Here is a 121896-nt window from a genome sequence, read left to right as displayed (position 1 = left end):
TCCTTGGAGAAGGGGAGCTATGGGGGAGGCGAGGAGGGGCTTCGCCCTCTCTGCCTGAGTGGGAAGCTCCAAAGTCTCTGCCACATGACCTGTACTTAGGGCCCCACCCCACCCCCATGGCAAGGGAAGTCCCTCCAAGCGCACCGTGCCTCACCACTCTTGCCTTCCCCATGAGCCCCAGATACCCGCAGATCAGTTATTCATGATTTTCTATGGGAATAAATCTCCCTAGGGAATAACAGAGTTCCCAGCAGACATTTCCCTCCCCTCCCCCCGCTTTCTGATGACCCTGAAGCGGGGGGAGGGTCTCCAAACCAGGGGATCTCCTGCCTCCACCTGGGGATTGGCAACCCTACTATTGTTGCTTCAGCCATATGTCTGGTGGAACATTTTGGTCTTGCAGGCCCTGCGGAACTGCATTAGAAGAAGAAGAGGTTGGATTTCTACCCCGCCCTTCACTACCCGGAGGAGTCTGAGAGTGGCTTACAATCTCCTTTCCCTTCCCCTCCCCACAACAGGCACCCTGGGAGGTGGGTGGGGCTGAGAGAGCTCTTCCAGAAGCTGCCCTTTCAAGGACAGAGTCTCAGAGCGGCCTACAATCTCCTTTACCTTCCTCCCCCCCACAACAGACACCCTGAGAGGTAGGTGGAGCTGACAGAGCTCTGACAGAAGCTGCCCTTTTAAGGACAGAGTCTCAGAGTGGCTTACAATCTCCTTTCCCTTCCCCTCCACACAACAGACACCCTGTGAGGTAGGTGGAGCTGAGAGAGCTCTGACAGAAGCTGCCCTTTTAAGGACAGAGTCTCAGAGTGGCTTACAATCTCCTTTCCCTTCCCCTCCACACAACAGACACCCTGTGAGGTAGGTGGAGCTGACAGAGCTCTGACAGAAGCTGCCCTTTTAAGGACAGAGTCACAGAATTGCTTACAATCTCCTTTCCCTTCCCCTCCCCACAACAGACACCCTGTGAAGTAGGTGGAGCCAAGAGAGCTTTGACAGAAGCTGCCCTTTTAAGGACAGAGTCTCAGAGTGGCTTACAATCTCCTTTCCCTTCCCCTCCACACAACAGACACCCTGTGAGGTAGGTGGAGCTGAGAGAGCTCTCACAGAAACTGCTTTGAGAGAACAGCTCTGAGTGAACTTGTGTGTTTATTTATTGTATTTATTAGGTTCCACAGGGCCCAGATCTCATTTGGAAGACTGTTCTACCAGGTTGAGGCTAGAGCTGAGAAGGCCCTCGATCCAGATGAGGCCAAAGGGATGCAGAAGATTGCTATCCATTGAGCACAATGCTCTTTGAGGGACATATCAGGAAAGGGGCTCATCTCCTCTCCCCTACAGAAAACGTCAAAATTCTTAAAGCCTTCTTTAAAAAAAAAAAAAAAACACTAGCACAAATTTCTCCAATATACAATAAAAGGGAGAGAGAAAGTGACAACAGAAGGAAATTGCTTTTCTCTAGAAAGGCCCTCCTCTCCTAGTTTCTGTCAGCATTAAAAGGCACCTTTAAAGCTGAAATGTGGAACACAGGAAATCAATTTTGTAGGAATAAGTCACTGTTCAGAAAACATGAAAGCTTCCATCTACCTTCTTAATAACAGGACTGTGTTTGACATCAATATAAGGCACGTGTAAGGGCTCCAGCACAAAAGGACATAACCACTCTATTCTTGGATGTGAAAAAAAGCAGAAGGAACATAAAAATCTGTTCATCTGAGTCCATTTATATGTCCAATTCCCTTTAATAAGTAAAAATGCTTTTTTTATACAAAGTGTCTCGCAGCACACTCTGCAAATAGGCGTGGCCATCAAAGGTGCCCATGGAATAGTATTTGTTCAAGTAAAACTTCGCCTCTTTGAGCCAGACTGGAGACAATGAAGTATTTTAGCATGCTTAACACAGCTGCTAATCAAATTTCAAAGCTCTTTCTTTAAAAGGGGAAGAAATGGTCCCATATTTAAAGCACCATAGCAGACACATCTTGATAAGCATGACCCTTTGCAAGGGGCAAAGCTCACTGCATTTATAACTTCTGTGTTTTGGCATCTCGACTGCTGCTGGGAACAGCCCTGCATGAGACTGTACCTTTCACATCTGGTCGATATGGCAGGCCTTCGTCTTTCTTCCCCAAGGAGCCTGTATCATCGGAGTCTGTGGGAGGGAAGACATCGTATTCAGGTTACTCCCTGGTTGGAACAGATTGTTATCTGGGGAAACCCCTAAATGGCTGCAAGACAGAGACACACTCAGTATTTCGCTCACATGGCTAAGGAAACTATATCAGCCAAGACCACCTTTGGCACCTGTTTGTGGATGCAGTTCAGCTGAAAGACCCACAGCCTCAAGTACTCCCCAAGGTGCAGTGAGTCAAAAGCTGATCCACATTTAATCACGGCAATGGCAGAATCAGGCCCAAACTCAGCTAACGTTCACAGCACAGGGTTGTGACGGCAGGAGAACTCCATCATCCCCCTTGTTATCCCAGAGTTTAATTCATCCAGAATCACAACAATATTCTGTCACATCGCTCAGTTGTAGAAATGGCCCTAAGATCAGAATCATCATGCACTACTGTTATGTACAAAGACAGAAAAAACGCAAACACACACAAAGCAGGATCCAGGTGGGCAGTTGTGTTCATCTGAAGCAGCAGAACAAAGTTTGAGTCCAGGGGCACCTTGAAGACCAACAATGTTAAATTCTTCTGTGTATGAGCTTTCATGTGTGTACATGCACACAAAAGTTTATATCCAGAATTCAGCTTTGTTGGTCTTCAAGTTAAGAACATAAGAACATAAGAGAAGCCATGTTAGATCAGGCCAATGGCCCATCCAGTCCAACATTCTGTGTCACACAGCGGCCAAATATATATATATATACACACACACACACACACACTGTGGCTAATAGCCACTGATGGACCTCTGCTCCATATTTTTATCTAACCCCTTCTTGAAGGTGGCTATGCTTGTGGACGCCACCACCTCCTGTGGCAGTGAATTCCACATGTTAATCACCCTTTGGGTGAAGAAGTACTTCCTTTTATCCGTTTTAACCTGTCTGCTCAGCAATTTCATCGAATGCCCACGAGTTCTTGTATTGTGAGAAAGGGAGAAAAGTACTTCTTTCTCTACTTTCTCCATCCCATGCATTATCTTGTAAACTTCTATCATGTCACCCCTCAGTCGACGTTTCTCCAAGCTAAAGAGCCCTAAGCGTTTCAACCTTTCTTCATAGGGAAGGTGTTCCAGCCCTTTAATCATTTTAGTTGCCCTTTTCTGAACTTTCTCCAATGCTATAATATCCTTTTTGTGGTGCGGCGACCAGAACTGCACACAGTACTCCAAATGAGACCGCACCATCGATTTATACAGAGGCATTATGATACTGGCTGATTTGTTTTCAATTTAGCACTGTTTTCAAGTTAGCACTGGACTGACACACAAACCAAGTTTCTACCCCCATGGAGACAGAAACAAGACTGGATCCTAAAAAGCCTGACATTCTAGCTGCTCTCCCCCTTCCACCACTACCTGGTCCTTTTTAACTGGAGATGCCAGAAATCGAACCTGGGATCCCTCTACATGCAAATTACATGCTCTACCAAAAAACCATGGAACCTCTTCAAACATTTCATGTATTCAAAATGTTAACTATTTCCAGCCTCTTGTGTACTTCAAGTAAAGGTGGTCTTAGTGATTCTGGGCAAAAGTCCAGAATGGGCTCCTAGAATCAGTTCTGCCAACCCCCCCCCCCCCCACACACACACACCAGTGCCCCCAGGCTCAAGCAAAGGGCAGCTCCCATCCCACGCAAGGTGGGCTGGGGCAAGTGGCTGCCACCAAGTTGGCTGCTGCTTGAAGCCCAGAGTGGGCGTTGCTGCTGCAAAGCTGGTGAGCTGCTGCCCCTGCCTCAAAGAGCTGTGAGGCCACCAGTCATGGGAAGGACACGGTGCTACGGAGGACAAGCAGAAATCCTACTCAGCAGCTTCTCTGGCTTCTGACCTGCTTCCAAGCATATCTTTGCAACCATGCAGACAAGAAACTTCTGCTTATAAATAAAAGTTTGAGACTTCTAGGATACTAAAGTCTGTATTCCAAACCATGTTCTAATTGTTCTTCTGTATTTCTACATAGTTGCAACACACAAATGCACTATGTCTATATCTAAAGCGAAAAAGAAGCAGTAAAGTTCTTCCCTTTCCTTGCTAGCAGGTGTCCTTTCCCAGAGGAAACAGAAAAGAAAAGTACCTGAACAATGTCCCAGGTGCCTGATATCGATCTGTTCCTGTCTCAGGCAAGATGCTTCTCGAACAAAGCAGGGGTTGTTGTAGGAACTTCCATCGGATGCACAGACAGGGTTAAAGCTGTACCCGCTACAGTCTATGTTGCAGACACATCTGGAAACACAAATATGTTTGGAGATCAGGATCATACCATTCAGCATGGCACCCGAAAGAAAATCATGTCTCTTATTAAAATAAATACCCCTGGATTTAATAGTATGGGCCAGTGTAGTAATTGCAAATGAGAATGTGAATGAAGGTTAATTGTTTTACTGAGAGTATTGGGAGAAAAAAAGTAGTTAGCCAGTTTCTGAATTCATCAGAACTCCTCCTTCAGGTTGAGTGTTAGGTGTGTGAGAGCACACACACACACGGACACTGGGCAGGAATTTAGCTTGGGTCTCGCAGAATGCCTCCCTTAAAAGAAGGGCCTTCCATTTGAGGAGCAGGCTTGAGTGGCTTCCCGACTCCTTCTGAAGCCCAAAAGGGGACAAGAAGCATGAGAAGGGAGCTGGAAGTCTGCCGGGGAATTTGGGAAGGGCAAAGACCACCCCCTTCCTATCTCTGGAAATCTGGGACTGGGTCCAACCCATTACTGGTCATGATGAGAAGTCCAGGTCTCCTTTCTCCCCATTTGTGCAAATGTGTTTATTTTACTCTCCCCCCGCCCCGCCCTCAAAAAGCAGTCTGGTGAACAGGGAGGCTTCCTCATTGTCTTGTGATGCTTCAGGTGGCCCTTGGTGCTCAGAGGTGTCTGTCACACCGCAGGAAAGATCATGGCCACCTTCTGGAATCCAATGGGTTGAAGATGCTACAGACAGCAATTGTGTAGTCATATTATAAACTTGCTTTTTACCATTTGTTGTATTTTATCCTGACCAGGGTAAATAAAATTAATAAAAGCATTCTTAAAACTGTTTCAATTAAGCCTAATAACAAGAGCACCCTACTCTCATGGGACATCACAGCTTCCTAGAATTTCAGATGAAAAAGTACCCCCCCCCCCCCCGAGCCTGCAGCTCAAAGATCACTGCAGGCAGTAGCGACAGGCCCTCTCTTCCCTGTGCCAAGATACTTATGCCATGAAAATTCTAAAAAGGGGGCATTTTAAAGAATCTATATGTTAGGTTGTGTTGGTACAAATCTCTTCCTATAAATCAGGATCATGTTTGTTGTTCAGTTGTTTTGCTTTTGCTATTGCTGAAAAAACCCCCCAGTAAAATTGGGTTACTGTTAATGAAACAGCCATTCCTGCTTCCAGAGTCCTTCTGACAGCACTTTAATTATGCTGCTCTGGAAAAAAGAAAACAGGATTATGCAATCTGGATTATTTCCTATTGTGTCCAAGTGAAATATTTCAGAGAGTGTTCCTTTTCACTGGCAACAAATGCCTGCTGAAAAGAGCTCTGCACTAGAATACCCACAATGCAGGGGACACTGCAACCCACGAGCCACCTAAACAATCCCCCACGTTTCTCAAGCAGCCATCAAGAACAGAAGCTTCCTGTTTCTGAGACCGTGAGGAGCCACCACGGTTGTGCAGGAGACCTGATCAACAGAGAACACAGCTCTACCACAGACACCAGGGATCACCAAATTCTGAAGTCAGGGGGATACTCTGTTATTGCTTATTTACTTATGGGATTTCTATTCTGCCATTCCTACCAAAGAGGGCTCAGGGCAGGTTACAACATAAAACTATATAATAATAATATAATAAAATCATTAAAATCTAAGTTACATCCATTTAAAAAGAACATTAAGATGATGATGACATTGGATTTATATCCACCCTATACTCTGAATCTCAAAGACTGCAGGTTAACTGGATATTTTAAGGCAATGGAGCAGGTTTGGGCAGGAGGGGCCAATCCCATATGAATGTCCACTGCCTCAACTGAGAGCCTGGCAGGATAGCTCTGTCTTACAGGCCCTGAAGAATGGCAGAACATCCCACAGGGCCCTGATCTCTATGGGGAGCTCATTCCACCAGGTCAGGGCCGGGACTGAAAAGACCCTAACCCTAGTTGAGGCTAGACGAGTGTCTTTTGGGCCAGGGATTGCCAATTGATGTTGATCAGTCAATCTTTGGGCCCGTCAGGGAGAGGCCAGTCCCACATATATGCTGGTCCCTGAACATTCAGGGCCTTAAAGGTTAGAACCAATACCTTGGACCAGATTTGGAACTCTATCAGCAACCAGTGCAGTCTGCAGAGGACCAGCTGAATGTGTGCTCACAAGGCATCACAAACAGCAGCTGCACTGCTGCATTCGCACTAGCTGTAACTTCCGGATCAGAAGCAAGGGTAGGCCCATGTAGAGCAAGTTACAATAGTCCAATCTGGAGGTGACCACTGTATGGATCACAATAGCCAAGTCACAGGATGAGACATAGGGGACTAGCTGCCAAATCTGTCGAAGGTGAAAATAGGCTGATTTGGAGTCAAGTGCTCAATTGCCTGGTTTAGTAGGTGCCTCTCTCCGGGGACCTGTGACTGTGGATGGTGTAAACTGATGGTGGGGGGCTATAGACACAACTCTATTATGTAACCCTTTGTAATAATTGACAGCACCCGTCTGTCTGCTGTTGAAGAGCTCCAGACCTCCCCCCACCACACACCCAAAAAAGAAAGAACTGGAGCCAGCCTTTGATTAGTAATTAGGCAGTGTGCTTCTTGGCAGGCAGGCTTTTGTCATATCTGACGGATGCTGGTGGACTCTGGTGGCTCCAATCTCCAAAGGATCTTTCATGTCTCTTCCTCATCCAGATTCCCTGAAGTTGCAAGAGACCCAATGAGATCTGGATCTTGAGTCTTTATTCCTACTGGCTGAGGCTGAAGGCATTGCCTTCATCTTTTCTTCTGCCTCACCTAGGAGCTTATCTAGATTGGATTCAGCAAAGAAAAGCCTGCCAGAGAATTTCTCTGAAGAGACTGCTCTTGGGAAAAAGGCCCACTTTCCAAGTGCTTAAACCAGATGCTCCTTCTTATTATTAAATGCACTGCTTGTGCCCTGGAGCAAAACTGGATCACATCCTGGAAGTTTACAAAAATGGAAGTTGTGAAGGAAGAGGGAAATTGGACAGGTTCCCACTGTGGGCCTTATGGTAAGAGTTAAACCTTCTAACTTCACAGGGAAATTGGACAGGCACCCACGGTGCGCATACATGAGCTGACTCTTCCCATATCTTTTCAGATCAGCTCCTTTAGTAGGATTATCGCCATAAAAGAAAATGCAGAAAATAACAACAAATGAAAGATTTGCCATAAAGAAATACAGATGATCAAGACTTTGTACCTGGAGAGCATTTGTGAATTCCATAATGCTTCTGAAAACCTTCATGTAGGTCTCTTTCATTTCTCCAAGCTATATTCTCTATAATTTATTTATACATGAAATGAAAAACTAAGGATGAATTATATTTTGGTGATATTTTTCCAAGTGTGATTTGTTCATGCATTCCAAGGCAGGAATGTCACCTACTGTACTAATCTGAATCCATCTGAATGTTAATTTTGCAAGCACGGTGCGTTTATGACAAGCACCTGCTCAAAATTCACTTTGTTCTCTTTATCAGGCCAATAAAATTAAAATAAAGCACAAGAAAAAACTTCTGCAAATATAATAAGAAGCGATAAAGCTGTATGTCTGCACTGAATGTAATGTGGTGGGGAAACTGTGACAATCTAATTATAGAATACAGCTAGAGATGAACATAAGTGTCAAGCAAGCAGATTTCAAAGTAACCAGTCCTTGAGTTGAAACAAAGTATGGTTTTATTGATAATCCATGTGCTTCTATTGAGCCAAGTATTGGAACTGATACAGAGTAGCAGTAGAATGCATACTTAAAGGTGGCACATCAAAGGTTCTCTAAACATTGCTACAATTGCTAAACAATCCTGTATTCACGTGTGAAAGTTCACACGGTAACTTCTTTATCTCCTCTGTGGTTATTCTTCCTGGGTCCAGGCCCAGCCTGGGAAACTGTCCCTGGAGGCTTTATCTTCAAAGAGCAAATTCCTGCATTTGTTAGTAAAAGCGAAAGAGGCGCGAAAGAGGCTAATTCTCTACTTTGATGTGCCTTAGCTTAGTTCAGGGTTAGTAACAGTTACAGTATGGCAGTTATATTCAGATAAACATAGACAGTCATAGAAAGATAAAACATTGCTTGACATACTGCCCCCCCTAAGCTCCTGCTCGGGATTTGTCTGGCTGCAGTAGGTAAAATCTTTTGAGGAAGGTGGCCCTAAGGTCGGAGGATTTTACCCATTCATCACAGCTTGGGGGAAAATATTTCCAACGGACTAAGTAATATAGTACCCCCCTCTTCTTCTTGGCATCCAACACCTCCTGGACCTCATGGTGACTCTGACCCTTCACTTGAATAGGTTTGGGCTCTGGAGGGCAGGGGTGCCAGCCCGTAGCCCCCGGATCTTTCCGAAGAAGGCTGCAATGGAAAACAGGGTGAATTTTACTAAACAGTTTAGGCAACTCTAGTTCCACTGTTACTTTATTGATCACCCGTTTTATTTTGAATGGCCCCAGGTACTTAAAGGCCAGCTTTTTGGATGTTTGTAGCAACGGCAAGTTCTTGGTGGATAAAAATACTGTCTCTCCCACTTTGAATTCCCACTCTGGAGAGTGCTTTTTGTCAAAGTGTGCCTTGTAATCCCTTTTTGCCATTTCCAGGTTGTCTTGGATCACAGCCCATCTTTTTCCCAACGTCTCCCACCACTGCTGGCAAGAAGTGGGTGGTTGGGCTCCACTGTTGCTGGGTAACAGTGGGAAGGGCTTCCCCTCATAGCCATTTACAATCTTAAACGGTGTTGTTTTGGTGGAGCTGTGGAGGCTATTGTTGTACCCATATTCAGCAAATGGCAGTAACTCCACCCAGTTGGACTGCTGGTAGTTAACATAGCACCGTAAATATTGTTCTAGAAGGGCGTTCATTCGTTTCATCTGCCCGTCCATCTGGGGGTGATATGCAGAGCTTAACCCTTATTCCACGCCTGTTAGTTTGCAAAACTCCCGGCAGAAGTTGGCAACGAATTGTGGCCCGTGGCCGCTAATGACCGTGTCCGGGAATGAGTGTACTTTAACAATGTGTTGAAAGAACAAATAGGCAAGCTTTTTTGCAGTGGGCAGTTTTTTGCAAGGGATAAAGTGGGCTTGCTTTGAAAAGGTGTCCACCACTACTACGATTACAGTCCGTCCCTGGGACACCAGTAACTCCACCATGAAATCCATAGAGACTACCGACCAACGGCGTTCGGCCATGGGGGTTGGTTTGGAGAGACCTGGGGGTTTCTCTCCTCTTTTCTTTGCCATTATGCACACCAGGCAGGTAGCCACGAATTCTGAAATGTCCTTTTTCATGTGTGGCCACTAGAACTGCCTGTTGACTAAGTGCAGGCTTTTTACGTATCCGATATGGCTTGATATTTTGTTACAGTGGCAATGCTGTAAAACCTCCCTGTGCAGAGTTTTGAGGACATACAGTTTTTCATCATAATACCAAAACCCTCCTGCCCCTTTTGTGAGTCCTTGTGGTCTCCCTTCGCCCTCGCGCTCTGTTTCCTCAATCAGTCTATTCCCCCCCCACGGTTCTGGCGCTTTATGCTTTTCCCTGACCGTGTGGTCACGGCGCCTGCTATGGCACTAGGAGGGATGATAGAGTCCACCACCTCCTCCTTTTGACTCTTGTGCTGGGGCAGCCTCAATAGCGCATCAACTAGAAAGTTTTTCGACCCGGGAATATGCTTGAGAGTAAAGTCAAACTTTGCGAAGAACCCGGCCCACCGGATCTGTTTTTCGGTCAATTTTCTACACCCGGTAAGCGCTTCCAGGTTCTTATGGTCAGTCCAGATTTCAAACAGCACCCATTGCTCCTTCGAGCCAGGACTGCCATGTTTTCAATGCAAAAGTCACTGCAAACGCTTCCTTGTCCCACACTGACCAGTTGCGCTGTTCCTGTGAGAATTTTTTAGAGATATAGGCGCATGGTCTTAAACTCTCCTCCAAGTCTTTTTGCATTAATATGGCTCCTACAGTCGTGTTGGAAGCATCACATTGGACCATAAAGGGTTTAAGCTCATTGGGATGAGGTAACACCGGTTCACTTGTAAATAAGCGTTTGAGCCGTTCGAAGGCTTTTTGGCAAGTAGGGGTCCAAGCTAATTTCGTCCCCGGTTTTTTCGCTTCAGACCCCTTTATCAAGCCTGTTAGGGGCAACATCACGTGGGCGAACCCCTGAATGAAGCCCCTGTAAAAATTGGCGAACCCGATGAAAGATTGTAGCTGTCTACGTGTCCTCGGGGGTTCCCAATCTAGCATTGCTTGTATCTTGATGGGGTCCATCGCCAACACCTTCCCAGAGACACGAAACCCCAAATAGTCGAGTTCTGATTGGTGGAACTCACACTTCGACAGTTTGGCATGCAGTTTATGTTCATACAAGGTAGTGAGCACCTTTCTCACCAGTTGTACGTGGGAGGCTAGGTCTTTTGAATAGATAACGATGTCATCCAGGTACACCACTACCCCCTTGTACAGGTACTCTCTCAAGACCTCATTTATAAAACTCATGAATACTCCCGGGGCCCCTTGTAAATCAAAAGCCATCACTAAGTACTCACACTGTCCCATCGGGGTGTTAAATGCAGTCTTCCACTCATCCCCCTTTTTGATTCGTACTCTAAAGTAGGCGTCCCTCAGGTCCAGTTTCGTGAATATGGACCCCTCCGACACCATGCTTAACAAATCTTTGATCAGGGGGATGGGGTAGGCATTGGACATCAAGATCCCATTTATCCAGCAAAAGTCAGTGCAAAGTCTAAGGCTCCCATCCTTCTTTTTCCGGAACAGGACGGGGGTGGCGTGTGGAGCGGTGGCTGGTCTAATGAAGCCCCCTTTTAAATTCTTGTCTATGAATTTCCTTAGCTCCACTTTTTCTGCCCACCTCATAGAGTATAGTTTAGCTTTGGGTAGCTCTTGGCCAGGGATAAGTTCAATGGCGCAGTCGGTGTTCCGGTGTGGGGGGAGTTCATTCGCCTCCTCCTCACTAAACACCCTGCACAAGTCCCAATACTCCCGGGGGATGGATTGAACCTCTTCCACAGATACACACATTCTTTCGTTCCTGGGGGGGTAGATTAGGTCCCCAATCCCCCAGCCAATGATGGTGCATGCACCTTTTGTCAGTAAAGTCTATGGTTTGGTCCCCCCATTGTATGTCCGGCTGGCGCTTGGCTAACCATCCGACTCCCAGTACTACATCAAAGGATGAGGAAGGGGTGATAACAAAAACCTCAACGTCCCAATGGTCCTCTATTCCTACCAGTACGCCCTGAGCCTCTTCTACACAGGGCTCCCCTCGCATAATAGTAAGTAGTAAGTAAGTAAAATTTTATTTATATCCCGCCCTCCCCCGCCAAGCAGGCTCAGGGCGGCTAACAACAGTAAAACAACAATACATTTAACAAAACATTAAATTAACCCCAAACCGATTAATACATTAGTTAAAACAGTTACTAAATCTAAAAACATTAAATTAGATCTGACAGTACCGTTATTAATCGACGCTATGCCTGTCAGTTTGTGAATGATGGCGGATCTCCAGACTGGACCATTTTGATGTTTCTTTGTGGACTTGGTCAGCCGTTCATGAATGCCTGTTTGAAAAGGGTGGTCTTGCAGGCCCTGCGGAACTGATCAAGGTTCCGCAGGGCCCGCACCTCCTCTGGGAGTTGATTCCACAAGGAAGGGGCCGCGGTAGAGAAGGCCCGTGCATAGGTAGTCCGAAGTTTAACTTCGTCCATTTGTTTGAACTGGATCGGGTGGGGCAGGGGCTTTTGGATTAGTTCAAGAGCATCCACTAGCTTTGGGGTGATAATTTCTCGCGTGCACCCAGAGTCAATTAGGGCTCAGGCGTGCATGAAGCGTTTGAGCTTTCGATTTAGCAAAGTCAATGGAACAAAAAACAGGGATCCAGTTATTCTCACCCATAACAGTGCCGTTAGATCCACGACCTGCCTCTCGGCACCTCTCAGTGCAGGTCACTCTCGTTTCCCGCCGGCTCAGTTCCCCACGACTCCTCACTCATGTCGTCCGAAATTATAGTATCCTCGTCTAGCACCATCGATGTTGTGCTGCTTCCTTGACTCGACTCTTTGGGCCTGGCTGTCATCTTCTTGGATCCCGTCGCTGTTGGCTTCGGGGTAAGGGGGGGGGCTCGAGGTTTTTCTGGGCAGTTGGCCGCCAGATGGCCCAGGTTGCCACAGCGGGTGGGGCTGGGACCACCGGAACCGCTGGTGGAGCCACTGGTGGGGCTCGCGCTGCTGGTGGTGCCAGCAGGGCTGGTGGTGCGGCTGGGGCCAGAGAGGCCCTCCCAAAGTCACGCAGTAACACACAGTCGATTTGCCTCTGCATCTCTCACGCCATGAAAGTGGCGTTCGCTTGGATTTCGTCCCGCAGTTCTCGAGCCATGGCTGCCATCTCTCCCCTCACGGTCTTTAGGATGCCTGTTTCTTTTGGGGGACCCCCGTTTTCCTCCTCCGAGTCCGACCCATCGCGGCGGTCATCGTCTGACCGCAGTCCTCCCCGTTTGTCATAATCTCAGATGGGGCATTTGTCCCCTTGTTCTCCGGGGTTCCTGCTCTTCCTCCCTTTCACGGGCCTCGTCAGAAAGGTCTTGTGACGTGCCAGTGCCTCGTCCATCAGGGTGGTGGAGGTGCGGGGCTCCCACTTCCGAGGGGTGATGAACAGCTCCTGGATGTGTAGCGGGGACCCATGGCCCCCGACTCTCCGTGCCCTAACGATGTGCCAGGGGGGTGTCTTTACTTCTACTCCTTTAAAGGGATCGATAGGTTCTCTGTTATCCGGCTTAAAAGTTGCCAGTGCATATAAACTCTATTAATGCATCAGTTCCTAAATGTCAAGCAAGCAGATTTCAAAGTAACCAGTCCTTGAGTTGAAACAAAGTATGGTTTTATTGATAATCCATGTGCTTCTATTGAGCCAAGTATTGGAACTGATACAGAGTAGCAGTAGAATGCATACTTAAAGGTGGCACATCAAAGGTTCTCTAAACATTGCTACAATTGCTAAACAATCCTGTATTCATGTGTGAAAGTTCACACGGTAACTTCTTTATCTCCTCTGTGGTTATTTTTCCTGGGTCCAGGCCCGGCCTGGGAAACTGTTCCTGGAGGCTTTATCTTCAAAGAGCAAATTCCTGCATTTGTTAGTAAAAGCGAAAGAGGTGCGAAAGAGGCGCCGGCTAATTCTCTACTTTGATGTGCCTTAGCTTAGTTCAGGGTTAGTAACAGTTACAGTATGGCAGTTATATTCAGATACACATAGACAGTCACAGAAAGATAAAATATTGCTTGACAATAAGAACATAAGAGAAGCCATGTTGGATCAGGCCAATGGCCCATCCAGTCCAACATTCTGTGTCACACAGTGTTCAACCCCCCCCCCCCCCCGAAGTGCCATCAGAAGGTTCACAAATGGGTCTAGAAGCCCTTCCAGTTTGTCCCCCCCCAAGCACCAAGAATACAGAGCATCACTGCCCCAGACAGTTCCAATAATATACTGTGGCTAATAGCCACTGATGGACCTCTGCTTCATATTTTTATCCAATCAACTCTTGAAGCTGGCTATGCTTGTAGCCGCCACCACCTCCTGTGGCAGTGAATTCCACATGTTAATCACCCTTTGGATGAAAAAGTACTTGCTTTTATCCATTCTAACCCGACTGCTCAGCAATTTCATTGAATGTCCACGAGTTCTTGTATTGTGAGAAAGGGAGAAAAGTACTTCTTTCTCTACTTTCTCCATCCCATGCATAATCTTGTAAACTTCTATCATGTCACCCCGCAGTCGACGTTTCTCCAAGCTAAAGAGCCCCAAGGGTTTTAACCTTTCATCATAGGGAAAGTGTTCCAAACCTTTAATCATTCTAGTTGCCCTTTTCTGGACTTTTTCCAGTGCTATAATATCCTTTTTGAGGTGTGGTGACCAAAATTGTACACAGTATTCCAAATGAGACCGCATCATCAATTTATACAGGGGCATTATGATACTGGCTGATTTGTTTTCAATTTCCTTCCTAATAATTCCCATCATGGCGTTGGCCTTTTTTATTGCAACCACACACTGTCTTGACATTTTCAGTGAGTTATCTACCATGACCCCAAGATCTCTCTCTTGGTCAGTCTCTGACAGTTCACACCCCATCAACTTGTATTTGTATCTGGGATTTTTGGCCCCAATGTGCATTACTTTGCACTTGGCCACATTGAACCTTACCTGCCACGTTAATGCCCACTCACGCAGCCTCAACAGATCCCTTTGGAGTGCCTCACAATCCTCTCTGGTTCTCATCACCCTGAACAATTTAGTGTCATCTGCAAACTTGGCCACTTCACCACTTGCTCCCAACTCCAAACCATTAATGAACAAGTTAAAGAGCATGAGACCCAGTACTGAGTCCTGCGGCACCCCACGGTTTACCGTCCTCCACTGCGAAGACTGCCCATTTATACTCACTCTCTGCTTCCTATTAATTCATCAGTTTTTGATCCACAAGACGACCTGTCCTTTTACTCCATGACTCTCGAGCTTACTAAGGAGCCTTTGATGAGGAACTTTAGCAAAAGCTTTCTGGAAATCAAGGCAAACAATATCTATTGGGTCCCCTTGGTCCACATGTTTGTTTACTCCCTCAAAGAACTGTAACAGGTTAGTGAGGCAAGATCTTGCATTGAAAAATGCAAGTTTGCAATCCTTTTGTGAAGATAATACTCTCAGAATGCTCAGCTGAAGCAGAACCATCACAATGGCTGCCTGCTCCAGGAGTTGGTGTTCTTTAAAGGAAGATACAACATGAAACTGAAGGCTAGGTCCTTTTAACTCTTCAAGTCATCCCACCAGTGGCCTTGTAATGTTGGTTCACACATGCCTCTCAGTCCACAAGTGAGGAAAGGTTTCTCTTTCATGAGTTTCAACCTCAGAACAGAAATCAACACTTTCATTGAGGCAAAGGGATCTTTCAGGCATCATAATTAATTGCTCACACCAGGGCTTTTTTTTGTAGAAAAAGCCTAGCAGGATCTCATTTGCATATTATAATATGCAATGACCCATGGGATAGAATGGAGAGATTGGGCTGCCACTACGGCACAATGCTAGAGAAGGGGTTTTAAACTTTAAACCCTTTCTCTGGTGTTGCACCACAGCAGCGGCCTGGCCTCTCTATTCTATCCTATGGGCCCAGGAAGCCAGGCCTCAGGAAGCTGTGCCGCAGCGTGGTGCGGCCCCATGATCCCAGCTGGTGAGCCAGGCCCTAGGAGGCTGCCAATGCAGCGCAGTCTGGCCCTGCAAGTCCAGCTGATGAGATGGGCATCAGGAAGCCACGCTGCTGCCTTCCCTTTGCCTTCTTTTTTGAGCTGGAGCCCTCACCAAGCCATCTGGAGCAGCGCTCTGGTGCGTTCCAGCTCAAAAAAGCCCTGGCTCATACCATAAAAAGCAAAGAAGGAATTGACATTCACACAGGTGACCTGAATAGTCACATGAGAGTGTTTCTGCCTCCAGCTGGTTTCTTCCATGGCAATCTGCCCTCAAGTGGTACAGTCTCAATCTCACTCCAGATGGTGTCCCTGATTATGCCCTTGTATCTGAGTCTAGGCCCTTGTAACTAGGTTGAAAGACCTAGTAAGCAAGCCTGGTCTTGCACCTGCATGGGACTGGATGTCATTGCACTACAGCAGCAGTTCACAACTGGATTTTCCTGTCTGTAGACAAGATATCCTGGCTAGAAATGCAAATTATTGTAATAGTACAATATGCAGTGACGTGTGCCCATGGTCTATTTCCATGACAGGTGTCAGATACCTTACTGGCCTTTGGAGTCTTGGCAGCTTCCATTCCACCCCTCTTCTTTTCCTTGCAGAGTACATATGTTAGTAACTGAGGGACGTCTTCCAGCACACTCTGTCAAAAATATCATCTGTAGTGGCATTGAAGAGTCCTTAACCGTCGAAGGGTAAGTCTTCTATTTTGAATTTGATGTCAGGTTGCAGTAACAAGGTGTCAAGTCTGCTTCAACTCTGGTCAAGTCTGTATTCCATCTTTGGTTCAGGGGGAAGCATTCTGGGTAAAAGACACACTGTATGCCAATGCTCCAGATTGCCAGGAGATACGGACTTGGGTGCCATCAATATGCGGATGACACCCAACTCTACTTACTGATGGACGGCCGGCCTGACTGCGTCCCTGAGAATTTAGACCGGGCCTTGCAGGATATGGCAACGTGGTTGAGGGGGAGCGGGCTGAAATTGAATCCAGCGAAGACAGAAGTCCTTTGCCTGGGTCGGGGCGCCCGGGAAGGGGAAATACCTCTTCCGGTCTTCGACGGGGCGCCGTTGAAAGCGGCGCACCGGGTTAGGAGTCTGGGAGTCTTACTGGAGCCTTCATTATCAATGGAGGCTCAGATTGCAGCCACTGCCAAGTCAGCCTTTTTCCACCTAAGGCGGGCAAGGCAGTTGGCTCCCTTCCTAGAGCGCCAAGATCTGGCAATGGTACTTCACGCAACGGTCACCTCGAGGCTGGATTACTGTAATGCCCTCTACATGGGGCTGCCTCTGTACCGAACCCGGAAGCTGCAGCTGGTGCAGAGCGCAGCGGCCAGACTGTTGCTGGGGCTCCCTAAATGGGAGCACATACAGCCTGGGCTGCGTGAGCTGCACTGGCTGCCAGTTATATACCGGGTTCGTTACAAAGTGCTGGTCATTACCTTTAAAGCCCTATATGGTCGAGGACCTGTCTACCTTAGGGACCGTCTCTCCCCATATGAACCCCAGAGAGCACTGAGGTCAACTGGAAAAAACTTGCTGACCACCCCCGGACCAAGAAGCTGCAATGCACCCGCAACCGGGCCTTCTCCTCTGTAGCCCCGAGCCTATGGAACCAACTCCCAGAGGAAATGCGGGCCCTTGAACAATTCCGCAGGGCCTGCAAGACCTTCCTCTTCCGACTGGCCTTCGCTGAAGAAAGAAGCTGCTAAGGATAACCGCCACCACAAAAGAACGAATAGCAATAGCACTTTTATTAATTTAATTTAATTGATTGATTGATTTTAAACTTGTCAGAATTTTGATTGCTGGATGTAACTTTGTTTTTATATAATGCTGTTAGCCGCCCTGAGCCTGCTCCGGCGGGGAGGGCGGGATACAAATAAAAATAAAAAAAATTATCTATCAAATGCTGCTAGCTCGAACTTTCCTCTCCCCCCTCCCTCCCTTTGTTATGTAGTTTTGCTTTGAAATGGGAATATGTGAAAGAGATTGTGGTGCCTTCTCAGGCTGGGCACCGGGGGAGGTTTCTCGCCCAAGGCCAACAGGCCTGAGAACGAATTTGTAACATCAATGTGTGAATGTGCCCTGCATAGTACCCCCTCCCTAAAGAATCCCTTTGAAGTATACCTTATATGATTACACTTTGCTGTATGTTCCTTAGTCTTCCAATCTCTCTGAGTAGTCGAGAACAATGATATCAATAAACTAGAAACTTTTATCAAAAAGGTCTCGTTATTGAATCAGCCGACTTGACACAAGGACCTAAGCCAGGCATGACGGCATAGTGCGATAGTTGTAACCATGGTCCTAGATGAACACGCCACTGCATGATGCACTGAATTAATTTGCTGCTTGCTGACGCGAGAGAGTTCCTGAAGGATGTGCGATGCCTGCTTCTGTGCCATGTCCAGTAAGGAAGGAACCATAGCAGTAAGTGGGGAGGTCAAATTAAAAGTCGAAAAACTTTTCGAAGTGCTGAAAAATAAGCCAAATAATTGTGAATTTTGGAGGTAGCAGTGGCGAGAGAGTAGATCTTTCTCCCTAAAGTATCCAATTTCTTTCTTTCCTTTTCAGGTGGAACCGGGTGGCGTGTTTGTTTGGATTTTGAGGACGAATGTACAATCATGGAACTGGGTGCCGGGTGATTAAACAAAAATTTTGAATCGGGGCATGAATCTTGTAGAGAGATTTAATCCTTTTGGATGTAGGTGGAACTGAAACGGGCTTGTCCCATGCCTCTTTTAAGCCTTCCAAATGGACTGGAAGAATAGGGAGAAAAGAGCCTGCCAGCAGGTCTGCATGCACTAAATTGTGTACTACATCTGACACTCTAGGTAAATCAGTGGTCAGTTGAATATTGAGTGTATGTGCCATGTTGGAGAGTAAATCTAAGTAGGCCTTGGAACCTTCTGATGGTGAGAGGTCAGCTGGCTTGATGATGTCAGAGGCTGGTGAAGGTGGTGCGGAGGCCGTTGAATGGGAGGAGTCCGAATGTTCAGCTTCAGATTGTTCCGGAGCCCCATTGGGCTTGGTAGATACTGACACTGGCTTAGTCAGCAAGGAAGGTTGTTCAAGCTATTGCTTCGAAGAAACTGAACAAGCTGAAGTCGACTTGGCTGGTGATAATGGTTTTGATACCATAGTATAATGCTTTGGACGTCGATAGGGACTTCCATGGGATCAGTAAGAGACAGCCTCACGGTACCAAGGACAATCTTCACGGTATAGAGGCTCTCGATGTGTAGGTTGATAAGCCACTTCATGGTACCAAGGTAGAGATGGTTCTTCACGGTACCGATACCGATGTGAATCCGAAGAAGGTGACCTGTAGTATCATCGGTACCTACAAGGGGATGCTGACCTGGAACGTGATGGGCTATAATAGTAATAGCGCTCCCTGCGATGACTTGGGGATCTTTTGACCAGAACTCGATTGGACGGCTCTCTTGGTGTCGAAGGCTGTCGTAGGAGTGGAGACACAGGTGAGACTGTCTGCTGTTTGCGAGGCATCGCAACTTCCCAAAAGGAATGTGTTCCGAGAAGATTAGTTCTCTGACTTCGATGTGTGGATTCTGGAGATTCGGTGTTGAGAATGTTCTCTGGCAGGGACTCGTGAACTGATGGAGATCGAGATTGAATATGGACAACCTCAATGGGTATGGTATCGATGGGTGCAGAGACCTCAGATGGGGTCGGTGCCATTGGCATCGAAGTTGAAGTAGAAACAGTTGGGTGCGGTGCTGAAGTCATGGCAGGAGACCTCAAGTCCGAAGACCTATGGCCCATCTTCGATTTGGTTATCGGTGACGTTGAGCCCGAGGGATCTTTAGAAGTTGATTCCATGCGATGTTTCGTTTTGGAATTGTCAGACTTCTTGGAGTGTTTCCCGGACTTATGCTTGCTGGGAGCCGATGCCACAGAAGCTGCCGGTCGAGCCACGTCCCTTTGCGTAGTTAGGGAAGATGGCGAGGTTTGGGATCCCGAAGTATGGGACATAGTGGGCCGCAGCGATGACTCCAACAAATGGCTTGAGTCTAGCTGCGTGGTTTTTCTTAGCCTGCTTTCCGAATTGGCTACAATGCAGGCAAGTGTCCGTTCGATGGGCCTCCCCCAGACAAAAAAGGCATAAAGAATGTCCGTCTGTAGATGGAATTTTGGACCCGCACCAAACACACTTTTTAAAAGTGATTTTGGCGTCTTTCCCTTCCATCTGCCCGGGGGGGGGGGGGGAGAGGGAAAGGGACGAAGGGATAGAAAAGGGGAATAGAAAGGTGTTTTTTTTTATGATACCGGTGAAGAGAAAACAGAAGAGGACGAAGACAGATGGTGAAGAATGCAGCTGGAACAAGGTGAAGATTGCAATGAAGAAAGGAGACTCAGCGAGGTAGGTGTATCCCGGACAGTAGTAAAGAAGAAACTGGGTGGGTGGAGCGCCTTCCTCTCATCCTAGGCATGCGCAGTGGATGCCTCCTCCCCAGAGCGAGAGGGAGTGCACGCCAAATTTAACACTTAAGATTGCTTTGAATTCTCCGAGGTTGGGTTCAATCCTGGCGGATAACCCATGTGTGGGACTGCACAGAGACCACGATGAAGATTAAAATACCAACTCCTTCCTCACCACAGTTTAAAGCACTAGTTGCAAATGATGCCATCCCACATACTGGTAAAATGTTTTAGATGAGCTGTTCTAAAAGTGCTGTTTTGTCAGAACTGCTTTGTTCTGAAGACGTTTCTCAAAAGAAAGAGCAAGAATAATGATTGGAACGGATGCTCAGTGCAGACAAGTCCCCCAACTGCACATTCCCTCCATGCACCCACACATGGCTTCCTTCTCTGGTTTGCACAAGCAGTTTGCCACGATGTCTGTGTCAACAAGCTATGGTTAGTGCTTTGCCTTTCAAACTTAAAACAGAAATTATTCTGATTCTATTGATTTCTGATTTGGGGTTAGAGGTCAACCACTAGTTCGCCCATTTGAAGGTCATGTCAGACACAAAACAGGAAAATGGAGAGGAGGACAATGTGAGGCTGTGACTTAACCACAGACTTCCAAATTGGACTGTGGAGGATCATCTAAAGCAGGGGTACTGAACGTGTGGCCTGAGGGCTGAATCAGGCTTGCGGAAGGCTCCCATCAGCCCCCCTAGCAACTCACTGTCATCTGCTTCTTTCTCTGTCTCTTGCTTCCTTCTGTGTCTCAGCTTGCTTTGCCAGGCTTCCTCAATCAACAGGAGCTATAGAACAAAGTCTCTATTTCTCCATTGGCTGACTAGCACATCAAGCAACTTATGTACAAAAGCTTGCAATGCCCAGCCACTTCATGTTTTCCCCTGAGTCTTAGGCTCAAAGCATTGACTGTGAGATTTCTGTAATGAATGCCAATAAATCAAAAGTAGGCTTGCAATTTACAGACACACACCTGAACAACAGAACAGCATACTCAAGATTGCTACAGCACAGACATTGTCTCCAGATTTTGATGCAAAAATTCAGAGCAAGAGGTGTCAGTTATCAGAAACTGTTAAAACACTGCAAAAATGCCAGTCTTCTAACCATATTTTATTTTAAGTTTTAAATAAATCTTTAATTGTGTTTGTGTCCTTTATAACATTTCTATCTCCTATACCTGGCATTACATTTTATGACACACATAGCCCAGCCTGACAAGGTCTCATTCATGTCAGAACTGGCCATCCGAACAAATGAGTTCAGCACTCCTGAAGTAAGCGAGAATATGACAGCGATGCATAATCCATTTGTAAAAGCTTTTAGCAGAATTCATATGGCACATATCAGTCTCACAATGTATATTTATATCAAACTCTATCTCAGATCTTAAGGATTTTTTAAAAATGTACAAACACAGCATTATCACCTTAGCCTTTAATTGTCTGCGTTATCAGTCTCTGAGAGAAGCTTTCTACTTACCCAACATTTTCTGCATCTTCATCACACTCTGCCCTATATTTGCAAACCCCACACTTGGAATGTTTCCTGTGAATTTCTGTTCCAGAGCCTTCAAACTCTAAACGAAACAGGACCACGTCAAACAAATGCACCAGCTAATAACCTTTAAAAAATGTTATCTTCATATTATTAAGCATATTTTTTAAAATTACTTAAATGAGATCATCTGATGTTATCTTCACATAGATCTGAACCCCTCCCCCGCCCCGGCCCACCTGCTCTGTTTCTCTCCAAGGACTGGATCCTGCCAATCCAGCTACACTAACAACAACGCTTCCCCCCACCCCCACCCCACGGAAGGGGCTTTCAAAAAGCCTCTTGCAGTAGGGGACCATTCCTCTTCTATCAGGGACAGATGCTGTCATTGATGCAACAGATGCGGAGGACTGAAGCCCAGACTTCAGCTTGGGTCCTGAGCCCTGCTTCCATTTCACCCACCCTTCTGCATCTGCAGAGGCATCTCCCACCACCACCCAGGGCATCTTCCCAGCATGTCCAAAGGCACCAGCCTTGCACGAGTCTCACTCTCCATTGGTGGACCACCCCCACGCTGGGAAAGGCCTCAGCACAAAGGGGAACAAGGTTCTGGGCCCAGGCCATGCGTCAGCCCTTCTCATTCACCTAATCGTTTGCCTCCCGGAGAAGGAAAAGAGATGTGCTGGCACACAACCAACATTGTTTACTCAATGACCAATTTCTCACTAGAGCTTTAATCCTGGTTTAACTCTGTCCCCAAACTGACTTTCTAAACTAAAACCATAGAGTCACAGAGTTGGTTTCTCTGATTCTAGTGTAGAAAGTCAGTTTGGGGACAGAGTTAAACCAGGATTAAAGCTCTAGTGCGAAATTGGTCATTAACAGCTGCTGCTGCCTCATCTGAGGATCAAAAAATAGCTGCAGTTTCTGACAATGTTTCCCATGTTTATACTGCAGTTTGTTATAGTGAAGCTTTTCTACTACAGTACTGAGCATTTGACAAAAAAGAAAACTAATATCAGTTTACTCAGGGCTTTTTTTGGAGCAGGAGCTCCTTTACACATTAGGCCACACCCCCTGATGTAGCCAATCCTCCCAGAGCTTACAGGGCTCTTAGTACAAGGCCTACTGTAAGCTACAGGAGGACTGGCTACATCAGGGGGTGTGGCCTAATATGTAAAGTAGTTCCTACTGCAACGCCCCCCCCCCCCCCGTTTACTATTTGGAAAAGTTGCTGATACTATCAAGAAACTGGTTTTCCTACACAACTTCTTGTTCAACTTTTCAACATTGGTTCAGGCTAGTAACATGGTAAAGTGGCCTTATAAGAGAAAGATTCTTTTCCTCTAAAACAAAGCAAGCTGTTAGGCATTTCAGAGGCATGAATAAGAGAGATGGGAGGTGACCCAGCCACAGGTCATTCCATTAGGCCTTGTAACTCCAGGGACACAAGACAGGGGAGGGCTCATTCCATCTTGTTAGTGCCAGAGATCAAGGATGGGAGAGAGGGGTTTGTTCACTTGAACCCAACACACCTGCAGAATGTCTGGTTAACTGATAAGCCTCTTTGATTGGTCAGTTCAACACAGGTCTGGTGGTTAGGTTACATTATTTGTCCAACAGCTGACTGGCCACAGGAGGGCTGTGGAAAAGCCACTGCTACAGGCCACGTGATGGCTATTAGCCAGGAGAGCTACAAGTGTGCTGCTGCGTGCTATAGTGTGTTGGGTGGTAATTTGGTAAAGCCATTGCTACAAGCGTTTGCTGTGACTGACCCTTTGGCTGGGTGTGCTGTCTTGTTTGGTGACTCTTCCTGACCAGAAACCTCGTCTTGGACTTTGACGCTTGGAACCCTGAAGACCTCAATCTGCTGCTGGGTAATATCTGAAACCTGTTTGCAGAAGTGCTTAGATAGGTTTTTAGGTTTGTTATTTCAGCCTCATTGTTTACTGCTCTGCTTTGATTATGTCTGCACAACTTAAAAAACTTTAATTATATTCTTGTGGAATTCTTGAATTCAAGAAGCTTCCCTGAATCCAGTAATTCAGCCCCTATTAGCTGCAGCCACTCGAGTAATTGTTTGTGAAACTTGCCTTGAAGGTGTCTTGAAAGGGTGACTTCCTTGACTTTAGTTCCAGCAGAGCCTGAGACTTTGTCTCTTGGCCTCTGACTTATCTGGCTAGCAGAGGAGGGATCCGCTTCAGCCCTGTTTGGCTGGCTGTCTTGCCCTACCCTGGCTTGAAGCCTCTAGGCAGATACCTTTGCTTTATTTGATATAAATCATATATTCTTCTGTATAATTTGTATTATTTATACTTAATGTTTTATACTTAATGAAATTAACATTGGGCCCCTTAATTTGTATCCAATTAACCTCTTTAATTTTTAGTTCAGTTTTTTTGGGTTAAGCTTTTGATCCCCTCCTTTTTTGCTCTAAGAAGCGTTCCCAGCCAGTGTCCAGCAGCTGAACAGGTTTATTCACATATCAAACCACTTGGGCCTAAAGAAAGACTCGAGCTGCAACAATTTCAGCAGCTATCCTAACAACAACCACTCAGCTTCTTCTTCCTAGACACCCCCAAGAAGCAGACGGTCTCTCCTTCAACACTGAACTCTCTTAACTGTATCATCCTTGACCACAAAATCTGATAAATAGGATGGTACTTCTGGTCAGCCAGTATGGTCTAGTGATTAGGATGTGAGACCAGGGTTCAAGTCTGTTCTCCACCATGAAGCAAACTGGATGATGTTGGGCCTGTCTCACCCTCTCTTTGGGCTTCCCACCCAAAGCGGTAAGTCCTTGGAGAAAGGTGGGAACAAAAGAAAGCACTGGATAAAGTGCGTTTTCCTTGCTGCAGCCTTCCCAACTGCCAGGTGAGCAGTGTCCTTCCCCTGCGATATCCTGCTGAAGTCCCCCCCCAAACCCCACTCTCTCTAGGCTCCAAATCTCCAGGAATTTCCCAGTGAGGAGTTGGTAACCCCAGCTAAAAGTGAGAGAGGTAGAGCTCACAGAGAGACCTTCCTCAGTCGCACACCCATCTCCTAACCACTACGCTTCACCAGCTCCTAAGGAAATCTCTTGCAATGCCATCTTAATTGGCTCACGGGGCTTAGAAGGCTGCAATTCTGTTTAGGATTGTCATTAAAATCTCTTTTAAGCATCACCAACTGAAGCTGAGGAGGGAGGGAAGGAACTAGAAACATGGCAGCCAGCCTAACCAGACCTGGGCTGAACATCCACCCCTCTGTTTCCTGGGGTAAGTGAAGCCTGGGCCCACGTGGCTCTTCGCTTCTGGCCTTGTGTATGCTGTGATGGCAGAACCATCCTTGCTCTGGAGTGTCCATGTGGCTCATCAGCTCCCCGAAGCTGATACTGAGAGAGGCCTACTGGGATACATAGGCTTTTGTAAATTTTGTTTGTTCTAAGTTGTAAGCCCCTTTGAGCATGCCCGCCTCTCACAGGTGAGGAAAAGATTCTAGTTATAAATTACATTTTTTTGCTAATGTTATTCTACATCTGATATATGTTTTTGCATCTTCTCAGTTACAACAATATATCTATCACGGTTCAGAAACACACTCATCTGAGACCCTCACAACTACCAGGGGCTGTTATGCCCAGTGAGTGCCGCAGACAGAGGGCACGGAGCTGAAAAGCACATGCTGATTATCAGTCTATTCATCACTAAATGTCTGCCGGAGCCCTTCAGAGCCACCAGATTTTAGGAAACCAATTTTACATGGAGGAAATTTGAAGCAAATAGTTTCAGTAATAATAATAATAATATGATATTGGATTTAGAATTAACATGACAATTAGTGTTACAGTCATGTCTCAGCAACTGATAGGGTGCCATCTACCTGCAGTTTAGTCTGGGATATTTTTAAATTAAACTTTTAGTATGCACGCACTATCGTTAGTGTAACACACCTAAAAGTGTGTAGAACTGTGCTGTAATTAAGACCCAAAGCAAAGCCAGGATTGCCAGATGGCATCTCAGAGAATATCAGAAAGGGCAGCGATGCCTACCTCCTTCTCCTGATCCAGAGCCATTATCTGAAAAAAAAGAACCAGTCATTATACACAGTAATAGTTGCGTCATATCAATGTCATATATTTTTAAAAAGCCATATCAATAAACCATGAAGATTTGGCAAGTGCTACAACTCTGCTGAACTGCACAGTCCCCAGATCCAGATAGAATTATTGTGCGATTGTTCTTATTAATTAGTGGGGCCCACTTCTTTCTTCTACTTCAAATACCACATCCTTCAGCCAGCAGAGCACAGAATCTGAAGCCCCCGGTTCTCCCGCTATTCCAACTGACCTCTAGGCCACCAAGGCTGCTTTGGAGAGTGGGCTCTATGGCATTGCACCACCCCTCCCAGGCTCTACCCCCAAAATCCCCACCCAGAGACGGCAACCCAAGTTTAACAACCTCGCTGAATTTAACCATGTTTGGCTAGCAAGAAAAGTAAGTAAGTAAGTAAAATTTTATTTGTATCCCGCCCTCCCCCGCCGAAGCAGGTTCAGGGCGGCTAACAACATTTAAAGGTGAACAATACAATAATAAAACATTAAAATCACATTAAAACCAATCAATAACTAATTAAAACATTTCTAAATCTAACACTATTAGTACATATAAGAATAGTGCTGGAGCGCACATGAGTTAGTACTTTCAGTTCCAAGTTCTTACTCTATTTCTGTTCTGATGTGGATACATATTTGGCTACGTAAACCATTAACAGCCTGATCCATGGAAGCCAGGAGAGTTTCATGGGGGAGGCACAGCCAGGATTTTTAAGTTGGGGGGCTTTTAAAACTTTGGGGGGCACTCATATTTTTTAAAAGACCCCCGATCTAAAAAGGCTGGGTCTTCCTGTTGAGAAGCATGAAGACCCACTGGCCACCACCTCTTGCTCTCCTGTCCCACTTGGCCAAGCAGGAGGGGAGGGGGAGGCGGGGCCACGTCTTCCTGCTTTCACAGCTGGCCGACTGCAAGAGCATGAAGACCCGCAGGGTAGGAAGCCCTGAGCTGGAGGGGTCCCCAGAGGCCCCCACACCGAAGGGCCTGGCCCAAGGTACTGACCCTGCTGTTCCCTCCAGCTGGACGTCATGAATGAGCATTGCCTGATGCCCATGGGATCAGCCTCCAGAGCATTGTGGTGCGTGCTGTTGCTCCTGGCTGCTAAGGCCTGCAGCCCTGGTTACAGAGAAACATAACCTGGCTTAGCCACACATGAGCAGATTAAGGAAGGATGGCTCTGAGGGCAAAATTGTAAAGCCAACCTGTAAACACTTAGGGATGGCAACAAAATGCTATGCAGGGGTCACCAACCTTTTCTTTCATGAGAGCTGCTTCTGACCAGAGCTACTAAAACACATAAACGCAATTTAAAATTGTGCTTCCTACACAACCCTCCCAACACATTATTAAATTTCATTCTATCCTTGAAGCAGACCGTGGATGAGGAAGACCATCAGAAACGAAACTGCTGTCTGAGCCAGTGGTTTTCAATTTTTCTACATTTGGGGACTGGTGAAAATAGGAGAATTATTTCAGGGAACGCTAAGGCAGAAATAAAAACCAGAGAATACAACTGAAATTTTTAGAGAGCAATATTCCATTCAAATAAAGCTAGTGTGAAATCTGCTGTTGCTTCTTTGCAAGAATACTTGATAACAGTGGCTGCAGTGTTGTGTCCAAGAGATAAAGCAAGAGATAAATCATTCGGTTTCTCCGTTTGGTTTTTATCAGTGATAGGGCTGAGAAAAACTTCTCACACAAACAGGTAGTAAAAAATACAATTAACAATTTAATAACTCTATAGCGGAAAGATGAATATTCTTTTTCCAGTGATATCCAAACTGTAACAATGATTGCATTTTATCTTTGGACGCCAGAGTGACATCGGAAGATAACTCAGTCAGTTTTTCTCTTTCATGATGATAAAGTGCACAGGAGTTGATACCTTCCATGAAGGGGTTATTAATCCAGAGGTTATCTTTCTGGGGAACTTTATTTTCAGGGTAATGAGGGTCAAAGTTTTGAACTAACACCCTTAAATGTTGACTTATTATATTAAATATGAGTTTCTGGTTGACATCAGCATCAATCAAAAAGTCTTGCAAAAGTGGAAACTTTTCTATTTCTTCTTCTTGTAAGCGACTATCCCAAAGAACCGGTTTCTTTTTTATTTCTCAGTGTACAAATATTTGTGCAAAACCCCTGAACAGAATAATTAAGTTGGTTGAAAAGGTTAAATATATCTGCCATATACACGAGTTAGTCATCCACTCCTCATCCAACAGAGGCTCTACTAATGCAGAGTTTCACTCTTGCTGAAACTGTTCTACTTCTTCTCTCAGTTTGAAAAGGCGCAAAAGAACCCTTCCTCTCAACAGCCACCTTACTTCCGCATGGAGAAGGAGATGTTGGTGTTGCAAGTCCATACTGTCACGTAGCATCATAAACAGTCTGGAGTTCAAAGCTCAATGACGAATTTCATTTATGATCTTCACTGTTTCATTCCTCACAGTGTTAAGTTCAGTAGAAAGTTTCTTTGCAACTAACTGCTGCCAGTGAGGTGTTCCCTTCTGGGGACCACCACTGGTCTAAGCAGCACAGAGAAAGAATCCTATGCAACATATAGCCCTGCTAGTTAACATGCTACGGCCCTCTGCCAAGAGGAAGGAGAATGCGAACGTCCCACACCATGCATGGAAAAATGAAAGCTGAAGTTCAAACAGAGACCTTGGCAAATATTGGTTTTAAATATACATTTTTAAAGATTACCATTTTTTAAAAAATCTACTGGAGGATGGTTTCCACATCCTCAGGGAATGGAGCCTAGCTGACCTGCCTTCACCCCCTTGAAGAAGAAATGCTCCTCCTTCATAGTCTTTCATCCCTCTCACCACCGGAAAGGTCAACAGCTGAAGGTCCCTTAATACAGCAGGACAGCAGGTCAACCTATCAAGCCACACTGGAATATCAACTGGATGACAAACTGCCTGCTGTACCCTTTAGAATCCATGAACCTCACAGAGGATGGAGTTTACTTTACTGGATGACTCCCTTTTCCTCCCCCACATTTCCTTTTCCTCAGGTAAAAAAAAGGTGAAGGTAGTCCCCTGTGCAAGCACCAGTCATTTCCGACTCTGGGTTGACGTTTTCACGGCAGACTTTTTACAGGGTGGTTTGTCATTGCTTTCCCTGGTCATTACACTTCCCCCCAGCAAGCTGGGTACTCATTTTACCGATCTTGGAAGAATGGAAGGCTGAGCCAACCTTGAGCCTGCTACCTGAGCCCAGCTTCCGCCGGGATCGAACTCAGGTCATGAGCAGGGAGCTCAGACTGCAGTACTGCAGCTTTACCATTCTGCACCATGGGGCTCTTTTTCCTCAGGTACTCTGCCCTTATCCTTACTCCCTTTTCTCTTTTGCCAGCATCTTTGTCTGGACACCCTCCATCCCTGCTGCTTTTTCAGTCCTGGCCCCAACCTGGTGGAATGCTCTCCCAGAAGACACCAGGGTCCTGTGGGATCTTTTACAGCTCCACCAGGCCCGTAAAGCAGAGCTGTTCCACCAGGCTTTGGCTTGAGGACAGCGACAGTTGCTGGGCTGCCACTCTTCCCCCCCCCCCCCCGCCCCAGTCCCTGATACAGAATCTAGAAAGCAGATTGGTAATAAGCTAACTGATTTTATTGTTATTTATATTTTACTGTTGTACATCACCTAAAGTCTGGTGTTGGCTGGGATGAGGCAATTCATAAATTCAATAAATAATAATAATAAATAATAATTTTCAGTGACCTTACAATGAAGCACTTTCTTGCAAAGGATAATAGAGACATCTTGGACAACCCATTATGGAGGCAGCAGTATACCCCTCCCCGCAAAAAAGGCCCTAGCTTTGAAGGGGAAAATTCCAGCAACCATGCAAATCAGTTAATTTAACTGGTCATGTAATGCCAGCAAATCTCTCCCCTTCAATTTTGGTTCACTATCTGCCTTTCCTTTGATAATTACAAGATTTCAGCCCTTCTAGAGGAGACTTAACCTTTGACCATTTTTATGGGGAAAAGATTACATTTGATAGGAAATCTCTCTGCTGCCCTTCTCCCATTTTTTTCATCCCTCTGGAATCACAAGAGTAAAGTAGGTGAAATGCATAGAACAAGATGGAAGGGGCTTGAGATATTGATCATGCAATATTGAACAGATCTCTGGGGTAAACACAGAATGGAAAATGAAGCTACACAGTAATCAGAGCAACCACAAATATAAACATGAGTCTATTCCAGCTTTTCTTTTTATTGTATTCAGCTCCTAGCCCTCCTTCCCCTGCACGCAAGCTCAGCGCAAGTTACAACAATACACACACACACAATAATAGCCATTAAAAACATAACAAATTAAAATCCAATATCTCAATTTACATTCTACTAAGAGTCCACTATTGATGGAATCTACTCCCAGGTTCCCTCTGTGTGTACAAGGAGATGTAAGGCTGAGAGGGACAGGCGGATGAGAACTGGGTCAGGCGGAGAAAATACAGAGGAGCAGAAGAAGGGGAGGGCAGTGCGGTGCACTATGGGTTCCTGCCGCCTCAACCGTAGGCCTGCTGGAACATTTCCATTTCACTTTTATTGTGTGTGTGTGTATAATTTTATGTAAACAAACATTTTAAAAGGTAAGATAAGACAGAAATACCACAGTGTTTCATTTATACATAAACAGTCATATTTTGGTGAACAAGAGCATACAAATCAATAAGTGAAAGAAACCATCATTTATAATAATCAGTACTGTCTAATAAATTGTGACTAATAACATTTTTCTATCTATAAAATTGTCAAAACAGATCTTATGTTCTTAAATATAAATATATACCTTTGTTTTGGTCTGATCCGTATACAGTTATGTTTTACTTATTTATTTATTTTAGTTAATATATTCTGCCCTTTCCCGCAAACGGACTCAGAGCAGAGAACAACATAATTTAAACCACAATCAATATCTGTATTAAAACAACAATATGACAACATAGGCGGCAGTTCTAACTGGGTACACTCAACGTATCAATGTAGCTAGAGGCCCGAAATTAAATACAGAGATGGTATTATCAGAAGATACCATCTAATTCCTAACATTCCTAACATTGGACCTTGGGTCATTGTAAGCATAAACATTATAGATATATGTTGCTCAGTTCTGACTCTTTTGGACTTTATCATTTTATTCTTATTCTTATTCCAGCCTAATTTTGATCAATATATGGAAAACTACATCAATTTTTCTTGAAACTCAGATTCTGGAATGTCATGCAAGTAAGATGTTAGCTTTGCCATTGTCATATATTCAAATAATTTATTTTTCCAGTCAACCAATTTGGGGCATATTTCAGCTTTCCGTTTAGATGCAAATACCACTCTTGCTGCTGTTACCTTGTCCTTGGAGGTTTTTAAGCAGAGGCTAGATGGCCATCTGACAGCAATGAAGATCCTGTGAATTTAGGGGAGGAGTTTGTGAGTTTCCTGCATTGTGCAGGGGGTTGGACTAGATGACCCTGGAGGTCCCTTCAAACTCGATGATTCTATGGTTCTATGACATAAAAACATGCTTCTCAAGCCATTCAGGGACATGCAGCTGATGCACACCAGGGAGCTTCTGTGACCTACTGCATACTGGGAGACATCTGTTGTACCTCTCATTTCTCACTCATGTTTCCTTCCGTAAACACACAAAAACGACCCAAGCTCTAGTCAAGACACAAACACGCACACACAGGGAATAAGCAATGGTTATGAATCAGGGCCCAGCATGTGTACAGAGCTCTCATTGCCAGACAGCAGATGGAGATCCATGGCAGATGGAGCTCAGCCACCCTTTCACCACTTATGCCAAAGGGACAGACTTCCTTGGCTAGGATGTGGCCAGCCGGCAGCCCCCCGCCCCCCCCAGCTCCTTTCCCATCAGCCAGGAGCCTCTTTGCTTCATGACAATGGGAAGTTCGATAAGCAGAAAGGTTAACATCTTCCCTGGGTTTGTTAGAACCCAAAGCAACGTGACTGAGGATTTCTACTTAACTATGGTTTTCATTTGGTACCTTTATTGGCATAAGATAATTTCAGTCAGATGAACATGAATAAGGGTACTGTTATAGTTAAGACACTTAACTCAGTATAAAATACAACATCATAAAATTAGCCCAAAGTTAATTTAAGAATGTCACTACATAAATAAACAGCTGCTTGAAGAAACCTTGCCACAGTTTCAGTGGCATTTATTTCAGAATTGTTGAGAAGAAATAATAGATTGTTGGGAGCAGGTAAATCAGAGATGCTGCTTAAAATCCGATATAAGAGACTCTGCCAAATGTTAGAAGATTCAAATTCCACTGCCGACTTCACTCCTAGGGCCAAAACACAGCATGTCCTCGTAATTGCATTTCTCCTACACAAACATGCTGTAGAATCCAGGGCACTCAAGATTCATAACAGGAGTCTGATTACTTCAGAATGAGAGATGGTGACTTGAAATTAAATGACATCTTGAGAGCCTTGGACTCCCCTGAAGTGAAGTGGGTTATGAAAGAGCAGAGAGAAGCAGAGAAATCTCCAAACACCAAATTGAGTAAAGCAAATAGCATGTGTATGTGTGCACGTGTGTTTTTCTCAGTTTAAGCTCTAATAAAAAGAACTAAGAGGCTGTACTTTCCAATGAACACAACTCCCTGAAAGCGCAGATTCAGAAATCCATTACAAAATATAGCTCTTGGGTTCACCAGGCATGTTTAATATTATAAATTTAGCAGTTGTGGTTCCTGGGAGCAATTAGATGTGCTGCTATTGTTAAAAGGAAATACACAGAAGTAAAGAATAAATCATAACTGTTGTTTGCTAATTTGCTAAGATAACAGGAAATGAATAAGGATCCATCTCAGCTATGAGGAGCATAACGATGTGGAAGAATTCTGGAGCTCCTATTTTGATCTGATCTTGCTACAATGATCCGCGTTCCAGCAGTAGCAAGTCTTGATTACTGTAATGCTCTCTATATTGGGCTGCTTTGAAGACCATCTGGAAGTTTCCACTGGTATAAAATGCCATGGTACTTTTTTTAACATGTTCTGGTTGCTCTGAATACATTCAACCAATTCCATGTGGGTATTAGTTTGCTTCTGAGTTCAATTTAAGGTACCAGTGATTATTTAAAACCTGTAATGGCTCTAGGACCACATGATTTCTCACCGTATGAGCTCCAAAACCAATTAAAAGCAATCTAGCAGGATTCACAGGTAGTGCAGTGAGGGCCAGAAGCAGGGCCTTCTCTGTGGTAGCCCCACTTTCTGTAAATGTCTTCCAAAGGAGCTAAGGAAAAAGCTAGTTCTAGCCTGTAGTTTTGCAGGGGATAAAAAAAACCTTCTTAACAAGACTTTTCTTCAATAACAGCTGTCTGAAGATTGTTAAATGGGCTTATTTTTACATGATAACTCCAAAGTATTTCTTCTGATTAATTTTCTGTAATAATGCTTCAATTGCTACTGTAAACTGCCTAAAATGGATCTTGAGCAGGAGTCTCAAACGAGTGGCCTGGGGAGTGGATCAGGCCCCCAGAGGGTTCCAATCAGGCCTTCCTCTCTCTTGTTTCCTTCTGCTTCAACAGGCTTGCTCAATCATATAGGAGCTACAGAACAAAGTCTCTATTTTCTTCATTGGCTGAGGCTCCTCCCTTGAGGAGGAAGGGAGAGCTTGCTTTGCCAGGCTCTCTCAATTGAATAGCAGAGCTACTGAGTCAAGCCTCTTTTCCTTCTATTGGCTGAGGCTCTGGCTCCTCCTCATCCCCTGGGGAGGAAGGGAAAGTGCCAGAGCATCCTTGACAAAGTTCCCCTGATCACACAGAAGAGATAACAAAATCTTTAATTATGTTTGTCTGTGTCCTTTATAAAGTTTATATCTCTGCTACTTGGGGCGACAAGTTCTCGTTTATGTCAGATCTGGCCTGCATAACAAATAAGTTTGACACCCCTGGGTTAGAAGGACCAGAATTTTTTCAAAGAAAGTGCATGTAATATGTTGTCGAAGGCTTTCATGGCTGGAATCCATTGGTTGTAGATTTTCCAGGCTGTGGAAAATCTACAGTAACCAATAAGTGCATATAATTTAACACTAGATGGGAGCAACTGCACTCACAGAAATCTGGCATAGGTGTAACGCCTACTGTGTCTTCCATGTGTAAAGTGCAGATAGAAACAGGTTGCTGTATTCCACAGAACCCTTCTGGGTTTCTGCTGAGGCAGACCAGCCCAGTCACTCTTCTGGATTTTGGCTGATGAGATGCAAAACACAAAGAGGCGAAGCTGCATCTGCCAGCAAGTTGAGGGAAGAAATCTGGAGCTTGAGGGATATGGAGCTGCCTCAGAGATCATCAGTGCCACAAACTCTCATGACATCATAATCCACTGCTGTATGGGAACGCGAGACAGACATTTTGGGACCCGAGTGTTTTGGAATATCCGAGGTGGCAACACATACACACAGAGACAGGCTGTCAAGCATACGTATTCTTGTTAGTATAGAACTGTATTGTTTCTCCTTGCTCTTTGCTGGTGCATATCAAAGCCATGTAAACCGTTTTCTAGTTTGCAACTCTTGTAACAAATGCAGGAATGCCAGCTTTGAAAACGCCTCTCGGGACAGATTCCCAGGCCTGAGCCTGGGACCCAGGATGTTATTAACCACAAAAGATAACTGAACCTGTGAATGTAGCACTTCACATGCCTATGTGAGAATTCCGAGCAATTTTTAGTATTCCTTTGATGTACTGCTTAAAGCCAGCTGCTATACAATACAATGTATCACTCTCAATATGGTTCTTGGATAAGTAACATGGATTATCAATAAACCAGTACTTTGTTTCTAAACATTGTTTGGATCTTTTGAAACTCCTATGCTTGACACAGGTATGCTGTGGGACTCAATCTCTCTGGAATTTCTCCCATGTAAGCATCACTGAAGGGAATGGGTGCTGTACAAAAATGGGTGAAAGTGGTGAAGGACAAATGGCCCAAGAAATATGTTTTTCCCTGTGAAAAATGTGTAGTATATGCAAATGAAGAACAATGGAATACTGCCACCAGCTCTGGATGATTGCATATTTGAGTGGGTTCCTATTACCTTTTCAACACCCTTCGGCTTCTCCTTGTAACCTCCTCCTCCCCAATTTGGGCAATTCTTGTCCTCTAGCCTTCCTATTTAGAGGCCAGCCCTTTTCTATGTGCATCAGAGGCGCATCCACCAAGACTCAGTCTTCCACTGTGCCACCATTAATGCCACACAAAGCCACATTCTGAGCATTTGAGCAGTTTCACTTTGCCTCGCAGCAGAGTTGGTCTTTACACATTGGGACAAGGCAATGAAGGAGGTGCATGGCTAGCTCATGAACAGAGGATCTTGGGTCCTGCTTTGCAAATGGATCCTATCCTTCACATCTTCTTTGCTTGAAGGATGAAATGAAATGCAGCTTTACTGTGTTGCAGTATCCTGCAAATAAGGGACTGTTGAATTGAATGCACTGCCCAAAGAAGATTCCCTTCCCAAAAAGGGCAGAAGATCAACATGGCTCAGACCTGCTGAAGGAATGGAACTGGCAGTCAAATAATGCCAGTGGCTAGTCTCAAACATTTACTGCCAACAGCATCCTGGATTCTGTTCTCTACCCAGCATCCCGGGAAATATATTGCCTCTCTGGACCCAAACAAGCATTTACCTGTCATCTTATTTGGAATCCTATTGCAGTTTAAGTGTAATGGCTCCCTCCAAAGAATCCTGGGAGCGATATGTAGGCAAGACATGCACTAATCTTTTAACAAACACAAGAATTTCAATTCCCAGAATCCCCAGGGAAGAGGGAATATGATGTAATGGTTTAAACAGACATCTCAATTCCAGAACAAGGACTGAGTCCAGTGGCACTTTAAGACCACCTAAGTTCAGTTCTGGCTATGAGCTTTCAAGTGCATCCACATTTCTTCAGACACATTGAAATATTTCCTCAAACATTACATATCGGTGGTGGTGGGGTGCTGGTTGCCAGGAAGAGCTAATTAGAGTCCAGATAACTGACCAATAAATACAGCTAAGATTGGAATAACGCAGTGGTAAGACCGGGGCTTTTTCTGAGCTGGAACGCACTGGAACTCAGTTCCACCTGGCTTGGCCAGCATTCTGGGTCACAAAAGCCTTGGAAGGCGGCCTTCCCCTCCCACTGGCTAGGAGGAGCAAGCAAGGAGCTCCTACATGAGAAGACCAGTGCTCACTGACCTCCTCTCCCCTGCTCCGGGTGGAGTTGCCCACCTGGCCTTGTAAGCTGTCATGGGCAGAGTCCTGCCCAGAGCAAGGCCTGGCTGATGCTCATGGGACAAAATCTCCAATTCAACCACGACCAGTTAGGCAAGGACTTGGGATTGATGTCTCTGGCCACCCACAGGTGGCTTGGCCTCATGAAGAAAATGAGTGCAGAATCTCTCTTGGCGGCACAACTGCCCCCAGCAACTCTCTCCCTTGTGTCTCAGCTCTTTTCAAGGGGTTCCTTTGATCTACGGTCACTTGGGAGCTTCCGGGCTGAGAGAGCTACTCTCCTTTGGGTCGGGAGGGGCAGCGAGCTCGAAAGCAATTGACAAGGCAGAGACAGGAGGACAGTGGAAGGGAAAGGGGTCTTGGGGGTGATGGCAATATGAAGTTCTAGCCTGGGGGGAATAAGCAGCTGCCCAGTCATGGTCTCGCCAAGATCTCGGGGGCAGCGACTGCATGAAGTTCTGGCCTAGGGATGGGAGCCAGTGGCTGGCCGCAGGGCTGTGTGTGTGTGGCTCTCAGTCACACCTGCTGGGCGATGCCAATAGCCAAGCTGCCAATCGGTGCTGCAAGCCTTTCTCCCTCAGCCGCAGCCAGCCTCATCGCTGCACCCGGCAGAGCTCATCGACTTGGCTTATGGACAACGGCGGCAAGAGCAGCAACAGCGCTAGCCAGCAAGCAGTGAAGCAAGCGGTGCCAGGGAGCAGGAGCCCATAATACACTGGCCTCAGTGCTTTTCCTCAGCCTGCCTGCCTACGCAGGGCTGCTGCCACTGCTAGACCGACGGGGGAAAGGAGAGAGAGAGGAAAGGGAAGCCAAACTTTCAGCAAGATGCTTCCAGGCGAGAATGGCAACACTCTTTCTCTGTATTGAACCTGCGGCAGCAACGCCTGCCTGTGTCTGGGGCCACTGCCAGCCGCCTTGGGTCTGAGTTGGTTGGCTTCCATGCCTGGGGAAGGGGAAGCGGGAGGGAGGGAAGAAAAAGAGGATGGAGAGGAGAGGCAGATGCGGCGGCAACTCTCCTCTCTGCCTGCAAACACCTGCTTGTATTGCTGGGTCTTGGGAGATTTTCTTGGTGCATGCATATTTGTCTACACACACACAAAACACTGGTTAGCAGCAGCAAGTCTGCACCTCCCCACATCACAGGAGGAAAGAAAGAAAGGGGGGGGGGGTGAGGCAGAATTCCTGGCTGGCTGGTCTTGAGGATCTTGGTGGGGGCTGGAGAAGGGGGCTGAACAGGCAAGAGGGGGGGCAAGTTGGAGAGTTGAAGAGTTTTTGCCAGGCCCAGAGTTGCCTTCTGGAAGGGACGGCTGGGTTGGTGCAGCCAGGCCAAAATTACAGGAGAGGTGCTTGTTGAGTGGCTCTTTGCAACTGCTTGGACAAGTTTGGTTAGAGTGCTGCAACAATTCTGCCATGCCCAGCATTTAACCTTCTCCTCACCTCCCACCTGTGGGGATGAGCCAAGACTAGGTGGGTGGGGGCAGTTAGTCCTCAACATGTTTATTGCAGGGCGGAGATGCTCCAGTAACTCCAAGAGGAGCGGTGGCAGTAAGTGCTGGGAGGGGGGAGGGAGTCACCTGGAACCCTTCTGAGTCCCTCTTTGTCCTTGTTCCAGTCGGATTCTGTGGCTGATGACAGGACTGCAGCAGCTGTCATCCTAGTAAAAAAGTCAAGCACCTCTTTGCAGAAGGGCACAGGGGGGCATCTGGAACACACACATGAAGCTGCCTTCTACGGAACCAGTGAGGTCAGGGGGTGTGGCCTAATATGCTAATGAGTTCCTGCTCGGATTTTCACCCACCCACCTGAAAAGCTCTGGGTAAGGCCAGTGCCAAACTGGCATACAGATAATAAATGAGCTAGCAACAAATGTGAGAATTGAGTTTAGTCCAATGGTATCTTTAAGACCAACAAAGTTTAATTTCTGGGTGTAAGTGAGAACCGAGTAACTTAGTATGTGCATTTACACATGCTAAGTGTCTCAGTTCTCGCTTATATCCAGAATTGAACCTTTTTGGTCTTGGAGTCAAAACTTTGTTCTGTTTGGCAACTTGTGTATTTGTATGCGTATTTATTGCCATGCACAGATCTTACTAACCACCTTAATCCAATCTCAACTCTAATTTCCCAGTTACTTATGCATCTTGACTCTAACTAGCCCTTTCTGGCAACTAACCCTCAACCTCTATGTAATAGCCAAGGATGTCTTGTTTCACTGTATCTGAAGAAGTGTGTGCACACAAAAGTTCATACCCAGCAGTGAGCTTAGTTAGTCTTCAAGGTTCCCCTGGACTCAAACTTTGTCCTGCTGCTTCAGACCAACATGGCTGCCCACCTAACCCTTGTGCTCAAGGAGGCCCTGCTCTTACGTAGCCTGCTGGAAACAGACTGATAACTATGGATCTGTGCTGCACAATACAGTGCCAGACTCCATGACACACCTCTCCCACACAATGCACACCCGGGCAGTGAAGGCCAAAGTCACCTGAGAACAACATTTGGTTTTAGTGCTGCTGATTCATGCTTCGCTGAGGATGACAATGCCCTGCACTTCAGTCCTTCACTTCCATCAGGATGGAGAGTGAAAATTATATCCATGACTTGGTGAAAGATTTGTGGGCTCCTTATGGACAATTCTGGGGAGATTTTGGATGGGTTTGAGTGGTTCCTGTGAAAGAACAAAGAATGGAAGGCTTGGACTACATTCGGTTTCACAGAGCACATGCCATAAGGAGACACCATGCTAGCAATGCAGTTAAGCTACAGCCAGCTTTCATTCCTCAGAGGAGGCATGAAAGGTCATGAGACCTTAACACCAAGGCCTCAAGAATCTGCTTGCCGTTAACACATGAAGCTGCCTTATACTGAACCAAACCACAGATTCATCAAGATCAGTCTTGGCTACTCAGACTGGCAGCACTTCTCCAAGGTCTTGATTGAAGGTCTTTTGCATCACCTTCTACCTGTGCTAGGGTTGCCAGCCTCCAGGTGGGGCCTGGAGATCTCCCACTTTTACAGCTGATCTCCAGCAGCAGAGATCAGTTGCCCTGGAGAACATGGCTGCCTTGAAGGGAGGACTCTGTGCCATTGGACCCTGTTAAGGAGGAGGCCGAAGCAGACAGGGAGCTGACAGTTGGCTGTGCAATGTGCAAGGGTCCTCCATTTCTAAGAGGGAAGACAGTGGGCAGGGAGGAGGTGGCTGAACTTTCCTTCTGCTACCCTCCAGCTGTTCATTTTGCTTTGCTAGCAAAGCTCCTGGCCTTTAAAAAAAAAAGCCTGGCTAGGAAGAAAACAGCCGGAGGGGAGGGGAGAGGGGAAGAGCCCTCCTGTCCTGCTACACTGCTGACCTACATCTGAACATCTGAAGAACATCTGAAGCTGCCTTATACTGAATCAGACCTTTGGTCCATCAAAGTCAGTATTGTCTTCTCAGACAGGCAGCGGCTCTCCAGGGTCTCAAGCTGAAGTTTTTCACACCTATTTGCCTGGATCCCTTTTTGGAGATGCCGGGGATTGAACCTGGGACCTTCTGCTTCCCAAGCAGTTGCTCTACCACTGAGCCACAGCCCCATTCATGGCTCTCCAGGGTCTCAAGCTGAGGATTTTCACACCTATTTGCCTGGACCCTTTTCAGTTGGAGATGCCAGGAATTGAACCTGGGACCTTCTGCTTACCAAGCAGATGCTCTACCACTGAGCCACCATCCCTCCCCTGACCGGCAGTGGCTCTCCAGGGTCTCAAGCTGAGGTTTTTCACACCTCTTTGCCTGGACCCTTTTTAGTTGGAGATGCCAGGGATTAAATCTGGGACCTTCTGCTTCCCAAGCAGATGCTCTACCACTGAGCCACAGCCCCATTCATGGCTCCCCAGGATCTCAAGCTGAGGTTTTTCACACCTACTTGCCTGAACCCTATTTTAGTTGGAGATGCCAGGGATTGAACCTGGGACCTTCTGCTTCCCAAGCAGATGCTCCACCACTGAGCCACAGCCCCATTCATGGCTCCCCAGGGTCTCAAGCTGAGGTTTTTCACACCTACTTGCCTGAACCCTATTTTAGTTGGAGATGCCAGGGATTGAACCTGGGACCTTCTGCTTACCAAGCAGATGCTCGGCCACTCAGCCACCGTCCCTCCCCTGCTCTCCAGGGTCTCAAGCTGAGGTTTTTCACGCCCATTTGCCTGGACCCTTTTCTGGAGCTGCCGGGGATCGAACCTGGGACCTTCTGCTTCCCAAGCAGACGCTCTACCACTGAGCCACCGTCCCTCCCCGTCTTCCAGACTGACAACACTCAGCTTTTGTGCTCAGGCTCCCTTCCTCAGATGCAGCATCGCACCCGCGCATGCACATTTGCACCCCGAATGAAACGCCCTGCCTGGCCTCGCCCCCCCCCCCCCGCCGGGCTCACCGTGTGGTTCGCTCCCCACATGAGCACGCTGAGGAGGGGCTCGGAGGTGCGGAAGAGCTTCACCTTCTGGCACACGAAGTGCTTCTTCTTCGTCTTCGTCTTGGACGCGCTGAGCGCGGTGGCGGCAGCCACGGCGGCCTGCACCCCTCCTCCGCCGCCGCCTCCTCCTCCTCCTCCCCCGGCCGCTGCTGCCGCCACGGGGCCCCCCGCCGTGCAGTTGGAGGCCATGGCCGCCCCCTACCCGGAAGCCGCCCTCCTACCCGCGGGGGCGCGGCATGGCTGCTCCCCCCCCACACTCGCAGTGGTAGCGCCCGCCCTCCTCATTCACCCGCCTGCCTCCCCCGCGCCTAGGACAACCTGTTTCTCAAGAGATGGGTCTACTGCCATCTCTCATTCTGCAGGTCTTCTGGGTCATACCCAGGGAGGGATTGCATCCATCAGAAGCACAGTTATGTAGGGCTCCAAGCATTCATGAATCCTGACCTTGAGCGGAAGGGCTGCACTCTCCACAAGCCCCATCCCTTTAGCAAAAACAGGCCATCGTTGACTCACCTGAGTAACAAGGTCCTCTTGCGACAACAGTTATCTCTTTTTGATGCTTGCAAGCTGCTCTCCTCAGGAAGCATTCGTTTTGGTAAGTGTCTCCATTTGAGCCACAAACAGGAATATAATTTGTGTGACACTAGAGGGGAGGGGCAAAGAGAAGAGGGGAAAAAGAAATCAGTTATGCACTCTGTCATGAAGAGCTATTGAACTGCGCAGCTGAGGAGAAACAAGAGAGCTGAATACTGTGGCTGGCGGCTTCCTCCCAGAGGCCCACTCCATTCTCCTGCAGACCCAACCCACACAAGCCAGAAATGGGGACGCTCTTGGTGGTTTGAGATTCCACAGGTAGGAAAGACCAATCTGAGGCATGTTTGGTGCGGGCCACAGTCCGGCTGCCAGTCCAGAGTGAGAACATGACAGGACACTGCTGTCAAAGCCTCCAACGTATTTCAAAATAAGCTCTCAGTCACAGGCTAAAATAAAGTCACCCTTTCATCTCCCTTCAGAAGAGAGAGTCACACACGTTGCACTAACATCAGCACCTGTTTTTGTGCCTCCATGATGTGGCACAGCATTCCTGAGAGACCTCCAAGAGGCAAGGCCATTCTCTTCTGTGCCTGACAAGAGTTTATGTGCTGAGAATTTGGGCAATAGTTTAAAAATTCTGTGAAGACTTTTCCCCCCAGAACAAAGTTTGAGTCTAGTGGCACCTTGAAAACACATGATCTCCCACCCCATCCCCTAATTTGGTGCAGTGGTTAAGTGTGCGGACTCTTATCTTGGAGAACCAGGTTTGATTCCCAACTCATCCACTTGCAGCTGCTGAAATTGCCTTAGGTCAGCCATAGCTCTCGCAGGAGTTGTCCTTGAAAGGGCAGCCTCTGTGAGTGCTCTCTCAGCCCCACCCACCTCACAGGCAGTGTTCCCTCTAAGCTGAGTTAGTCTGAGCCAGCTCACAGATTTTTAGCCTCCAGCTCACACATTTTTGTCTTAGCCCAGGAAAAATAGCCCCAGAGCACAATAATGTATGCAGCAGCTCACAACTTTAATACCAGTAGCTCACAACGTAGAACTTTTGCTCACAAGACTCTGCAGTGACAGAAGCAGAGGCAGCATTTGGACTAAGGCCCACCAGCCCTCACCCCAGTTCTTTATCCAATGAACCAGACTCTTGAGAACAGAGTACTATATAAAGCAAAGCAGGAAAAGGTAGCCTTTTCAGCCAAGGGATCTGCAACTTTTACTTGTGAAGACAGTGGTGCGCCAGCAAGCAAAAAGGGATGTGTGGGGGGGAGGCGAGGAAAGGCTGCTTGGCTAGATGGGGGCTGAGCCCAGAGGCCCTGCCAGTGTCTCAGGGACTGGCCTCACTCACTCAAGCAGAGAGAAAAGATCTGGCAGGCAACGTTCAGCACAAGTGCCAGGGGCTGCCTGCCCAGGGACAAAGGGATAGTAACATTCGATCTACTGTTCAAACATGCAGTTCATTAAACCTCATTCTCACTCACACTTCGCTTGGAGGAAGGGCTGGAAACAGTAATCATCACATAGACTCTCAAAAACCTGGGGAAGCAGAGGTCAGGCCCCCTCCCTGGTGTCACTGCAGAGAGTACAGGTGACTAGAGGGTTCATTAGCCAGCAAGATTCACAGGGCTTATGCAGCTGATGCTCACCACGGCCCAATATCAGCAGAAATGAGCTGAAACAGTTCAAATGTACCTTAACTATCTTGAAAACATATGCAACATTCTCATGCTCTTGAACACACTGTAGAAACAAATGGTGTTACAAGTGTGGGAAAGCCAGGTGTGGTCAGCACCTATTGGCTAATGCCTATGTCACAAAATACTGCTTGGCCAGTCCATGAGTACTGGTGAATGTATTCTTTTACCGGTAAGATGAAGGATGGATGGAGAAGGGGGAAAGACAGTAGAAAGCCCAGTGGAAATGGAAGAGGAGATGCAGTGTTGAGAGCTGACCCAGAGCTTGACTGGCAAGATATTTATGTGTGGAAAGCAAAATGCAAAGTCTGCTGATACCACAAATGCTGGCTCTACTGCAACCAGTGTGTGGAATCTTGCATTTGTTTTCACTCTACTCCTGTATCCAGCCTCTGAAAAACATGCTCCACTGGGTTATAGATATGCTTAGATGAGTCAAATGTTCAGATTGACACATTTATGAGAATAGTTCAATGTTTCTGATTATAGCAGCTAACAAAAGTGAAAAATCCTTACCTGAAATTGGCATGCACATTTCAAACTCTCTCCTTCTTCCTTACAAACACCCCCATATTTACATGATGATTCATCACATACTCTTGCATCTGATTCTTTTACATTTAATTCTGGGGGGGAGAGAAAAAAGAAGAAGAAGAAAGGGGGGGTAAAGATTATGTATAAAGCAGTCTAACATGGTCAGACAAAGGCAGAAATAAAGACTGCTGTGTGCTGACACAGGGCAAATGCCACAGCACATCACAGCATACATAACAAAGCCAAGGCAGCATTTGAAAATCAGCCTCTGAAGTCTGAACAAAAGTCTCCCCATTGACCATTTTCCTTCCTGAACCTGCCCTCCCTCAAGCTGCTTTCCTATCCCGCAGGGTCCCTCTCCAGAAATGCGTCTCTGTGCTTTGGAAAGAGAAAAAAAGACAGCAGGTAACAGACCAGACATCTCCTGCCCCCCCCCCCGCCCTTTCTATTGGTCTTCTCCCTCCACCTTCCAAAGCTATTTGTTTTCCACTGAAAAGAACTGCTGAGGCTTCACCCCATTCCTCGTGAGTCAGCATGGTGCAGGGGCAAAGAGTGTCGGACTAGAACCTAGGAAAGTTGCCAAAGTTCAAATCCCTGCTTGTGCCAGGGAAGCTGCCTGGGTGGCCTTGGGCCAGTCACGGGCTCTCACCCAGCCAACCTCACAGGGGAGTGGGGAGGATAACACAGAGGAGAGGAGAATGATGTCCGGAAGGTGGGCTGGAAGGTGTGGCACAAATGAATCACACAAGCTATTCCGAGTGCACCACATGTCCTTCCGTCCCACCTCGCAGGGAGGAGGAGTCTTGGTGGCTTTACCCTCCAGGACAGAAGGGGAGGTGGGGGGGGGGGGGTCAGCCAGGAGGTGATTTGCACAGCAGAGACCTTTCTTTGCTGCAGGAGAGGATGAGGACAGGCAAGCAGCCACTCAGTCCTGGCCCCTCTGCAAAGGGAAATAACAAGCCTTCCTATTTTAAAGAAATGCCAGGAGCATAAATACATTAAAAATTGACATGCTGCCAGATCCTGTTGTTAATGAGAGCCAGAGATGACTCTCACATGGGCAGGCAGTGCCTGGCAAGATTTGTGTAATAGATATAAAACACACTACGAATGGGCCGCTGCTGCCTCTCGATTGCTGTTGAACTTCCATTAGAACAGTGGTTTTATTTTTCTCGAGCCTCATACTAGGAAATCCTGATGTTTTTATCAGCGGATTCTCAACCAGAAGGAATAATTACAGGTAAATTCCCTTGAAAAATGTCTTGCCTGTGACCATCTTCCTTTGAAATATTCAGTGCCTGTCAAGTATCTGGCCACCTAGCATTAAGATCAGGGTGCAATTTCATAGAAATTCTGTAGAAAAAGCCCAACAGGAACTCATTTGCATATTGGGCCACCACCACCACCCCTGATATCACAATTGTTTTGTGCAGGAACTCATTTGTATATAAGACCACGCCCACTAACACCAGAAGAAGCCAGCCAGAACGGCGTCCCTGTGTGTTTCTGCTCAAAAAAGCCCTGGTGATATTCATAATCTTATCACTGTGAAATGTCCAGTATCTAATCCGGGAGCAGTTTTCGTGCCCTTTTTCGCCCGCCGGCACACAATGTCCAGCTTTTTTTTGGGGGGGGGGGACGTCGGGCTAAGATTGCTATAGCGCAATAGCTATAGGGATGCCTGGGTTCCATTAAGATGCCAGAGATCGCCGCCACTGAAACTTAGTAACAGGTGCCCCATTGGATACACAGTTCAAGCGGGAGATCAGGGCACTAGGTGTTGGTCTGTCACCTGTTGCTATCACCTGGCATGCCCACACGGGAGTCAGAGGAATGCGATTGGTTTGTAGGTGACTCTGAGGCACATTTTTTTTGGGGGGGGGCTGTTGCCACCTGGAGAGGGGTTGCCCATAGGACAGCAGGTTTTGGCGGGAGAAGAGACCAACAGTGATTGGTGAGACAGATGTTGCTAACCCAGCCTGATGGGCACCCATCCATGCCCACAGGCTATTGGCTGGAAAGTGACTTGTGCCAAGCTGCAGCAGGTATAAATGTCAGGGTGGGGAGCCACAGACTTCTGTGGGTTGTAGCTGGTGAATGTTTTGTGTGGAAGGCTATTGTTCTGTTAGTTCTATTGTTCTAATAGTCATGGTTTCCATCACAACAGTATTGAGACTTCTTATGGAGGTGATGGTCAGTGCCACTGCTGCTCTGTCCAAAGTGCTTCTTCACCATCTATCTATGAGGCGCAGGTGGAGGACGAGGAGGGCAGCAACTGCAATTAATGTGCCAGTCTTAAGCCCTGAACCCTCCAGGTACAGCAGGAGGGCATCTATGAGGGCGCAGTTACCTGTCATTGCTGCCCATACAGTGCCTAGACGCTGGTGGGTGAAATCACGGAGCAAGGACTGGTGGAACGGCAATGTAATGGGCACCTGGACTGATGAAGACTGGCAGCAGAATTAAAGGATGTCTCAGGCAACGTTCTTTGAACTTGTTGGCACCCTGAGGCACCGTTTGGAGCGGCAGGACACACACATGAGGATGGCAATTCCAGTGGAAAAATGAGTAGGAATTGCCATCTGGTTCCTAGCCAACACAGAAGTATTTAGAAAAATCAAAGAGCAGTTTGGAGTGGGCCTGTCAACAGGATTCATCATTGTGAAGGAGGTGTGCCAGGTGATCACTGAAGAGCTGTTTAAGAAGAAGGTCTGCCTTGGCAATGATGTTGAGATGGTGAGTAAGGATTCTGTAGTTTCAGGTGAGGTTTACTAGAGTTATTTTTTAAAAGATGCTTGGCAAGTTTCTTCGTAGCTTCAGAATTAACTCAAGGCATGGGGGGAAATGAATTAACTGTAGTGATGATGTTGTTGTGACTCCAGATCAACAACGTTGTCTGTTGCCATGGATGAAAAACCTCAATGTTATGTAACAGAAAGCAGTCTCACAAGTAGCTGGTAGCTAGATTTTCTGCTATCAATGGAAACGTAATTCTGACACTGTTTTCTGTCCCCCCAACAGATAATGGCCGGCTTTGCCAGACTGCGATCTCCAAATTGCACAGCTGCCCTGGATGCATCCCATATACCAGTGGCACCTCCTATCCATCGTGCGGAACTCTATAGAACAGGAGAGGGGGTCACTCAACCCTTCTGCAGGGAGCAGTGGGCCACAGAGGCCGTTGTATTGATGCAGAGATTGGTACGAGTGGCAGGAGACACGATGCCAGGGTGTTTAGGGCATCTAAGCTCTGCAGAGCAATGGATGGTGGGGTGTTTGTTCCTGGGTCCCCCACCATCACAGGGAATCAAGTGATCATTCCACCCTTAATGCTGGCGGACGGGGCATCTCCGTTAAGAAGGTGGCTGATGACACCCTACAGAGCCCCCACTGAAAGGAAGGATTGTGCTGGAGTGTGCGTTTGGTAGACTCAAATCACGGTGGAGATGCCTGACAAGAAGGATCCCTCTGAAAGGAGGACTTCTCCCTAATTACAGCAGCCTGTGTTGTGCTCCACAACATATGTGAGGAAAAGGGCCATTTCACAGAGCCACTGGACTTAGGGGAGGGGAGAGTGCTACCTGCCCCTCCTCCTGAAGTAGTGTCTGACTATAGGCACAGAATGCAGGGGAAAGGGTGCGGGCTGCCTGGAGGGATTTAATTTGCAGTGAATGAATAAATATATGAAAATATGAAATATATGAAAATATGGTAGGAACAAAACCTGTTCATTTTTGCACTAACCAATACTTACTTCAAACTTTCTGTTGCATTACTGACTGACTTCATTTTAACTGCATTTGCTTGGTTTCTACTAACACAGTTCCAATGCGGAAATGTTTCATTTGAGGAGGGGGGAAGTGTTCAGTTTATGTAATGAAATAAAAGTTGGCTTTGTGTTTTACACTCATTGCTTTCTGATTCTCTGTCATTTCATCACTTCACTGGTATAAAAGTACTATAGCCTGGGGAGACCAGGGTACAATGTGGGGTACAATGCCATAGAGTCCACCTTCCATAGCATTCCCTTTTTTCCCGGGACCTTATATCTTTAGGTAGAAGATGAGTTGTAACAAAAAGGGCCATTTGCAAGGCTGTAAGAAGTTGTCATTGGGAAAACATGGGGGGGGGGGGAATCCAGGCAAGCTGCAAAAGTTCGGGGGGGGGCAGGGAGGGAAACAAATAGGCAGCCTGTTTACCTTTTTCAAAAGAATGGATGATGGTGGGGAGTAGAGTATTTTAATGTCAGGGACTCTTGCATGCAGGGCAGGGTGGGGCAAGAGAGTTTACAATGCCTGGCAATCTGAACATGATAGCAGGACTGGAAGAAGCAGCCATGAAAAGAGAATGGGGCAGTGGGGGAGAGGAGACAAATGGACACTTTCAATGGCTTTGCATATATATTGTCATATATCCGTGTCATATAGAACTTGTCATTTACACTTGACACATGTACTTTGAGTTAACCTGGCTTGGCAGGGAGATTGTTTAACACAAGCAAATGTTAAAACTGAACCAGAGGCTGCACAAGAGAGGCACCGCATCCTTTTTTCCCCTGTGTAGAGAAAGGTGCCACCTCCCTTTTCTCTTTGACCTTGAAGGCCAGACACCTCTCAGGATTGCTGGACAGACTGCTCCAACTTTTGTTTTCAAGAGAAAGACACCTAGCAGCAGAGGAATGCTTTTGCCATGTTCCTTTGCATGGACTAACAGCTATGACTGACCCTATCTCAGAAGGGCAGTTCTAACAAAGGTACCTCTTTCAATAAATATCTTATCTGATGGACTCCAACGTGGGCTGCCCACCTGGCTCTATCTCATGACATCAGTGAGGGCCTCAGCAGGCCTGTCTTTACCCCTCCTGAGGACTCAGGGCAGCCAGCTCTTTCCTCCTCTTGGCATCATGAAATCCAAAGCAGCCAGCTGTGCACACCCAAGAGCTCTTGTGAGAGTTCAGGAAACCCCACCAGGCACTTGTGGTTCAAGAGGCCTGAGAAGAGGGGGAGGGGAGGGAAGGCGCATTGGCAGCTTCAGCTCCTGGGCAGGAGTAGCAGGGAGAGGGGCTCAGGCCACACCACTGACAAAGTAAATGCTACCAACTGAGCCATCTTTGGTTTGTTCTAGAGCAGGGATGTCAAACATGCAGCCTGGAGGCCAAATCAGGCCCCTGAGCAACTGGCTGTCATCTGCTTCCTTCTCCCTATCTCTTGCTTCCTTCTGCATCACAGCTTGCTTTGCAAGACTTCCACAGGAACTACAGAGCAAAACCTCTAATTTCTCCATTGGCTGAGGCTCCTCCCTTGGGGAGGAAGAGGGGAGGGACAGCTTGCTTGGCCAGGCTCTCTCAATTGCACAGCAGAGCTACTGAGATAAGCCTCTCTTCCTTCTGTTGGCTGAGGCTCCTCCCCCTTCTCATCCCTTGGGGAAGGAAGGAAAGAGCCATAGCTTCCTTTGCCCAATTCCCTCGATTCCATGGGACAGCTACAAAGAAAACACCTTTAAATGAGTGCTAATGTTTTAAGGGTTTTTTTTAAAGAAAAAACCTTTAATTATGGTTGTCTGTGTCCTTTATGAAGTTTACGTCTCTACTACCTAATCTTAAATAGGTACACACATGGCCCGGTCTGACATGGTCTGGCCCAACAAGGTCTCAATTATGTCAGATTCAGCCCTCATAACAAATGAGTTTGACACCCCTGTTTTAGGGCATGCACTTCAAACTTCAGCTTGTGTGTACACTGGTTCTCACCATGCCACCCTGGGAATTGCACAGGGGTCTGTAATTTCTGGGAAGTCTCACAGGATTCTCAGCATATCACCAAACTAGAATTCCCAGGATTATTTGGGAGAAGCCATTGCTGCCCAAGGGAGCATACAACAAACATAAATGCCCAGCCTAGATAAGGCCTTTGTCAGGTGTCAATCTTTATCTACAAAGGATCCCTAATTTGAGCATATGCCCTTCCAAGAGCAAAGGAGGTTTAGAGCAGCAGCAACAGCAACTGGAGCAGCAGAGAACCTGGCAGTGACACCCTCTCCACTGAGGCCCTACAACAGCATCGGGGGCCCTTGAAAATCATCAGCCAGCATCACCACGGAAACCGACATTTCTGCTGCATACAGACATGGCCCTGTGAATGTCAGAAACGCCCTTTCACATAATCCAACTGAACCTCTTCTAGATACAGTCCACAAAATGAATCCGTGAGACATGAAAACAAAAGGGTGGCTGGTCAAAGACGGGACAAAGCAGGTGGATCATTCCTGCTTCAGATATTATTATCCATTTTTACTATTATTAGCTGTAATGAGCAAAGCAGCCCATTGATCCAGCCCAGGAGCTTGTATTGGGACAGTTACTAATAATGATCATGCACCTGTACTTCTTACCAGTGTGCTAAAGCAGGGAAAGCAAGCCCAACGCCATGCTGGGAATTATTAGGAAGGGAATTGAAAACAAATCAGCCAGTATCATAATGCCCCTGTATAAATCGATGGTGCGGTCTCATTTGGAATACTGTGTGCAATTCTGGTCACCGCACCTCAAAAAGGATTTTATAGCATTGGAAAAAGTGCAGAAAACGGCAACTAGAATGATTAAAGGTTTGGAACACTTTCCCTATGAAGAAAGGTTAAAACGCTTGGGGCTCTTTAGCTTGGAGAAACTTCGACTGCGGGGTGACATGATAGAGGTTTACAAGATTATGCATGGGATGGAGAAGGTAGAGAAAGAAGTACTTTTCTCTCTTTCTCACAATACAAGAACTCGTGGGCATTCAATGAAATTGCCGAGCAGTCGGGTTAGAACGGATAAAAGGAGGTACTTCTTCACCCAAAGGGTGATTAACATGTGGAATTCATTGCCACAAGAGGTGGTAGCAGCTACAAGCATAGCCAGCTTCAAGAGGGGGTTAGATAAAAATATGGAGCAGAGCTCCACCAGTGGCTATTAGCCACAGTGTGTGTGTGTGTGTATAAATTTTGGGCACTGTGTGACACAGAGTGTTGGACTGGATGGGCCATTGGCCTGATCCAACATGGCTTCTCCTATGTTCTTACGTGTGACACAGAGTGTTGGACTGGATGGGCCATTGGCCTGATTCAACATGGCTTCTCTTATGTGTGACACAGAGTGTTGGACTGGATGGGCCATTGGCCTCGTCCAACATGGCTTCTCCTATGTTCTTATGAAACATCAAGCACAAGAAGAGCTCCAACAATGTATTATTTGCACATGGATTTACAGCCAGAATCCCATGTGATGCTGACAGAAATGTTTACCAAATAACACAAATTGGGGGTGATATGGGAGAAGCAAGACATGGTCCTTTTCCAGCCTGCCAGGACCCCTTGTCATTGCTCCAGCTTGTCAAGCAAGCGGATCTCAAAGTAACCAGTCCTTGAGTTGAAACAAAGTATAGGTTTATTGATAATCCATGTGCTTCTATTGAGCCAAAAATTGGAACTGATACAGAGTAACAGCAAAATGCATACTTAAAAGGTGGCACATCAAAGGTTCCATAAACATTGCTACAATTGCTAAACATTTCTATATTCACATGTGAAAGTTCACACGGTTTCCTTCTTTATCTCCTTTGCGATTACTCTTCCTGGGTCCAGGCACTGCCTGGGAAATTGTCCTTGGAGGCTTTATCTTCAAAGGCACATTCTTGCATTTGTTAGTAAAAGCGAAAGAGGCACGAAAGAGGCTCCGGCTAGTTCTCTACTTTGATGTGCCTCTGATTTATTTTAGGGTTAGTAACAGTTAAAGCATGGCAGTTATATTCTGATAAACACAGACAGTCATAGTAAGATAAAAACATTGCTTGACATACTGCCCCCCCCCAAGCTCATGCTCGGGGTTTGTCTGGGTGTCTCCTTCTTTTGAGAAGGAGGGGGGCCCTAAGGTCGGAGGATTTGACCCATTCATCACAGTTAGGGGGAAAATACTTCCAACGGACTAGGTAATATAGTACCCCCCCTCTTCTTCTTGGCATCCAACACCTCCTGGATCTCATGGTGACTCTGACCCCTCATTTGAATAGGTTTGGGCTCTGGAGGGCGGGGATGCCAGCTCGTAGCCCCCGGATCTTTCCGAAGAAGGCTGCAATGGAAAACAGGGTGAATTTTACTAAACAGCTTAGGCAGCTCTAACTCCAGTTAATCTTGAACGGTATTTGTAGGCTAGCTTGTTGGATGTTTGTGGCAACGGTAAGTTCTTGGTGGATAAGAATACTGTCTTTCCCACTTTGAATTCCCACTCCAGAGAGTGCTTTTGTCAAAGTGTGCTTTGTAATCCCTTTTAGCCATTTCCAGGTTGTCTTGGATTACAGCCCAGCCTTTTCCAGCGTCTCCCACCACTGCTGCACGAAGTGGGGGGTTGGGCTCTACTGTTGCTGGGTAACAGTGGGAAGGGTTTCCCCTCATAGCCATTTACAATTTTAAACGGTGTTGTTTTGGTGGAGCTGTGGAGGCTGTTATTGTACCCATATTCAGCAAATGGCAGTAGCTCCACCTAGTTGGACTGCTGGTAGTTAACATAGCACCGTAAATATTGTTCTAGAAGGGTGTTCACTCGTTCCATCTGTCCGTCTGTCTCGGGGTGGTATGCAGAACTTAGCCCTTGTTCCATGCCTGTTAGTTTGCAGAACTCCCGCCAGAAGTTGGCAACGAACTGTGGCCCGCAGTCGCTAATGACCTTGTCCAGAAATGAGTGTACTTTAACAATGTGTTGAAAGAACTAATAGGCCAGCTTTTTTGCGGTGGGCAGTTTTTTGCATGGGATAAAGTGGGCTTGTTTTGAGAAGGTGTCCACCACTACAAGTATCACAGTTCGCCCCTGGGACACCGGTAATTCCACTATAAAATCCATGGAGACCACCGACCAAGGGCGCTCCGGCCGTGGGAGTTGGCTGGAGGAGACCCGGGGTTCCTCCCTCCCTTTTCTTTGCCATTATGCACACCGGGCAGGTAGCCACGAATCTGAAATGTCCTTTTTCATGAGTGGCCACCAGAACTGCCTGTTGACTAAGTGCAGGCTTTTTACGTATCCAAAGTGCCCGGACAGTTTGCTACAGTGGCAGTGCTGTAAAACCTCCATGCGCAGAGTTTTGGGGACATACAGTTTTTCATCATAATACCAAAACCCTCCTGCCCCTTTCGTAAGTCCTTCGGGTCTCCCTTCTCCCTTGTGCTCCGTTTCCTTGATCAGTCTATTGTTCCCCCCCCCCCCAGCTCGGGTGCTTTAGGCTTTTTCCCCAACTTTGTGGTCACTGCCCCTGCTATGGCGCTAGGGGGAATAATGGAGTCCACCACCTCTTCCTTTTGACTCTCATGCTGGGGCAACCTTGATAGCGCATAAGCTAAAAAGTTTTTCGACCCGGGAATATGCTTGAGAGTGAAGTCAAACTTTGCAAAGAAGCTGGCCCACCGAATCTGCTTTTTGGTCAATTTTCTATGCCCTGTAAGCGCTTCTAGGTTCTTGTGATCAGTCCAGATTTCAAACGGTACCCTTGCTCCTTTGAGCCATGACCGCCATGTTTTTCAACGCAAAAGTCACTGCGAACGCTTCTTTGTCCCACACTGACCAGTTGCGCTGTTCCTGCGAGAATTTTTTAGAGATATAGGCGCACGGTCTTAACCTCCCCTCCGAGTCTTTTTGCATTAATATGGCTCCTATGGCCACGTCGGAAGCGTCACATTGGACCACGAAGGGCTTAAGCTCGTCGGGATGAGCTAGCACTAGTTCACTGTAAATAAGCGTTTGAGTCATTCAAAGGCTTTTTGGCAAGTGGGGGTCCCCTATAAAACATTTGCGAACCTGAGGAAAGATTGTAGCTGTCTACGTGTCCTCGGGGGTTCCCAATCCAGCACAGCATCGACCCCTGGTGCATGTCTCGCAGGGCTGTGATGGCCCGGGTCTCCTGGAGGGGATTCTCATACTGAACTAGTAGGGCTTGTAGGAACCCAGCCACGCTGTCGAGTTCAGGACCTGCGTCTCGTACAGGCTCACACACCAGCGTCTAGCAGTCCCCTTTAACTTGGAACCGAGATAGTCCACTTGGCTGAAGTCGTCTGGGAACGTGTTCCTCCAATAGTGCATGTAGCTATTGGCTTGGATGGTGAAATATTCCATATTCAGGGTCGCCATCGAAGGTGGTGTCTAGCTCCTGGCCCTCTCCCGTAGTCTCTCTCCAGAGAGGCATGGGCTCACTAGGTTTCTTCCTGCTTCTGCAGCTTGCTTTAAAACCTGTTTAGCCATCATGAATCCTTAAAAGAACACTGGCGTTCTTTTTTTTCCTCCTCCTTTTGCAACACTACCAAAAATTTACAGGCCGCTTCATAGATTCCATGGAAGTTTCTAATATGCCCAGGGTAATGCCAATTGCCTCTTTGGGTCAGGAAGCAATTTTCCTCCAGGTGAGATTGGCCAGAGATCCTGGAGGATTTCTGCCATCCTTTGGGCATAGAGCAGGGGTCACTGAAGGGGAGATAGTAGTTGTGAATTTCCAGGGTTGTGCAGGGACTTGGACTAAATGATCCTTGAGATCCCTTCAAGCTCTATGCTTCTATGTTTTTGTGTCCCCTCTGTCCTCTGTTCTGACCTGGATAGCCAAGGCCAGCCCAATGGCATGGGTCAGCCAGCGTTCATTGAGGACCCTTCAAGAGAAGAGGAGAAAAGCCAGGGGAGAAAAGCCACCTATAGCCAGCTTTGAGTTGGTAGAAGCCAGCAAGCAGGAAGAAGGAACTGCAGACTGGTCAGGATTTACAGCTAACAGCTGATGCAAAGCCACCAACAGCCTCCAGCCCTGAGTCAACAGGTGAAACTAAGTCGATTGTTCCCAGCCCTCCACACCCTTTGAGCACCACACACAGAGGCTATGAACACAACTACAGGAGAGAGTGCTTGTCTCCTGGCCTGATGCCAAACTACTTGAGTAGGCACATGCTTGATGTTCTTCACAGGAACACATCTTCATAAAAATTTGTAAACATAACCGTGGAGCTGAATACCCTCCTACAGAGTGGTTTTTATAGATATTGGATTTATATCCCACCCTCCACTCCGAAGAGTCTCAGAGCGGCTCACAATCTCCTTTACCTTCCTCCCCCACAACAGACACCCTGTGAGGTGGGTGGGGCTGAGAGGGCTCTCACAGCAGCTGCCCTTTCAAGGACAACCTCTGCCAGAGCTATGGCTGACCCAAGGCCACTCCAGCAGCTGCAAGTGGAGGAGTGGGGACTCAAATCCGCACACTTAACCACTACACCAAACTGATAATTTGTGTGTTCTGCAGGAACCTTACATATTGCATGGATCTGATCATGAAATTTTATTGTTTTCCAATTATTACCCTGTACTCCTCCGAGGCAGTGTTTATGAACTAAAGGGGGAAAATGTATGTAGAATTATAAACTTCGCCCAGAGCTCGTCCCTGCATCCCATATTAACAGTGGCCAGCTAATCATAGTTCAGAGCCTGGGGACTCACCCTAAGCAGGCCTACTCAGAAGTAACCCCAAGGGGCTTATTCACAAGAAAGTGTTTTTCGGCTCACAGATATAGCGAAGGATTCTTAATCGGCAATAAAACCCAATTATGAAGTCTGGCTAAATGGGGAACCTTCTTACTCCTCCTAACCACCGTGATCAGTACTAGTGCTGATATGAGAGGAGGGGCTGTAGTGAGGAGGGGGTTCTTGGTGTCCCGTAGGATACGGAGAGCCTCACCATTAATGTCCTCCAGAGTACGGGGGGGAGGGGGGCATTACTTTTTCTGTGAGTTTTTACTGGGAAGCTCTGTGCAGTCTATAAAAGCCTGCTGTGCTCATGTATTGCAAAAGCTGTAGCAGTCAACAGTTTTTCTCATCACATACATCACTGCACAGTGCTATAATAGGAATGTTACCTTTGGCAGCATATAGGAATACTGGGAAACGCCCCAAGGGAAAATACATATTTAATTGATAAAATATGATTTTGTAAAGTAAGATTTTTGCATTTTTAAAATGCAATTACAATTTTATACAATTACAAATGTTGTAGTCACAGAACACCTTTGTCAAATTCAAACAGTTGATGTCAGCACATTTGCTTGGCTCGAGACAGGCTGCTTCTGCAAACAAGGATTCCGGCTTCCAATTTCTCCCCCTCCCTCCTCCCACAGCAGCCCAAAATGTCCACCTAAACTCTAAGGGACCCCTATCATTTTGGATCAGTCGTGGGAGAGAGGAGGTGGGAGAGAGAAAATCCTTGTGCCTAGTTTGGAAATACTAGTTTGGCTCCAAGTCAAAATTCTTCAGTGAAGCCCTAAATATATTTACCCCCCAACCCCCGATGTCCAGTTTGTATTGCTACTGTGTGTCCTCACAGCGAGGCATGGGAGCATGTGCTTGGCCTGCTTGTGCACTCACACATACAAAAACCACAACAGGTAGTTTGAAAATGGATCCTATAAGACCACTGCCAATCATGAATCCATCCGTCACTAAAAAGCAGCTGATCCCATGTCATAGATCACTTCTGCCTGCTGACAGAGGGCTCCTAATGGCGCTTCACATGAGGTCTGCTTTTTCTTTTCAGGGAGCAGGAGTCACAATCCCATCTGAGTCCTGACATGAGCAGATTTAAAACAGAAATTGGCTGCCTGTTCATCACGGGAACCACTTTTCACAAATAAGCATTGAGAAGGTCCTGCTAGGTAAGTGTGCCACAGCTGGAATCTGGCTTCAGAGCATTTAGTGTGGGGCACCCATCCCTTGCATGAAGTTCATAGGGACACTTGAGCTTGCTGTGTACTCAGCCTGATCCTGGGTCCATCAAGGGCAGTGTGCTCTGCTCAGACTGGCGGTGGCACTGCAGGGTCTCAGCCTGAGGTCCCTTCTGCCGCTGGGCCTTTTCAGTGGTGATGCTGGGGACTGAGCTCCCCTATGTATTTATTATGTGAGATTGTGACTCCTGTTCCCTGAAAAGTTATTTGATATGAGACCAGGAAAACTAAAAATGGAGAACTTCTCGAGTCTGCAAAAACACACCCTAAAAGAATTTAGAGTTGGATCCCACACGAATACTCTACCGGCGACAGCATTTTTTCCTCCCATTTCATTGATGCAAAAGCTTCTTCTGCCGGCAGGAGCCCAGCTTTGTGTGCTGGTGTCAAGCAGATTGGCCCGGCAGGATCCAACCCTTAACCTGGATATGCATCACCCTGAAATGCCACTTAAGATGGAGTTTTGTTGGAATACATACACCACCAATCCTTGGGATTTTTGTAGCACATTTCAAACATTCATGTGCATTATTTTGCCAATATAGCCCTGTAAAGCAAGCCTCAGGCATTTTCATATGCTTCAAACGGAGGCTACTGGTTGCTTGTCTAAGGCCATGATCTCCAACACATGACTGCTGCAAATGCGTCTCCCATTGAGGAAACAGGGGTTGGGAAAGTGTTATGTCAGGGGGGCTCCCGCCCACATGACGTGATGACGTTATCCGGAAGTGACATCATTGCACCAGTGACGGCACTTGTGGCCACTCTAGGCATTTTCCAGGAAAACTCTATGGTTTTCCTGGACGCTGTAGTCATTTGTACCATAGAATTTTTCCTCCCAAATGGCTAGAGCGTCCAGGAAAACCCTAGAGTTTCCCCAGAAACGCCTAGAGTGGCCGCCATGCACCGGTGCCATGATGCCACTTCCGGGTGATGTCATCGCGCCGATGATGTTGGGGGAGGTTCCCCGCGCTGGCCCAATGTGGGTGGAGGAACCCGTGCCTAGACCGGGGGTTGGCAGCCCTAGTTATGTAGCCTATACTATGCTAAGATCAATAAAGAGCTGATGTTTCACTACCACCTCACCTCACTGATGTATTGAACCCACTTTATTATAGATAGGCATACATTTAAGAAGCCGTTTGGCCCCAAGGGCTGATGGAGGTTTTGTAGCTGAGATGAATTTTTAACAGGGGGGCATCCTGATTCAAGGCAGCGAAATCTCACAACTGGGTTTCCCTGTATTCACCCACTGTTAAGTCTGCAGTTGCTGAACTTGAAAAGATCTTAGCTTTTCTCATGTGGTCCCTCAGCTCATGAAATATTGCTGTTTCTAGCATTCTGCCACACAGAGGCACTGGAAGCTGCTCTGGTGATGAAGACAACTGCAGCAGAGACAATTACCTGAAAACTCAGAAAATATGTCTTCACAGGTATTCCCTTTATGATCCCCTCTTCTTCAGAAACTGTATTTGTCATTTCCAATATGCTGATAAAGTGAAGCCTTTTTATTTTCATTCACATCTAAATGTATAATTTGCCAACTTAATTGGCAAAAGACAATTTTAATGCCTTCACTGCAGCAGAGAGGGAATTGTTGGTTTTGATTCTGGCCCCAATGTTTTTTTCTGAAAATGCAAGGCGTAAATGTTGAGGCCAACCATTCTCCAACTCACACTCTCAGAGGCCATTCCATGGAAACCACAATGAGGGTTTTTCCCCTAAGAAAAGAGCCAGTCATAGCCTCTTTACTAAGGTAAAACAGTTCTATATCATTTTTGTCCTCTTTCTCACAAAAAATGGTATTTGTATTTTTATTAATCCTAATAACCTTCTTCATAAAAACAAAAGCTGCTTTAGTCTGGACCTGGCAGGATAAAAGTTTGAGGCATAATTAGGAAAAGGGGAAGCTTTTTAAGCATCACTGAAATCTTTAGTCTCAGGGGGGCTCTGCTATCCCACTGAAGCCTTTTTCTCCTATTGCTTTTGGGGGCCCAGCAAGACAGGAAGAAGCCTGACTTTTTCACAAGACTCACCAATGGCTCTGCCAGTCCTTTCTATGCCTCCCTGACACACTTATGGCCTCTGCTTCTCTGCATAACTTTAGCACAACACACACACACACTTGCCCAATACCCACATGCCTGGACCTTCATTCACTGGCAACAAACATATAGGAATCCATCATACATATCCATCTAGACATGAAAATAAGAGCCAACACATGGAAGGATCTAGGGTGGACATGCCCCTCTCCCTACCAATCAATGAGTAACGGAGTTGTCTGGCCTGGCCAGGCCTAGCCACCAGCAGGAGACAGGAAGGGTGAGGGCCGGAGGGGCAAGACTAATAGTAATGACATTCCTGCCGAGGGATCCCCAAAACACTCTATGATAAAAACCATACCGTTTGTGGTGATTCCTAGAGAGGACTAACATCACTTCTGAGTTTTCTCTGGAAATGACATTTCACCTATTAGCAGACAGGCTTTTTAAAATTTATGTTTATCCCATTGCTGCTCAGAGCACTGGTGGGAAATGGGGGTGGGGGATTAGCACACGTACTTCACCAGGGTTGGCCCAGGAATTTTGGCAGCCTTGAATGAGCACAGTCAGAGAGGCCACTCCATACCAGTGCCTTGGGGGCACTATGTGCACCTACATTCCAGGTGACTTTGGTTCTCAATCATTTTGCCAAGACCTCTGCATCACAATTCCCTTGGAATTCATTTTTGATCCAGCCTGCATTCTCTCACATCCAATTCAACTTTATTTTTAAACAAACTACACAGGTGGAATCTGGGATAGGCAAAGAAAAAGTGGGGAGTGCAGACTGAGAGAGGGTTGTCTAAAAGCTCGTGTGTCCAACGAGGGTCTGGGAGACACAGCTTTGAATCCCCACCCTCTTGCTCGCTCGTGCCAGGAAACCGCAGACTGTCACCTCCCCTGTCCCACAAGTGGAGGCGAGGAGAAGCAGGTGAGCTGCTCTGGGTGCCCACTGGGGACAAAGGAAGGAAATGAAATACAGACAGCCCTGCCCCTATCGTCAATCAGGCCACTGCTTTGGGTTTCTCTCCACAGAAGTCAGAGACAGCCTTACTGGCAGGCAGCGAGGCCATCCTGTCTCAGACAACAGAATACCAAAAAGAGAAGTAGACTGGCAATTGTATCATTTACCAACTAAAAGCTGGGATTTTTTTCACGGTTATGATGGAGAGCCTGTTTCGTACTTCACTCTGCCCCCCAGCCACTGCCAAAGCACATGAACTCCTACCTGCCACTTTGCTGACCGTGCCTTCAGCCACAGTCCAATGGGAAAGGCTAGAAGGGCTTTCGGGACTGGAGGAAGGCTTCTCTTCTGCCTTGCATGGCCTGGCAGGGGTCAAGGAGGGTGCTGGGCCCTTCACACCCAGCTGGTGGGAGGGAGGGAGGGCAGGCAGTGGCTTCTGGGTTGGATTCCCCACTCCTCCACTTGCAGCTGCTGGAATGGCCTTGGGTCAGCCATAGCTCTCGCAGGAGTTGTCCTTGAAAGAGCAGCTGCTGTGAGAGCCCTCTCAGCCCCACCCACCTCGCAGGGTGTCTGTTGTGGGGGGAGAAGATATAGGAGATTGTAAGCTGCTCTGAGTCTCTGATTCAGGGAGAAGGGCAGGGTAGAAATCTGCAGTCTTCTTCTTCTCACTGTGGAGGGAAGAGGAGGGGGGGATGCAAGAGAGGAGTCAAGGGAGCAGCACGGACACCCAAATTCCTTGGGCCAGTCCTGGTGAGGTGTGTGGATTCATTTTGGTGCTGGATTTGTCCCTCAGACAACAAGATGATGTTGGCCATCTCTAACAAAGCAAATGTACTCTTTTCTCCTTGGTAAGAATGGCTCCCTCCCCCTCGTACACACAACATTCAACCCCTTAATATTACTCTTCAAAAACAGGAGTTCAAGATAGCTGCACATTCTCTCCTTTCTCTGGCAGCCAGCTTCCAGCCTCAGTTGCAGAACACGTTATGTTTGCAAAAAAAATGTCAGAGCTCCCCTTGTTCAAGCATGCAGTGAAATATGGTGAGAATATTAACGACGTCTGCGACCTCCTGCTATCACAGCAATTATACTTGCACGAGGAGCAAGGCCCATTGTTGGAATGAATAGAAAGAGGCTCTGGGCGAGCACCCAAATACTCCTGGGGTGCTTGTTAGCCAGTAGGATCGTACACATGTGCTCCTGGAGGGGGCCTCCAACAAGTGTAGCATTTCTTGGCCTGGACCCGACTTGGGTGTCTGAAGGAAGCTGACCACTCCTGCCCCTGAAATAAAAATAAAGCTATCAGTCGCCACTCACACCTTACCTTGGCAGCGTGTCTGAAAGGAGCAGGAGAAAGTGCAAGATTGTTTTGCTTGCTGCTGCCCATCGTTAAAGAAGCCCCAAGAATGAAAAGCAGAGAGGGAAGCAGTGGGCTGGAGCTGCAAACTTTGGCAGCCTTGGAGCTTCAAAGGATGAGGACAGGAGGGGGGGAAGCCCCACGGGCCTATTAAAACCCGGGGTGGGCCAGGTATGGCCCATGGGCCAGACATCTCCAATCTATACAGTTCTGAAGAATAGGTGATTGGCAAGAAATGTCTGGAAGTGCTGAAAGAAATAGCCAGGGTCAGGGGAAAAGAAGCACTTGTCAGAAGAAACAGAGCCCTGACCAGGCAAGCCTGATCTCGTCAGATCTTAGAAGCTAAGCCGTGCCAACCCTGGCAAAGACTAGAAGGGAGATCGCCAAGGAATACCAGGAGTGGGAGGCAGATGCAGATGTATTAAGCCAGTGGTTCCCATTTGCAGGGTCATGACCCAGTACCGGGCCACAGAAGCCTCATTACCAGGGCACAAGAAAAGCCAAAGCTAACCCCACCCCCAGCAAAGCTAGCCTCACCCCGTCTCTGGGTTGTGCAGAAAGGAGCTAGGCTGCCTCTCCTTCCTTCTCCCCTGCTCCCAGTGTTTGAGAGAAAAGCTGGCGTCCACTGGCACTTTAGGAGAGCCAGTTTGGTGTAGTGGTTAAGTGTGCGGACTCTTATCTGGGAGAACCGGGTTTGATTCCCCACTCCTCCACTTGCACCTGCTAGCATGGCCTTGGGTCAGCCATAGCTCTGGCAGAGGTTGTCCTTGAAAGGGCAGCTGCTGTGAGAGCCCTCTCCAGCCCACCCACCTCACAGGGTGTCTGTTGTGGGGGAGGAAGGTAAAGGAGATTGTGAGCCACTCTGAGACTCTTCGGAGTGGAGGGCGGGACATAAATCCAATATCTTCTTCTGCTTCTTCTTCTTCTAGACCCATGAAGTGTTCTTCAAGGTGTGAGCTTTCATGTGCCTTGCAGTATGTTCTTTCGGAAAGATTTCTCCGGGAGGCCTGGGCAGCAAAGAAGGGTGTTTTTTTCAGCCAGGTTTTTTTTTGCCAATTTGCCCATATCTTACTTTAGTGAGAGGACTTTTAAAAGTCTTTTCCTGATTTGGGTGGCTTGGATTTCTTGGGGTTAGGGTGAAGGGGTTTTTTTTTGGGGGGGGGAGTGGTTGGTAAAGTTCCTGTATTGTTAAAAGTTAAGTTTTTTACTGTTTTAAAAGGATTCTGTGTTTGATTTGTTGCTGCTGTGTTGTGCTGCTGTTGTTCCTTTTCTCTTCTGGTTCTGGGGGGGGGGGGGGTTGCTGTTTGGCCTAATTTTCATTGTTTAAAAGGCCACTTTTTAAAGTTGAGTTTGTGTTGGCTTTCTGTTTGGATCTATTCTCTATTGCTGCAGGTTTTGCATCCTCCTGTCCTGTTGTCCCCCTTGTGCTGGTTTTTTGGGGGGGGCTGGGGTGGGTTAAAAGTTAAATTTCTTTCTGTCACGTTTTGGTTTTTTTAAATTACCTCTGGTTGGTGTGCGGGTTGGTGAGGGTGTGTGTTGGCTGTGTGGGCTGGGTCACTTTCATGTTTTTATAGTTATTTTTGGAGTCCGAGTGTGCTTTCGGTTTGGCTAGGGCCACTAAATAGGCTGCCCCACTAATAAGGGTGTTTTTAGGGATTGTGTTTTTTGAAATTAAAAAAAAAAATCCAGTTTAGGGCGTTATCTCCTTTCAAAATTCAAGTAGGCCAGATAGGGGTGAATTAAAAAGATTTTAGGTTTCTCATAAAAGGCAGCGTGACTACTAGGCCACATCAGGCTCCCTTTTAAAGGGTTGCAGTGCATCTTGCTTTCAGCCACTGAAAGCTGGTGCATCCTTAGATTTCCATAGGGTAAACCACAGCTTCTCTCAAGTTATAGGGGACACCTGATTTCTAGTTTGCAAGGAAATCCAGTTTGTCCCAGGATCTAGTTAGGAGAAGTTTAACTAGGAGGATATAACAAGGATTGCCTTCATCTCAAGGTCTCTCTCGGCTTGGCTTCGCGAACGAAGATTTAAGAAGGGTGCAATAGTCCACGTTTGCTGCAGGCTCGCTGGTAGCTCAAGGTAGCCTTTTAAAAACTGTAGCCAGGTAGAGGCAGGATCACCTAGTCTCCTAAACTTTACCAGACTACTACTACCCCAACCCAAAGAGGGACAGGTTAGGGACCAAAAAAACAAACAAACAAGTTTTGGTGGGAGGGTTCTTAAAAAGAAGTCAGGGCACCTGTTGGTTCAGGGTACAGTGCAGTGAGTTAGGTTTGTAAAAAACCCCACTCTCAGTTCAGGTTGTGTGAGACTGGCCAAGGGTGACATGAGTGGCAGGCAGCAGAAGAGGGGCCCTGGGGGCAAGGCCAAGGAGAAGACAAGAGGGGTGGAGGGGAGGGGGAGGACCCAGGTCTCCCCTCACCTGTGCGTGAGGCCACTCCACAGCCGCCTACCAGCACTCCGACCTCTGTTCGGAATGTGATGAAGAAGGAGGCCCGCCTTGGGCCCTTCATCAAGGCTGCTGCTGGGGTGCCCTCAGCAGAGGTGCCATTAGGTGCTGGCACTGAGCAGGGGTCTGCTGCTCGGGCAGTCTCTCCTCCAGCTGATGTCGCTCGGCCTCAGCAGCCGGAGGAGGAGCAGCAAGAGCAGCCTTCCTTGGAGATGAGCTTTGGGGACGGTTTTCTGTCCAAAACAATCACCCCAAGGAGGGTGCAGAGTGTCGTGCAGGAGCTGGAGGAGAAGCTGGTTGAGGAGGACCAGCCCCCTTCTTCGGTTTCTTTGGGCACCAGCAGTCCTTCAGGGGATGACCAGGAGTGAAGGCCGCATGGGGTGGAGGGGGAAGAGATGGAGACACACGAGGTGCCTCCATTTCCGCCCACTTTCCCCTGGTGGCCAGCCCCTCCTGCCACCCCGAGACACGATGTATCTGCCCCAAGCACCTCAAAGGAGGTGGGTCCGGACACCCGAACTGCCAGTCAGTTTGGGCATCCGTTCACCTCCGAAGTCTGGAAGCATTTCCAACTTATGAGGATCCACGCTATGCACAGTGCCAGCTGTGCAGGGCCCAGATCAGTCGTGGGCGGGACCCTGCCCACCTGACTCCAGGGGGGATGCAGAATCACCTGCAGAAGCACCACCCAGGGGTGCTTCTTAAGGGGGAGAAGCAGGCTGATGCTGTGGTGCCCAAGTGTCCAACACCACCCAGCCAGAGGTCCGTCCCATCGTGACTACCTCAGCTCTCCAGGAGCGTTCTGTGGGAGTACAGGGACGCCAGGCATTTCTGCCTGAGATGTTTGATGGGGGACGCACCTGTGTGCCAATAGGGGGAATCAGGTATGGCAGGAGGGTGATCGCCTGGAACCTTGCCAGGTCGGTCGCCCATGGGCTTCCATTTTCAGTGGTTGAGAATCCTGGGGTGCTAGGGTTGCTTGAGTACCTGGCGCCCTGGTACAAAGTTCCTGCTAAAACGACCATTAGCAGGACCATTGTGCAATGTGTTTTCAGGGCGACCAGATCTGTGGTGAAGGAGTATTTGTCCCGTGCTGCCAGGGGGACTGTTCATTTCACCTCAGATATCTGGAGCTCCCAACATGCGTTCGAGGGGTATCTCTCCCTGACTGCGCATGGGTAGCAACCCAGAGAGCTGGGGGCAGTGCAGTGTGGAGGTGGCAGCAGTAGCGACAGACAGGGTCAGGGCTGCCAGGCCAGCTATCTCTGGGCCTTGCTGCACGCCGAAGCAGTCGACGCGCCGCACACGGCGGACACGTCGCCACGGGCTTCGTGGTGACTGATGGTGGCGCCAACATCAAGGCGGCTGTCCAGCATCAAGGCCTAAAACCCCTTCCTTGCGTGGCCCACCTTCTCCATCTCCTGGTTAAGGACGCATTGGGCCAGATGAAAAGCCAGGATCATCAGTATCTAGCCGCAACCCATGAGTACCGACTTCTGCTCCAGAAGGGTCAGCACATCACAGGTCATTTCTCACGCAGCAATACGGACTCGTATCGGCTGCGTGAGAAACAGACACTGACAGGCGTGCCAGGGCTCCGCCTGATCGGTGACGTCAGCACATGCTGGAACTCCACCTGTGCCATGCTGGAGCGCATGGTGGAGCGGAGAGCAGCCCTGGATGCCTTTGTCTCTGAGATGAGGGTCTTTCAGGATGAGAACTGTCTCACCCAAGAGGTTTGGGTGGTCATTTCTCAAGACCGTGGAGGTTCTTGGGCCCTTCAAGATAAGACCACAGAAATGCTCTCGTCTGACACGGCGAGCATCGCACTGGTCGTCCCCATGGTCCAGATGGCCCGTGAGGACCTGGCCTCGTTTCTAGTGCCAGCTCAAGGCCATGCAGACGTTCTTCCAGCAGTGCGTGCTCTGCTTGTTAGGCTGCAGGAAGGGCTTGAGGCCCGCTTTCAGACTTTCACCCAGGATAAGGTCTACATAATGGTGACCATGTTAGACCCGCGCCTTATGGGCACAGTCGCCGAGCGAGCCAACGAGCTCAATCGCTGGCGAGACGAGCTCTCCCAGAAGGTCGAGCGTTCCAGAGTCAGGGCGGGCCCAGTGCCGGTAGTTGAGGAGGAGGGGGGTGGAAGCAGCTCATCTGCCACTTCCACTGCTGTTGTTCATCCCCAACCTCCCCAGCTAGGCAGTGTTTCCCACCAGACTCATGCCACAAAGAGTCCTGAGATGACATTCATCGGGCGGGTCGTTGGCCCCTCTAGGAGCGGTACGGCACCGAGAGCGAAGATGGGTGCTGTGATGGTGAGGGACTATCTTTCAGAGCCCCTCGAGCCGCAGGAAGCGACTACTGGGTCACGAAGGATGAGGTCTGGCCGGCCCTCTCCTCCGTGGCCAAGGCGTTCCTCTCATGCCCACCGACGAGCGTGCAGAGCGAGCGCGTCTTTTCGCATATGGGCGACATTGTCTGCCCACATCGCAATCGCCTGCAACCCTGGACAGTTGAGCAGTTGGTCTTGCTGAAGGTCAACTTGCCTCTGTTCGGCTCCCCGAATGTAGACTTTGAGAGTGAATGAAGTGAGCACCTACCCGTGCCTGCATCCTCTCTTGGCCCGCGCTTGGAAGGTGGTTGTAAAACGCTCCTCCACTAAAAATAGACTAGAGTCCAAAGACAACCCAAAAACTCACTCACAAATTGATTGGCAGTGCATCCCCCCCCCACCCCTCATCCCTCCCCAAACCAAAAGTGAATGCTGGTTTAAAAACTGCAAAGCGATCCAAATTTCCCCAGTCCCCCATCCGCGCATGCCTAATAATACTGAAAGGGCCATTACAGCCCCCAACTGTAACCAACAGCACCCACAGGCCCAGCCCAGATAACCCAGGGGTTTTTTTCAGGGGAAGGAGGAAGAAAGAGGGAGGTGCCAGTGATGATGACAGGCAGCCAGCAGCCGTACCAATGCTGAGGTCCCTCTAATGGGACAGTGATGCTGGTGTGTTGCTGAACTGAGAGAGAAGGAATGGTTGCCTTCCTCTCACACAATCTGAGGCCCTCCCAGTGATCTTCCTCATTTGGGGTGCAATCCTGGCTCGCCTCCTCGTGGTGCACCCTGGGTAATGCAAAAGAGCCTGGACTAGCCAACCATCCATCACTCAAGGTAAGTCAGAATGCTTCTTGCTTTGTGTCAGATACAGAATGATGTGGAGCTAGGTGTAGTGGTCCACCACTTCTCTTGTTTGAGAGTTGTGTTGTTTGGGGCAGGGCTGGAGAGCTGGCATCTGCAGATTGTGTGTTCTGTGGCAAGGAAGAAGAAGAAGAAGAAGACGATATTGGATTTATATCCCGCCCTCCACTCCGAAGAGTCTCAGAGCGGCTCACAATCTCCTTCCTCCCCCACAACAGACACCCTGTGAGGTGGGTGGGGCTGGAGAGGGCTCTCACAGCAGCTGCCCTTTCAAGGACAGCCTCTGCCAGAGCTATGGCTGACCCAAGGCCATTCCAGCAGGTGCAAGTGGAGGAGTGGGGAATCAAACCCGGTTCTCCCAGATAAGAGTCCGCACACTTAACCACTACACCAAACTGGCTCTCTGAGAGACCCAGAGCCAGCATGCTTGTTGTGCTTGGCCAGCTCTCCCCGTGTTGTTTGGGGCAGGGCTGGAGAGCTGGCATCTGCAGATTGTGTGTTCTGTGGCAGGGAAGCTGGCACCTGGCTGAGAGACCCAGAGCCAGCATGCTTGTTGAGCTTGGCCAGCTCTCCTCGTGTTGTTTGGGGCAGGGCTGGAGAGCTGGCATCTGGGTTTGCTGCAGCCAGGTCTGCAGAGCAGACCTTGAGCAGATTGTGTTTTGTCTGGCAGTGACGTTGGCAACTGGGTTTATATTGGTTCCAGGCCTGCAGGGTTCATAGAGTAGATAGAGGGATGTAGTGCATTTCGGTCCTATAGGGATTCTCTGGTGTGAAGTTAGGTTTGGCTTTGGGTGCCCCAGGAATTGGACCCCCGGTCCAATTTTTTTTTTTTGGCCTTGTGGGTTTTGTGTGGGACAGTGCCCTGAAGCTGCACAGTAGTTTGGGGGGCTCTCCTCAAAACCTCCTGTTCCCCAGAGCCACTTTTCCCACGACAATTACAGTGAGGAAGCGGCTCTAATTGTTTTTTTCTCACCATTGGGAGCAGTGTTCCTTTAGGGGTGCCCACAGATGGGTGCAGTCTTTTTGGGCCGAGGGTTTCATGCTGGGGAGTCCCCTGAAGCTGCCCTGCAGTTTTGGGGCCTCTCCCTCAAACTCCCCTCTGGCCAGAGCCACGTTCCCCACAGAAATTATAGTGGAGGAAGTGGCTAATTGGGCTTTCCCCATCATTGTTGGCAATGGGCCTTTTGGGGAGCCCAAAGACAGGGACCCCCTGGCCCAATCTTTTCGGGACTTGGGGGTTTTGTAGGGGAGAGTCCCCTGCGGGTTCCCTGCAGTTTTTGGGGCTCTCCCTCAAACCCCCTGCCCCCCAGTAGCCTCTAATTATGCCCTATGTTGCAATTTCAATGGCCCATAGGGTATAATGGTGGAATAGGGGCACCCTCTTTGGGTGCCCCTGGAATGGAAACACCTGGCCCAATCTTTTTGGGACTTCGGGGGTTTGTAGGGGAGAGTCCCCTGCAGGTCCCCTGCAAATTTGGGGGCTCTCCCTCAAACCCCCTCCCCTCTAGGCGGCTTCAAATATATCCTATTTGCGATTGATTTCAATGGCCCATAGGGTATAATGGGGACGTATATTCGGAAATAGCCGCGCATCTACCGTATATGCAGCTATTCCGACTACGGCATTCAGAAATATACGGGATTCCGTATTTTCCCCCCCGTATACTTCCAAATCCGTGTACTTCCGGATTTTTTTTGCACATCCCTACTTGCAAGCTGGAGAAGAATACACAAACAGATAGGTGCATGCAGGTGTGGGGGTGAAAAGAGAGGACTGTCCACTTTCCACCCCCATTTTGGCTCAGCATGAGTTTCAGAGAGATTTTTCTGAAAATGAATTTACTTCCGAAGAAGAGGCAGGTTTGGGGGAGTGCCCTGGAAGTGACATCACAGGAAAAGGTAGAGTTTTGGTTCAGTGTGCCCCGGAAGTGACATCACTTGGTCCTTCACACCACAGGAAATGACATAATTCCTGTCTCCCAGCTCCACCCCCAAAGTCTCCTGGCTCCATCCCCAAATTTTAGTCAGCCACGAAGGAGAAGTGTAAAAATAACCGGGCTACGGGAAAGAAAAGTTTGGGAAACCCTGTATTAAGCCACCTCTCTGAAAAATATCCTAGCCCCACTAGGGGTCACCAAAAGACACCATGACTTCCAGGCATGCAAACATGTCCCCACGCCCACTAACACATACTTTTTTGTTTAAGTAGTTTTAATAAAGGAGTTTCAAATCATGAGGTAACACAAATGAAAATACTGATTTCTGGGTTGCCAATGTCTAGGTTAGGGAGTGGCAGCAGAACTCCTGCTATTACCACTGATCTCCAGGAGACGACAAGAGAAAATGGCTGCTTTGGAAAATGAACTCCCTATTTATACCCTATTGAAGTCCCCAACCCTGCTCTGCCTACCTCAAGCTCCACCTCCAAAATCTCCAGGCATTTCCCAACCTGGAGTTGGCAACCCTGTTGATTTCTGTCTGCTGGTCTGTCACACTCTGCACAGTCAATGGCTCAGTTCAAATGCAGCACAAAACCAGGGCTTAATCACACTAACCAAGGTGAGTGTGAGGGTTTGAATAGGGGCCACTCCACTAATTATGGTAGGATCTGAAGTTGCTTTATTAGCTACAGATTAGTTTCAACAGGGTTTGTGTGATGTCTGAACACAGACTTCCTGGCTCGACCCTATCTTAACCTGAGGATGCTGCTGAGTAATGCTTCACAAGGCTACAGTGCCACTGTGGCAATGCCAGCTCAGCAGATCCAAGCACGGGGGCATGCAAGCAAAGTACAAACAATGCAGGTACAGAGTGCCCAAAAAAAGTGCCAACAAAAAGCAGTTAAGGGAAGGAACTGCGTTTTGCTGGGCACTAGTCTTCCTGGACACTCTGTACATGCTCTGGCTGTGCTAGGCTTGCAACCCCTCCCCCACCCAGATCTGTTGAGTTGGCATTGCCACAGCGGCACTGGTTCTGCTGGGCACTCTGCACAGGTACTGGCTGTGCTAGGCTTGAATTTTTGGGGGATTATCTAGGATTAGCTATGCTCCATAGCTGAAAATACCACCCCCCCCCCTTATTCAACTGAAAGAACAGTCGATAAATACTAATATTTTCCAGCTATTTTTTTCAGCTCAGATAGAGCCAAATGCACAACCCTAGTTATGAGTTGTTCCATGGTCTCCCACATATAACACACCCAGTAGCACATTCTGATAATCTGGCACAGATGCTTACCTTCTGAAGAAAGGTATGTTTGGGGGGGGGGGGGCGGAATTGATCAAGGATGGAATGGGGAGGGGTCCTAAAAACCAGAAGAAGGAAGACAGGCTGGCTGGCACTAAGAAAGCTAGTCTTCAGCATCAAGGGATCAGCATGGGAGACCAGCTCTCATCTATAATAATAATTCTCCTGTGGCATGGCCTGATTTTATCTGTCCTTGTGATATCAAGGGATATCACCTTGGCGGGGAGGGCGGGGTATAAATAAAAACTTAAAAACTTACTTACTATGGCCAATTTCAGCACTGCCATTGGGTAATATCTGCGGGAACAAATAATTGACCCATCACCGCTCAGTCAGTCTCTGGTCTCCCATTGGCTGACTCCCCTGCCCCCACCTACTCAGGCCCAGGATGTCGAGCAAACTGCCAAAAGCAGTCTTACCTCAAAGGGAGACACATCTCCAATGCTTATCTGTGTCTGTGAACTGGCCTCAGAAAGGGCTACAGAGCTACTGCAGCCCCACAAAAGGCCTCCCAACACATGAAGCCTCCAAAGGCCATAGAAATAGCCAGGGAGGTTAGGACCCACTGGGAGTGTCTCCTTAGTCCCTTAGAGACCACGGCTACTGCCTGGGAAATGTTAGCCAGAAGCTGTTGCTAGGCAACCCAGGCTCTTTTTCTCAGTACAGGGAGAGGCCTCAGGTAAATAGAATGCCATAAAGTCCACCCTCCAAATTAGTTATTTCCTCCAGGATGGGGGGAGAGATCTGTTGTCTGGAGTTTAGTTCAGGCTCCACCTGGGGATTGGCTACTGTATGCCTGGCAGCTTGCTACTGTTCAGCAGCAGCCCCCCATGACAGCCACTGAAGCATAGGATTTAGGGCTTCAGAGCGGGGTTTGCCAGACCCAGGTTCTTGCTGTGGAAGCTGACTGGGTGATTTCAGACTACTCACAGACTTCCAGCCTAACTGACCTCACAGGTTGTGAGAGGCGAATGATGTGAGCTGCTTTGGTCCTGTCCCCCCACCCACCACCACCACTGTGGAGAAAGACTGTGCATTTCCTATGTAGAGGCTGCAGAGAGGAGGAAGGCAGCGGAAAGCTGAAATCAGAGGGGCAGATACAGGGAAGGAGATAGGGTTGCCAACTCCAGGTTAGGAAATTACTGGAGATTTAAAGTGTGGGGCCTGGAGGCAGTGGGGTTTGAAGAGGCGTAGTACCTCAGACAGGTACAATGCCATTTCCTCCTGGGAAACCTCTGTTACCAATCTCTAGGAGGGCTGCAGATCACTCAGAATTACAGCTGCTTTCCAGATGGCAGAGATCAGCTCCCCTTGAGGTGGGGGAGGAGTGAATGCCTTCATTTGGGTGGGTGGAAAGACAGCAAAGGTGGGGAGGCAATCACCTAGAGCCTCTTTCTAGAGCACATTATATTTTTCTTCCCAATGGGCCTTATTACTAGTTTCATATAAGGGTTGATGCAGTTTAATGCCAAAGCCAAACAATGCACAAATCAAAAAGTCCCAGATTTGAATCTCCCTTCTGTTCTGAATTTTCTAGTTGTCTTATTGCTTCTCAGCCTCAACCCTCCCACAAACACACCTGTAATAAGGAAATTATAACCATGACCTATCTTGCTGGGTTGTTGCTGTAATTATGAGACAAATACCCAAAAGCACTGTAGAAATGCCACATATTATGATTATATAATCAAGGACCAAAAAATTAACCCACTGCAAGCCATGGATGTGCCCACCTAGTAGCAAAGCAGCTGATATCAACGCAGTCAAGCTGCAAAGAAGATGCTGCCTCACCATCTTCATTGATGGGACAAGGGAAATGCTCAGTCCTCCCTGGGTGGAAAAGGGCTGCTGAAGCTTCTTGTGGCAGGGAGGGAAATATTATCACATTAAGCCTCTCCTAAAGGGACAGAACTTTTTCCCCTCCAGGCAACTGGCAAACAAATGTAAATACGAATAAGTAATATTTTCATCATTTTGGGAGGAGAGGTTTAGAATTTTCCTCCCCAAACCAAGATGGGTTATCTCAGGAGGTAAGAAAAGCACAAAGAAATGTAATTAGCTCCCTGAATATTCAGCTTCAGAGAAAATACCCCCATGATACAGTTTTAACAACACCATTAGTGTACTTCTAACAAATAAACCAACAGAACTCCGCTGAGAGTTTTATAAAAAAAACTGAACAGCTGAAGCCATTTTCTAATTCATAAGAAATTCTGTGGATGCAGACAAATAGCCCTTTCTCCCACCCCCTCCCCTCTCTAGGCTGCTTTCCCTCCCCAGCAGCACTCGTTTTTCTTGACTCTCCCCACAATGAGGATCTTGTCAAGCACGCTGACTGGCAAATGCCTGAGACAGACCAGCCACAGAGGGCAGGTGGGCTGTAGGTGGGAAGCAGGCAGGGCCTCAGGAAAACCTGCAGGAGAAGCAAGCCAGCAGGGTGATGGCAACTAACGCCATGGCAACTAGCGGCTCAGACTGAGGGGGAGCAGTTCATCCAAGAGCCTACGGTGCACAACTGCACAGGACTGGCCAGGAAGACACTGAGCTATGGTGATACAGCTCCAGCTTCAAATAACTGCTGTTTCCTCTCCTGACCAGCAGCTCTTTGCCGCCTGCCTGCCCGCCCGCCCACCCACACTGAGAAGAGGAAAGGATATGAGACAGGGCAGACAGGCACCACACCTCTCTCCTGCCAATCTGCTGTGCCTCACCAGTGACTACACCCACGCAAGAAGACATGAAGCTGTGGGCCTGATCACACATTTTATGTTTCCCTCAGGGAAAACTGGGCTGAGCAAAGAGATGCATCTAGCAGTTTTGCACACATAGGCCCAATTCTCTTGACCTACCTTTAGAATGTCACTGCAGAAACCATGCGTGATTAGACCTCAAGTCGCCCTTTTAGTCTACCAAGGTCAGAACTAGGGATGGGCATGGAACACGAAAACGGTGGTTCGTTTTGTTTCATGGTTCATTGGGCTGCCCAATTCAGTGATTCAGTTCATTTTCATTCAATTTCCAAATTAGTGTTTCATTGGTTCGTTCAGTTTGGGAAGGCACAGAATGCCCTCTCAGTGAGCTAGAGACACCAAACTTGCGGCAAACTCTTCAGTGGACTCTCCTCTACCTGTTCTCCAAAATTGGTGTGAACTGGATTTGGGGGGGGGGGGCAAGCTACAGCCTCCCCCCAACCAGGTGCCCCATCTAGTGAAACTGAAGCACAGGGGGCTGGGGGAGAGCAGAGCTGCCACTTCTAGTCAGTTTCACTGGAAACTGACTAGAAGCACAGAGGGCTGGGGAATCATGCCAGGGTGTCTGGAAAAACAAAACAAACATGAACCAAATGATATGCCAAGGAAAAAGTCTGGTTTGATGTTGTGTTTGGGTGCAGCAGGTTTAGATGAACTCGTTTGGAACATACCACAATCGGTCATTTTTAGCATGAACCACAATTTGTGGTTTGGTTCATGCAAAACCTTAGTCAGAACTCTTTGATTGGAAGCAATTCCAACATCTCAGGTGGGCATCTTTCTCGTTACCTATGACTTGATCCTTTTTAACTGGAGATTCTGGGGACTGAACCTGGAATCTTCTGCATGCCAAGCAGATGCTCTACCACACTGAGCCAAGGCCCCAGCCCAAAGCAGCCTTCAGGTCAGTCAATGAGAAGACATGAGTTAGGTTCACAAAGAAAATAAGAAATGAAGAAGAAGGAAGAGTCTCTTTGGCCATACACCTTAGGGCCAAAGCAAATAGGACTGAGAGGGATCCATGAATGGCTCTTCTGCATGTTCTTGAAGACTTAAGAGCAGTCACTGTGAGCCTGGTTCATATCTAAGCCATGACGTGGGAGAAAGGAAGCGTAACTGTTTCCCTATGCCACTTTCCAAATGCAAATCTCTCCCCTGCCCAAGCTTCATTTTGCCCTATGGGTGGGACATATAATTATCTACAAAGGGCCAATACGTCCCCACCCCCAGCAAATAGCAACTCTGAGGGAGGGGAAATGGTGTAAGGGACCGGGTTAGCCACTTTTGCTGTAGTCTGGACTGTGATGCTCTGCCATGCTTCCTTTGAGACTTAAATTTTTACATTTATTTAGAATGTTGATATATCCTGCCTTCCCTGACATAGTTGAGACTTATTATAGTCAATAGATATAATACATAAATGATCCTTTATTAAAGCGATTAAGGCACTACTAAAACCATGTGGCCCTCTTGAGAGTTGTACACTGAAAACTCCTCAACCTTTCCTGTCAAGCAAATTTTCATTATGCAGAATAGAAGCAAAATGAAAACCAAATCTCAGTGTCAGAATGTTCTTTGTGAGGAAAGAAACAAAACTTCTACTTTATGTAAGTAACTTTTTTTCCTCTTCCCAAACCCACACCTTTAAGTCCACCCGAATAAAGAATGAAAGAGAAAAATCCTTTGAACAATAGCGTTCTATCTTTAAAGAGAATATTAACATGATAATTTTTATTTTAAAATGTGCTTCTTTTACATTATATTCTCATTATACAAAAGTACTAAATTATAAATTTTGTTTACACAAGAAGAGTATGCAGTTAACAAGTTATTCTCATGGTAGGTTTAATATTCATTTGAAATATCAAAATATTCACATGAAGGTCACCTTGCTGGTGCTTTACATTATCTGAATGTGTAAAGCGTCATTTTTGTTTGTTCGTTTTAGCTAATTGATCTGGGCAAACCTTTCAATAAAATGTATTTATTCCACACACACCCATATGGAGCAGCAATAGAAAAACCCACTCCCTTCTCTCTTCAAACTTTTAGTCCATCACTTGACAGGGCAGTTTTCTGATAGTGCAGCCCTAGACAGCGTTACTCCAGTCCAGTTAAAGCCCACTGAAATAAATAGATTTTGACAGCAGGAATACAGGACTGCACTGTCCGTCTGCTACTTGTCTCACAAAATGAGAAGTCCTCCTAGACTTCTGAATTGGTTGTTATTACAATTAGTGATGGGGACAAGCCACTCCATCAGACTGTGTTTGAGGCTGTAATCCTAAAAGCAAGATCCATCAAATAACAAGGGGACTTACTTCTGATATATCATCTTAGGATTGTTCTCCATACTTCTGCCATAAATGACAGACGGGCAGGGGGGGGGGGATCACTTTTTAAAAAATAATTCTAGAATATTCCCACTTGGGAATTATCATCCTGCTGGCATGCAACAGAACATGGTGCAAATAACTCTGCAACCCTCCCTTTTATTTCTTTTATATGTTGTGCTTGATGGCGCATGCACACATCCTGACCAACTGATAGGACATACTTCCTCCCCACCCTTGGGGTGTACACAACTTTCTGGCCTTTTTCATGGCTAGACTCCAGATGGAGTCAGGAGATGGTCCCATAAATGTCAAGATTGTATTTTGGTAAATTGGTAAATATTATGCTATTAGACCTGTCGGCGGCATTTGACACAGTCGACCATCAGTTGCTAAGGCACCGCCTCGCCGACATTGGGGTTAGGGGGTTGGCCTTGCAATGGCTCTCCTCCTTCCTCTCAGGTCGGGGACAAAGGGTGGCTATTGGGGGGGAGCGATCCCAGAGACACACACTAGATTGTGGCGTGCCTCAGGGAGCAGTTCTCTCCCCAATGTTGTTCAACATTTATATGCGCCCCCTTGCCCAGATTGCCCGGAGGTTTGGGCTGGGCTGCCATCAATATGCAGATGACACCCAGCTCTATCTACTAATGGACGGCCGACCCGGCTCCGCCCCAGGGAACCTGGATCGAGCTTTACAGGCTGTTGCGACGTGGCTCAGATTGAGTGGGCTGAAGCTGAACCCAGCGAAGACAGAGGTCCTTTGTGTGGGTCGTGGCGCTCTAGGAGGGGAAATAGCTCTCCCAGCCTTCGACGGCGCACCATTGAAACCTCTCTCGGCTTGGCTTCGCGAACGAAGATTTAAGAAGGGTGCAATAGCCCACGTTTGCTGCAGGCTCGCTGGTAGCTGACAAGACCAATGCGGGACAGGCAGGTCCGGCCACAGCGGCTGCAGGGAAAAGTCTGATTTAGGGTTGGTCCTGTAGCAGTGCGATTCTTCCTCAATCTCCTTTTGTCCTCAAGACCAGCTATGCGTGCGTTCTCAAAGGAAGAGACAGCCTGGTGGATGGTGTGCCTCCATGCTTTGCGATCTGAGGCTAGGTCAGACCACTGGTGATGGTTGATGTGACAGGTGCTAAGGGATTTCTTCAAGGAGTCCTTGTACCTCTTCTTTGGTGCCCCTCTATTTCGATGGCCGGTGGAGAGTTCGCCATACAGGGCAATCTTGGGAAGGCGGTGGTTTTCCATCCTAGAAATATGCCCTGCCCAGCGCAGCTGCGTCTTCAACAGCAGTGCCTCGATGCTGGTAACCTCCGCCCTCTTGAGGACTTCAGTGTTGGTCACAAAGTCACTCCAGTGGATGTTGAGGATGGTGCGAAGGCAGCGCTGATGAAAGCGCTCAAGGAGTCGCAGGTGATGACGGTATAAAACCCACGATTCGGAGCCGTAGATGAGGGTTGTCATCACAACCGCTTTGTAAACATTGATCTTTGTGCCTTTTTTCAGATGCTTGTTGCTCCACACTCTTTTGTGCAGTCGGCCAAAGGCACGGTTTGCCTTTGCCAGCCTGTTGTCAATCTCCTTGTCGATCTTGGCATCTGAGGAGATGATGCACCCCAGGTAGCTGAACTGCTGGACGGTCTTCAGAACTGATTCACCCACAGTGATGCAGGGAGGGTGATAATCTTCCTGGGGTGCAGGCTGGTGGAGAACTTCTGTCTTCTTCAGACTAACTTCTAGGCCAAATAGCTTGGCAGCCTCTGCAAAGCAGGACGTCTGGGTGTTTTACTGGAGCCTTCATTATCAATGGAGGCCCAGATAGCAGCCACTGCCAAGTCAGCATTCTTCCATCTGAAGCGAGCAAGGCAGTTGGCCCCTTTCCTGGAACGTCGCGACCTCGCAACAGTGATCCATGCAACGGTCACCTCAAGATTGGACTACTGTAATGCCCTCTACTTGGGGCTACCCTTGTGCCGGACCCGGAGGCTGCAGCTAGTGCAGAACGCGGCGGCCAGGCTACTGTTAGGGCTCCCGAAATGGGAGCACATACGACCGGGGCTGCGCGAACCGCACTGGCTGCCAATTACATACCAAGTCCAGTACAAAGTGTTGGTTATTACCTTTAAAGCCTTGTATGGCCGAGGACCAGCCTACCTGAGGGACCGTCTCTCCCCATATGAACCCCAGAGGGCACTGAGGTCAGTTGGAAAAAATAAAATGACTATCCCTGGACCGAGAGAGGTCAAGCTCCAGAACACCAGAGCACGGGCCTTCTCAGCTGTGGCCCCTGCCTTATGGAATCAGCTTCCGGAGGAGGTGCAGGCCCTGCGGAACCTTGATCAGTTCCGCAGGGCCTGCAAAACTGTCCTCTTCAAACGAGCATACACCAGCTGCTGAATTACTGTGAATTAAGGACCCGCCAGCATGGTCCTGTTTCAAGGACCTACATTATCATGGAATTATTAAACTGGCAGACCAGCATCAGAATGCCACCACTGCTGCCAGATTAACTTAAATTAACTTAAATTATGTATTCTTAATCATTAACTGGTTTTTATAATGTTTAAATGCTTTTATTGTTAAATTTAAAGTTTTTATTTATTATTGTACATGTATAAAAGGTTGTTAGCCGCCCTGAGCCGCCTAGGCGGGGAGGGCGGGATACAAATAAAATTTATTATTATTATTATTATTAAAAGAATTTCAGCCAACAGGAAAGAAGTGCAACTTCTCCTACACCAAATAACCAGTTAAAGAATCAAGTCTGTTTGAGCCATTTGCAGCGAACAGTCTTGTCCGAAAAGGACCAAACACACAAGCACCAAGGAACCGTATTTCTCCTTTACAGCTATGGCAGGTGGGGGCTGTGGAAATCCTGAAGAAGGTAATAGGACGGACGAGGGCCGATAAACTGAAGCTCCATCCAGACTAGACTAAGGTGCTGCTGGTCAACAGAGACACTGCCTAGGGACTGGGGGGTGGGGCAGCTTGTCCTGGAGGAGACTGCCTCCTCCCAGAGCTGGTTCACAGCATAGCCTACAGCTAAGAGATTCAGGTGTCCTCTGTGGGATATTGCACCTTTCATCAGCTCTGACTGCTTCACCAACTGTGGCCATTTCTCAAAAAGCATGATCTGATGACAGTAGTCCAGTTGAGATTATGCTCTACTTGGGTCTACCTTTGAAAATGGCTTAAAACTTCAACTAGTCCAAAATTCAGCAGCCAGACTACTGTCAAGGGTTGGTTACAGGGATCATGCCACCCTTGTGCTGAAAGACATAAACAGGCACAATTCAAAGTGCTGGTTCTCACCTTTAAGGCCCTAAAACTTGGGAATAGGGTACATGAAGGGCTGTCTTCTGCCATGCTATCAAGCCCACCACTTAAGATCTGCCTCTCAAGCCCTGCTCTTGGTGAGACAAGAAGACTGCAGATTTATACCCCGCCCTTCTCTCTGAATCAGAGACTCAGAGCAGCTTACAATGCGGCTGACAATACACTCAGTTACATTGTATTCGTCACTTTCATAGCAAAGTGGTGACTGAAGTCAGGGCATTTTCTGTGGTGGGCCCTCATCTTTGGAACACTCTCCTCCTAGAAGCCCATCTGGCACCTATGTTACGTTCTTTTAGGCACCAGAACCCCAAGCTTTTAATTAGCTGTTTTGTCTTATCAGTTTTTAATGGCCAGCTTTTGTTTTATGAATAGTTTTTATGTTGCTTATGTCTGATGACTTTGGTTTTTAAATGTAAACCGTCGCAAGCAGGATTCTGAAGAAGCAACATAGAAATATTCTTTATTAAGAACCAAAAAGAAGAAGTGTGACTAGCAGAGAATATCTGGATCACCCATAGTTTAAAAACTTTTATCAGCATCACTGAAGCAGACATATGTTTTGATCCACCCAGGGCAGCAACACAGGACAGAAGACTTCAGGGAAGAAACTGCAGATGGAAGAAGGGTTCTCCCTCTCCCTCACCCCCTTTCACTTCTTCCTGACCCCCACATCCCAAACTTGCTTTTCCTTTCTAATATATAAGTAAAGGCAAATCATGTCAGCTTTCAACAGCACTGTCCAAGAATGCCAGATCTTTAAAACAGGTGTAGAAAAATGACTCCAAGTGTGACTTGTGAATGAATGTCCCTAGCTCACATGCCACCCCAAGCACACCACTGGGAAGGGAAAGGAAGGGGAGGGAGGGAGGGAGGGAGGGAGGGAGGGAGGAAGGGAGGAAGGAAGGAAGGAAGGAAGGAAGGAAGGAAGGAAGGAAGGAAGGAAGGAAGGAAGGAAGGAAGGAAGGAAGGAAGGAAGGAAGGAAGGAAGGAAGGAAGGAGGGAGCTCCACTATCCAAAATACGATACAGACAATGTGCTCAGTTACACTGCATTTGTCACTTTCATAGCAAAGGCAGATTCCACGCACAGGGATTTTGCCCCATGACCAGCTGCTGGACACTCTTGCTTTGGGGGGTGGAAGCTTCCACAGGCCCCTGGGCTCATTCTCAACACAACCCGTTCCCTCCCCTCCCCTCGCCCACCTTTTGGTTTGGCTGAAGGGGGAAGTGTGGGGGCTGGCTGTGGGCAGATCTACCAAACCAGGGACAGGGCAAAATGGCAAGGCTAAGCTCCACATTCCCCTTTCCTATGAACAGGCTCCTCCCCCCTAGCTGAAGTACAGTGCTTTGAGCATTGTGACTCAGCAGTGAAGTGGGGAAGGGGGGGCTACTAGGCCTAGGGAAGGACCCGGCATGACGACTGGCAGTGCAACTGAGGGGCAGGAATTGGTGGGGACAGCAGCTATCTGTGCAGGGAAGGGGTGTCTGGACACTCTGTCCACACACGCACACACCACTCACCGCTTCCAGAATGGGAACAACTTCTCCTTCCCTGTTGTGGGAGTGGCTAAAAGCTCCATCATCCATTATGGATAAATGCCCCAAATCTCTCTGTCATAAAACCAGAATGCTGGCTGTAAATGCATGGGGTTAACTGGATAGTTGCCAATCAAACACCACAGGCAGTCTTAGAATCTCACACAGCCTCCGTTACAGTAAGATAAATATCCGTGGTTCACAGACTAAGCCATAAATCATCAGGTCCTAAGTGCAGGCAGGGGCCAGCCAGACTTAAGAGTGCACAGAATACCTGATGGCAAAACTCATAATTTAGGAGCTGCAACTTCTTGCTGGGTCCAGAAATGCTATTATCTTGTTCTTTGACAAATAAACCAGAGACCACAATCATTTTCAGTTTATATTTTAATCTGCATATGGTATTGGAATTCAGCTTATCTATGATCTGCTGTTCTGACTCTTTGCCCATTCGACCTTGCAGAATGCCAAGGCTGTCAGACTGAAATAACTGCCCATAAACATCCTCCCAGAGGACAAAAGCAGAAACAACTTTAAGACAGAACTTATTTTCTCACAATAACACGGAACCCTAACCTTACCTGACATCAGACTATGTAGGTTTTGAAGCTGTCAGGCCACAAAAATATGTCACAATTTGAGAAAATCATGTAGCATGCATATTCAAGCCCAAATTTCAATTTCTGAAGACTCAGCTGTATTCCACCACTCCAGTCATCCAAGTTTTGAACCCTACCTTCAGTCTCAGGAGCCTCCTCCAACTGAAGACAGCCCCTTCTAGAAGAGGCAGGTTCCCCGGGCTGGAGGAAGGCTGAGCAAAGAGGCAGGATACAAGCTGATGTTCCCGGGACATTCATGCTCATCTCCTGCTAGTTTCGTGTCACAGTGAGCCTCCACATCCTGCAGGAAGAAGCTTCACATCACAGAAAGTGATATGGTGTAGTGGTTGAAGTGTCCAGTTAGGATCTGGAGGACACAGGATTAAATCCACACTTGGTCATGGAGGTTTGCTGGGTGACCTTGGGATAAGCCACACACTTTCAGAGAATAACAGCCTGCTTTAGGATCCTGCTAGAGGAGAAATGAGCAAAGTCTGGACAAGGCATTTTACTCCTTCCTCCAGGAAATAGTGACAGGAATCTTGATCAAAAGGTGTTACACATTATAACAATACCATCAGTACCTAATATGGCATACAAGCCTTTCTGTTTGTCCACAAAATACTTGTTATGGGCACAGTTCCTATTAAGCCAACTTCTTTTCATCTGCTGTTGGAAACCACCTCAGGAACATCATTCTAGGTCTGGTTCTGTTCCAGCTTCCTCAACTGAACAGGAACTGGCTTTACACCTCTGAAGCACATCCACCTACAGGCACACATACACCTTTCATCTCAAAGAACTTGTTCCAGCAATAAAGAACACCGTGTCAGTACTTCCTTGGGTGTAACAGATGGTACAGATGGGAAGTACTTTAGTACTAGAACAGTAAAGTGCTCTACTGCCTCACACAGCCATCCACGCATGGTCTTCCATCCACGCATTGGGACTCTCCTGCAGCTCACAAGCTCCTGTGCTGCTGCTTTTGTTACTGCTGCTGTAGTGTGCATGAAGAGAGACCAAGGGTGGCGTGCCTTGGGCTTCTCTCTGCAAGCACACTGAGAGAATCAGGAGTATGGCTACTCGGAGGTGGAGAGAATCAGGCTACTCGGAGGTGGAGAGAATTCTTCCTTGGCTTCTTCTTCATCACAGTGCTTTTGGGCAGCAGCAGCAGCAGCTCTCTCAGCCTGCTGCCCACAGATCAAGCCTTGACACCCGTGATGTCTGGCTCCCCCTCCTCTTGGTGCATGATTCCGATGTCACAAAACTTCCTGTTACTTTTATTTTTATTCTGCAGCTCAGTGAGTCCTTGTTCTGGAAAGACTACTGGCCCCAACAACTGTATTGTGGGAGAAGCTTTCATGGACTGGAGCCCACTTTATCAGGTGTATGAAGCATTATTCTCTTTGGAAAGGCACACACACAAAGGCTCACAACACTTGACTGCAGAAAAAAATTCCAAACAGCCATAAAAGTGCAAAGTGAGTTTCTAAATTTAATGAAGGCAAGAAAGATATTGTAATCAGTGACTTCAGTCGCTCTGAACATATCCTGTATATGTTGAAACATGACGAACATATGACTAACCTTTGCATTTCATAGCTGTTTGACCCCACTGTGCACAGGTCTTATTTTCCTCTATATCTTTATAACCATCTACAGCTCCAACTAAAACTGCTTCAGCCAATCAAATGTCCACTATTTTGTCTGATTTCAGTCCCAATCCTAGGGGGTGAGAAGGCTCTAAATAGAAACCACACTTCAGCCTTGATGTTATGAAATGTCGGATCGATGATAAATAAGATCTGTATTTTACACTAGGAATAAGGCCCATTGTCAGAATAAATATAATGTGCTTTAAAAAGAGGCTCCAGGCAAGTGACCCAGTCTTGGGCACTCCAGGTCAATTTGCTGTGGTGTCAAAGCATGACTACAATCATGCAGTCACTGAAGCTCAGCATTCCTTTCGTCTACAGTGTGTTGTTGCTGCCTTTTCCTGTCATATTTGGCCTTGCGGTATTCAGCATCATTGTATGCTTGTGGTGTGATCGGGGGGGGGGGGGGGCTGGGTTTGGACTGGAATGGTTGTGTTATGGTATCCTGTAGAATATAAGCCTCAAGGCAGCTGTTTTCTATAGGGGAGCTGATCTGACTTCAGCTTTCAATCTCCTCCCCCCCTTCCTGAAGCCTCTACCTAGGAAAAGTACAGTCCTTCTCTGCAGTGTGGACCAAAGCAGGAGTAAAGCAACCTCAGCAGGGTATAATGGCACAAAGTCCACTCTGCAAAGCAGCCATCTTCTCCAAGGAGAGTGATTGTCAGAACTTGTAACTTTACATGCTTTGCTTGACTGAACTGACTCCATATTATAATTTAGAGTGCCTGACAGCGGTCATTGACCCAAGGCCCTTTGCTATGCAAAATATTCAGGGGGTAAGACAGGCGGCAGAGAGTCTCTGCTCAACATCACAGGTGCGCTTTAAAGCCAGGCCGTTTGGCCTTCGCAATAGGGGGGCATCCTCCTTTGCTGATAACGATGGCTGGGAAGGAGAGACTCTCACTTGATCCCGTGTGACTTATTGTTTTATTATGCTTTGCTGTGGGCATAAAATGTAACCAACTGCCCAGATGCGCCATTACTGTTATTTCGTTTCTATAGTACTGTTGTTCTTCAAATAAAGATCCTAACTTGCTACAAGTATTGGACTCGCTTGAAGTTCATCCAAGTTCTGACATTATAACAGTAATCCTTTTATTTGGACTTATCTGTGCTGGCAACCTGGCTGATGGCGGCACTGGCACCAGACAACGGAGAGCCCAACCTCCCACCCGACGAAGCACCCCTCGACCCGAAGGTAACGGGGGCGAGGAGGAAGATTAAAGTCCCCGCGCCGTTCTCCATGGATGCTTTCCCTCAACGGACTTACAGCCCGAGGAAGTCCACGGCAGCCATGGAGGCAGCGGAACAGCGCTACCGCGCCCTCGCAACGGGCGTGGAAGAGGGGGACGAGGACGAGCCCAGAGACGAGGGTCTCGGCACCCAGGGCGGAGGGGACCCAATCCGAACACTGCGCAACGAGCTGTACGATTGGGTGAGAGAGATCCACGATGAGGTCCATGCATCCCGAGCCCTGATGGCCGAAGAAATGCAGCAAAACATGGGAGCGATTCGCGACCAGATCCGCACGCTCCAAGGAATAGTGGCGGCCGGGCAAGTCCCTCCTGGGGGAGTACCGGCCGGCCCGCCGGCGGGGCCCCCGGCCGGCCCCCCAGCCGGACCGCCGGCTGGCCCTCCCGCGGGGCCCCCGCCGGGCCCACCGGTCGGGCCTCCGGCTGGCCCTCCGGCGGGGCCGCCGGCAGGGCCGCCGGCTGGGGCCCCAGCTGGACCTCCGGCCCCGCTGGTGGGTGTGCCGGTCGTCCCAGTGATCCCCGCCCCGGTCGCCCCAGTCGGGGGAGACGGGGGGGGCACCGAGAGCTGAAAATGACCTTCGATGGGGACGGAGACGCGGTGGAATACTTCACCATTCAATGCAACACCTTTTTTACGCACTGGGGAGCAGGCTACCCCACTGAGGCCAGCCGGGTGGCCCACATCGCTTCCAGACTGAGGGGACCGGCGCAGAAATGGTACGTAGGGCTCTACACTGGCCGAAAACCCGAGCTGGCTACCGTTGCAGATTTTCTACAGACGATGCTGCGCCAGTATGGAGACCCGCTGCGCGAGGAGAAAGCCGTGGCGGCCCTCCAAAGAATAGAACAAGGCAACCGCTCCACGCGCGAGTATGCCACCGAATTCATGGGCCACTGCGCAGCGGCCCGAGGTTGGAACGAAGTAATGAAGTACACTGCGTTCAAGAATGGCCTGAACGCCAACATCTTGGATCGGTGTTACCACCAAGGGAGACCGGACACCCTGGTAGGGTGGATTCAACTCGCCGGGGAAGTCGAGACCGACCTCCAGCACGTGGGGATGCGACGCCAACAACAGGGAAAGAAGGGGGTCAAGTCGAGCCCTTCCCCGGGCAAGGGTGAAGGCAAGCGCGGGCCCACAACGTCCACCCCCTCAACCACCCCACGGAAGTGTTTCAGATGCGGGGACCCGAATCACCTGGCGGCCAACTGCCCGGTGAAACCGCCAGCAACTCCGACGCCCTCCAAGCCAGTGCCCACCGCACCGAAGAAGAAAGGCGGACGCGCTAAGGAGCCCAGTCGGGGCACCGTCGCCACCTCCTTGGTGATTGACGAGGAAGTTACCACCGTGGAAGAGTCCAGTGAGGAGTCCTGGGACCAGGAGTCGGCGGGAAACGACAGCGACCTGCTTTAATCAGTGCCGCGAAGCAGGTCGACAAAACGCCGGCACTACTAACGGTGAGAGTTTCCAGGGGGCTTTTGTTTATGGCGGTCACCCTTTTGAACCCCAACTTAAAGAGATTTATGCACGCTCGAGCCCTGATTGACTCTGGGTGCACCAGGGACATTATCACTCCACGCTTGGTGGAAGCCCTTGGGTTAGCCACATCCCCCAACCATGCGGGGGGAACCGTGCACCCTAGAGACCCAGGCAACCCCTGTGGGGACTGAGGAGCATTGGGGCATAGAGACTTTCGTCATAGCCCCCTCATGCTCGTTCGACGTGGTGGTGGGGTCCGGATGGTTAGCTAAACACCAGCCGGACATCCGATGGGCTGAACAAATCGTGAGGTTCCCGGACTGGCGGTGCGAGCACCACCACTGGAGGCCCGAGTGGGGCCCGAAAGCGCCTCCCCAGAACGAGAGACTCTGCCTCACTCTTGAGGAGGTGGGATCGATCCCCAGGGAATACAGGGACTTGAAAAAAGCATTTAGTGAGCGGGAAGCGGACGAGCTCCCCCCGCATCGCCCCACGGACTGTGCCATCGAACTAATCTCTGGGCAGACCTTACCCAAAGCCAAGCTCTACTCAATGGGATGGGCGGAGAAAGCGGAACTGAGAAAATTCATTGACAAAAATTTGAAAAGGGGGTTCATTCGCCCCGCCACGGCCCCCCACGCAGCCCCTGTACTATTCCGTAAGAAGAAGGATGGGGGGCTTAGGCTTTGCACAGATTTTCGCGGGATAAACGGGATTTCTATGTCCAATGCTTATCCGATCCCGCTGATAAGAGACTTGTTGAACACGGTGGCCGAAGGGAAAATCTTCACTAAACTCGACCTCCGAGACGCGTACTTCCACGTAAGGATTAAGGAGGGGGACGAGTGGAAGACGGCATTCAACACTCCCATGGGACAGTTTGAATACCTAGTAATGCCATTCGGACTCCAGGGCGCGCCGGGGGTCTTTATGAATTTTATCAATGAAGTGCTAAGGGAGTTTCTGTTCAAGGGGGTGGTGGTGTACCTTGATGACATCATTATTTATTCAAAAGACCTCGAATCTCATGTGCCACTAGTGAGAAAAGTGCTGGCCACGCTGTGTAAAAACAAACTGTATGCTAAACTGTCTAAGTGTGAATTCCACAAAACGGAACTAGACTACCTGGGGTTCCGAGTGTCGGGGGAGGGATTGGCGATGGACCCAGCCAAAATCCAAGCAGTTCTAGATTGGGAACCACCCCGAACCCGACGGCAGCTACAATCTTTTCTCGGGTTCGCAAATTTTTACCGCGGATTCATTAAGGGGTTCGCCCGGGTGATGCTCCCCCTCACCGAACTGCTGAAAACAAAAGGGAAGGGGGAGGCAGCGAAAAAACCTGGGGCACGCTTGGTCTGGACGCCAGAGTGCCACAGAGCTTTCCAAGAACTTAAACAGCTCTTCACCTCTGAACCGATATTGGCTCACCCCAATGAATTAAAACCATTCGTGGTCCAATGCGACGCCTCCGACGTCGCCGTAGGAGCCATATTGATGCAGAGGAACGAAGAGGGGGAACTGCGTCCCTGTGCTTACATTTCTCACAAATTCTCAAACGAACAAAGGAACTGGTCAGTGTGGGACAAAGAGGCTTTCGCAGTAATGTTCGCCCTGAAAACTTGGAGGTCTTGGTTGGAGGGGGCCCGAGTCCCGTTTGAGATCTGGACAGACCACAAAAACTTAGAGGCACTCACGGGCCGCCGTAAATTGACTGCCAAACAAATCCGGTGGGCGGGGTTTTTCGCAAAATTCGACTTTGTGCTGAAGCACATCCCGGGAACCAAAAACTTCTTGGCCGACGCTCTATCCCGCATGCCCCAACATGACAGTCAGCGAGAGGAAGTAATTGATTCTCTCGTCCCTCCTTCAGCCGTGGCGGGGGGGGTCACCACCCGCTCCGGGAAAAAGACCGACGCGCCCGCTCCCTTCCCCACGGAACGGCTAGCCTCAGAGGCGGAGTTGGAAGGAGCGGAGCGTCCGGAAGGGTTGGAACAAGGGGAGGGTGGACTGTGGCTCCACAAAGGGAAAATTTACGTGCCCAAATCCATGAGAAAAGAAATCCTAGAGCAAAGTCACTCCAGCCGCTTGGCTGGGCACTTCGGGTATGTAAAAACCCTCCATCTAATCACCCGACAATTCTGGTGGCCAAAGTTAAAACGAGACGTCTCAGAATTTGTACTGGCCTGCCCTACATGCATCATGTCCAAGCGCCGGGGGGGGAAGCCACCAGGCCACCTAGTCCCCCTCCCAACTGCGAGCCGCCCCTGGGCCGTGGTCTCCATGGACTTCATAGTAGAACTTCCCCCTTCCCAAGGGAAAACGGTAATACTGGTAGTAGTGGACACCTTCTCAAAACAGGCCCACTTTATCCCTTGCAAAAAATTACCCACCGCCAAGAAACTAGCCCAGTTGTTTTTCAATCACGTGGTACGACTACACTCATTCCCTGAGAAGGTCATTAGCGACCGCGGGCCGCAGTTCGTTGCCAACTTCTGGCGGGAGTTTTGCAAGCTAACTGGCATCGAACAGGGGCTTAGCTCAGCTTACCACCCCCAAACAGACGGACAGACTGAGAGAGTGAACGGGCTTCTAGAACAATATTTAAGGTGTTACATTAACTACCAACAAACAAATTGGGTGGACCTCTTGCCATTCGCCGAGTACGGCTACAACAACAGTTTTCACAGCTCTACCAAAACCTCCCCCTTCCAGGTAGTAAATGGGTACGAGGGGAAGCCCTTTCCAAACCTTCCCCTCCCCGCCGGACCTACCGAACCCACCTCGTGTCAGCAATGGTGGGAGGGGATAAAAACCGGGTGGAAAGTGATACAGGAAAACCTGGAGGAGGCGAAAAAGGAGTACAAAAAGCATTTTGATAAAAAACACGCCCCTCAGTGGGATTTGAAAGAAGGGGAAACTGTGTTTCTATCCACCAAGAACTTGCCCTTACCTCAGGGGTGTCGCAAACTCGCACTGAAATACTTAGGGCCCTTCAAAATAAAGAAGGTGATTAACAAAGTGACTGTGGAATTAGAGCTACCCAAATCCCTGAGTAAGATCCACCCTGTTTTTCATTGCAGCCTTCTTCGAAAGGATCCTGGAGCTACGCAATTCCATCCTCGTCCCCCGGAGCCGCCTCCGACTATAGTGAAGGGTCAGAGTCACCATGAGGTGCTAGAAATCCTGGACTCTAAAGTCCAAAGGGGGACACTATAGTACCTGATAAGATGGAAATACTTTCCTCCTAGCTGTGATGAATGGGTAAAAGCTAGTGATGTATCCGCACCGCAACTGCTTAGAAAGTTTCACCTACTGTACCCACACAAGCCCAAGCCGAAGAGCTTAGGGGGGGCAGTATGTCAGAACTTGTAACTTTACATGCTTTGCTTGACTGAACTGACTCCATATTATAATTTAGAGTGCCTGACAGCGGTCATTGACCCAAGGCCCTTTGCTATGCAAAATATTCAGGGGGTAAGACAGGCGGCAGAGAGTCTCTGCTCAACATCACAGGTGCGCTTTGAAGCCAGGCCGTTTGGCCTTCGCAATAGGGGGGCATCCTCCTTTGCTGATAACGATGGCTGGGAAGGAGAGACTCTCACTTGATCCCGTGTGACTTATTGTTTTATTATGCTTTGCTGTGGGCATAAAATGTAACCAACTGCCCAGATGCGCCATTACTGTTATTTCGTTTCTATAGTACTGTTGTTCTTCAAATAAAGATCCTAACTTGCTACAAGTATTGGACTCGCTTGAAGTTCATCCAAGTTCTGACAGTGATCTTTGCCATCTGCAGAGCAGTTGTAATTGTGAGTGATCTGCAGTCCTCACCTGGATATTGGCAACCAACCCAGAGCTGCATGGGATGAAGCTAGAGCTGAGATGGCTAGATCGAAAGTGGTGGCGTACTCATGATGAAATGTCAAGAACATCTTATAAGACGCTTACGAAAGCCTATGAGGTGGCAGTGAAGGCTACAAAGAGGGATTTCTACACAGCCTCCACTGCATCTGTGAACTCATGCGCAGCCCAAATATTTAGAACTATTCAGTTGTTAACTACTCTGCCACAAAGCAAACAAAACAGTAGGGAATTGGCTATTGGCCATGTTGGTACAGAGGTATGGGCTGGGTTGCCATCAATAATGCTGACAACACCCAGTTCTATCAGTTGATGGATGGCCACCTGGACTCTGCCCTGGAAAATAGGTGCCAAGCACTAGAGGCTGTGGCTGGATGGTTGCAACAGAGTTGACTGAAATTTAATCCATCAGTGACAGAGGTTCTGTTCTTGACTCAGGGCGGGACAGGTATGGAAATGAGGCTCCTGACCCTTGGTAGGATACCTTTGTTGCCAGCACTGAAGGTCCGACTCTTGGAGTGATTCTGAATGCCTCATTCTCTGTGGAGGTCCTTCGGGTAGTGGGTTTGTTTCAGCAGGGAGACCACATGTTGATGAAATGTCCACTGCCTCAACCAAAGGCCTGGTGGAACAGCTGTCTTACAGGCCCTGCAGAACCACAACAGTCCCCACAGGGCCCTGATCTCCACTGGGAGCTTGTTCCACCAGGCAGGTGCCAGGACAGAAAATGCCCTGGCCTGGGTTGAGGCTAGGAAGACTTCTTTCAGACCAGGGATTACCATCAAATGTTTGTCCATGGAGCATAAAACTCCTGGCCGGTATATGGAAAAAGTGGTCCTGCAGATATGCTGGTCCCAGTAGGCAATTCCTGCAAAGATCAGGTCGCAGCGGCACAGAGAGAGAAAAGCCCCTCCAGGTATTGGGGAAACCCTGGAGGGCAGGGTGAAATAAGGTCCCTGCAGGTCAGAGCCAGACTGTTCTACCACAGATCTCATCTCAGTTACAGACATCCCTCCAATCTAAAACTGCCACATAAGAGAGACAAAGACATAGCCCTGCATCAAACCCAGATGCCCAATCTATCCCCACTATCCTCTCAGGCAACAAACACCACTCATCCATCTAATATGAGCCAGCAGCAACTCCTTCCCCTGCTCACCATCCCATGTGACCTATGCCTGAGGCATCGTCTGTGTTTCCCGTCAGTCTGATTGCCAAAGAATAATTGAATGAATACAAGCCCCATGGTTTAAAAAAGGCAGGATTCCTAAACCAGCGGGGAAGCACTTCAGTCCCCTGGAGGGGACGCTCGAGGATGACCTCAAAGTTACCACTCTCCATCTAAAAAGACTTCAAAGGGACACTACAGTATGAAATTGCTAGGCCAGAACTTCTTGCCTAATTTGATTCCATTAATTTAGGTCTTAATCTGAACCAGGAATTTCCCTCCCTCTATGTATGTTACATTAGTATTACACAGCTAGAGATATAGTGTTATTCTTTTGTACTGCTGTTTTGAAAGTCTCTCTGTTCTTATCTTGTGTATGCATTGAATAAAAAATGTCACCAATATTTCAAGCTGCCTTTTAGCACCACTATTTACATTTCCCCCCTCTGTACCTGTGCATGTGTCTCTTCCTGCATTTGACAGAGTGGGCACTAATCCTCAGAAGCTCTTTGTTGCTTCAGCTACAACAGACAACACATAGCCTACCCAACAGGAATCAGTTCTCTGGTGAAGTAGCTGCTGGAATAAACAACTGCTGGTTGAGACTGCACAATATGCATTTGTTTCCTGTGACACTTTCTCATTTTACACATTACTTCCTTCTCATTTAAACATGTAACCTATCAGAGAAGTTATGTTTACACAAAGAACCTGAAGTAAGGAAGAAGGAGATGGACATCTCCCATGAATGACAGGAGGAAATCCAAATCAGATCAATTGAAAGCACCTTCCTGACACATGAATCTGCTTAATACTCAGTTTAGACAAGCTTATGCAAAACTGAGCATTATGGAAGTCTTCTTCAGCCAGACAAAAGCTGAAATCCTGAGGCACAGGAAGTGAGTCCCCCTGAAACTATTTAAGGATTCAGTTGTTTATCAGGATAACATCAAGAATTATGTTTAGACAACCATTATCTAATGTTCACATGATTCTGCAAGTTATTTATTGAAATATAGCTCAACCTTCTCCTGCACTAGAGCGGGAGCCAACATGTGTCAGTCATTACAAAGTAACACAGGGATGAAATATTAATACTTCTTACTTTGCCCCTTTTCAATACATAACAGAGTGCACTTTTGATATGCTGATTTCCTGATCAGCAGTGACAATCAACCAAGAATTGTCAGTATGTACCCAAGCTCTGGCTACGTGCTTTGGTGTGAGACTGTGGCTTTCTCGAAGCACCCGAATGCAGGTTTTGAACTAAGATCTTTCAGGTTGCAACACTCTGTCTCTGAGGAGTGCACTGTATGGCCTGCAGCCACATGTTTATCCACATGTTTAATTCAGTAGAACCAAGAGGTCTTCATCAGCAAAATGATTTGTTATGCCACGTGAGGTCCGGCAGAGATATTCCACAACTGGAACACTCCTTAGTTGAACCCTCCCCCAAACTGCTCAGTCCCAGATGGAAGTCAGTGTTTTGATCTCTCTCCCACAGAAACTCTGGGACCTGGCAAAGGGGGGGGGGGGGGGCATCCAGTGTCAGACCTCCCACCCCTGCATGTGTCCCTGAGGGGTCAGAGGTCTCCATACTCTGCCACGGGATCTGTCCAGGGAGGACTGCAGAAGCAGCTTCTCAGCTCTCTATGACACTCAGAGATGCCAGGCAGGCCAGGATCCAGCTAGCAACCCACCTGAGGGCCAGCAGCAGAGGCTCGAAGCAGCAAGGCTGGCAGAGGAATAGCAGAACTTGCCACAGGCCATGATGGTCCATTCCTCATCTGCTGCGGGAGCCAGGGAAGCTTCCTTGGAAGGGCAGGGCAAGAACCAAGCTGCAGTGGCCTCCTGAGGCCAGGAGAAGTACTATAGGACTTCCCAGGGGGAGAGGCAGGGGAAACGGAATCCTGGGCAGGAGGCTGCCCATTTGGGCTAGGACCTGCCACTCCCACAGGCCCATCCCCCAGGATAGAGGGAATGGGTGAGGCCAGAGTCATCCCACCCCCAGGGAGTCCTTTAAAAGATGCAGCCTGAGAGAAGCAGGGAGGAAGGGCCAGGCCTCACCTAAGGCAACCAGGGAGAGGTTACTGGCAGGAGTCGGAAGAGGGTGATGTCAACCCCCCCCCCCCCCGCTCTTTTCTGAGGTTCTTCCCCAGGACAAAGCAGCAGATACAGCCACACATTCCTAACATCGCATGCAATTTTGCCCCTGGTGCACCGCAACACCCCATTCCCTCTTAACTTCTCAGAAAGAGCCATGATCCTACTGATAGCATCAAACCACTTCTCTCCTTGAGAAAACGGCCATTCCTCCCCACCTCAGCCTGTCCCTCTTCCCCAGACACCCCACATTCTCAAGAGGCACAAAAGAAGCATATCGGGGGCCCATGCGGAGCTTTAGGACTGCCAGTCTTTTTTTAAAAAAAACTAGCTTCACTTGCATAACACCAACTTGGTCTGCAGAAATTTTGCTTTTCTCCTGTAGGATCAATGCGAAAACCTTTGCCTCCTAAGTGTCTGAGAAACTGAGAATCAGCTAGCTGTTTAAAGACACAAAAGCAAAGCCACTAAAGGCAAATATGTCAACCCCACAAGCTGGGGGGGGGGGGGGACATTTGCTACAATTCTGAATTGAACTGTGGCACTGAGTTCATTAGATGGTTCCATAATTTTACCAGAGAAATCCTGAGGCAGGAACAGAGTTGCCTGGATTTCCTGGACTAGGCATGTATGGCCTCATGTGCTGGATAGGAAAGGTCCCCTGTGCAAGCACCAGTCGTTTCCGACTCTGGGGTGACGTTGCTTTCACAATGTTTTCACGGCAGATTTTTAACGGGGTGGTTTGCTATTGCCTTCCCCAGTCATCTACACTTTCCCCCCAGCAAGCTGAGTACTCATTTTACCGACCTCGGAAAGATGGAAGGCTGAGTCAACCTCAAGCTGGCTACCTGAAAACCCAGCTTCTGCCGGGGATTGAACTCAGGTCGTGAGCAGAGCTTACTGCAGCTTTAACACTCTGCGCCACGGGGCATGTGCTGACAGAGACTCAATTCTGACATCATGCAAACCATGGCCGAATTAAGCAAACAATGGTTCATGAGAGCCATACTAGACATTTTGGCACCCATGGGTCTGTCCCCCAAGGACTGTTTTGTCATAACAAGAGGCATGGCAAGCATTCTGAAATGGCCAAATTCATCTCTTAAAATGACATTGGCACACACAGGTCTGACCTGTGGATACTGAAAGATCTAGTTCAGTCCTGAGATCCTCCAAATGTTGGCCACTTCATCAATCATGGTTGTTTAAGGTTCATCAAACCCCAATATGAATTTGGTTTATCAAGCACAGCTAATCTTCACTATGGTGTCATGTGATACCTGAAAGCAGACATCCCACCTTCACACTGGACTGTTTCCCAGCGACACCCACCAGGCCACAAAGAGAAGACACCAAAACCAGCATCTGTCAAGGCCAACAGGATCTGAGTGACCTTCTGGGGAGCTCTTTACTTCAGAAAATAGCCCCAGTTTAAATAAACCACAGTTTCATGCGATGTCTGAACAGAACAAAGCAGGAGTCCAGGCGCACCTTTAAGACCAACAAAGTTTTATTCAGAATGGAAGCTTTTGTATGATTGCACCCTTCTTCAGACAAGGAATGAGGTACCGTGAGCAGAGCTACTTATAGCTGGTGGGCTGTTAGGGGAGTTTTCAAAATCCTAATATAACCCCCCACCCCCCGGAGATCTGGGAAAGAGTGAAAAATCACCCATGGCTTTAGGCTAGCAGAGCATGCAGTTTTAATAAGATGATCATCCCGACGCGAGCAAGAAAGATCCAGCTTGCATACAGAACAGGTCTTCTTCTATAGGGTAAGACAGATGAAAGGTCAGGATCTAGAATTTCAAAAGAAAACTCTTAAGTCACCCCACTTCTGAGTCCATTGTGCATTCTTTCTAGGGAGAAAAGGGAAATAAACTCTTTACATACTTTCATGGGAGATAAGGATGGAACAGATCTTTGACTGAGATAAGGTTGCTCAGTAATCAGCTGGTCAAAAAACAGATTTTTAAGGAAAGGTTAGGGAGAAATATAATCTTTAAAATAAAATATAGCAATCCAAACATACTGTCACAATTTAGAAGTCATTTGAAGAATCTCAATCCCACATGACAATGTAACTTCTACGATACACATAAAATACCTAACATGAGTCACAGAGTTTCATTCTTGAGCACAGGACTGAGCAGTGGCCTTGACAAACTGTACCTTTTCAAAAGCCTCAGACTACTATACAAGCAGTAAAGGCATGTGACGAGCTTCACAGAGCCAGATACCCTCGAGTGACAGGTAGGTGGCTTTCAGCGGTTGGATTGGACAGCATCAGCTGAGCGTGCAATCTTGAGAGAGCTGGATGCTGAGGAGTGTCAGTCAGATGGGGAAAGTCAGAATTCTGCCTTCACTGAGAGAATTTGATTTCAGCCTCATCGAAGAACAGTTTAACACAGACAAGAGGACTGGAGAAAAGGAGCTAGGAGGTTTGGGAAGAGTATGGAGACTCCCATTCAGGCCAAGGGAAAGATCTTCTAGAGCAGGGGCATCAAACTCATGCGTTACGAAGGCCAGATCCGACATAAATGGGACTTTGGGGGGCCGGGCCATGTATGTCATAAAACATAATGCCAGGTAGCGGAGATATAAACTTTATAAAGGACACAGAAAACACAAAGATATTATTTTTACTTTTAAAATACAAACATGCTTAAAACTCTTGTGATGTTTTGTTTAAAATTAAAAGGTGGGGGAATAGTGGCATTTGGCAATGCAATTTTTAAAATAAAACATCAAGAAAAAGCACAAAGATCATGGCAGAAACTAAAAATAAAAAATGCTCTGAGCCCGCAGTCCCTTGTGCAAGCACCAAGTTGTTACCGACCCATGGGGTGATGTCGCATCACAACATTTTCTTGGCAGACTTGAGCCTCGGAAAATATTAAAAGGCTGGCATTCCAAGCTTGTCCCCCCCCCCAGGTCCACTCAGATTGGCAGTATCTCTCCAGTATCCCCCCCTTAAGCTGTGGGTTCCCAAGTTAAAGTACTCACTAGGCACTAGTCCTCAGGTGTGTTCAGCAGAGACAAGCTGGCTCAAAGCACCAACCCTTTATTTGTAAAGAGACAACTCCAGGAATCAGTAGCTTCAACTGGCCATACAAATGCTGGAAAGTGAAACTACTTGAGCTCCATTCCATTGAGATACGTTGCAGCACAGACAACATTGCAAGAAAAACTGTGAAACTCTCATTAGCCTGTACATAAGAACTGTGCAAAACTGTGCAAAACCTGCGCAAAAACTCAGAAATTTCAACCCTTGGATTCACCTGACCTTTTCCCTCTGTAAATAAAATATTTTGTTCTTTTTGAGTTTTAAAAAAAAAATTAAGTCCCCTTATCAGTGGTAGCACCATTGTTATTTGTCTGATTGTTTTATTGTTTTAATATTGTTTTGTTTACTGTCTATTTTATGCTGTTAGCCGCCTTGAGTCTGCATGGAATGGGTGGGATATAAATATAACGTAAATAAAAATAAAATTAAGTTAAAGAGGGCTCCTGATCCTTCCTTCAAGTTCCTGGGCTGTGCCAAAAAAAGCCAAAATACTGAACTGCCAAAGGATGGGACAGCCAGAATTCTTAGCTAAAGAAAAAGTCATATTACATGGACAGTTTAGTCACAAAGGGAAACAGCAAAGCAGAAGAAAATTTTTGTCTCAGAGGGAGGAAAGAGGCTGGGGGGTCTCTCACAGACCCAAATAGACCTAAACGATACCAAAGGGGAAGTATGAAACCACCACACCTAACTTTTATAATGGTTCTGCTCTATTAAGAATGTCATTTAATTACACCCCTGGTGTGCAACTGCTACATAACTGCTACAATGCATCACTGAATGAAAGGATGATGATGGGATCACCAGGATCCTGCTATAACTTCTCATGGTGACAAGTTTTCTACTCTTCTTCCCTTGCCTCAGCATACAAAGAAAAGTAGAAAATGTAGCATGGGCCATGTGATCCTAGTGATGTCACATGCTTCCATCATGCAAACATTACCAGTTCAGTATAGGATACAGCCATGGGGAACAGAAAACTACGCTTAATGGGTTGCTTACATTAAAGGCCTACCTACCAGTCACCATCAGATGGCAGCTGAGCAGCATGCAAACTCAGACCACAACACATACACTTTGTAAAGCACAGAAAGGTTTAAATCCAACTTTGAACCAACTTTCCTACATGGCCAAAGACAGCAGAAGCGCATTTAAATCCATATTTTCACACCAGCACCTTGATAGCAGAGAGAAGGCTGAAAACCCTGCCCTGTAGGCTCCTGCAGACCCACACACACAAACCAAGTGGAAACAGAGGGGGAAAGGCTCTGTTTCCACTTAAAAAGCTCTTAAAAACCATAGCAGTCCAGGGAAAGCAGTGCTTAACTCATGGAAGGGGCAAACTAGGTGTGACATTGACTAATCTTCTCAGCCATTTATAGATCTCCTCCGTACATTTATGCAGAGATACAGAGACGTAGTACCTAGAGAGGAACTGATTCACACTGGGATTATAGTTTAGGGAGGGCTGAATCCCTCCCTATCGCCTGGTTTCACCAATTGGGACTTCCGTTACACCCTTCTAGAAACTCTTGCCCTGTATATAGGATTATATATATAGAAGGCCCGGCTGAAGTCAACTAGGGATAGGGCCTTCTCGATCTCAGCCCCTAGCTGGTGGAACCAGTTACCGGAAGAGGTCAGGGCCCTGCGGGACTTTGGACAGTTCCGCAGGGCCTGTAAGACAGTCCTCTTCCGGTTGGCTTATAACTGACCGGCATTGAAATATTCTGAAGGAAGATTGTAAGACTGACATTGACCGATATTGATATTTTAGTTGTTTTAATTATGTAAATTATTATGTATTTTAATTCTTAAATTCTATTGTTAGAACCTCTATGTTGTAAGCCGCCCTGAGCCCGCCTCGGTGGGGTAGGGCGGGATATAAATCAAATAAAATGAAAATGAAATGAAAAAATGAAATAACAGCCCAGAGAGACAAAAGGAGGGGGAAAGGGAGAAACCCCCTCTTCCCCCTGCACTATACCATCAACGTGAATCCAGGGCCTCTGCTGCAAAAACGGAAAGATGCAGTCACAGATCTCTCAGCATCACACTGATTTTGTCCCTTATAAAGTAACTAGTGACAATGCCTGTTATTGAGAGAAATACAGCAGGAGGTAGAAATTTGCTGTGGATGAGTGTCGTGAGGTGCAGGGGGGAGGGCTGGGGAGGGAGGCAAAGTATGTCAAGAAGGCAGCAGTTGGGAAGGAAAATGGAGAAAGTAAGGAAATGTGGGCTACGTTATCAGGGGGTAAGTTGAGAAAGAAGGGTTGGGGGCAAAAGAGATGAGGGCAGATTGGGTTCCATCTGCTCCCCCCGCTCTTTAACATCTACCTAGGAAAAAATACAATGTTTCTCTGCAATGAAGACCAAAACAGCTTACATCATTCTCCTCTTCCTCTTTTGATCTACACAACCCTAAGAGGCAAGTTAGGCTAAGTGTGTGACTGTTCCAAAATTACCCAGTCAGCTTCCACAGCAAGAAACTGGGTGTGGCAGATCCTGCTCTGAAGTGCCAATTGCCACTAGCCTCCACCTAGGAAAAGGACAGTCTTTCTCTGCAATGGAGACCAAAACAGTTTACATCATTTTCCTTTCCCTCTTTTGATCCGCATAACAATCCTGTGAGGTAGATTAGGCTGAAAGAATGTGAGTGGCCCAAAATCACCTAGTCAGCTTCCACAAACCCTGCTCTGAAGAGCTGATAATCATGTCACAATAGATGTCATTGGGAGGGGGGGTGCTGAACACGAGCAAGCAGCCAGGTTTAGTTACGTCATGCCAGTCAGGAGGTGTCAAGTTACCCAGAGGGTGCTGCCAGCCCTAGGGTAGGAAACCTCCAGGTAGAGGCGGAAGATCTCCTGGTATCACTGCTGAACTCCAGACAACAGATCTATCTCCCCATCCTGGAGAAAATAACTTCTTTGGAGGGTGGGTCCCCAGCTGAGGCCTCGCCACAAAATCTCCAGGAATTTTCCAACCAGGAGCTGGCAACCATAGTCAAGAGTGGCCCCAATGAGTTCTCCCTCAAAAGCCAAAATAGGCCTTGAAAGGGCCTCCTCTCCTAGCCTTTTATGAAGAGAACCAAGTTGGCTGGCTAGCAACAGGCACTGAGGGGAAAATGAAGGCAGCTTTCCCAGTGGCCAATCTTAAACACAGGATGCCATATATTCTCTCTCCCCCCCCCCACCCCGGTATCTAGAATAAAATGTTGTTGTTCTGCTGGGAAGGGATGTCATTTTTTTTTGTCTATGTCTCTCTGGCTGTTTGGTTCTTCAGAGGAGGGGGAGGAGCTCTCATCCAATTGAGGGAAGGCTTTCTGTGGCAGTTTCCCTCCTCCCTCTTGTCAGCCAATCGAGAGAAATCTTTCTTTCTCTCCTCTGCAAAGCAGTGCCTCAGTCCTCAGCCAATGGAACACAAGCCGCCCTGAGCCCGCTTCGGTGGGGTAGGGCAGGATATAAATCGAATGAAATAAATAAAATAAATAAATAAAACAAGAGACCTTGGGTGGCAGTTGACAGGCCAATAGTTGATGCACACCGCTCAGCCAATGGGAGACCTACTTTTTGGCCACCCCGTAGGGCTTTTATTATAGAGAGGATCCTAACCCTTATACAATAAGCTTTACACAATTTGGTCCTTTGCCTCATCCACACGAAGGGCTGGACAGCAGTCAAAATAAAGACACTTTCTAAGGTAAGAATCTTAGGCAAAAACGTTCTTCAGCTAAAGAAGTAAAATCACAACACTCAGCTTCACTTGGATATGCCTGTACACATTCTTCCCTCACTTGGTTATGTTTCTTGACATCACTCTGTGGATTCAGCCAGGGTTTGTTTTGTAGAAAAAGCCCAGCAGGAACTCATTTGCATATCAGACCACACACCCTGACACTAAGCCAGCCAGAACTGTGTTTCTGCTCATAAAAAGCCCTAGTTTCAGCTTTTCTCAGTAGAACAGTACTCTTAGTTATTAAACAGACTTTTTCTTCATGGTAGACACCTTGTTTTGGAAACTGTGTTAACGTTTTCTGGCTTTCCAATCAAAATCTCACCACAAGCTATGCCAGCACTATCTGCCTGTTAGGCAAAGGGGTGTTTCCCAATAGCGCATTAACCCACTAACCTTTCTTTGCAGGAAAGAGTATCAGTCATCAGGCTGACGGGAGGGAATAGGTCAAGCATGTCAGAACTAAAAGAATAGCACTTTGCTCAAATAATACCGCCTGTATGTCTGGCACTGGAGCACGATAAAACCCACAAGGAGACATAGTGCAAACCAAGAGAGACAGAAGTTATATTGCAAACAGCTTGCTTCTTGGACCATGTGCTAACCAATATTGGCTGCACTGCCCATAGTGAGCAACAAAGGTATTGTAGATTTAAATTGTGCTTAAAACAAACAAAACACATTCAGAAATGCTATTTTTATGCTGCTCCTAGGCATGTTTACTGAGGTCAGCTCCATACAGTTTACTGGGACTCACACAGTTGCTCAGAGGAGTACAACTTTAAAATCTAACAAGGCTAAGCATAATGGCAGAGTAGACCCATGTTTTATGGCACAGATGAAAGACAAAGCAGCAGCAGTCAAGAGATGAGTGCTGAACCTTTACCCTGCTCCTGAAGGACTTCTGCACCTGCCAACCCCTCCACCCCACCCTCCGCTGGTTTCTTCTGCCCAGACCCCAAGACAAGAACTAAGCCCAGCTAATGGAAATGTAGCTGAAGAGAACAGTTTGAGAGTAGAAGTGAAGGATAAACATTCCTCTCTCAACAACTATTCCAGTGCCTGCCCCATCTCTGCTTTACAGCATACCCCACATTCTAGGGCTGCTGTTATGTGGGATCAGTGAATTACTTTGTTGCTTCAACAGTCCCCCAGCCCCCTGGTCAGCATATATGACCGGGAAGCAGATTCAGCAATGCTGGATGGAGCCAGTTCCCAAAGATGCAACTCGAGACTGCAGCCCTGAACTAGGTTGCAGGGATCTTCACCAGAGTCTGGCAGCAGGCAGATAAGGACCTGGTTTCACCCCTACCTGGTTTCACTTATCAAATCTTCCTTCACTTTCAACAGCCACTTTAAGGGGTAGCGGGGATGGGTACCCATCCTCCTCCTTAAAAGGCTATTTAAAAAACTGGGGGGGCATCAGTTTCAATTTGCAAAACTGTACAAGAACAAAAGGGTTAGCCTCCCCCCCCCACCAGAGAAATGAGCACAGATCTCCCATGCATTTATCCCCACTTTTCTTCTGAGCAGCACCCCCAGTTCTTCTTCCTCCGCCCCCTCCTTCCCATGCCATCTTCACAACTGTCCTGTGAGGTAGACTGAGAGAGATTTACTGGCCCAACTTCAGAGAGTGGATTTGAAACCAGACCTCCCACATCCTAATCCAATGCTCTAACTGCCATAGCACTCAAGCTCTTCTGGTCTGATGGCATGGGACAGAGAAGGTTGAGAAAGAATTACTTTTCTCACAATGCATGAACTTGTGGGCACAATGAAATTGCTGAGCAGTCAGGTTAGAATGGATAAAAGGAAGTACTTCTTCACCCAAAGAGTGATTACCATGTGGAATTCACTGCCACATGTGGTGGTGGCAGCTACATGCATAGATAGTTTCAAGAGGGAACAGGATGAACATATGGAGCAGAGGCCCATCAGTGGCTATTAGGCACAAGGAATAGATGGAGCTCTCTGTTTGGGACAAGTGATGCTCTGTCTTCTTGGTGCTTGAGGGGGTGGGCAACAGTGGGAGGGCTTCTAGTATCCTGGCCCCACTGGTGGACCTCCTGATGGCACCTGGGTGTTGAGTTTTTTTGCCACTGTGTTGGACTGGATGGGCCATTGGCCTGATCCAACATAGCTTCTTACATTCTTTTGTAAAGGTGCCAAAGCTGGGCTTTTTAAAAGCAGGAACACAGTTCCAGCTAGCTTGGTGCCAGGGGGTGTGGTCTAATATGCAGATGAGTTCCTGCTGGGCTTTTTCTACAAAACAGCCATGAGAAACCACGGTGATGTTAGGGTGCATGGCCTAATATGCAAGTGAGTTCCTGCTGGGATTTTCCTATTTAAAAAAGCCCTGGCCAAAAGTAGCTCCGAAAGTTGCAGCAGCAGCAGCAGCCTTCATCTCCCCGGAAGGCCATGGGACTGGAGGCCGCCAAGCGCCTCTCGGGGATCTCTCACCGGGCCAGGTCACTTCCTTTCAGAGCACTCGCGCACCTTCTTTCCGACGAAGGAGAAAGGGAGCGGAACAAGAGCTTCGCTTTGCAGAGCGGGAAGGAGGGAGCCAAAGACGATGCTCCTTGTGTCCCCACCCCGCCCCGCAAGGTGCACCGCAGACAAAGGCAGAGCAGCGCAGAGGCCCCATGCAGTTCGCGGCCACGCAGCCTTTCGCTAGCAGCAGGGCCCCGCGCGCGCGGCACAGCCGTTCTCCGGGCCGGCCTTTGTTCCTCGCAGGGCGGCGCTTACCTGAGCAGTTGGCGGCCGCCTTGCCGGGCCGGGCGGCGCAGTCGGGGCCGAGGGCGGCCATGGGGTTGGAGGCGCGGGCCAGGGCCAGGGCGAGGGCCAGGAGCGCGGCGGCGGCGGCGCCCGAGGAGGGGGCCGCCATGGCGAGGAGGGCTGGCCGGGACGGGCCGCGGCTGCCCATCAACGGGCGCCGGCCGCTGCAGCGCGGAGCCACCCGCCCGCCCGCCGCATCCCGCCCGGGCTGCAACAAAGGCGGGCAGGGGCTCCGCCACGTGACGCTGCCGCCCCCTCCCTCGGGAGGCGCCGGGCGGAGGGGCGCGCCTGCGAGGAGGGGGCTGGGGGCGGGGCCTCGCTCTCCCCCGCCCCCCAACCGGGGCCTTGCCAAAGACGCTTTATTCATACCTAGCAGAAGGGGCCCAAAACTTGGCAGCAGCCGCTGCACAAGGTCGGGTTTGGGAGACGGAATCTGGCAAGATGCTGTCCTGCGCCAAAATCCATCGCTGGAGCCGCCACTCACTCTTTTCTTTAGCAAAGGGCAGCCCACCATTATGTGTGAAGCGGCATCATTCATGCCGGAACCACATTGACAAAATCTATTTGAAAAGAGAATACTAAGAAAAAGGGATACTTTAAAAACTCATAAAAAGGAAAGCATTTAAACAAGCTAACATGAATGCTCAGAGAAATAATGAGAGGTTCTCCCCTTGGAATAATTGCGAGCCCAAATAGTTGCAAACCCACCTTCCTCTACTCCAGGTTGAAATAAAATTGGACTCAGTAGCCATATTAGTCTTTTTCTGAGGTCCAAAGGATTTGAGGTGGCAATATTTTCAGGAATGACTCCTAGCTGGGAAGACTGAAGAAGACTTATCATCTTGTCCTCAGCTAGGGGCTATAAGCTAAATCCTGGCTCAAGAGTTACTGGAGACCATCTGTCAGAGCAGCATACAGAATTTTAGCCTTAACATTTAAAGTATGGAGCCACACTAATGCTTTGACTAATTTGATGCCTAATTGCTGGGGTTGCAATACATGAGGTCAGGCCCCCCGTTTGGCACCCAAAAAAGGGATAAGGATTATGCACAGGCACATTAACTGTCATCCATAGTGGGACACTGTAGACAAACTGGGCACGCTAACCTTCTGCACTGGTTTATGGCATATAAAGTTGACTCTCCCATAGAATATGATGCATTCTGGAAGGATTTCAGTGCCAAAAATGTGGAAAGATTTGTTTTAGATAGCAGAATTTTCACCAAGTGTAACGTGTTGGAGGGGGAGGGGGGCTCTCTTTTCTGGACTGAAGAGTGACCAACCAACCCCCGCTTTAGCCTCTCCTATATGTCAAGTCTGCAGATTCAATAACGAGTCGATGTAGATACAAAGAAACCAGTTTATTGATACTGGATACTTGTGGCCTAAGCCAAGGCTTGAAAAGACTAAAGACGTACAGTAGATACATTGCATATAAGGAGTACTTCAAAGGCATTCCTACGGGTAGGGAAATTGTGCAGGGAAAATTCACACATAGATGTTACCAATACATTCTCATGTTGATTAGAGGCCTGCTGGCCTTGATGCTTTTCAGGCTCCTTCCTCTCCCCCGGGCCTGAGCTGAGAAGGTTCAGATAAGACTTTTCACACATCACCATTTCAAAGCAGGGTGATTCTCTAAGAAGGGGAGGGGGGAACAGGGAAAGGTTTGCTAGCAGCATTTGGTTATACTTTGGTTCTACCCAGCATGCTCTTTGGTTGAGCCAAAGTTAAAGCCAGACTTGACATAATGCCCCCTCTAAGCCGCATCTACCACCCTGTTAGAGCATTTCTGATGGAACCTCTTGATTAGGTCTGGGGCTGATATATCTTTCTCTGCCACCCACTCATTTTCACTGGAGGGAAACTGTTTCCATTTTATTAAATAATGCAGGACCCCCCTTTGACTTTAGAGTCCAGGATTTCTTGTACTTCGTGGTGGTTCTGATTCCCAACCAGGACAGGTTGTGGGGCTAGTGCTCGAGGGTGCCAGACTGAAGCCCCTGCGCCCCGACGGAGTAAGCTGCAATGAAATACAGGGTGCACTTTATTAAACATTTTTGGCAGCTCTAGTTCTACCGTTACCTGATTGATCACTCTCGAGATTTTGAAAGGTCCTAAGAACTTATATGCCAGTTTCTTAGAAGGTTGGCTGAGTGGCAGGTTCTTAGTGGACACAAATACTGAGTCCCCTACTTTGAAGTCCTAGGCGGGGACGTGGGACTTATCATATTGTTTTTTGTAGGATTCCTTGGCTGCTTCTAGATTTTCTTAGATTGTTTGCCAGCTCCCACTCGGCCCTTGCCACCATTGCTCAAAAGGCGTCAATTCAGGGGAGGGTCCCCCCCCAGGCAATAGCGGCATTGGCTTCCCTTCATACCCGTGGACGGTAGAGGTGGGTGAAGCCTTGGTGGAACTATGCATGCTATTGTTGTACCCATACTCAGAAAAGGGGAGTAGGTCTACCCAGTCGGACTGTCGGTGGTTAGTGAAACAGGGTAAATATTGTTCTAGAAGCCCGTTTATGCGTTCCGTCTGTCCGTCCGTCTGAGGATGGTAGGCGGAACTCAATCCCTACTCTATTCCGGCTAGTTTGCAAAACTCCCGCCAGAAGTTGGCAACGAATTGCAGGCCGCGGTCACTAATGACCTTGTCAGGGAATGAGTGAAGCCGGACCATGTGATTGAAGAACAGGAGTGCCAGCTTTTTAGCTGTGGGTAGTTGGGCACAAGGGATGAAATGTGCTTGTTTGGAAAAAGTATCCACTACTACCAATATCACCGTTTTCCCATGGGAGGGAGGCAGCTCCACAATAAAGTTCATCGATACCACTGACCAGGGGTGCTTGGCCGTTTCTAGGGGTTTGAGCAGCCCCGGGGCTTTACCACCCCTTCTCTTTGCCATGATGCAAATGGGGCATGAGGCTATGAATTCCGACACATCCTTTTTAAGGGACGGCCACCAGAATTCGAGCGGCAGAATTGTAACACCTCCACACTTAAGCTCTTGGGGATATAGAGTTTTTCCCCTTTATACCACAGCCCGTCCTCCCTCTTTTAGATGTCTCCTGGGCAGTCGTCTCTCTCCCTCTCAGTTTCCATGGCCAGTTTCTCGGTGCCCAGTTCCCCCAAGTCCCTTTTTTTCTGCGACTGCATAGTTACTGCAGCAGCTACCTGCGAAGGGGGAATTAAAGAGTCTATCACTTCCTCCCTCTGGCTCTCATGTTGCGGGACAAAGCGTCCGCTAAGAAGTTCTTCGCCCCCAGAATGTGCCTCAAAGTGAAGTCAAATTTGGAGAAGAACCCCGCCCACCTAATTTGCTTTTCATTCAGCTTCCTTTTGCCCGTGAGGGCTTCAAGGTTTTTGTAGTCGGTCCAAATCTCAAAAGGCATCTTGGCTCCCTCCAGCCAGGACCGCCACATTTTTAGCGCAAAAGTTACAGCAAAAGCCTCCTTGTCCCAAATCAGGTTGTCATCCAGGTATATGATCACGAAGCGGTCGAGCAGGTCCCGGAATATGTCATTCATGAACCTCTGGAAGACAGCGGGGGTGTTGGTCAATCCGAAGGGCATCACCAGGTGCTCGTACTGCCCGTATCGGGTCCCAAACGCTGTCTTCCATTCGTCTCCGGGCCGTATGCGCACCAAATTGTACGCTCCACGGAGGTCCAGCTTGGTGTAGATTTGGGCCCCCTTTAAGCGATCCAAGAGTTCAGGGATCAGTGGTAGAGGGTACCGGTCACGGATGGCGATCTTGTTCAGGGCCCGGTAGTCATTGCACAGCCGGAGCTCCCCACTTTTCTTCTTCACGAAGAAGACTGGAGCAGACAGGAGAGAGGTTGAGGGTCGGATGAATCCGCGTTTCAGGTTCTTGTCCAGGAAGTCTCGTAGAGCTGCCAAGTCAGGCTCCGACATTGGGTACAGACGCCCCACCGGGAGTGGTGCCCCAGGTACCAAATCAATGGCACAGTCATAGGGCCAGTGAGGGGGAAGCTGATCAGCTGCTGTCTCTTCAAAGACATCGGCGAAATCCGCATACTTCTGAGGGATCTGAGGACCACCACTCGGGATGCCGGCTGCTAGAGTGGTGGGAGAAGTCAGATGGGGGCATGGGTCTCGGAAGCGTAGTTCCTGCTGGGCCCAGTCCATGATGGGGTTGTGCAGCTTCAGCCAGGAAAGGCGTAGAATCAGCGGGAAGCGAGGCATGCGGGCGACATCGAATTGCAGCTGTTCTTGGTGCTGCTGGACGTGGAAGGTGATGGGACAGGTCTCCTGGGTGACGGGGCCAGAATGGAGGAGGCGCCCGTCAATAGCCTCCACCAGCATCAGAATTTCTTTTGTCTGCACTGGGATCTGGTGCTGCTTTACAAAGGCGGCATCTACAAAACAGTGGGCCGCTCCCGAGTCCAGCATGGCATACACGAACAGCCAGCGTCCATCGGGCAGACGGAGTTTGACTGGTAGCAGGAATGGGCCCGGGGTATCAGCCTGCTGTTTGGAGGACCCAGCTAATCGCCCCAGGCTGGAGGGTCCACTTACGCCTGGGGCTGACCATTTGGCGGCGGTAGCAATGAAGGTCCGGGTATCCGACGCTTAGCAGGGCAGCCAGAGGCATAGTGGCCTGCCGTGCCCCAGTAGAGGCACAGATTCTGCGTGCGGCATCTGGCCTTTTCTTCTGGAGTCAGGCGGGGTCGAGCAGCTCCAAGCTGCATAGGCTCACCCTCGTCTCTGGTACTAGCTGGGGATGGGAGAGACGCCAAGTGGCACGGCGCAGGGAGCTGGCGCCCTCGGGTCTTGGCTTGGCGGCGACTTTCCAGGCGGCCATCTATGCGGAGGCAGAGGGTGATGAGTTCTTGGAGCATGGGTGGCTGCTCCACCCTGGCCAGTTCGTCCAGGACCTCCTCGGCCAACCCCTCGGTAAACTGGTCCATCTGGGCAGCCTCATTCCACGCCAAGTCTTGGGCCAGGAGCTTGAATTCGGTGGCATACTGAGCCACCAAGGATTTGCCTTGTTTCAGCACCCTGATTTTCTGGTTGGCTGTGGCTGCTTGGACTGGGTTTGAGAAGGCAGCAGACAGGTGGGCCTCAAAGCCCTGGTAATCAGTCAGTAGGGGAGAGGACGCAACCAGCAAGGGTGTGGCCCATTTGGCCGCCTGCCCCTTTAACAGGCTGATGATGAAACACACCTTTGTTTTGTCATTGGGGAAGTCCCGTGCTCTTAATTCGAAGTACAGCCGACACTGCGCTAGGAAAGCAGGAAATTCTTCCACGGCACTCCCAAATCTGTCAGGTGGGGGAACTGGGCACTTGGCTGGAGCACTGGCCGCAGGTTGTTCCTGCAAGTGCACTACTGCCTGTGTCAGCTGCTGTACCTGGGCTTGGAGCGCAGCCAGTAGTCCTGCGGTTCCACTTGCTTCAGCATTCATCCTGTGGAATGGGTGTTTGTGTTGGTGGAAGCAATCTGTCATGGGCTGAGGCCGGGTCAGGCAAAGTCCTGGGGCAGTCCAAGGTCTGTAGCCGGTGAGCAAAGAGGGTCCAAGGCGCCAAAACCGTATCACAGTCCAGGTATCACAGGTCAGAGGTTCAGAAGCCGAAGTCAGGGGGTCCAGAAGTCAAAGCCAAAGTCAGGGAGTCCAGAAGCCAAAGTCAAAAGCCGAAGTGGATGCTAGAACGTCAGGTAAGTGACTAGTTGCTTCCACAAAGCCTCCTCCCAAAGCCCACAGCTATATAGCCCGCTGCTGGCTGTTGCCCATTTGGGCTAATTTCTGGGTCAGAGAGGCAGCCAGGATCCTGCTGAGACTCAAGCATCCTCACTCCAGAAGGGCCAGAATCCTTTCAAAACTCAGGGCTCAGGGACCGTCTTGCTTGTGAGCGTGCCACCCTCCTCCGATCCCTGAGGTCCTGACGGAGGCGGTCACGCACACGAGCCACCCGAGAGGGCGAAGCAGGGGGGGCTTGGATCTTCTCCAGCAGGAGGCAGGGGCACTGGTGCAGGTAGCAGGGGCACAGTTTCTTCTGCAGGCTCAGCTTTTTCTGCAGGGTCCCCAGCACCCATGACACCGGTAGGCCTTTGGGACTGCGTGGGTCTCCTCCACCGACATACATGCCCTCTCCTTGGCTACCGGAGCCCGTGGGCCCCAGGCCAGGTCCCAGAGGTGTGTCTTGCAAAGGGGGTCTATAAACCTAATAGTCTGTGCCCCCCACCGTATGCGGGGTTCGTGCTTCTCTAGCCAGCCCACCCTCAGGACTACGGGGTAGGAGCACGAAGGGGCAATGACGAAGGACTCCTGGTCCCAGTGTTTCTCAATCCCCATTGGCAAAACCTGGGTCTCTAGTCTGCACGGCTCCCCTCGCATCACCGACCCATCCATTTGTTCAAACTGCATCGGGCAGGGTAGCGGGAAGCTTTTGAGTCCCAGAGCTTCCACCAGATTGGGGGTGATCAGCTCCCGATTACACCCGGAGTCTATTAGGGCCCGCACCTGCTTTTCAGTTTAGAGTTCAGCAGTTTCTCTACTACAAAATACAACCGTCCCGTTACGCTCACCCTCAGCGGTGCCGGCTCCTCCTCGACCTGCTGGTTGGCACCCTTTAGAGCAGGTCGTTCTCATTTCCTGCTGGCTCGGACGCCCAGGCCAGGTCGCTCAACTCTGCCAACAGTAGCACGTTCTCCTCCGGCTCCTCTACCAGTGCGAGGCTGCTCTTCGCTGCTTCCTTAGGGCAGCCGGTCGGTTTCTTGGGAATCAGGGTACCTGTCTTCAGCCCCCCTTATGGAACCTTAGGGGGGGCTGGGCAACTGGAGGCGAGATGGTTCGGGTCGCTGCAACGGAAGCATTTGCGAGGTACCGCAGGCGCCCCCCCCACGGCTTTTTTTTTTTTGTATTCCACCTCGTCTGGGTCTCCGTCAAAGGTGGCATCCAACTCCCTGCCCCGTCCTCCATCTCTGGGGCCAGCCGGTGCTCCCGACCGCGGCACTTGCCCTGCCACCGGTGGCGCCACCGGGAGTTGTAGTGGGGCTGCGGGTGGTCGAGCCGGTGGAGGCTGAAGGGGTCTCCGTGGCCCGGTTAATCCTAGGGCATGGGAGATCTGGGCAGTCATAGCCTGCATCTCGTCTTTCAAGCCCTTGATCGCTCCATCTACTTCCTTTCAGACCATGGCCCGAAACATGCGGGCGTCTTCCTCGTGCATGTCTCAATGCACAGCAGCCAAGAGGGTCAGAGCGCCTGCTCCGGCTGCAACGCCACTGAGGATGTTCTCTGCAGTCGAGAATGAAACGTCTGGAAGAAAAACTTTCTCCAGTAGAACACGGCACTTGAGCCCGAAAGATTCTACAAACCCTAATGATGTTACCAGCCGTGAAAACCTGAAATCTTTTCCATCATAGCTCCAACTTGGTGGAATGGGCACCTAAGAGGAGGTGGGCAGCCCCATCTCTAGAAATGTTTAGGATCTTCCAGACAGCAGGTGACTGTGGGAGGGGTGCAGCATAGAGAACCGTTTACTCTCTGTGTTTGAAACTGCAGTTCATAAACTGTCTTGAAACATGAGGAAAAGCAGGGTATAAATATATAAATCCATAAGATGATCACTGGAATTTATTTTAATAAAAAATCTCAGGAAAAATAATCACAGAACTACATGTAACACATTGTACCACTCTAACAAGGAGGACCTGCTTATTATAATATTTTTTGTTGATCTGGAATTTGAACCCAGGTCTCTTTAAGCTAGGGTTTCCCAATCCTGTTGAACCGGCTGTGAGCACTTTTGAGAGCACTACGACAAAATGGCTGCCTGGAGGGTTGGGTCCAATCCACAAATGCTGGGAGGTTCACCAAAATGTTAGGAGGTTCCAAGCATCCTCGCTTGACAAAGGAAGCAGCACTCTCTGAATGGGGGCTTCTTGAAGACACAAAAGTGATGATGCTTCCTGAAGTACCTCCCCTGGCCAGGTGTGGCTATTTTGCTTTGAGGAAGAAGCAAGTGGGTGCCAGAGAAAACACACCAATGTGCCCATTGAACACTGCTCTAGGACGTGTGCCATTTTGGTGAGTGGTTATTAGCAGGGGTCATTTTGTAGAAAAGGAGGTGCTGGAACTCAGTCGCACAACTCATTTGCATATGCCACACACCCCTGAAATCACCGGAAGGTGTACTCAATTATATCAGCTCAGCAGCAACCTTAAAATGCTTCTTGAATTATAATTGTCATAATAAAACCTTACTCCCATCATACTTTTAAAATTACTTTCTCCTATGTAGCCATATGAGGAGCCCCATGGCACAGAGTGGTAAAGCTGCAGTACTGCATTCCGAGGTCTCTGCTCACGACCTGAGTTTGATCCCAGCAGAAGCTAGGTTCAGGTAGCCGGCTCCAGTTTAACTCAGCCTTCCGTCCTTCCGAGGTCGGTAAAATGAGTCCCCAGCTTGCTGGGGGGAAAGTGTAGATGATTGGGGAAGGCAATGGCAAACCACCCCGTAAAAAGTCTTCTGTGAAAATGTCGTGATGTGACGTCACCCCAGAGTCGGAAAAGACTGGTGCTTGCACAGGGGACAACCTTTACCTTTTTATGTGGCCACAGTGGCATGATGAAGATTTCCATCAGTCTGCTTTATATGTTTGGATTATTTTTCCTTTTTTGTGGGGGGAAATATTAGAAAGTGTGTCAAATCTTAGAGTTCAGCATAATTATCACAGGGATTTGAACAATGGAGCCCAGAAACAAGTATGGGGGGGGGGGGGGGGGGAAAGAAAGAGCACAATAAAATGTAGAGATTCTGGAGCTCCGCTCCTGTGAGCTTCTGCCCAAAATGAGACCTGGTTATTAGGGAAGGCATAACAGACAGACAAATCTTGTATTCATCTGGCCTGTATCTACCCAAGAGATAAAACATAGACAAGCCTTCTCTTCTCTTCTGGCAGAGCATCAGGACTACCCTTCTTCTCATTTGTTACGTATAGACAAAAGATAGGGAAAGTAAAAGAAATTCTCTACTACATAATAGATCCAATAGCTTTAGACATATTAATGCAAACTAAGTTAATGCAAACTAGTAGTTAAGCTATGTATCTAAAACAAAAACACGTTTTGCCAGCTGTTCAGTCTGCTTTCTTGCTCCTAAAGAGGTTTAAATGTTGACTTGTGAGCTGGAGACATATAATGAAGAAATCCTGGATTTCAGCAGATTAAATTATTTCTATAACACCTGCCTACTTTATCCCATAACATACATAGAATCTGGGCTTTTTTGTAGAAAAGGCGCAGCAGGAACTCATTTGCATATTAAGCCTCACCCCCAGCCACCAAGCCAGCCAAAACTGCCTTCCTGCTCAAAAAAAGCCCTGCATAGAATGGAGACCACTAGGAGTTGTACACATGCGCCGAGAGAAGCCGGCAGCTTGCTCGTCCTCTCCTTAGAACTATTATCTTAAAAGCTCAAAAAGAATGTGACTAGTCCATCCTCAAGGACAATTAAAAGAGGAAATTGATGTAGGAGTTTCTGGAGAACGAAGGAATTTCTATTTGAGCATTCAGAGGGTAAGAAAGCAATTATTTATTACCCTTCTAAGGCGGTAACGCCCAGGGCGAACACAAAGCTCTCATTAGACTCATTGGAAGATAGTGGGAGAAATGGCGAAGACTATAAAAGAGCTTTCCGAACAACTGTCTGTATTTCAAAACATTGTAACAACTTCTCAGGGACAGATAAGAATGGAAATTAGAACAGTGAAGGAAGCTGTTACAGACCTAGCAGCTGAACTTAAAGAAACAATGCAGATGGCTACCACAGCTAATGAGCTGGCTACTAAAAATAAACAAAAAATAGAACAGCTATCTAGCCAGCTTATAGTGCTATCAGACCAGAATAGGAGAGCCAATCTCATATTTACAGGGATCTCAGAAGAGATAAACAATAAACTTTTAGAAGGAACACTTAGAGATTGGATAGAAGAAAATGGGGTTAAGGTACAACCCCAAGAAATTGAAAGAAGCCATAAATTGCAGAGGAGAGGAGAGAAAGAGGAGCCCCATGGGATGTCATCATTAAATTCGCAAGAGAAAGGATACAACAAGAAGTATATAAAACTTCGAAAAAGAAGAAGGATTTGACCTTTAGAGGTAATAATGTCCGGGTAAGAGAGGACTTTTGTCAAGAAACTATTAAAAAAAATTAAATGAGACCTTACGGGCAAAAATTATATGATAATAAGGTAAAATTCTCGTGGGGGTATCCATCTTCAATAATAATATTTAAAAACGGGAAGAGGTTGATAGCCCGAAACCCTAAGGAGGCAAAGGAACTCTTAAGATTACTGGGAATCGCCACAGACGACTTGAGAGAACAAAGAGCGGAGGAAGGCATGGAGGCAGCAGACAACCCAGGAGAAGGAGCATCAAATAGTCACAATAAAAGGCAAAGGACGGATTCCCATGAGGAAACCTCATAAAGGGAAGTATACAAAGGTTCAATGAGCTAACTTTATGGAATAAGCTGTAAGGGGAGGATTGGGGTGCATACACTCTGGAAGATGGGGAGACGGGATGATGTTTTCATTCATACTATTGGGGGGGGAAGGAGGGTACTTCCTAATAAATAAAGAAAACCACCCACAGCCAGGGAGACCAAAGATTTAAAAAAACAAAGAGAATGGATAAGACAATAAGACTACTTTCACTGAATGTAAATGGTTTAACATCAAACCTTAAGAGATACTGGTTAACTAAAATAGCCAGAGAACAAAGGCTTGATTTGATGTGTCTACAAGAGACACACACACACACACAAAAAAAGATAGGAAACCATGAATAAAAGATCCGAAATGGCAAATCTTAGCAAAAGCTAGAGGGACTTCCAAGGCCAGGGGGGTGGCAACCTTGATCCATAAGAACTTCACAGTGGAGGATGTCGAAAAATTAACAGATAAGGAAGGTAGATACCTATTAGTTAAGTTTAAACTGGAAGGAAAACGAATTACTATATGGAACATATACGCACCAAACAAAAAGCAATAGAAATTTTTAATTAAGGTCTTTAAGAAGATTCAACAATTCTCAGAGGGAGAAATAATAGTAGCAGGGGATTTTAATACAGACATAAAAAAGAATAAAAATATATATATTAGGCATTTTTTCTAAAGTTACGAATAAAGACTTAAAATTTACAATAGGCCCTAGAAGAGCATCATTAGAAGTTTGGAAGAAATGGCAACCCTATTGGTTAGGAAAAGTTTCTAGATGGGCACCCTTTGAAACTGTTAACAAGGAAGTGCAATAAATTAATTGGTGGGAAATGTTAAATCTTAAAGGTTATCACAGAGTGGGGGATATGTTTAGAAGTGGAAATCTTAAACCCCTACAGGAAGTAACAGAAGAGATAGGTAAACAATATTGGTTAAAAATAGCTGGACTATATAAGGCAGTAAAAACGATTAGCGAAAATGAAGAACTCTGGATAGATGCACCAATGGAAGTAATATACAAAGAAATGGCAAAGCAGAAAAAGGGTTTGGTAGGGAAAATATATAGAAAGATGATAATAAATAAGGATAAAATAACAGAATACTTACAAAGGAGATGGAGCCATGAAGGTCAGATATCAGAGAGGATGGCGGATAAAATTATGAAAGGAATAGAAGAAATCAAAGTAACCAAATTTAAAGAACTTTAATATAAATTCCTTACAAAAGGAGCCTGATCTCATTTGGGAGGGTGGTCCATCAGGTTGGAGCAAAAATTGAGACGGCTCTGGCTGTCATGGGTGCTGGGGGCCCTGCAGAAGAAGCCAAGCCTGCAGAAGAAACTGTGCCCCTGCCACCTGCACCAGTGCCCCTGCCTCCTGCTGGAGAAGATCCCAGCCCCCCTGCCTCGCCCTCTCGGGTGGCTCGTGTGCGTGACCGCCTTCGTCAGGACCTCAGGGATCGGAGGAGGGTGGCACGCTCACAAGCAAGACGCTCCCTGAGCCCTGAGTTTTGAAAGGATTCTGGCCCTTCTAGGAGTGAGGGTGCTTGAGTCCCAGCAGGATCCTGGCTGCCCTCTGAGTCAGCAATTAGCCCAAATGGGCAACAGGCAGCAGAGGGCTATATAGCTGTGGGCTTTGAGAGAAGGCTTTGTGGAAGCAACTAGTCATCTACCTGATGTCCTAGCATCCACTTCGGCTTTTGACTTTGGACCTCCTGACCTTGGCTTGACTTCTGGACCCCCTGACTACGGCTTCTGAACCTCTGACCTACGATACCTGGACGACGATTTGGCTTTGGCACCTTGGACACTCTTGCTCACCGGTTACAGACCTTGGACTGCCCCTGGACTTCGCCTGGCCTGGCCCCAGCTCGTGACACTGGCTCTGGTCAGGGATAAGCGGAACTCCTTTGGGTTGGGGACCACCAGCAGATGTTGATCTGTTGAGCATGAACCTCTTTGGGGAACATATGGGAAGAGCTGGTCCTCTGGATATGTTGGTCCCACACTGTGCAGAGCTTTGAAGGTTAATATCATAACCTTGAACTTGATCCAGTATTCAACTGGGAGCCAATGTGGTTTGCAGAGCACCAGTTGGATGAGTACCAGTTTACCATGGAGAAAAGGCCAGTTCTATATGGGCTCTTGAAGGTTTCCTGATGAGGGCATGTGTTGAAGGTTTTGGGTCAGTCTTAAGGGCAGCCCTGCATAGAGCAAGTTACAGTGGTCCAGTCTGGAGGTGACCAGTGCGTGGATCACTGTGGCTAAGTCATGGGGAAAGAGATAGGGAACCAGTTGCCTAACATGCTGAAGGTGGTAAAATGCTGATCTAGCAACATTTGTGATTTGGGACTCCACTGAAAGCAAGGCATCCAAAATCACCCAAACTCCTCACCATTGACATTGATGTTAAGCATCGATATTTCTCAATAAACAGTCTTTTGTTGTTGAATCAAAAGTTACTTTTACTGTAGGAACTCAGAAGCTTTACCAAGCACACAATCCTTGGAAGTAATGACGTATACAGTGTTACATAGTTACTATATAGGATAACTTAAAAGGGTATCATGCAGATGCAGCTTGAGTCACAGGTTCAAAGGTTACTACACAGTATCTATTTTATTACTAAGGAATTTAGGCTATTAAAAACATCTCCCTTTCTCACACTTCTCTGGGACCAGATAAGGACTGTCAGTGTGAATCTGGGGGAGAGGCACATCACGGCTTTACCAGCCAGGCTGCAGCGTAAACATCCTTGGGCTAGATGAATTTATTACTTGCCCAAAGGTTGCAAAGGAGAGGGGGGCGGTAGAGACTGGTGACCTGCTCTTTGTCTAAGGAACCATAATGGCACACAGAAATATGCATGCTTGACAGTTGGGACCTGGATTCCTAGCCCCCCACAGACCAAACACATGACCTCCTTCTTTGATAGATTTAATTTCAGTCGACTCTGCTTTAGCCAGCCAACCACAGCCTCCAGGGCCTCAGCCAAAGGTATGGGGTGGTATCTGGCTGGCTAGCCATCAACAGATGCAGCTGGGTGTCATCAGCATACTGGTGACAACCCAGCCAGAACCCCCTGGGTGAGGGAGCACATGTAGATTTTAAATAATATAGGAGAGAGGATCGCCCCTTGAAGGATGCCTCATATGAGAGTGTAACAATGAAAAACTCTCTCCAAGCAGCACCCTCTGACCCTGACTGTGGAGAAAAGAAGCCACTGCAAGGCAGTTCTCCATATCCCCACGTCAGTGAGGCAGTGGGTCATAAGATCGTAATTGTCCCTGTCAATCTCTGCCATCAGGTCGAGCAATAACAGCAGCACTGACCCGCCTTGATCCAGGTATGTCCAGAGGTCATCCATGAAGGCAACCAATGCTATCCCCCATCCCATAGCCAGGGTGGAAGCTGGGCTGGAATGCACCCAGGATAGAGGAGTCATCAAGGAAAGCCTGGAGATGTTCTGCTAATGCTCTCTCAACTACCTTACCCAGGAATGGAAGGTTTGATACTGGACGGTAATTGGCTCAATTGGGTTTGAGAGTTGACTGCCCTCAATATGCTGATGACACCTGGCACTTTATTTATCATCTCACATGATGATGCTGTAGGGGTCCTCAACCAGCACCTTACTTGTGGTTGCATGGCTAAGGATGAACAAGCTGAAACTGAACTATTAAAATATGGAGATAATGCTCATTGGGAAGGCTGAAAGTAATAGACAGTGCTAGCTATAGATTGCATGGGGAGTCTGCAAAAGAGAAAAGAGTCACAGAGGATAATACTACCTCTCCCCCACCTTTGGTGCAGGGTTCATGAAGGACCACATAACCAGATATAGAACTAAGTTTGGGTCCACTGGCACCTTTAAGGCCAACAAAGTTTAATGCTGGATATAAGCTTTTGTGTGCATGCACAATTCTTCAGATAGCTGAGACACACATAATTTTCTTCCAGAAAGATGTTGGTAACATAGGCCAGGTCAATTTTCTCCTGACTACATTGATGTGGGGCTCACGCACTTCAGCCCTCAGACCCCACAAAGCCTGAAGACAGAAATGTGGGTGGATCACGCATTTGGCATATCAGCCTGAGCCACCCACTGTGTATGAAAGGCTAAAAGGGCACAGACATCTTATACTCATATTCTCGCTTCCTTTTGCTGACACGTGTATTCTTGATAAATTGCTGGCTGTATTGAATCTTGGGGGCTATGAAGACATAACCTCATGCATGCTTCCTGTTTCATTAACTGCCTGCGATGTATAAATAAAACGAGGACTTGCAGAGAGAGAGCAAGCTTTCCTCACTTCCTCAATACACGTGTTGAGAGTCTTCATTCCTACACATTGATGCATGATATGGTTACCTTGAGGCTAGACTACTGTAATACACACAGCCTTTAAGACATCTTGGCAACACCAGTTGGTGCAAAACGGCACATCCCAGTTACCGTTAGGCACAGGTGGAACATACAGGTCACACTCTTTCTGTGGATATTACATTAGTTATCAATCAGTTACCAAGTCCAGTTCTAGGTTCTGGTTATTCTCCTGAATGGCAGGGACTCTCCTACCTGCAGGACTGCTCTCCTGCTCTGTTCTGCTGCAAAGCCTTCGGAAGGTGTCACCCTGCAAATGGCAGCTGCCTGTTCACATACAACATCAGTGGACTGGCCTGCATGGAGAGGTCAGGAAGCAGGGCCAGAGCCAGCATTTAAAGTTTGGTGGGGCACATAGTCAGCATTTTTGTTGGGGGGTCCCAGCAGGGGATCCCCCGTTTTTACATGCTTTTCCCTGCCCCCAGCCAGCTGGCCGGCGGGGGAAGCCCCGCCTCCACAGTCACCATGTATCTTTAGAGCTCCAGCAAGTTTAGAAACCTGCAAACAGGTCCGTTTTTAAAATGTGTGCCTTTAAAGCCGAGCAGGAAGCAGGAAACAGGAAGCGCTTCATGGGAAAGGGTCAGTAACAGTTTTGTCAGAAAACATCCCCTCCCTTTGTTTCGCTTTCGTTTTCAGAGCAAGTAAAGTTGTGCAGGAACCAGACCCAGTAAGTGTTTGTGTGTGAGGGAGACGGAGGGGGCAGGGAGGGGGAGGAAAATGTCTACTGGGCACTCTATTATTCCCTATGGAGAATAATTCCCATAGGGAATAATGGGAAATTGATCCACGGGTATCGGGGGCTTTGAGGGGGCTGTTTTTTGAGGTAGAGGCACCACATTTTTAGTATAGCATCTAGTGCCTCTCCCCAAAATATCCCCCCCAAAATTTTGAAACAATTAGACCAGGGTGTCCAATTTTATGAGCCCCAAAAGAAGGTGCCCCTATCCTTCATTATTTTTTATGGAAGGAAGGCATTTAAAAAGGTGTGCTGTCCCTTTAAATGTGATGGCCAGAACTCCCTTGGAGTTCAATTATGCTTGTAAAACCCTTGTTCCTGGCTCCACCCCCAAAGTCCCCAGATATTTCTTGAATTGGACTTGGCAACCCTACACCCAAGGGAGCACAGCTGCAACAAGAGGCTACAAGGGGAAAGTAAAAGAGTGTGGGAGAGGTGCATGGAGATGCATATGGGAGATTCAGGAGTGTCTCCTGGGGGGCTTTGTGGACTGGCTGGTGCAAAAGTCAAGGCAAGGATCTCTTCTCCAAACGAGTCACCCTTGCAGCCCCCCCACCCCCGCACACACACACAAAGTGATCCAAGGATGGCTGACTGAGAGCCCAAGACATCATCCACCTTCCCAGGGCCCAGCTACGATGACAACAGCTCAGGGGGAGTGGCCATGAGTGGCCACATTCATGGTGGCCAGCATAACAGTGCGCAGCAGGGTCCAGGGTGTTGGATAGGCCCCCCAAGGACACCTGGGTTGGGTCAACAGTGAGTGGGGCAATTGCAGTTGGTGACCCCACAGTGCATCCTCGTGCTCCCACTGGCCAGCCAAGCGCCAAAGTGGGCCTTTCCTGGAGCAGGGGTGGTGCACAAGGGGCCACTTTAAGAGGTGACAGCAGCCCAGAAGACCACATGGAGGTGGGAACATGTGGGCCATTGCTGGGGGAGAAGAAGCATGTTGCAGTGCCTTGAGCAGCCAGAATGAACCTTGAGAGCTATCAGCCAGGGAGCAGGGGGAGCTCTACAAGAGCCCACACATGGGCAGGAGAGCAAGTAAGCAGGCCGCCTTCCCTCCCTTATGCCCCCCCAGTGTGGAGTGCCCCACCCCCCTCACTCCCAGTGTCAGAGATGGAGCTTCAGCCAAGGCCCACTATAGAGACCCTCCCCACCAGCAGAGAATGTCTTGGCCAGGAGGGGCAGGAGCCATGGTAAGTGCCGGGGCCCAGGAGCTGGCCGTGGCGTCTCAGTAGTGGGGCCAGGCCCCTGTGGGCCCCACCACAACTAAGGGCCTGTCAGAACGGTCTCATGCTTCTGTCATTCCACAGAATGAACAAGGCAGGAATGTTCAGAATGACTTTAAAGAGAGAGATATTAGAACTAGTAGAATGGAACAGTTGTGTGGGGGGGTGAGCTTTATGATGGAACAGGACTGTAGTCTGCGGCAATGGCTGCAATAGGTATTACCTTGCTTTTACTCATATTTTGTGACCCCCCCCTATAGTATTCATAGTATACCTTGCTTTAAACAGATCGTTGTTCACATTTTCCTCTGATTCCTAGTCCAATTGCATTATTTTGGTTGCCTTAAGCTGCCAGCACTGTTTTATATATGTGATAAAAATATACTATAGTCAAACTAAATAAATGCATATTTTCTAGGTTTACATCTGAATACACATATGTATAAGGTCACACAGTGTATCTCTTTTGTTGTTGTGATTAAGTTCCACACTTGTAAACCATCCATTTCCACAGTACATTTTCTAATTTACACGGACATAAACAACATATTGACAAGTGCATGAACCAGATAAACCATAGGGAAATTAGATTAGACAAGCATCTTTTGTGGACTGAGCCCCATAATTTAACATACTGACTCGTGACTAAATCCCATTGTATTCAGCCATACCTCCTTTTTGACTTTGTGAGGAAAGATGGTTGTTCTGGATCACAGAGTCTTTGTTTTTTGGCCTCTGTTTTACTGGACCTTGATTTTTCGTTTGGGCTCAAAATGACCAAAACACATGAGCACACACACCATGACTGACTGCAAGGTATACAAATGCCAGCAAAATCTCTGCTCTGTAACAAGTCATTTTCAGTGGCTTCTTTTGTCTTACTTTCACATACTTTTGACATTGTCTGCTGTTATGGCAGTTCCTTCTCACTTTCTCTCTGCCAGCACAAATAATAACACTATCAAACCTTTAATGACAGTTAGGAGATCAGGAGTGGGCCGTGCCCATCCACTGCCAGCCTGAATCATGGTTGAACATCTCATTGGTTCAGTTCTGTACCTACAACATGTGTGAAGGCTGGGGAGGGATGGGGACTAGCAGAAAAACTGCAAAATTGGGAAGAGCACTGGGTAAAAACTCTGACCGAATATTTTATCTTTTGGAAACAGTTAAATGCTTTTTAAGACACTGTTTTTAAGACACTGTTTTATTCACTCGAACAGTGTAGATAAAGGAGAGTCACATAAAGAAGGAGAGCCACATAAACAAACAGGATTAAAAGGGGACTGTATATTTTAAAAAAGCTATCATGAAGGTAGAATGACAGCAGGGGGGTGGGGGCTTTCCAGTGTTTTGCACTGAGTGTCACATGTATGACTATCTGCCCACAGGACAGAAGTCTTGGATGTGTGCTCGATGCAAGGAGCTCCTGGTACTCAGGGAACGAGTTCATACCCTTGAGGGTGAGGTGACTGACCTGGAGAAGTAGAGACAGTCTGTTAGGCACTCAGAGAAGACTCTCGGGGACGTATTAGATGAGTCCCACTCTGAACATAGCAACCCCGTTGCTGCCAGGGAGTATGAGGGTCGAGAGGGTACAGGGCACCGTGCTAAGGATAAGGGGAATGCGCCCTCAGAAGGGACCTCTTCTTCAGTTGGTGAGCAGGTATCCTTTTGCGCCAAAGAACCATCCCTGGGCAGGGAGAGGGGGGGTCTTGGTAGATGGAGATTCAATTCTTAGGCAAGTAGACAGCTGGGTGGCAAAACCACGTACTGACCGTATGGTGACTTGCCTGCCTGGTGCGAAGGTAGCAGACATTACGCGTGTTGTAGATAGGCTGATAGACAGTGCTGGGGAGCAGCCAGTGGTCGTGGTGCATGTTGGCACCAACGATGTGGGGAAATGCAGTTGTGAGGTCCTGGTGGAAAAATTTAGGCTGCTAGGCGGGAGACTTAAGGCCAGGGCCTCCAAGGTAGCCTTCTCAGAAGTGCTACCTGTTCCACCTAGAGAGGCACAAATTAAAGTCTCAATGTGTGGATGAGACGATGGTGTAGGGAGGAAGGGTTTAATTATCATAATTTGTTCATATACCACTTGGTCTAATTGTTGCATAATATCTTCAAAAAAAGAGTCTTTTGCTCCATTTGGGGCATATATTCCCAACAACAAAGTTCTTTTGTAGTTCAATGTCACTTCCATCGCAATATATCTGCCATTATCGTCTTTAAAAATTAATTTTGGGTCTAATTCTTGTTTGATGTAAAAAACTACATCATTTTCCACATTTTTTCTCCTTGGCCAATGCACAAAATTCCATGCCAAGTTGTTTTTTCCATTAAAATTTATAATCCATTTGTTTTATATGTACTTTTGGCAGGCAAATTATGTTACATTTTTGTTTCCCAATCCAATGAAAAGTTGCCCTTCTTTTTTGTGGTGAATTTAGCCCATTTATATTCCAAGATATTAATTTGTAATCCATAATAGTTTTTATTCTTGATCTGTTCCCCCAAAATCCTAAAGCTCCCCCCAAAACGTTGTCATTTCCTGAGTATTTGTGATGGTAAATCTCCGTCCTTTAAATTCAAAACTTAAACCCTCTGGGAGTACCCATCTGTATCCCACCACCCACATTCCCCTTGTCCTTGCTTTTTGTCAGATGCAGTTCAGACTTATTTCCCTTTCACTCTTGTTCTCTTTGATTTCAAACAAACCTTAGTTGTTCTTTCTTCACTTTCATTATAAGTCCCCCCCCCCCCCTTACCTTCCTCCCTTCCCTCCCCAGGCATCTGTGGCTTATGGAAGGGGATGTATATTTTAAAATGTGCAAGTCTTGTAACTCTAACATCCCATCTATGGATGGTCATGGCTTGTGCCTTATTTACTGGGAAGAGTTGCACTGAATACACTTGTGCATACATTGCTCAAAATTTACTAACCAGGCAAGGAAAAATCAGGTTGTGAGATTAAAAAGCCTTATTTTTGTGTCCTCATTGAGACCTCAAATAGCTCAAACAATGCAATCACAGCCATGCCACCTCCCCAACTGAGACTCAGCATGCTCTGGGAGTTCAGCCCCACCGACTGTTAATTGGAAAAAAGGATAAGTCTTCTAAGCAGTCCTCAGATTTGACTACCTTGGGCCCAAACTGAAGCACCTGAAACCAAACCTGATTCCATCAACTAATCCACCAAAAGCTCCATTACTAATTTTTGAGTTGTAGTCTGATAACCTAACAAGTCTACAGTCAGCACCCTTGCAATCCACAATGACAGAAGTGGAGCACCTGACAACTCCAGTGGCACTGGGCATGGGCTCGGGACCATCAGACTTCATCCCACTGGGACAAGAAAGCATTCACGTCCACTCTTAATCAACCTCCACACAGTCTCAAGCATTGAGCCATCATCAGAGCGGCTTGGGTTCCCATGCCAACTGCACTGGCCAGCATCACAAGTGGCACCATATTACATGCCTTTGCAGCATCACTTTGACCACTGCCATGACTTCTCCCATGGCTGCTATTATGCTGCATTTGACATTGGATCCGTCTACTCCTCCAGGTGGGATCCATGAGATGACACAGTCACCGAGCATGGTCTCAAACCAAACACCAAGGTCGCCATCTCTCATCTTCTCCATCTCCATCTAGAGAGTGTTCTAGGTATGGGACCCAGCACCATCATTGGGTGCAGCAATACTTCTATTATGACAACCGCCAATTGTCAAGCCATAGGAGACCACCTGCTCAATTTGTGAATCCTCACCAACTGCCTGGCTGCCACCCTTCTCCAGAACCAATACTGAGCCTACCATCACAGCCTTAATTTCTCATCCAGGCCAAGACCATACTAGAGGACAATTATGGTAGCTCAACCTCTCTGTCCAACAAATACAACATTGAAGAAGGCAAGGTTCCTCTATCTCCCCTTCCTCCTTTGGACACTTGTGTGGGAAATTTGTCATCATCTAAGGGTTCCAAGGCATTTCTGGAACTTATCCAACATATGGTCTCATCCCTGAATATTCAAATAACCACAGAGACACTGAAGGTAACAAACATTGTACACCAACTTCTTCAATCAAATCTCCCTCTGACCCCATGCTTCCAGTACATTTACAAACTCTGAAAGAGTTGTAGGACAGACCTGCACCAACAGCCTTTGTTTCAAAATGTCACAATGCCAGGTATCATGTCCTTGCATCGGATGCAAAATTCCTTTCTGGATGCTCTGTGATAGTGCACCCTTCCT

At 47.9% G+C, this 121896-nt stretch overlaps 1 protein-coding gene across 1 annotated transcript; it reads right to left on the bottom strand.

The window, feature by feature from the left end:
• Positions 1-2024: 2024 nt before the first annotated feature.
• Positions 2025-100940, bottom strand: LOC132582786 (tomoregulin-1-like). The gene is made up of 7 exons (XM_060254504.1): positions 100802-100940; positions 43139-43248; positions 40911-41040; positions 25619-25645; positions 21574-21670; positions 4252-4400; positions 2025-2152 (listed from the first exon to the last, which is right to left on the bottom strand). Exons 1-7 carry the CDS (start codon positions 100938-100940, stop codon positions 2025-2027), a joined length of 780 nt encoding a protein of 259 aa, XP_060110487.1.
• Between the last annotated feature and the right edge of the window lie 20956 nt (positions 100941-121896).

The sequence above is a fragment of the Heteronotia binoei genome, chromosome 14, assembly GCF_032191835.1.
Source record: "Heteronotia binoei isolate CCM8104 ecotype False Entrance Well chromosome 14, APGP_CSIRO_Hbin_v1, whole genome shotgun sequence".
NCBI lineage: Eukaryota > Metazoa > Chordata > Lepidosauria > Squamata > Gekkonidae > Heteronotia > Heteronotia binoei.
This window is presented reverse-complemented; position numbering and strand designations above follow the sequence as displayed.

What these genes read in the sequence shown, in the direction of transcription:
- LOC132582786 (XM_060254504.1), bottom strand. Translation starts at nt 100,940, where the DNA reads ATGGCGGCCCCCTCCTCGGGCGCCGCCGCCGCCGCGCTCCTGGCCCTC. An exon ending in GGCGGCCGCCAACTGCTCAG is followed by an intron (nt 43,249 to 100,801) that starts GTAAGCGCCGCC and finishes TCTCCCCCCCAG; the next exon opens with AATTAAATGTAAAAGAATCA. An exon ending in AATGTGCATGCCAATTTCAG is followed by an intron (nt 41,041 to 43,138) that starts GTAAGGATTTTT and finishes CCTCCCCTCTAG; the next exon opens with TGTCACACAAATTATATTCC.